At 38.1% G+C, this 144,179-nt stretch overlaps 1 long non-coding RNA gene across 1 annotated transcript; it reads left to right on the forward strand.

Moving 5' to 3' along the window:
• Positions 1–26,751: 26,751 nt before the first annotated feature.
• Positions 26,752–105,446, forward strand: LOC133254457 (uncharacterized). The gene is made up of 3 exons (XR_009738675.1): positions 26,752–27,243; positions 103,342–103,427; positions 104,530–105,446. It is a non-coding gene; the product is annotated as an uncharacterized LOC133254457 (long non-coding RNA).
• Positions 105,447–144,179: the final 38,733 nt, after the last annotated feature.

Raw genomic sequence — 144,179 nt, forward strand, 5'->3', positions numbered from 1 at the left:
CTGGGTGGGGAAGATCCCCTGGAGAAGCAAATGGCAACCCACTCCAGTATTCTTGCCTGGAGAATCCCATGGACGGAGGAGCCTGGTGCGCTACAGTCCACGGGGTCGCAAACAGTCGGACACGACTAACTTCACTTCACTTCATGGAGAATTAGAATACTGTGGGTGAAACAGTGAAAAATAATGATAAATGGAGATATACATTGTGAAGCAATAAATGAAACAACAGCAACAAAAAAGCGCCCCATGGTAGGTGGTTATTAATGTATTCTAAGTTAGAGCAAGTATTAGTTGCTCAGTCGTTTCCTATTCTTTCCGACCCCACGGACTGTAACCTGCTAGGCTTCTCTTTCCATGGAATTCTTTAGGCAAGAATACTGGAGTGGTATCCATTCTCTTTTCCAGGGGATCTTCCCAATGCAAGGGGTTGGATCTCCTGCATTGAAAGAAGATTCTTTACCATCTGCGCCACCAGGAAATAAATAGTTTCCAAAGTGTTTCAATCTGCATCACAATATCTTTATTTTAGGCATACTGCAGAGCCAACCTTTACTTTTACTTGGCATTAAATCTCCTATAATATTACTTAGTCTTTTGCAATGTTTGAACATTGCCTTGGCATAACCAGAGTTAAAGAAACCAAAAGGGCTGTTGGAAGACTTTCCCACTGCAATTTTTCTATTACGGTATGGAGTGTTCATTTTATAGTATGAAAGCAGGCTCCCAGAGACTTTGAAGGCTTGGTGTTAGGAATGGTCTACAGAGGGATCAGCAAGCTATGGCCTATAGACCAGCTGTTTGTTTTTACAAATAAAGTTTCATCAGGACACAGTCATGCTCATTTGTTTACTTCCTGTCTATGGCTGCTTTCTAGATACAAAGTCAGAGTTGAGTAGTTGTGACAGAGTTCTTAGGGTCTGGAAGCCTCAGTTGTTTATTCTTTCAGTTCAGTTCAGTTCAGTTGCTTAGTCATATCCGACTCTTTGCAACCCCATGAATTGCAGCACACCAGGCCTCCCTGTGCATCACCAACTCCCGGAGTTCACTCAAACTCATGTCCATCGAGTCAGTGATGCCATCCAGCCATCTCATCCTCTGTCGTCCCCTTCTCCTCCTGCCCTCAATTCTGCCAGCATCAGAGTTTTTTCCAATGAGTCAACTCTTCGCATGAGGTGGCCAAAGTACTGGAGTTTCAGCTTTAGCATCATTCCTTCCAAAGAACACCCAGGACTGCTCTCCTTTAGAATGGACTCGTTGGATCTCCTTGCAGTCCAAGAGACTCTCATTACTATTAAGTAAAATTTAAGAAAAGATTCCCTGACCCATGATCTAGAGAGGCACTTTCCAATAAATAGAACTCTTTGTGGTGATAGAAATATTCTGTACTTGGGCTATCCAGTATAGTAGCTACTAGCCACATGTAGCTAAATAGGTACTTGAAATGTGACTAGTATGGCTGAAGAATTAAAATTTTAACTTCACTTATTGTAATTAATGAAAATGTAAGTTTGAATAGCCACACAGGGCTAGTGGCTACTGTATTAGCACATATATAGCATATTTCCAGAGAAGGCAATGGCACCCCACTTCAGTACTCTTGCCTGGAAAATCCCATGGATGGAGGAGCCTTGTAGGCTGCAGTCCATGGGGTTGCAAAGAGTCAGACACAACTGAGCGACTTCACTTTCACTTTTCACTTTCATGCATTGGAAAAGGAAATGGCGACCCACTCCAATGTTCTTGCCTGGAGAATCCCAGGGATGGCGGAGCCTGGTGGGCTGCCGTCTATGGGGTCGCACAGAGTTGGACACAACTGAAGTGACTTAGCAGCAGCACATTTCCATCATTGAGTCATACTTCCCTAGAACAGTCAGAAAACTGTTTTGTAAATGGCCACATAATAATGTGACTCTGGAGCAAGGGAAATGTGACAGTGCAAATGAGAAACTAAAGTCTTAATTTTAATTTTATTTTAATTAATTAAACTTCAAACAGCCACCCATGGCAGGCAGTTACTGTAATGGATAAAGTTGGCTAGAGTGGTGGTTTCCAAAGTGTAGTACCAAGATCAGCAGCAACAACATTAACTAGGAACTTGTTAAAAGTAAAATTCTTGGTCCCTACACCAGATATACTGAATCAAAAACTCTAGGGATAAGCCCAGAAAACTGCATTTTAACACACACCCCACGGCAGCATTTCTCAATTTAGCATGAATCAAGATCATCTGGCAGGCCTGTTAAAAACCAGATTGCTGGACTTCGTATCCAGAGTTCTAATAATTTCCCAAGGGATGCGAATGGATGCTGATCCACGGACTATGCTTTGAGTAGGACATGCCTAGAGCTGTAGTGTGCCAAGTCATATGTGTGCTTGGACAATCTACTGAGTAGCAGGAAAACATATCAGAGTTTTTTACTTGTATTTACTTTTCACCTAAAAGACTACTAAACATGCATTATTCTCTCAGTTGCTGCTGCTACTGCTGCTAAGTCCCTTCAGTCGTGTCCGACTCTGTGTGACCCCATGGACTGCAGCCTACCAGGCTTATCCGTCCATGGGATTCTCCAGGCAAGAACACTGGAGTGGGTTGCCATTTCCTTCTCCAATGCATGAAAGTAGAAAGTGAAAGAAGTCGCTCAGTCGTGTCCGACTCTTAACGACCCCATGGACCGCAGCCTACCAGGCTCCTCCATGGAATTTTCCGGGCAACAGTACTGGAGTGGGGTGCCATTGCCTTCTCCCATTCTCTCGGTTAGTCCCTGTCAAATTGTTGTAATTCTGGTTGGTTGACTTTGGTCTTATTTACCTTTTATTTTTAATTCTATGTTTCAAAACTAGTAGATCTATAAATCATAACACATATATAGAGTCATACAACCCCCACCATAATTAGGATACAAAACTGTTATATAGCTATAACTCCTCCCTTGAGTTATCTCTTTATAGCTACCCCTTTCTCCACCCATAATCCCTAGCAACAATTCTCTACTGCTGTGGATTTATCTTGTCAGAAAGTGAAAGTGAAGTCACTCAGTCGTGTCCAACTCTTTGCAACCCCATGGACTGTAACCTATCAGGCTCCTCTGTCCATGGGATTCTTCAGACAAGAATATTGGTGTGGGTTGCTATTTCCTTCTCCAGGGGATCTTCCCAACCCAGGGATCGAACCTGGGTTGCCCACATTGCCGCCAGATGCTTTACTGACTGAGCCATGAGGGAAGCCTTATCTTGTCAAGAATTTCATAAAAATGGAGTCATACAAGGCATGATTTTGGAGACTGGCTTCTTTTACTCATCATAATTCCTATGAAATTTGTTCATATTGCTGTGTGTATTAATAGTTTGTTTCTGTTTATTGCTGAGTAGTATTCTATTGTGTGATTAAACCACAGTTTATCAATTTACTCAGTGAAATCCCTCTGAGTTGTTTCCAATTTAGAAAATTATTTTAAAAAAGAGCAATTTAAACATTTGTTTACAGGTTAAGTGAACATAATTTTCATTTATTTAGGGTAGATTTTCAAGAGTGGAGTTGCCAGATCATATGGTAAATATATGTTTGACTTTATAAGAAGCTATCAACTTTTTTTTTGAAAATAACTGTATCATTTTGCACTTTCCCAGCAATATAGAAGAGAGCTAGTGGCTCTGTATTCTTGCCAACAGCTGTTATTGCTGGTATTTTTTGTTTTAGAATCCTAATGTATTGTGGTATCTCATTGTGATTTTTAATTTGCATTTTCTTAATGGCTAATGACAGTAAGTATCTTTTCCTGTGCTTATTTCTTTCTTCCCATTCTTACATCTTTTTTTTTTTGGTAAATTATCTGTTCTTCACACTTTTGCCATTTTTTGAAATTGAGTCAAGTCATTATTTTCTTATTGTTGGGTTTTAAAAACTCATTATGTATTCTGGATTCAAGTTCTTTATTGGAAATGTAATTTGAAAAAATTTTCTTTGCATTTCTTATCCTCTGCATTTAATAATGTGATATACTGAATTTCATTAATGTGAAGCTACATTAACTTGATTAATTCATTACATTATCCAGGTTAGGAAGTGGACAAAATAGACAAACATTATTATTAATAAGATGCCTGTGAAGGAAATTGGCTGAGAAATTACTAATAAGGCAGGTACAAGAGAACAAGAAAACGGCACAATTGACACTTTTGTCTCTCATAGTAGCTTTTTAGCTAACAAATTATGAAAAAATCGCTGTCTAAGCAAGTGATCTAGTACATACATATATTTGTAAATGTGCCATTTTTAACAAGGAGTGTAAAAGCAATGGCTTTTGAAAGATATTGGTGCCATGAGAAAGCTTTTAAAAATCCATACTAGGAAAATTCAGAGTGATTTTATTGCCGAAAGTAATGCAGATACTTTGTCAGTTTGAAGTCTCACATCTAAATAATTAAAAATGTTGGAATAGAGGATTCCCAAACTTGTTTTGATATATAACAGTGGAGGAAATTGAACTATGCCTATTTTTTACTAGTATAAAATTATAACATCCTCAATTTCCTCAAACAACTGAATGACATTAAGGAAGATACAGATTTCTAGGTACATTTCGATAGAAACTTTTCAGAATTATGGGTGGAGTTGAACTATTGCTTGTATGATGTTATAAGTGCAGACAGTGATGCATTTCTTCCATATCTATATCCTTTCCTTTGAAAAACGCTTTTCCAACTGTAACAACCATTAAAGATCAAGAATCTAAATAAATTGAAGTTATCTCTATACTTTTGAATTAGTATACCTTTAAGTGTTAAACCAAAGCTTTTATTTTTATTTTTTTTTACTTTTTTCCTCAGCTTTATTGATGTATTGAAGAAGGGAATAGCAACCAACTCCAGTTGTGTTAGTTTCAGATACATTGAAGGTGATTCATTTATATATGTATATATATATATATATATGTATGTATCCATTCTTTTTTGGTTCTTTTCCCTGATAGTTTATTACAAAAATTTGAATACTATATATTTATCTGAGAAACCAAGGTTTTTAAAAAGAACAGGGCATTTTCAATATGCTTTCCCTAAAAATGCATTACCACTGAACGTCTATTTTCTGAAAGCAAAAATTTTTTGTACATCATAGGACAAAGAAAACCATTTCAAGGATATATATTTCTTTCCATTTGATTCTGTTGAAATATCTATTTGTGCATGTGCTAAGTCACTTCAGTTATGTCTGACCCTTTGCGACCCTACGGACTGTAGCCTGCCAGGCTCTTCTGTCCATGAGGTTCTCTAGGGAAGAACACAGGAGTGGGTTGTCATGCCCTCTTCCAGGGGATCTTCCCACCCCAGGGATCAAACTCTCCTGTAGCTCCTGCATTGCAGGCAGGTTCTTTACTGCTAATTCTCCTGAGAAGCCCATTTGTGTGTGTGTATGTATGTGTATTCACAAATGTTTATGTATATACATATATATGCACACAATTATATATATATATTAGTGTGATAGTGTGATGTATAATAAGAAATATATATTTGGTCTTTGTACAGACCCTCCAGAGCTCCAAAAAGCCTCAGAATTTCCCGATAAGAAGCTGCTGATATCTTTTGCTATGCTAATGAGATGACTTCTGGAATGCCTCTACATCACCTAAGAATGGGAGCTGGTCACCAAAATAAGTTGTCAAATGATTATAGGGTTTCAGCCCCACGCTTGACCATTGAAGAAGGGAAAGGGCTGTGGAAATTGAATTCAATCACAAACTACCAATGATTTAATCTATCATGCATATATAATAAAGCTTCCATAAAAAAAGAAAGAAAAAAAAAAATGAGGGTCAGAAAAATTCTGGGATGGTGAACCAGTGAAGAGTTCAGAAGAGAACAACTTCTGGAGAACGCATGGAAGCTCCAAGCCCCTCCCCCACACCTTGTCCTATGCATCTCTTCCCTGTGCTGTTCTTGAGTTATACTTTTATAATAAACTAGCAACCTAGTAAGTAAACATTTATCTGAGTTCTGTGACCCACTCTAGCAAATTAATCAAATCTGAGAAGGTTATGGGAACCTCTTGGGAACCTCTGATCTGTATTTGGTTAGTTGGAAACCCAAGTGACCACCTGGACTTGTGATTTGCATCTGAATTGGGGGCAGTCTCTTGAGACTGAGCCCTTAACCTGTGAATTCTGATGCTATCTTTGCATTGCTTGGAAATAAGTAAAAAACCCACACATTGGAAGTAGAATTGGGGTCAGAAGTATAAATATACAGCATAAATCAGTTTGTAAAGATTTTATTGATTGTTGATAAGGGTGAGTCATCACCTTTCAGCGAGTTCTGAGATGCCTAGGCATGTCAATATTCTTGGGAGCAGTGGATCTTCCTATGGATTTTATTTGAATATGCTAGAGAGGTAAAGACAAAAGAGAGAGAAGGCATGGGATATAGGCAAATGTCATGGAGTCCACTCTGAAGCCTTCTATTATTAGGCTGAAAGAACCGAGGCTGAGGGTAGACACCAAAGCAGAGAATTGCAAGTTGAACATAACATTGAGCCTGCTTTCACAGATACTGAATTACAATGAGAGGGTCAAAGATACACCACTTAAACAACCTCTTACTCTGTAATTTTGCGAAGAACTTTCTTTTTGGCTGAACTTTCAATATTCTTTAGAAGACTCTACCTTGATAAGAATAGTCTGTATTATTTTGGATGCAGACAGCAGGATAAAGATACCTGTACCTGTTTAGTCACAATATCCATAAATGCCATGGCCACCAGACCAGATGGGCCCAAAGGTCAGATGCAGGATATTTTCTCTATAAGGAGTGGTGGGATAATATAAACTGAATTTAATCAAGACAACAGAAACATTTGTGTGATTCTAGTTAAACATACAAATACTTCAAAAGTTTTGAAGTCATGTAGAGACCCATAGTTGAAATATTTGAGTTGAGAAGATGATACCCTTAAGTTTATAAACTAATGATTTTCCCAGCTTAAAGACTTTAATTTCTTAAAAATGGGAAGTAAAACTTACCTTGCCTCATATGGTTTTGGTTAGGCCTCAATATTACTTATGTACACAGTTTTTTTAAAAAAGAACAATCGAAATAACAGGCCAAAAATATAATGGATAAGATCACAACAAACTGTGGAAAATTCTGAAAGAAATGGGAATACCAGACCACCTGACCTGCCTCTTGAGAAATCTGTATGCAGGTCAGGAAGCAACAGTTAGAACTGGACATGGAACAACAGACTGGTTCCAAATAGGAAAAGGAGTACGTCAAGGCTATATATTGTCACCCTGCTTATTTAACTTATATGCAGAATACAGCATAAGAAACGCTGGGCTGGAAAAAGCAAGAGCTGGAATCAAGATTGCCAGGAGAAATATCAATAACCTCAGATACCCAGATAATACCACCCTTATGGCAGAAAGCGAAGAACTAAAGAGCCTCTTGGTGAAAGTGAAAGAGGAGAGTGAAAAGTTGGCTTAAAGGTCAACATTCAGAGAACAAAGATCATGGCATCCAGTCCCATCACTTCATGGCAAATAGATGGGGAAACAGTGGAAACAGTGACAGACTTTATTTTTTGGGGCTCCAAAATCACTATAGTTGGTGACTGCAGCCATGAAGTTAAAAGACGCTTACTCCTTGGAAGGAAAGATATGACCAATCTATAGAGCATATTAAAAAACAGAGACATTATTTGCCAACAAAGGTCTGTTTCGTCAAGGCTATGATTTTTCCAGTAGTCATGTATGGATGTGAGAGTTGGACTATAGAGAAAGCTGAGCACCGAACAACTGATGCCTTTGAACTGTGGTGTTGGAGAAGACTCTTGAGAGTCCCTTGTACTGCAGGGAGATCCAACCAGTCCATCCTAAAGGGGATCAGTCCTGAGTGTTCATTGGATGGACTGATGTTGAAGCTGAAACTCCAATACTTTGGCCACCTGATGGGAAGAACTGACTCATTGGAGAAGGCCCTGATGCTAGGAAAGATTGAAGGCTGAAGGAGAAGGGGATGACAGAGGATGAGATGGTTGGATGGCATCCTGGACTCAATGGACATGAGTTTGGGTAAACTCTGGGAGTTAGTGATGGACAGGGAGGCCTGGTGTGCTACAGTCCATGGGATCACAAAGAGTTGGACATGACTGAGTGACTGAACTGAACTGAACTGAAACATCTATAGGAAAATGTAAAATTGATAAATGTTTAGTGTGGAGAAAAGAATGGAAGACTTGAGATTGGCCTAAAAATGCTAAAGGAACATTGTTAATCGGACATATTAATTACTTATTAACTAAGAAGGAGTGATTTTAATTATAAAGTAAAATATTTTTATAAATTATTATTCAATGCAAGAAAAACTTTAATTAGGAACAAGAAGTCTAGTAAGCTGTCAGGAAAATAGTGGAATGGCTTTTTGAGAATATGTTCAGAAGGTGAGAACCTAATTTGTCAAAACTTGCCACTGTGTACAGGGCAATAAGAGTACTTATGTGGACTATTTAGCCCATGACACTTACAATATTTCCTTATCTCATATGATAGCCAACCTAACTATTTCATCAAACTTTTTAATATGCTGGAAAAGATAAATGAGTCAGTTGAAAATGGAGATAACATTTATGTTTGACTAGTACTATAGTACTATTAAACTAATAAATACATACTCCAGTGTGTCCAGAGAGCATAATGTTAGAAACAAAAGAATAATTTATTCATTCCCCTCACTGTTTCTAAAAGTTCTCAAAATCTATTTTACATAACCATTTGAGAGGTGTTTTTAACATCTTGTAGCTCAATCGTTTAGCCTATTTTATGGATGGCAACAGAGACCGAGCATTATGTTCAAGATTAAAGAAAAAGTGGGAAAGACAAATGAAGAGAATCTAGGAGGAAAATAGAATAAAAAATAAAATTTGTTGCTCCTTATCTCTTTCCAGGTTTTTGATTTCTTAGGACTGTGTCCTATAACATTACACTCCATCAGAGAAGCATCACATCTCCCAAATCTCCTGCTCTCTCTGCGTTCCTGTTTTCTTCCCAGCCCCAGCTCACACCTCCCATCATCTGCGGACGACAGGTCCCCGTTCACATGTTGGTGAATGCGGTCTCTCAGGGTGTTTGTCACTGTCATGTTCTGATTGTTTGTCTACAGCGCTCAGACTTTGTTCCATCTCTGGCACACAGACATTGAAATGAAACGGTATGTCGGAAAATCCAGGTTGCCTTTATAACAAAGAGCATGTTGCCTCTTTAGGGAACAATGAAGCACGATGAATAGCTATTCAGTTTTTTGTAGTCCTTCCAGCACTGGATAAAGCAAAAATCTGGCCAACGTTGAGAGTGGCCATCTCTTTTGTAGCCAGTACTGGAATGGTTAATTACTTTGCAGTTCTCCAAGAAGCAACTATGAGCCAGCTCCTGCCACTACATCCCCACCAAAAACAAAACTGACAGATCGCACTCCACCGCTGAAACAGATGGTTGCTTACAGGGCTGACAAAGCGAATGTAAACTGTAGAGGCTTTCTTCTCTGCCGAAGCCCCAAAGAGGCATAGAGGTGAAAAGAACACCTTCCCTTTGGAAGGACATACACACACACACCACCCCACGACACCACCACCACCGCCACCGCAAAAACTAAACCCTAGTATGCTTTCGCCTCATAAACTATTGCAAAATCTTTAGCTATGCAAGAGGGCATTCAGGTGAAGTTGAAATGTGGCCCTGTGCTTTTCCACAAGCATAAAGCATAATGGACTTTTCAATATTGGAGTGGACAGGGAAGAGAAGAAAATGCTTCCATCTGAACCTGTTTCTGACTTACAGCTGACAGTTTTTCAAACCACTCATTTTTAGAACCGAGGGAGGCAGAACATTTATTCATATGTTGAAAAGTCACAAAACCGGAAAAAGCTATTTTGAAAATTAAATAGAGAAAATAAGAGAAAAGCAGGTCTGTTAATGAAGATTCAAGACACGGATATGTGTCCTTTGGCTCAGCAGCGGTTAGACGCATGCTATGGTCACTGGCAATGTGCCTACTCAAGATGCTAATGAGATGAAAGGCATGGCAAGTTCAGGCAGACCCAGTGGCTACCAAGATGAGAGCAGGAATGGGGTACAGAAAGGGGGACTGTGAGCTGAATGTTATGGAAACCAACTTTGCTTCAGTTGCTATTCTACTTGGGTATATGCTTGCAAAATAGCTCTAGCTTCTGCATGGCTTCATATATTTTAAAACTCAATCAGATCAAGTTATAGCTAGAACTTGCTATACATCATGGAAGTGCTGACCCTTGTAGAAGAGAAAGACGTCTGACTTGCTTTTAGAACTGTGCAAAACTTTGATTGTTTTCTCGGTGACTAAAGCGAGCCTCTACCATCACCATCTGCCTCTACCATTTATTTACCTGGTGGCTCAGATGGTAAAGAATCTGCCTGCATTGTAGGAGACCTGGGTTCAATCCTTGGGTTGGGAAGATCCCCTGGAGAAGGGAATGGCAACCTCTAGTATTCTTACATGGAGAATTCCATGGACAGAGGAGCCTGGCAGGCCCCAGTCTGTGGAGTCACAAAGATTGAGAAATGACTGAGCAACTTTCACTCACCATCAGCTGAGGGAGGTGTGTGGGGGAAATACACTGCAAAGAGGAATTGTTTGCTTTATAAAGATTCTGGAGGCCTGAAGAAGAGGGAGACCTTCAAACTTGGTCTCAGTTAACATTTGTGTTACTTGATTGATCAAGATAATTGACTTGTCTCCAGTTTGTATTATTTTTCTGAAATCAGTTAAGTGTTCTGTTTAGCATTTGAGTCCCTTTTCCTCATCAATTTCCTATTTTGTTTTACAGGCTTTCTCTTCCCCTTTCTACTAAATTTAATACTTCCTCTTTCTAATCCACTGTATAATCCAATTCTTTTTATTACTTTGCTATTTCTTTCAGTGCCTATCCCATCTTTATACTTGCCCATTCTGTCTTCTCCATCTGCTGTTTCACTTAGGGGATCCTATTAAGTCACCAGGGCTCAGGTGCCACCTGCTGTGCATATGAATGAACCCTCAGGCTCTGCCACCCCCCTTCCTAACTCTCCCCTGCTTGCATGTTTCTACCTTCCTCTTGCATCTCAGACGGGGCAGCAAATGAGGTCAACATGCTCCAGACATACAGGGGTGGGGGTGGGGAGTGGGGTGCTTCATAAAACAGTTTATTGTTTATATTTTTCCCACAGCATCTCTTCCTTACCAGTTTTCTGTTCAGATGGTCAGTAACTCTTTTTATTCCAACATCAGTCCTACAGGAAATCAACACTGAATATTCATTGGAAAGACTGATGCTGAAGCTGAAGCTCCAATACTTTGGCCACTTGATGGGAAGAGCTGACTCATTAGAAAAGACCCTGATGCTGAGAAAGATACAAGGCAGGAGGAGAAGGGGGCAACAGAGGATGAGATGGTTGGATGGCATCACAATAGACATGAATCTGAGCAAGCTCTGGGAGATGGTAAAGGACAGGGAGGCCTGGTGTGCTACAGTCCATGGGGTTGCAAAGAGTCAGACACAACTTGAAGGATTGAACAACACTTAAAATTTGGAGATCATTTCACTTCTTCTTCTCCATGTTTACACAGTCCCTTGACAACTAGTCTTTAAAAAAAAAAAAAAAAACTTCCAACCTCTTCCTCTCTGATATTTTCTCATGAGCTGATATATTTATCACATACTTTTCATAATATCCTCTCTGACAGTATTTGCTGAGCCCCATAGAATTGCCTTATCATGTCATTGTTTTGGGGGAACCCAGCAGAAGATTGAACATATTTTCTCTTTACTGTCAAGAGAAAAAAAAAAAAACCAGGCAAATGGAAAATCATGAAATGTGACTTATTCTCTTCTTAAATGGCATGGTTCTATCCCTTTTAACTTCATCTTAATGTGCAAGTTCCTATTGTGTTAACTCAATTCTCTTGTCCTCTGGGTTTTCCCACAGGCTCTTTTTGTCATTTCCAGTGAAATGTTCATAGCTGAAACATGTCTCCTCCTGTGTAACTGTGTATATCCTTTTTGTCTGATTCATGTTCATGCCAGGAAAATCAAGCCCTGGATGTTTGAAATGTAAACATTGTTTCTTGGTGATCCAAATCATCAATTATCATGCCTCTAGTTATACATAAAATTTTGATTCTTCCGTTTGGACTCTTTTCGCTTGAACATTTTAGATGAACTGATGTATATTTCTGGTGATTGACATAGCTATTGTTCTATTTGGATACTCTGCCCTGAAGGAACTGACCTTTGGAGTCTTATTTTTCTGGGATCTGATGATTCATCACCTTTACTGTGGTTTACACCAAAAAGTGGGTAGGTCAGGGGATGAAGTAGAACTCCATTCACTGCCAGGCTTTAGGGTATCAGTTTTAATGATGGATGAAAGTTCTCAGCAAACAGCTTCTTTTATCCTCAGATCTTAAAAAAAAAAAAAAAACCCTTGCAAATATTTACTCCAGTTCTCTAGTGGGAATCTCCTACAAACCAAGCTTTACTTTAAAGGAAAAGCTGTTCTCTGAAAATGTGCTTCTGAAATTGCTTCTGTTAATATTCTATAATGTGTCAATATCCATAATTGGAAATTCTATCCCTACTTTATGGATGTGAAAAGTACAGAAGACTGGATCCGTGTTCCATGATGACAGGATTTGGTTCTCTACTCTGGTGGCTTATAAATAATATATTATTTTGCTTGTGTGATTGTATATCCATGACTTAATATATTAACCACAGGGTGACATATTTTTTATTTAACCCAGATGTCTGGAGGTGGTACTTTGCTCTAAAAAATGAGCGTGAAACTTGAATTCTTAGATTTGAAGGGAAGTTGGTGGTGATGCTGCTGTGGGGAACTGATAGTCATCCTGAGTGTTCATGGTCGGCTCTGTTTATGACCATTCTTGGCAGAATTAAAACTAGAACTCAGGGGTTGTCACTTCCATTCACTGTTCTGTTTTGAAACACAACTATTAATTTTATTCTCTTTGTCTTGGGATACTGATATAAGAATTTCTTTGAAGTGCTGAGTGTCTTTCCTGCAATTTAAAACTCATTTGAAAATTGACAATAAGTAATATGTCATTTTTAAACTGTAAGTTTCACAGTTTATCTTTTTCCATCTTCGTACTTAACAATTATCCCAATAAAATGAGAAAGTATTTTTACCTGTGGAACTCATTGAAACAAATGTCCTGCATTTTATTGTTAATTCTCACAAAGAATTACATACACACACAACACAAATATCTATGCATTTTTTTCCTACTGTCTAAAGTATAGAAAATGAACTTTAAGGGAATCCTCACAGTCTAAATGCCTGAATAGTATACGATCTAAGTATTTGGATGTTGGAAGTAGACTGAATTTGTATCCTGGCTCTGTGATGGTTAATTTTATGCATTAACTTGGTGAGATCTTAGAACCCAGTTTTGATCAATCAGTGGTCTAGCTGTTGATGTGAGAGTATTTTTTAAGATGTGAGTAACATTTAAATCTTTAGAGTTCAAGTAAAGTTGGTTACCTTCTGAAAAGTGATAGGCCTTATCCCATCAGTTGAAGACCTTAAGAGAAAAGACTAACATCCTTCAAGAAGAGGGAGTTCTGCTAGTAGATCTGCTTCAGACTTGAATGAAAACACCGACTCTTCCCTGGGTCTTCAGCCTACCCTGGAGATTCAGACTTGCCTGCCCCCACAAACACGTAATCAAATTCCTTAAAATAAATCCCTGGTAATATATACATGTCCTGCTGCTCTGAGGAATGCTTTCTAATACAGGTTCCATCATTTAATAGCCAGTTGACTTTGAGCAAGTTATCTAATTTTCTGTGCATAAACGTCATTTCTAGAATGGATATCATAATAGTACCTACATCATTGGGGTGTCATGATGATTAAATGACTCAGTGTAAATAAGATTCTCAGAACAGTGCCTGACAGAGGGTTAATCATTAAGTCCTAGATATAATTGTTGTTATTGTTTGCTGTTGTTTAGTTTCTAAGCCATGTCCCACTCTATTGCGACCCTATGGACTGTAGCCTGCCAGAATCCTCTGTCCGTGGGATTTCCCAAGGCAAGAATACTGGAGTGGATTGCCATTTCCATCTTCAGGGGATCTTTCTGATCCAGGGATTCAACCGGTGTTTCCTGCATTGGCAGGCAGATTCTTTACCACTGAGCCACCAGGGAAGCCCATTGTTATTGTTATGTATAATATACATAATACAATTATATATAATAAGACTTATTATTACTTTTAACCATAGTAGCAAAATCCTAGGAGAAAGCAATGGCACCCCACTCCAGTACTCTTGCCTGGAAAATCCCATGGACGGAGGAGCCTGGTGGGCTGCAGTCCATGGGGTCGTTAAGAGTCGGACACGACTGAACGACTTCACTTTCACTTTTCACTTTCATGCATTGGAGAAGGAAATGGCAACCCACTCCAGTGTTCTTGCCTAGAGAATCCCAAGGGATGGCGGAGCCTGGTGGGCTGCCATCTATGGGGTCGCACAGAGTCGGACACGACTGAAGCGACTTAGCAGCAGCAGCAGCAGCAACAAAATCCTACGGCCTGTAGGGGAGTGGTGTCTGTTAATTCAGCAGCAAGTTTTATTAAGTACTTACTCTGTGCCAAGCGCTCTGTCAGAAACTAGATATCACAGTGGTGAACAAAGCAGAGAAGCTTTCACTCAAGGAGAGTTCACAGTGTGGTGGGGAAGAAAAACCAACATAGAAATAAATATATAATTTCAAATTGCATTGTGTAAAGGAATGATGCTAAAGCCGAAACTCCAGTACTTTGGCCACCTCATGCGAAGAGCTGACTTATTGGAAAAGACTCTGACGCTGGGAGGGATTGGGGGCAGGAGGAGAAGGGGATGACAGAGGATGAGATGGCTGAATGGCATCACTGACTCGATGGACGTGAGTCTGAGTGAACTTCAGGAGTTGGTGATGGACAGGGAGGCCTGGCATGCTGTGATTCATGGGATCGCAGAGCCAGACACGACTGAGGGACTGAACTGAACTGAACTGAATTTACCAGAAAACCCATGAGTTTTATGAGAGAACAATCTGGAGGTTTCATATTAAAGGTGGGGCAAGAACTCAAGTCAGGCATCTCCAACTGGGAGTGTGAAGCCACAGGTTGAGTGTGATTTAGCCAGAGGGGAGGACTGAGAGGAAGTGGACTCGCAGAACTGTGGGTATCTGAACTGAAGCAAAAAGGAGTCTAGACATGTAAGCGGAAAAGGGAAGAGGGAGTTGGGGCAAAGAAGTGGTTGCAATTGGGATTGGATGTGCTTCAGTTTGTAAAAAAATGCCAACCGAGTAAAAATCTCATTGTAAAGATTTATACCTTATCCCATTGTAAAATGTATTACTCTGAAATCTATTATTGACCTTTCTTGTTGTCTTTAATAATTATACCTATCTTTTTTCTTTTCCGTATTGACTAAATTATGGCTTTTACTTCATATGAGATCTTATCTCTCTTCTGTTCTTTCTTTTCCTTTTCTACCTATTAAAAACTTTTTTCATCAGTGTGAAGCCTGGCATCTAGTTTCATGTTTCCAGCTAGCTGGGGACCTGGTCCCTTTAATGCTATCATTCCTTGTGAGAGATGTCCTTGAAGAATGTTCTTTCAATGCATTTGTCCACTCTTGCACGTACATATCTATATCTAATATTAGAGAGACAGGAAAATGAGGGTAGAAAGTTTGAGCCTGAGACAAAAATGAAGAAAGATTTTTTGTGTCTTTATTTAAAAATTTTGTTTTGTAGACAGTACAGTGTTAAATATCTTTTAAATTAGTCCTGCTGAGTCAGATTGCTACTAATGTATTTTTGCTTTGGGGGGAAGCTGGCATCTCTGTTTTCCCACTGATTACTATTTATTATATTGCCTTTGCTTTTCAAAGTCAGCCCTGAGATCACAGAGCTTTGTTTGTCCACAACCTGATGACTCAATGATAATTTTGAGGAATATTTTCCAAGATGCCACCTTTTCATGATTTTTATGTATAGGGAGTTTATGGTTATGAATGGAAACGTTCAGTTGACTCTGATCTATGGCTCGTTACGAATGTGGAACATTTGGCGTGTGTGTTGATCTTCCTGCCTTTTCCGCAGCGCACCTCTTCCATGATTCATGTGTGAACAAGAGGCTGTTTCTCTTCAGTCTCTCCTTAAATCTCATCTCATATGCCTCACAATTAGAGTCAGTTGAGGAGGTGAGCTCGATGGAGACCACTGAGTGATTTTACATGCCGTGGGCTGCCAGCACATTGTGACTCCCTAGGGATCCCTGGAGCCCATTACCAACCGAGTGAATCACTCACTCTGTTTGCTTTGCCACAAAAAAAGAAATGTGCAGCTGCTTACTTCTGCCATAGACTTTGGAATTTTGTTCCCTTTTCCATCTGCCTTTTGTGTAAAGAAATTCTGCCTGAATAATTACTTGTCTGTCCCCTTTGCTCGTTCCCAACATCATCATTCTTCAACCTTCTGTTTCCAATTAGTTCTTATCTCAAATGGCTTATTGGCATCAATCTGTTCTCAGCATCACCAAAGTGCACAATACTACCCTGAAACATGGGGGAACCTTAAAAAGGCTAAAACTTACCGGTCCGTCCAACGGAGTCTCTGATTTCACTTGAGCATTTTCCTTTCCTCAGGAAACCTGAGATAGGAGATGGTGTGGAGACATGTTATTGATACAGCACATTTTAGAGCGAAATGACATGTGTCAGCCTTGCAGGGACTGTGTAAGGCCTGTGAAAATAGCCATTGTTGGACATCTGGTGTCGAAAAGAGCTGTTTCAAAATAAGTTCCCAGTGTTAAATCATGGTGTAGACAGCTACTGAGCAGCTGTCCACTGCTGGAGAGGGTGCCCTGCTTGAGACCCTCTTGTCTGTGCTTGCACTTTAAGCCTTGCTAGTCATTTCATTATGCATGACTGTGCCACAGGAACATGGTTACACTTTGGCCAATGGAACCCTGCTGCCATTGCTAGCCAGCTAGGCATGAAGAGTGGTAATAAGATCAGGTAAGAAAAATAGAGGGTTACTGAGCTTGGTTGGTTGAACAATGGCATGAATAAGCCCAAGGATATGTGTTTGATGACTGTATAGTTACCTATGTTCAGAAAAAGGGGGCACTGGGACGACCCAGAGGGATGGTATGGGGAGGGAGGATGGAGGAGGGTTCAGGATGGGGAACACATGTATACCAGTGGCGGATTCATTTTGATAATTGGCAAAACTAATACAATTATGTAAAGTTTAAAAATAAAATAAAATTAAAAAAGATAAAGCTTATCTGTCCATTTGTTTTCTATAGAAACTGACATCCAAGAGTATCACATGGTTTTCCAAAGTCATAGCTAATTAGTGGTAGAATTAGAATTCCAGTTCTGTTTTTGTTTGCTTTTTTTTTAAATTTCCTAGTAACATGCTTAGTCTAATGAATCACAAGCCAAGACTGTGTCTGGGAGAAATAGTGTAACTCATCCGTCATAGAACTTACGTCCTATGAAGGTTTAGAATTGCCATTCTCAAGGCTTCTTGGTGGCTCAGACGAGAATACTCCTGTGATGCAAGAGACCCCGGTTCAATCCTTAGGTTGGGAAGATCCCCTGGAGAAAGGAATAGCTATCCACTCCAGTATTCTTGCCTGGAGAATTCCATGGACAGAGGAGCCTGGTGGGCTACCGTCCATGGGATCACAAAGAATTGGACACAACTAAGTGACTAACACATTCACATTCACATCATTGCTTTGCTCCAAGATAAACGCCAATGCTTAGCACATAAGAGACATTTAACAAATACATATTTTTTTGAGAGAATGGAGCATGCCCAGCTGTTCAGTGGAGTCTGACTCTTTGTGACCCCATGGACTGTAACCTGTCAGGTTCTTCTGTCCATGGGATTTCCCAGGTAAGAACAGGGGAGTGGGTTGCCATTTCCTTCTCCAAGGGATCTTCCCAACCCAGGGATCAAATCCACATCTTCTGTGTCTCAGTTTCTTTACCACTGAGACATCTGGGAAGGAAAGATAGGAGAAATGACTCTTCTACAGTAAGAAACTAGCATGTGTTAAGTGTCTCATGGACCAGACACTTTTCACAAGGATTTGATTATCATTTTGATAAGTGGTTCCTGGGTTAGTTCATCTTCCTGGAATCTAGACTCTTCCAAGAAGCCACTTTATAGGAGATTTTCTCTGGTCACAGAACCAGCCTGAAAGGTATTTAAAAGTGTAGTTACTTAGATACTTAAAAAAAGTCCAGAGAATTTGACTCTGACATTATGGATTTGGGAATCACTGAAAATGTGGGATTGGATTTTAACTCTCATTTTAGATGTGTTTGGTTGGGGTTGCCTGGAATATCATAAGACCTGTCTTCCTGGCCATCCTGTCAAAGTCCACCTTTAAACCCTTCATAACTGTAGATGTGATTAGGCTGCGTTCCATGCCACTCCCTTTTCCTGCCCCATCTCTCTTTGCCTCAAAAGAGCCAGACTCTACCAGTCCCACCGGACCTGTAAGACCGGGGTTTACTGAGAGCCTTTCTCTGAGATAGTGTAAGGCAACAGACATGAATGTGGCTGGCCTGACATCCTCCTCATATACTTCCTAGGATCTTCTGACACAAGTTCTGTTATTCTTCTGGCTTGTGAGACAAGAAGAGGGTTTCTAAGGGTGAATGTCTGTTAAGATAACAGTGCAGTCCTTCTTGGCTGTCAGTGTGTCCAGTGCGTATGGGGAGGGGTGGGGATGTGTAACCCTGAACACGCCGAGCTGACTGCAATTCCTTCCCTTCCCTTGTCTTCCCAATGCTAGAGGGAAAAGATGGCATTAAGAGTTGCTTGAGTTTTCATTTACAGTCTGAGTGTCAGCTTCTATAAAGTGGTACATTCATATCAAAGGGGATAAATGTTATTTTACTTTCTCTAGAATAGAAAAGTTAACTTTAAACAAAGAGATAGCTATTATTTACACATAAAGAAACCGAGGTTTAAAAAGGTCTGTGTGTGTGTGTGTGTGTGTCTGTGTTTTCAAACTTCCTCAACTAGTGAACAGGAGAAACTAGAATGAAAATGCAGGTTGATTTAATTCAGAAATCCACATTCTTTCTGCTACACCACAATGCCTTTATATAAGAGAAGATAACATATGAGAGACAATACTGTCCCCTTCTTGCTGTTAATAAATAAGATAAAAGGAAAGTAATTTGCAAAACTATAGCCCTTTTCATTTGTACAATTGCCTGAGAGAAAGGGAGCAAGTAAAGGCATTGTTCATTCATATTTACATATAGGTGTGTAAATGTGCGGTGCTTAGTCATTCAGGGTTTCCAACTCTTTGTGACCCCATGGGTGTAGCCCACCAGGCTCCTCTGTCCATGAGGATTCTTTAGACAAGAACACTGGAGTGGGTTGCCATACCCTCCTTTGGGGGATCTTCTCAAACCAGAGATTGAACCCAGGTCTCCCTCATTGAAGATGGATTCTTTACCATCTGAGCCACACTCAAAGTCAGCAAAATTTCATGACACAGTTATGCAAAGTGCTATTCTCCTTGGTGCTCTCAGCTTTTTGAGATACTCCTTTACATTTTGAGACTCTGCATCCAAAGGCAAAAAGTGATCTGATGGTGTCCAGTGGTGGTCTGTTAAGAGGCCATTGTGAGCTCAATGCTTTAAAGAAATCAATGGATTTCACACACTGCTACAGCTCCTGGATTAATTAGTTTACCAGATTTTAGTTTAAATAAAAATATGACTCCATAAAATAATCATGAAAATATCAGCAAAGTTTTTCAGAAAATTGCTCTAGATAGATTTGTAAATCATTTTATCAAAATCTATCTGAAAAGATAGAGAAGGCAGAGGAACCAGAGATCAAATTGCCAATATCCGCTGGATCATGGTAAAAGCAAGAGAGTTCCAGAAAAATATCTATTTCTGCTTTATTGACTATGCCAAAGCCTTTGACTGTGTGGATCACAATACACTGTGGAAAATTCTGAAAGAGATGGGAATACCAGACCACCTGATCTGCCTCTTGAGAAATTTGTATGCAGGTCAGGAAGCAACAGTTAGAACTGGACATGGAACAACAGACTGGTTCCAGATAGGAAAAGGAGTACGTCAAGGCTGTATATTGTCACCCTGTTTATTTAACTTCTATGCAGAGTACATCATGAGAAACGTTGGACTGGAAGAAACACAAGCTGGAATCAAGATTGCCGGGAGAAATATCAATAACCTCAGATATGCAGATGACACCACTCTTATGGCAGAAAGTGAAGAGGAACTCAAAAGCCTCTTGATGAAAGTGAAAGTGGAGAGTGAAAAAGTTGGTTTAAAGCTCAACATTCAGAAAATGAAGATCATGGCATCTGGTCCCACCACTTCATGGGAAATAGATGGGGAAACAGTGGAAACAGCGTCAGACTTTATTTGTTTGGGCTCCAAAATCACTGCAGATGGTGACTGCAGCCATGAAATTAAAAGACACTTACTCCTTGGAAGGAAAGTTATGACCAACCTAGATAGCATATTCAAAAGCAGACATTACTTTACCAACAAAGGTCCGTCTAGTCAAGGCTATGGTTTTTCCTGTGGTCATGTATGGATGTGAGAGTTGGACTGTGAAGAAGGCTGAGCACCAAAGAATTGATGCTTTTGAACTGTGGTGTTGGAGAAGACTCTTGAGAGTCCCTTGGACTGCAAGGAGATCCAACCAGTCCATCCTGAAGGAGTTCAGTCCTGGGTGTTCTTTGGAAGGAATGATGCTAAAGCTGAAACTCCAGTACTTTGGCCACCTCATGCGAAGAGTTGACTCACTGGAAAAGACTCTGATGCTGGGAGGGATTGGCGGCAGGAGGAGAAGGGGATAGCAGAGGATGAGATGGCTGGATGGCATCACCAACTCGATGGACGTGAGTTTGAGTGAACTCTGGGAGTTGGTGATGGACAGGGAGGCCTGGCGTGCTGCGATGCATGGGGTCTCAAAGAGTCGGACATGACTGAGCGACTGATCTGATCTGATCTGAAAAGAAAAAAACGTAGGTCTCATAGGCTTGTGGACAGAATAAAACTCATGATTATCATGGTTCACATATCTAGCCAGAGAAGTATGTTTTCAACTTAAGCTTCTTATTTTCCTCTTTATATTATTATTATTATTTTTTTTTTCATCAGTGTCTCTTTTGCTGTCTCATATACAGGGTTATCGTTACCATCTTTCTAAATTCCATATATATGCGTTAGTATACTGTATTGGTGTTTTTCCTTCTGGCTTACTTCACTCTGTATAATAGGCTCCAGTTTCATCCACCTCATTAGAACTGATTCAAATGTATTCTTTTTAATGGCTGAGTAATACTCCATTGTGTATATGTACCACTGCTTTCTTATCCATTCGTCTGCTGATGGACATCTAGGTTGCTTCCATGTCCTGGCTATTATAAACAGTGCTGCGATGAACACTGGGGTACACGTGTCTCTTTCCCTTCTGGTTTCCTCAGTGTGTATGCCCAGCAGTGGGATTGCTGGATCATAAGGCAGTTCTATTTCCAGTTTTTTAAGGAATCTCCACACTGTTCTCCATAGTGGCTGTACTAGTTTGCATTCCCACCAACAGTGTAAGAGGGTTCCCTTTTCTCCACACCCTCTCCAGCATTTATTATTTGTAGACTTTTGGATCGCAGCCATTCTGACTGGTGTGAAATGGTACCTCATAGTGGTTTTGATTTGCATTTCTCTGATAATGAGTGATGTTGAGCATCTTTTCATGTGTTTGTTAGCCATCTGTATGTCTTCTTTGGAGAAATGTCTATTTAGATCTTTGGCCCATTTTTTGATTGGGTCATTTATTTTTCTGGAGTTGAGGGGTAGGAGTTGCTTGTATATTTTTGAGATTAGTTGTTTGTCGGTTGCTTCATTTGCTATTATTTTCTCCCATTCTGAAGGCTGTCTTTTCACCTTGCTAATAGTTTCCTTTGATGTGGAGAAGCTTTTAAGTTTAATTAGGTCCCATTTGTTTATTTTTACTTTTATTTCCAATATTCTGGGAGGTGGATCATAGAGGATCCTGCTGTGATGTATGTCAGAGAGTGTTTTGCCTATGTTCTCCTCTAGGAGTTTTATAGTTTCTGGTCTTACGTTGAGATCTTTAATCCATTTTGAGTTTATTTTTGTATATGGTGTTAGAAAGTGTTCTAGTTTCATTCTTTTACAAGTGGTTGACCAGATTTCCCAGCACCACTTGTTAAAGAGATTGTCTTTAATCCATTGTATATTCTTGCCTCCTTTGTCAAAGATAAGGTGTCCATATGTGCGTGGATTTATCTCTGGGCATTCTATTTTGTTCCATTGATCTATATTTCTGTCTTTGTGCCAGTACCATACTGTCTTGATAACTGTGGCTTTGTAATAGAGCCTGAAGTCAGGTAGGTTGATTCCTCCAGTTCCATTTTTCTTTCTCAAGATCGCTTTGGCTATTCGAGGTTTTTTGTATTTCCATACAAATTGTGAAATTATTTGTTCTAGCTCTGTGAAGAATGCTGTTGGTAGCTTGATAGGGATTGCATTGAATCTATAAATTGCTTTGGGTAGTATACTCATTTTCACTATATTGATTCTTCCAATCCATGAACATGGTATATTTCTCCATCTATTAGTGTCCTCTTTGATTTCTTTCACCAGTGTTTTATAGTTTTCTATATATAGGTCTTTAGTTTCTTTAGGTAGATATATTCCTAAGTATTTTATTCTTTTCGTTGCAATGGTGAATGGAATTGTTTCCTTAATTTCTCTTTCTGTTTTCTCATTATTAGTGTATAGGAATGTAAGGGATTTCTGTGTGTTGATTTTATATCCTGCAACATTACTATAATCATACTACAATCATTTACTATAATCATTTCCTCTTTATATTAATATTTTTATATAGTTTTTAGCATTTAGAGACCACAAATCCTTTAGCAAACTGTGTGGAATTAAATAGAGTCTCTGCTTCTCTGAAGACAAAAGAAGACTCAGTTCTGAATTTGGGATTGCAGTGCTCAAAATGCTCAGTAGCTGTTGCTGATTGATGGGTTGGTTATGTGATCGATAATTCAGTGTGTAATGTGTTTTAGGCATGGTACATTCACATGTCATTCTCTAGACAACTGTTACCATCACCATTTTACAGATGAGGAAACTGAAGCTAAGAAAGCTGAAGCCACTTGCCCAAGTTCACTTACCTAATATTTATCAGAAATGAGATTGCAACCAAGGTCTAACCACAAAGCTCTTGCAATGTTCAGTTGCATTTATTATTATAGAAAATAGTTTCAAATTTTAAGCCAATAGCTTTTTTGTAAGTGAAATGACACAAAATCTCCTTTATAAGTGATGTATCTGAAACTTGTCTTTCTATTATGCAAATTAGAGCTTTGAAATAACATTTTGATGGTCTAAAATCTCCATGAAACTATGTAAACACATCAGCACAGCAAGACCTTAAATGTCCACACAAACTATACACCTATCCGTGTACACTGTTTGAGGGGCAAAATCTTGATGCCTCTCATGTCACTCGCTCAGTCATGTCTGACTCTGCGACCCCATGGATTGTAGCACATCAGGCCTCCCTGTCTATCACCAACACGCGGAGTTTACTCAAACTCATGTGCATTGGGTCAGTGATGCCATCCAACCATCTCATCCTCTGTCGACCTCTTCTCCTCCTGCCTTCAATTTTGAAAAGCATCAGGGTCTTTTCAAATGGTCAGTTCTTCACATCAGGTGGCCAAAGTATTGGTGTTTCAGCTTAAACATCAGTCCTTCCAATGAATATTTAGGATGGATTTCCTTTAGGACAGACTGGTTGGAGCTCCATGCTGTCCAAGGGACTCTCAAGAGTCTTCTCCAACACCACAGTTCAAAAGCATCAATTCTTCGGCGCTCAGCTTTCTTCACAGTCCAACTCTCACATCCATACATGACTACTGGAAAAACTATAGCTTTGACTATACAGACTTTTGTTGGCAAAGTAATGTCTCTGCTTTTTAATATGCTGTCTAGGTTGATCATAGCTTTTCTTCCAAGGAGCAAGCATCTTTTAGTTTTATGGCTTCAGTCACCATCTACAGTGATTTTGGAGCCCCACAAAAATTCTGCCACTGTTTCCACTGTTTCCCCATTTATTTGCCATGAAGTGATGGGACTGGATGCCATGATCTTAGTTTTCTGAATGTTGAGCTTTAAACCAACTTTTTCACTCTCCTCTTTCTTTCACCAAGAGGCTCTTTAGTTTCTTTTCACTTTCTGCCATAAGGGTGATGTCATCTGCATATCTGAGGTGATTGATATTTCTCCCGGCAATCTTGATTCCAGCTTTTGCTTCTTCCAGCCCAGCATTTGTCATGATGTACTCTGCATATAAGTTAAATAAGCAGGGTGGCAATATACAGCCTTGACGTACTCCTTTTCCTATTTGGAACCAGTCTGTTGTCCCATGTCCAGTTCTAACTGTTGCTTCCTGACCTGCATACAGGTTTCTCAAGAGGCAGGTCAGGTGGTCTGGTATTCCCATCTCTTTCAGAATTTTCCACAGTATATTGTGATCCACACAGTCAAAGGCTTTGGCATAGTCAATAAAGCAGAAAGAGATGTTTTTCTGGAACTCTCTTTTTTTTTCTATGATCCGGCAGATGTTGGCAATCAGATCTCTGGTTCCTCTGTCTTTTCTAAAACCAGCTTGAGCATCAGGAAGTTCACAGTTCACGTATTGCTGAAGCCTGGCTTGGAGAATCTTGAGCATTACTTTACTAGCGTGTGAGATGAGTGCAATTGTGTGGTAGTTTGAGCATTCTTTGGCATTGCCTTTCTTTGGGATTGGAATGAAAACTGACCTTTACCAATTCTGTGGTGACTGCTGAGTTTTCCAGATTTGCTGGCATATTGAGTGCAGCACTTATACAGCATCATCTTTTAGGATTTGAAATAGCTCAACTGGAATTCCATCACCTCCACTAGCTTTGTTCATAGTGATGCTTCCTAAGGCCCGCTTGACTTCACATTCTAGGATGTCTGGCTCTAGGTGAGTGATCTCATCATCGTGATTAACTGGGTCGTGAAGATCTTTTTTGTACAGTTCTTCTGTGTATTCTTGCCACCTCTTCTTAATATCTTCTGCTTCTGTCAGGTCCTTACCATTTCTGTCCTTTATTGAGCCCATCTTTGCATGAAATGTTCCCTTGGGTATCTCTAATTTTCTTGAAGAGATCTCTAGTCTTTTTCATTCTATTGTTTTCCTCTATTTCTTTGCATTGATCGCTGAGAAAGGCTTTCTTTTCTCTCCTTGCTATTCTTTGGAACTCTGCATTCAAATGGGTATATCTTTCTTTTTCTCCTTTTCCCTCTCTTCTTTTCACAGCTATTTGTAAGGCCTCCTCAGACAGCCATTTTGCTTTTTTGCATTTCTTTTTCCTGGGGATTGTCTTGCTCCCTGTCTCCTCTACAATATCATGGACCTCCGTCCATAGTTCATCAGGCACTCTGTCTATTGGATCTCGTCCCTTAAATCTATTCATCACTTCCACTGTATAATGATAAGGAATTTGATTTAGATTGAGAACCTCTATACAGTCAGCAAAAACAAGAATGGAAACTGACTGTGGCTCAGATCATGTACTCTTTATTGCCAAATTCAGGCTTAAATTGAAGAAAGTGGGGAAAGTCACCAAACCATTCAGGTATGACCTAAATCAAATCCCTTATGATTATGACCAACCTAGATAGCATATTAAAAAGCAGAGACATTACTTTGCCCACAAAGGTCCATCTCGTCAAGGCGATGGTTTTTCCAGTAGTCATATATGGATGTGAATGTTGGACTATAAAGAAATCTGAGCACTGAAGAATTGATGCTTTTGAACTGTGGTGTTGGAAAAGACTCTTGAGAGTCCCTTGGACTGCAAGGAGATCCAACCAGTTCTTCCTAAAGGAGATCAGTCCTGGGTATTCATTGGAAGGACTGATGTTGAAACTGAAACTTCAATACTTTGGCCATCTGATGCAAAAAGCTGACTCATTTGAAAAGACCCTGATGCTGGGAAAGATTGAAGGCAGGAGGAGAAGGGAACAACAGAGGATGAGATGATTGGATGGCATCACCTACTCAATGGCATGAGTTTGAGTAAATTCCAGGAGTTGGTGATGGACAGGGAGGCCTGGCATTCTGTGGTCCATGGGGTTGCGAAGAGTCAGACATGACCGAGAAACTGACCTGAACTGAAATGAACTGACAGACCATATCATATACATATGATTTGGTTATTTAAGATGGCAAAGGCAATATTTTATTCAATTATCAGACTGATGTACCATCTCTGTTATCTATGTGTCGGGTAACTTAATACACTTAAACAATCTACTATATAACTTCTGTCAGAAACTTGGAAAGACACTGGTATTCAAACAAGGTATTATAAGTATTTACTCTTGTTTTCTACATTGTTTAAGCATAAGTTTGCATTAAGTCATGTTGCAGAAACATGCATGTTTGGGCCTTTTCTTTCTGCCAACTTCTCCTTTTTCTGTCTATTTCCCACCTCACTTCCCACTCTGCTTTATAGAACCACAACTTTCAACATGCACTTGGCTTCAGTGTCAGAGTACTGTAAGGAATGTGGAACATCTCTATACTGCTTGTAAATTGCTATGGGGGACATTATGGAGCTCACTGTTATTATATAAAGATCCTTTTGACAAATTCATCTTCGAACTCAGGGATAGGAAAGTTTGCCTCTGTTGATGAACTGGTGTGCTTTCTTTTTAAGAAAATGATAGCCCTGTAATCCATCATATTGTCTCTTTGCTTCAGCTATTAGGACTGTATGCACTAAGACTTGGCCCAGTGATAGCTGTGTCCCTCGGGTAGGATTTCCTGCCTGTGTTCTTACTCTGATTTTCCCCTTTAGCGTTTTTTTTTTTTTTTTCTCATTATTTTGTCGTAACAGTTTTTGATCTTTATCTCTGCATTTTAAAAATCATTTTTTCTGCTTAGGATGGAGAAGGAAATGGCAACCCATTCCAGTTTTCTTGCCTGGAGAATTCCATGGAAGGAGGAGCCTGGTAGGCTAAGTCGGACATGACTGGGTGATTTCACTTTCACTTTTCTGCTTAAGATTAGGTGAGGGTGTAAATGAGTTAACAAAATTGTATGTGTTTGCAAGTCTCTGAATTAATGCATGTGTTCATGTGTATGTATTATGTTGTATGTATATGAGGAAAAGAGAGAGATAATTGAAAAAGAGATATATTTCTCCAAGATTTGCAGACTACTTTTCATTCCTTATCTTCATGTAATCAAAATAAAATTATCCAAACTTCAGGGTGACCATGACATTGTGCTAAATATATACAGAAGAAAATATATAAATTTTCTCATATATATATATATATCTACATTGTGTAGATATGTACAGAAGAAAATATAATGAAAATCTGAATTTGTGAGATGGAAGATGATAAAAATACATGTATGCTTAAAACTGACCAGATTCTGTTTAAAGAATTTCAAAGCTTTTCATAATACATAAGAAAGTGATTGGAGAGATCAACCAGGCTATATTACTCAAATACATAGGTAACATTTTCCAGTTAAATTAAGGTGAAAGAGGAGAGTGAAAAAATTTGGCTTAAAACTCAACATTCAGAAAACGAAGATCATGGCATCTGGTCCCATCATTTCATGGGAAATAGATGGGGAAACAGTGGAAACAGTGTCAGACTATTTTTGGGGGCTCCAGAATCACTGCAGATGGTGTCTGCAGCCATGAAATTAAAAGACACTTACTCCTTGGAAGAAAAGTTATGACCAATCTAGATAGCATATTCAAAAGCAGAGACATTACTTTGCCAACAAAGGTCCGTCTAGTCAAGGCTATGGTTTTTCCTGTGGTCATGTATGGATGTGAGAGTTGGACTGTGAAGAAAGCTGAGTGCCAAAGAATTGATGCTTTTGAACTGTGGTATTGGAGAAGACTCTTGAGAGTCCCTTGGACTGCAAGGAGATCCAACCAGTCCATTCTAAAGGAGATCAGCCCTGGGATTTCTTTGGAAGGAGTGATGCTAAAGCTGAAACTCCAATACTTTGGCCGCTTCGTGTGAAGAGTTGACTCACTGGAAAAGACTCTGATGCTGGGAGGGATTGGGGGCAGGAGGAGAAGGGGATGACAGAGGATGAGATGGCTGGATGGCATCACTGACTTGATGGACGTGAGTCTCAGTGAACTCTGGGAGTTGGTGATGGACAGGGAGGCCTGGCATGCGGCGATTAATGGGGTCACAAAGAGTCGGATATGACTGAGCGACTGAACTGAACTGAAATATCTAATTGACATGTAATTAGATTATAGTAAAGTTCATGCTAACATGGATAGGGCCCTGAGTTTAATCAATCCTTAATCTATTAGTGTTATTACTTCTAAAGAATTCAGCATTGTTGCTTTTACTTAAGAATGAAAATCACCCCCACTAATTTAATGTAAACATTTGCTTATAGCTGATAGCTGTTTACTACTGAAAGTTAGTACCTTTTGACCACTTTCATCCAGTTATAAAATAAGATAAAATTACAGCATGGTGATTATAGCTAATAATACATTTATATTTGAAAATTACTTAGTATCTTAAAATGTAATCATCACAAGAAAAAAATATGTAACTATATAAGGTGGTAGAAATTAACTAGACTTATCTGGTGATCATTTTACAGTATATACAAATATTGTATACTTGAAACTAATATAATGTTCTATGTCAATTATGTGTGTGTGTGTGTGCGCCAGTCGTGTCTGACTCTGTGACCCCGTGGACTATATCCTGCCAGGCTCCTCTGTCCATGGAATTTTCCAGGCAAAAATCCTGGAGTGGTTTGTCATTTCCTTCTCCAGTGGATCTTCCCAACCCAGGGATCAAACCTGTATCTCTTGCATGTCCTGCATTGGCAGGCAGATTCTTTACTACTGAGTCACCTGGGAAGCATATAATATGTCAGTTATATCTCAATTAAAAAGATGTTTACTAATGTTTTAATTTCAAAAATGTACATTTTTTGAAAATGTGATATATAATTTTTGTTAAGTGGCTTCACAATGCACTCTCTTAAAGAGTTGCCTGAGAATCCAAAATGTTTTCGAAAAGAGAACAGTTGAAAAGAGTTAGTAGGGTCAGGTAGGGTAATACTGGAATTAACAGGCAGGTGGAGGGATCCAGGCTCCTGGTTTGTACCATTTTATGATTAACAGAGGGTCAACTCCATTTGCTGTTAAACCAGGCACTGCAAGGAAAGAGGTGCTGGCATTTTAGGAATGTGTAATTTCATGAAACACAGTGAAACTTGTCTCTCTCCCACCCCTCTTCACAGCATCTGCTTTCTCACGGTTTGTTTAATTTTGGAGGAGGTGCCTAATCCTTTCTCACAACCTTCAACACCGCAGCTGGTCAGGAATGAATTGGTGAACGAATACATGATAAACTATCAAAGTTTACAGGGATTGAAAGGACTACCTTCTGGAAAGTATTTGTATTTGCCTAGAAAAACCCGATATATGGAACCCTGGAAGACTCAGTGCAATGATTTCTGGTGGTCAGTATTTAAGCCCCATGACAGATCAGAGACTAACGGTGGTGCAAGAGAGATTTCTGTGAAGGATTCACCAGGAAACATATACGGAAGTGTCTGGGCCTGCTCTCAAGTCTGTCATTCTGGAAATATGGATTTTGACTAATATTTAATCTAGAAAAAAATATACCATTAATATTAGAGACAACATATTTTGGGGAAAAAATTAACACTAGCTTTAATAACTAGCATGCTCCTACAAAACACAATGCACTTCCTTTAAAAAAAAATTTATAACCCAGGTCACCAATGAAAATATTGGAAAATTTCACATTCTCTCTCCCCTTAGGTTTGGAAATTCTGTATCATCTTCTTCATTTCACCAATTTGGCAGTATATTTTTCCTCCTAGATTTGAAATAAAATACTAAAGCATTCAAAAAATTCATTCATCAGTTATCCTTTTTTCTTTCTTTAGAAAACGATTAACCTCCTTTTCATTGATTTTACTGCCTCACTTTCAAATCAGCTTAACTGTATTTGTTTTTCATGGTTCAGTGTGCAGGAATGAGCAATGATTTCCTTCATCAACCATCCACCTAAAACTTATTTTGCTTATTAGTCAGTATAAATTGTTTTCTTGCCAAAACATAGCATATCAGAAAGGAAGAACTTATTGCCCACTTTCATGCTACTTCGTTTTCACTAGTCCAGTACAGAAGTGTAAAAATACTGGTGTCTCATGCACTATAGCATGAGCACAGACTGTTATTGCAGAGTTCCAAATTCTCTTTAATTTAGCAGCATTCACTTTTTGTTGCCTTATCTCCTATTTGTCTCAATCATGAATCATTCCCTCCAGCTTATATGGATTGCTTCCTTAATTTGACTTTTATGTCTGCATTACACTTCATAAACATATTCTTTCTGTTACCACTTCCTAAACACCCTCCTCATCTATATATGTAGAAATGAAACTTTTTCTAATTACTTTTCTATAACCTTTAGTTTGAACTATTCTTATGACTTCTGTCCTTTGAAATTTGATAATAGATTTTTGTATATTGCATCCTTGCTCTATGTTCTTAAATGCTTATTAGTTCATTCTATTCCACCAGTAATATTGAGTATTTTCCATATGCCAGATGCTATATTATGAACAGAGGATACTAAAAAGAGAAAGACACAATCCCTGTCTTTGAAAGCTTATGGTTAAGAGGTAGTTACGAACATTTAAACACATAATTAGTGTTCAATGTCATCTAAACAATAAGAGAGGCATTCATAAAGTACTAATGAGACCCAGAGATGTGTCATGGATGTCATAGATTATCTTCATCAAGATGATGATATCTGAGTTGGGTCTTGAAGGATGAATTGTTTGAAAGGCAGAAGCAGCATTAATAACTGAGGTTTTACAGAGGAACAAAAGAGCTTTGCATATTTGGGTGACAGGGATCAACAATCCCTTATTCACAATTCTACAGTCTCCAAACTTTTATAAACTCTGAGTTTTTCCTAACTCTTTTGGTATCTGTCCATCAATCCTGATCTGATTTGATTTTAGGTCAGGAGAACCTTACCTGAACTGGCATGAGATGAATACGTTTCCTTTATTGCAGGTGTATTGATGTGTTTCATTATATGACATTACTCAAGGACTTCCCTAGTGGCTCAGATGGTAAAGCCCCTACCTACAGTGCGGGAGACCTGGGTTCGATTCCTGGGACGGGAAGATCCCCTGGAGAAGGAAATGGCAACCCACTCCAGTACCCTCGCCTAGAAAATCCCATGGACAGAGGAGTCTGGTGGGCTACAGCCCACAGGGTCACAAAGAGTGGGAGACGACTGAGCGACTTCTCTTCAGGATCTTTTTCAGATGTCAGTAATCTAAAGTTGGATACTGAATTACTTTTATAAGATCTGAAACATTCTACATTTTAAGACATATCTGTGCTACCAACGTTGAATAAGAGAATGCAGGGATATTGGAGGAAATTCTAATGGATGTTAAGGTGGAGTGAAAAAGAGGAAACTGGAAAGATAGTTTGGAGCCAGACTGTATAGGATACTTTATTCCAGGGTTACTCAGTTGGACTTGAACCTATAAACACAGGAAAAAGTATGCATGAAAAGCCTGACCTTACGTGATTTTTTTAAACAATTCTTTGTCTTTAAATTTTATTTTCTTTAGGTTTTTAAAAAAATATTAATTTTATGGTTTTGGTTGTGCTTGGTCTTCATTGCTGCACAAGGACTTTCTCCAGTTGTGGAGAGTAGAGGCTACTCTCTAGTTGCTGTGCATGGGCTTCTCTTTGGGTGGCTTCTCTTGTTTCGGAGCACAGTTCTAGGCACTTGTGCTTCAGTAGCTGCAGCACCCAGGCTCAGTACTTGTGGCAACACGGGCTTAGTTGCCTGGAGGCATTTGGAATCTTCCCAGACCAGGGATTGAACCCATGTTCTCTGCATTAGCAGGCAGATTCTTATCCACTGTACCACCATAGAAGTCTCTGACATTACATGATTTTCAGGACTTTTGTCATATTCTTATTTTATACTTCAGCAAGAACATCATGTTCTTCCCGAAAATTTGTCTGCCTTCACAGGTAGTACTGATCACTTGCTTCTGTTTCCAGTGGCTTTATGAAAAGTGTTGTTGTGATGTGGCACATTGTGTTATATAGTTTACTTGGTTTGTTTCTCCATTTAATTAAAATGTAAACTCTATCAGGACTGTTTACTACAATTGATTCAGCTGCTCTTGTTTGTTTCTTTATTTGCAATGTTGTATTTGTTTATTGGCTTGTCCTCCTAGTTTGTTTGGGCTGCTCTAATAAATTACCATAGACTGGGTGGCTTATATACAACATAAATTTATTTCTCACAGTTCTAGACACTGAGAATTTCATGATAATAGCAGTAGCAGATTTCATGTCTGGTTAGGGCCTGCTTCCTGTTTCACAGATGGCTGTCTTCTCTCTGTATCCTCACATGGGAGAAGGAGCAAGAGAGCTCTCTGAGGTCTGTTTCATAAAGTCACTAATCCCATTCATGAAGGACCCACCCTCATGACCTAAGCACTCCCACAGCCCCCTCCCCATCCATTAAATCCCATTATGTTGGGAATTACATTTTAGCTTGTGAATTTTGGGAGGATACAAATATTCAGTCTACAGTACTTATTTACAATTTACTTTGTTCCAAAATGATTTTAGACAGCTTGGACTATTTCTCAATAACTTTGTTTTGAATTTGTTAATTAAAATAAATGTTGCATTTATAGTTCTCTTACAAAGTACCAGGTATGTTATACAGGTTTACAAAAATTAGAAAAATTATTTAATATAATCCTTACAATGATTTTATGATATTTGTTGTTCATTTGCTAAGTCATGTCTAACTCTTTGGGGACATGAACTGTAGCATGAACTGTAGCATGCCAGGCTTCCCTGTCCTTAACCATCTCCTGGAGTTTGCTCTAACTCATGTATATTAAGTTGCTGATGCCATCCAAGCATCTCATCCTCTGTCATCCCCTTCTCCTCCTGCCTTCAATCTTTTTCAGCATTCAGGGTCTTTTATGAGATAGGTACTATTATTTTTAAGTTTGTAAGTTGAGGAAATTGATGCTCAGTTCAGTTCAGTTGCTCGGTCGTGTCCGACTCTTTGCAACGCCATGAACTGCAGCATGCCAAGCCTCCCTGTCCATCACCAACTCCTGGAGTTCACTCAAACTCACGTCCATTGAGTCGGTGATGCCATCCAGCCATCTCATCCTCTGTCGTCCCCTTCTCCTCCTGCCCCCAATCCCTGCCAGCATCAGAGTCTTTTCCAATGAGTCAACTCTTCGCATGAGGAGGCCAAAGTATTGGAGTTTCAGCTTTAGTATCAGTCCTTCCAATGAACATCCAGGGCTGATCTCCTTTAGAATGGCCTGGTTGGATCTCCTTGCAGTCCAAGGGACTCTCAAGAGTCTTCTCCAACACCACAGTTCATAGCATCAATTCTTTGGTGCTCAGCTTTCTTCACTGTCCAGATTTCACGTCCATACATGACTACTGGAAAAACCATAGCCTTAACTAGACAGACCTTTGTTGGCAAAGTAATGTCTCTGCTTTTGAATATGCTATCTAGGTTGGTCATAACTTTCCTTCCAAGGAGTAAGCGTCTTTTAATTTCATGGCTGCAGTCACCATCTGCAGTGATTTTGGAGCCCCCAAAAATAAAGTCTGACACTGTTTCCACTGTTTTCCCATCTATTTCCCATGAAGTGATGGGACCAGATGCCATGATCTTCGTTTTCTGAATGTTGACCTTTAAGCCAACTTTTTCACTCTCCTCTTTCACTTTCATCAAGAGGCTTTTTAGTTCCTCTTCACTTTCTGCCATGAGGGTGATATCATCTGCATATCTGAGGTTATTTTGATATTTCTCCCGGCAATCTTGATTCCAGCTTGTGTTTCTTCCAGTCTAGCATTTCTCATGATGCACTCTGCGTATAAGTTAAATAAGCAGGGTGACAATATACAGCCTTGACGTACTCCTTTTCCTATCTGGAACCAGTCTGTTGTTCCATGTCCAGTTCTAACTCTTGCTTCCTGACCTGCATATAGGTTTCTCAAGAGGCAGATCAGGTGGTCTGGTATTCCTATTTATTTCAGAATTTTCCACAGTTTATTGTGATCCACACAGTCAAAGGCTTTGGCATAGTCAATAAAGCAGAAATAGATGTTTTTCTGGAACTCTCTTGCTTTTTTGATGATCCAGTGGATGTTGGCAATTTGATCTCTGGATCGTTCAGAGAGGTCAATTAATTTGCATAAGGCCATATACCTAGTAGTTGTTAAAGCTTTAGCTTTTCATCTTAGCCACTAACCACACTGCCTCCAGGTAAATGAACTCTACGTTCCAGGTGTGAAAGTGAAAGTGTTAGTCACTCAGTGCCATCCAACTCTTTGTGACCCCATTGACTATAATAGTCTGCCAGGCTCCTCTCTCCACAGAATTCTCCAGGCAAGAATACTGGAATGGGTCGCCATACTACTTAGCAAAATGTTTCACATGTAATGTGTTCTCAAGATAGGTTTATTGATAAACTGGATGAACAAAATTTGATGTTTTGTAATAACAATTTGCAGGCTTTCCCAGTGGCTCTGTTGGTAAAGAATCTGCCTGCAATGCAGGAGACCCAGGTTTGAGCCCTGGGTAGGGAAGATCCCTGGGAGAAGGAAATGGCAACCCACTGCAGTATTCTTGTCTGGAAAATCCCCATGGACAGAGGAAGCTGGCAGACTGCAGTCCATGGGATCACAAAGAGGTGGGCATGACAGCAATAAGCACACAGCACACAATAACAACTTGTCTGAACTTGCAAAATGACCTTCTATCAGTGACTTCATGTGACTTCATTCTGAGTGCCACATTTGGGATAGTGAAGGCAGATCCTGCAGGAACATTCTATAATATATATAAATAGGTTTACTTTTTAAAAGCACATGTAAGGGACTTCACTGGTAGTCCAGTGACTAAGATTCCAAGTTCCCAATGCAGGGAGCCAAGATCCAATCCCTAGTTAGGTAACTAGATCCCTCATGCCACAAGGAAGAGTTTATATGCCACAAATAAAGAACCTGCGTACCACAGTGAAGATTGAAGATCCTGGGTACTGCAACTAAGATCCAGTGCAGCCAAGTAAATAAATACTAAAAAAAATAAAAATAATAAAAACACATGCAATTCATGCTCATCATAAAAAATTGAAAAATATTACATCAAAAAAGTGAAACTTCCTTAATTTCCTTCTGTGAATTGCATTCCTCAGAGTCTATTTCTCCCAGCAGCTTAGCATGTGCACTGATATATGGCATTGACATGTACTTTAATACACATCAGTTCAGTTCAGTTCAGTTGCTCAGTCGTGTCTGACTCTTTGCGACCCCATGAATCGCAGCACGCCAGGCCTCCCTGTCCATCACCAACTCCCGGAAAAAATAGTTTTATACATACATATATAAGAGTGTTGATTTAAGTGTCTTTAGTCATCTTAGTCAAGTTGATTTAACATAATTTATTCATATATCAAAATTATGGTGGCCATAACTGTTAAAAATTTTAGTAGCCTCCTAGAAAGAAATGCTCAGGGTTCTTTCCATTGGTAGAAATGAAATACCTGTGTAACACCTACTTTTTAAAAAGTATTATTTGGTAATTCTCTTCTTTGTGAAGTAAAATGCTTTACATTATAAGACAGTGTGAGAAGTAGTAGGAGTTAGTCATGGATTAATTTAGTATGCTTTTTAATGATTTGCAAGAAGGGACAGAAAAAGCACTTAATTAAATTTACAGATGATGCTAAATTGGGAGATGTTAAGAGTGTCCGTGAGGACAGATATTTAAAGAAGGTAGAAATATGTGAAAGAAATAGCAAAATGAAATTTAGATTGCAAAAAATTTAATTGAATGTGTTAAAGGCTTATTAATCAGTCCATCCATTACTCATGGGAAGTGGAAGGAGGCATAATGACTTCTGCTTTTATAATGTTGCATGGCTGCAAAACTCAGATCACACCAAAACTAAGCAATCTTTGTTCACATCCATGCCAATGTACCTTGTGAGTCTCCTAAAATAATTAACTTCACAAGTTACCTACTGTTCTTTTTAGGTCACTTTAAGTTTTTTCATTCTAGAGAAAAAGCTAGAAGGAAATTAATGCTTACTGTAGCCTTCCTGTTGATGGTCATTTTATTTACATGGATTACCTCACATAGTTCTCACAAGAGAACTGTGAGAAGAAGATACAGTTTTAACATTTTTGTTTGTTATTTATTTTTATTTCAGTTTATATCTGAATTTGACAATTTATTTTCTGATATGACATATTCTCCTAGAATCAGACTTGCATGTGCACTCACATTAAAATATCTATACATATTCAAATATGTAAAAAAACTGAACAAATTCTTATTTTAATTAAATTTTTAAAATTAAAATGCAGTGCTACACTAGTTACCACTCATAAGCAAATGAGCGATTCCTAAATGAGTCCAATTATGCAGAGAGAACCATGGAGGGTTGTGCTGATGAACTACAGTAATAATGACATGTGTCCATAGTTTGTTGTTGTGTCTATGCCAGGCATTTGTGAAATATCTATTCATCAGGCAATACTTAGTGAAAATGTGTTTAGTCATTATAACAAGGTATATGCAAATGAGCTTCCCATGAGACTTTGCAACAAACATTTAATTAGCTATACAAAGAAACAGTTAAATATACAAACACACATTACAGAAAATTGGCTAGTGTGCATTGTTAAATTTATGCACGTAATTCCTAAATAGCAACATTTAATAATGTATGTCTTTATCATATGCTTATAGTAGAAATGTGCAGTTTCACTTGAAAATTAATTTTGTTGAAAATCTCATATCCTCCTTTTCTTACTATAAAAAATCAGAAATATACTGAGTAACATAAGTTGGATATTTTTAGTATTTCATTTACCAATAAGGATAGTAAAAATATTAAAACTGAAATAATGTATTTATCAAGTTGATTGAGAAAGGAGAAATACATAGAATAATGTATATTAGGGAGGTAGATGAAAAATATTAGTTATCGTTATTCATCATAGTAATACTGATCTCTATTTTAAAAATTATTCATTCAAAAATGCTTCCATTAAAATTTTCAGTTTATTTACTCACTAAAATAGACACACATTTCCTTTCTTACAGTCAAAACTCATTAATAATATTTGTAGTTTGGCTATTAGTTAAATGTCAGGAAAATCTCTTTCATGAACCTGGATCTTTAAAAACTTCTTTTATATTTTCTTGCTTTAAATTATAAAGGTATTCTTTATGAGCATATTCAAAATAAAATTTAAATTTTACTATTCTGTAATCATTACACTTTTTCATATCTTTTAAAGAATCTATATTAGTTTTTATTATTACAGTTTTATGTTTGCTATTCACATAATGTTGACAAAGTGTTAACAAACAACATTGTATATCTCATTATTCTGTAATAATATACTTAAAAACACACTCAGAATACTCTTTTTTTGGCATTTAAAATGCAATCAGTTGTTATAACAAGGATAGAAGTTCACAAGCAAGTCTTTCAATTTTGAATATTAACTCCTATTCAATGCGATTCAGAAATATTTTTCTTTAAAGAGGAGTCATTTTATTTTCTAGACAATCAGGAAGAGTTACCAGGTGTAGCAGCTGACCAGATAGCCTTCCGATACCATTTGCATCTCTGAAGCCCCCAAGGGCAAAAAAGGAGGCTTTTAATTGGTGATTCAACTTTAGCGGAAACATGCATTTAGGAAATGAGGACTCCACTGCTGTCTTCACACCACGCAAGCCAGCTCCTGTTGTCATGGTGATCTTCTATAGCATGCTAGAGCCAGTGATGTGGAAAAACAAGATGGCTTCCTCATTTATTTAGCCTTAAAGAAAGTTGTAGATTTTAGCAAGTGATTATTGAATTGAAAATCTTTATTTTTTAAGACAGGTGATAATTAATATATGTGAAAAATTTTGGTTTGGATAAAATTTAGTTGTCTCCAAAATTTCCCAGATTATTAATGTTTTCTAGGTAAAGGAATGATTTCCCTTTTAAAAATATAAATGTCTTAAAACACTACCTTCTCATGGAGCTATGCTTCAGATTTTAGCTCATGTATGATTTCAATTAATTTTGGATTGCCATGAGGGTTGTAGAATGACATGTTGTATGTAGATTTTATCCTTTAAGAATAAACTGCCTCAGTGACTTCAATGCTTATTAAGGAGCTCTACATCTGAAAGAGACCTTGAGTTTCATGTTGGACCACAGTAACATAGGAAAAATGCAGAAAAGAATCAGCTCAGCCATCAAAAAGTGAGAAAGAAGCTCCTTGTTACTCCTATGTGACTTTTCAATTGCCAATTTAAAAATGATATAGGTAATAATCTGAATGGCTTCTTGATAAGTACTTAGAGGCAAAACAATCTTTCCATTTTGAGCAGTTTGCCTTTTCACTGAATGGAGAAAAATTTCTAAAATTTTGTAAGCACCAGGAGAGATGAAAGAATTATGATGCAAATGTTTTAAAATTAATGAAGTAGTTGTTCACACTACATTTTGTTATGAAAACAAGCACAACGGAAAGCAATACAGGCCAACATTTCCCCTGAAGCACAATATGTATTTCTAATATTGCTCTATAATTACACAATAATTATATTGCAGAGTGCATGTGACCTATGATAAGTTTGTTATTGGTTTATTTGATTCACTTTTAGGAATGTGGTGCTTGAATTGGGTTTTATATCTGTTGCTACCCCTTATATTAATCAATTTGATAAATACCTATTGTGTTCAATATAGATGTTGATATCAAAAACTGCATGACTTCAAATATACCACTTTCCAAAGTGCTCTTTGGGGCACTTGTGTTTTGGGTAAGGTTAGTATATTTTGTGTGATCAAGAAGTTTTAAGTACAATTAGTTTGGAAAAAGTTACCTTTTTTTTTTCCACTCTTTTGACAATTCAGAATGGAATTACTTGTTAAGGGTAGACAGAAATTCTATAGCAGAGAGACCTATTTAACGTTTCCCAAATCTTTTTGAATTACTTCACTTTGACCCCTCAAAGAATATTTGATTACATTTGTGGTACACTACTATGGGTTTGAGAAACAGAATTAGGAACCCTTATTTTCACAAGAGAAATTCTGACATTGTCAAAGGTCTGATTTTGTTTTCCTCATGACTCTGGTAATCTTCACTCTTAACATGCGTAATCCTGACCACTGAGGTTTCTAGCGAATGTTTACACTGCCAGTGTGAGTGAAAGTCCCTACACTGAGGCTATGCCCTGGTCTGAAATCTCACATTTATTTTCACTCTTCCCACCGTCTTTTCTTTACAACTTCCTTGGCAAAAGTGGTGGCAATGTTTTGTTAAGGGAAAAAGAAAAAAGAGGCTTGGGGATATTTTGGCCCATCATAAATTTTATTTTAGCATCTCTGGCTATAATTACCACGTTGCTGCATGGCAAAGTAAGCTAATGGAGGTAAAAGGTTATGTAAGGGAAACAAAGCTATGGACAATTCACTTAGCAGGAGTTGAGCAAGAGCTCGCAATAAATATATATGTACCCTGATAGCATACGTGTGTCATGACAATGGAAAGTGTGCAATACTGAAGCTGTAAATATTTGCATGAAATTTATTAGCATGTAATGTCACAGGCGGAGAAGGGGATGACAGAGAATGAGATGGCTGGATGGCATCACTGACTTGATAGACATGGGTTCGAGTGAACTCCGGGAGTTGGTGATGGACAGGGAGGCCTGGCGTGCTGCGATTCATGGAGTCGCAAAGAGTTGGACACGACTGAGCGACTGAACTGAACTGAACTGAATGTCCTAAACTGAAATTTGAACATCTGGAATTGCAAAGTAAACCTACAATTTTTTGTGAGAACAGAAATAGCAATTATTCTATAACATAAGATGACACCATCTTGTGAAAGTTTTGCTAGTGTTTTTGTGTTGTTGTTGATTTTGGGATTTAAATGAGGGGTAGTTTTTCCACTAGATGAAATGATTCCGGTGTATATAGTTCTGCCTTTTTTTTTTTTTTTTTTTGAGAAAGACAATCCAATATCTTTCTTTTGGCCCTTTCTGATGTATGTATGTATGTATTTAAATCTATATTTCAACCTCATTTTTTTCCCAGAGTTTATGGAAGAGTGTAAATGCAGCTGCCTGGGTTCACCCCCTGATTTGGAAGGGTGTAACTCCACCAAGGTGAGGAGACATTGCAAGTGTCATTTACTTAGGGGAGAGGAGAGATGCTGAGTTAGATTACATGATCTGAGAGCTCTCCTCCTTGGATTACTTGTATGCACTGAAACATTTATGGAGCACAAAGTACACAGGCAAGATGGAAAACCTAAGATGATGAGATACATAAAAAGACTAGAACAGTCAGTGAAGAAAGAGGCCAAGGTGAAATAAACAGGCAGGTGGGTGACAGGGCAGAAGTGTGAGGTAAGAAGGACAGGGAGGATAATGGTTCACAGGCAGAAAGGTAAGAGTTCTCTGAGTCAAACATGGACTTCAATGTGTAAAACACTTTCTTGGGTCCTCAGTGATTTTCCTCCCAATGAAATCAGCAGAGACTTGGCACCGAGGTGTCAATTTCCTGTTCACAAGCCCATGTAACTTCCCGGCTTTTGCCCCGACATTTGCCATCTTCCCTGTGGGAGTTGTCAGCTCAGGTAATTCCTGTTGAATATCCTAATTACTGTCATTTTCCCCTATAACTCGGCTCATTTTGGGGTCCAGGAAAAAGAACAGTACGGAAACCAGGAAAAGATTATTTTCAACGTGTTAGCAAGAAGCCGCCTGCCTGTATGTAAAAAAGTCACCCAAGCTATACTGTACTCAGAGGTTCTCACAAAAACTGCTGTTTTCTGATTTCATCTTAAAATTTTTTACCTCCTTAGTCTTACTGTCTTGGTAATTTTCTTAATATTTGTAGTCTTTCCAACATTGTTTATCCCAAATTCTGTAGGAATAAAGCAGTCTTCTAAGCGATGTTTACCATAGCATTGGCCGAACACCCTCTTTTTCTTTGAGATGTATGTGAACAGGAGAAAGAATTTAAGTTTGTTTCATTTTCCTTTAACATAAGAACTTGCAGCAGACTGACTGTTGAGTTTTTAAAAAAGGATTTCCCCCTTCCCCCCAAGAAACTCATGTTTTCCCAGCAGTGAAGAAAATGAGTTATGTGCACAACTGTTCAAATTTACCTCATCACATCAGAATCAGATGGGGGTGGGGAAAGGAATCATCTTGCTATGAATAACCAGGAAGTGAGTTTTTACAGGCAATAGTTCAGAAAGAAAATTGTAACTGCAAATTAGTTGGTTTTAGAAAAAATGGAAAAAGAAAATGTTGTGTTACTCATGGAGATAAGGTTGCAACTATGTCAGGTCTATTTAAAACAAGTTGCTTCTTTTTAAATTTTGTTTTCCCCAGATTATATTCATAAATTACTCCTTGAATCAACTACATAGAAAGCAACTGACAACTGATTTTCATGAAGCCTAGCAGTTAAAATCTTATTATTTTTCTTAGTCCCCCTTCTGATTTCTCAAAAAAAGAACATTTATTTAGACTTTATTAATAAATTCACTTCTAGTTTAGCTGCTTACTTCTTGATGCTTGAATAGACTTAAAAAATATGACTATTGACTCAGCTTCACCTGAACTGAACATCCAACTATAGATCTAATTAAAAAGTTTGAATGGCATCAAGTCAAATTGGGAAAAATTACTCAGTTGATGGCAGAGAGAAGTAGAAGTCCTAGAAAAGCAGGTAAACTTCAAAACCAGTCTTTTAGACTTCAATTCAGAGAAGGGTATTTTTTCAAACCTTTTAATTTAACTCAAATGCCTTATATGTCAATGAAATGTGATATTCTCTTTAAGAGCATTAGGTTGAATATAAAGAAACTTTGAAAGTCTCCAGGGAGACCTTTCATTAGTGGTTTTTTTTACAACATCTGGCTAGTGACTTTTAACAGGCTGAAATTAGTATCTTTTCCTTTTCAATTTTCTATGCTAAAACTATTAGAAAGATTACCTGTGGTTTAGAAAACTAAACAAAACTCATACTACACGTTTGTTCTTAATGTATCCTTTGTAGTACATGTGGAATATAAAAGCAGTTTTTATGGTCTGAAAAAAATTTGAATTTGTAGTCAAAGTATAAGTAGCCCTCTCTGCTGGCCAGGATAGTAGGGTATGAATTAGCCTGGGAGCTCTGCCCAGTTGGGGCACTCTCCAGTGTGTGATAATTTTGTAAAACAATCAAAATCTTCTTCCTTAAAGAGTTTTGATCTAAAGCATATAAGTAGAGGTATTGCAATAAGATTGACATACAGATATGCAGAGAGAAGGCCACAAACAGAAATCATGGAAAGATAGATACCAGCGGTATTCAGCAGCCATAGCAGAGAGAAGACTTAGTCAGCAGTAGTAGAAATAGTGAAAGCAGCAGAAGGAGAAAAAGAACAGATCTGTTATCATAACAGTGGATCACTGGAGTTAAGAGCAGTGATTACCATATGGGAAGTACTACCAAATTAATGCTTGCTTTATTTCCCAAGCTCATTTGCAATTAGTGAATAAGTTTTGGCCAGTGGTGTCTAGGCAGAAATGTGATGTGGCAGCCTCTGGGAAACTTCCTTACTAGAGAGCATGTGTGAAGTGTTAACTGCTCTCTAACCAAACCACCTCAGTTGTAAATGTTACCATTTAGACCACTGGAGCTCTGCTATAGGAAACAATGAGAATTAAGCAGCTTGAGTGTGATATTGGGCCACCTACCCAGGTATTTGTTTGAGGGAGAGCTAAAATTCTATTTTGATTGCATTGCTGTCTCCTCCCCCATCTTCCACTCTTGATTCTTTCAGTCAATCAAATCTTAGTTCAGTGACACACTCATGTCCGACTCTTTGTGAACCCATGGACTGCAGCATGCCAGCCTTGTCTGTTCATCACCAACTCCTAGAGCTGCTTCAAACTCCTGTCCATTGAGTCGGTGATGTCATCCAATCATCTCATCCTCTGTTGTCCCCTTCTCCTCCTGCCTTCAATCTTTCCCAGCATCAGGGTCTTTTCCAAGGAGTCCACTCTTCGCATCAGGTGGCCAAAGTATTGGAGTATCAGCTTCAGCCTCAGTCCTTCCAATGAATATTCAGGACTGATTTTCTTTAGGGCTGGTTGGATCTCCTTGCAGTCCAAGGGACTCTCAAGAGTCTTCTCCAACACCACAGTTCAAAAGCATCAATTCTTCAGTGCTCAGTTTCTTTATGGTCCAACTCTCACATCCATACATGACTTTGGGGAAAACCATAGCTTTGACCAGACAGACTTTTGTCAAAAAGTAATATCTCTGTTTTTTTAATATGCTGTCTAAAATGGTAGTTTTTCTTCCAAGGAGCAAGCATCTTTTAATTTCATGGCTGCAGTCACCATCTGCAGTGATTTTGGAGCCCAAGAAGATAAAGTCTGTCATGGTTTCCATTGTTTCCCCATCTATTTGCCATGAAGTGATGGGTCCGGATGCCATGAGCTTAGTTTTCTGAATGTTGAGTTTTAATCCAGCTTTTTCACTCTCCTCTTTCACTTTCATCAAGAGGCTCTTTAGTTCCTCTTCGCTTTCTGCCATAAGTGTGGTGTCATCTGCACCACCACTGATGTTTCTCCTGGCAATCTTGATTCCAGCTTGTGCTTCATCCAGCCCAGCATTTCACTTGATGTACACTGCATGTAAGTTAAATAAGCAAGGCGACAATATACAGCCTTGTTGTACTCCTTTCCCAATTTGGAACCAGTCCATTGTTCCATTGGAGAAGGCAATGGCACCCCACTCTAGTACTCTTGCCTGGAAAATCCCATGGATGGAGGAGCCTGGTAGGCTGTAGTCCATGGGGTCGCTAAGAGTTGGACACGACTGAGTGACTTTCTTTTCACTTTTCTCTTTCATGCATTGGAGAAGGAAATGGCAACCCACTCCAGTGTTCTTGCCTGGAGAATCCCAGGGGCGGGGGAGCCTGGTGGGCTTCTGTTTATGGGGTCGCACAGAGTTTTACACGACTGAAGCAACTTGGCGGCAGCAGCATTGTTCCATGTCTGGTTCTAACTGTTGCTTCTTGACCTGCATACAGATTTCTCAGGAGTCAGGTAAGGTGGTCTGGTATTCCCATCTCTTGAATTTTCCACAGTTTGTTGTGATCCACACAGTCAAAGGCTTTAATGTAGTCAATAAAGCAGAAGTAGATGTTTTTTTCTGAAATTCTCTTGCTTTTTCTATGATCCAATGGATGTTGGCAATTTGGTCTGGTTCCTCTGCCTTTTCTAACTCCAGCTTGAAAACCTGGAAGTTCTTGGTGCACATACTGTGGAAGCCTGGCTTGGAGAATTTTGAACATTACTTTGCCAACATGTGAGATGAGGGCAATTGTGCAGCAGTTTGAACATTCTTTGATATTGCCTTTCTTTGGGATTGGAATGAAAACTGACCTTTTCCAGTCCTCTGGCCACTGCTGAGTTTTCCAGATTTGCTGGCATATTGAGTGCACCACTTTCACAGCATCATCTTTTAGGATTTGAAATAGCTCAGCTGGAATTCTATCACCACCACTATCTTTGTTCATAGTGATACTTCCTAAGGCCCACTTGACTTCGCATTCCAGGATGTCTGGCTGTAGGTGAGTGATCATACCATCCTGGTTATCTGGTTTCTTACGATCTCTTTTGTGTAGTTCTTTTGTGTATTCTTGCCACCTCTTCTTAATATCTTCTGCTTCTGTTAGGTCCATACCATTTCTGTCCTTTATTGTGCCCATCTTTGCATGAAATGTTTCTTTTGTATCTCTAATATTCTTGAAGAGATCTCTAGGCTTTCCCATTCTTTTATTTTCTTTGCATTGACCACTTAAAAGCTACAATTGTTTTGATACTCACAAAGATATAGATTATGAGCAATATTGTTAATCCCTTTCTCTTTAGGCCAGTTCTTGGAATTGTGCTAGTTAGCCACAGGTCCAGTACTGCTCAAGTTGAAGAACCATATGTAATGGTTACAGTCTGACCATAATACAGTTAGCTTGTTTTTTTATGATGGAAGTTATAATATCTGCAAAACATCTCAGGAATATATATCAGACACTGAATCTGTGACTCTGTTGTCCTAATCTTTAACTGCTTGGTTTTGTAATTGGGGGTGATGGTGCAGTGTTCCAAACTGATGAATGAATTCAAAAAACAAGCAAGCAATAGAGAAAATCAATAAAACCAAATAATATTATTTTTTTCCAAAAAAAAAAAATAAATAAAGCAAATCTCCAGATAGAATGGTCGAAGAAGAAAAAGTTCAGGGGAAAACACTAGTTACCAATATTAAAAATGAAAGATTGGAAAGCCACTACAAATACTATATTCATGCACAGGCAAATTATGGAATACTTTGAACAAATTTTTCCCAGTACTTCTGAAATGAGAAACAAAACTGGCAAATTCCTTGAAACATACAAATTACTAGCTCTGACACAATACAAAAAGAAAAGGTCCAAATAGACCTACATCTATTTTTAAAAAATGTGTGTTTTAAAATCTTTCTACAAAGAAACCCCAAAAGCTTCACTGCTGCTGCTGCTGCTGCTGCTAAGTTGCTTCAGTCATATCTGACTCTGTGTGACCCCATAGATGGCAGCCCACCAGGCTCCCCATCCCTGGGATTCTCCAGGCAATAACACTGGAGTGGGTTGCCATTTCCTTCTCTAATGCATGAAAGTGAAAAGTGAAAGTGAAGTCGCTCAGTCGTATCTGACTCCTAGCAACCCCATGGACTGCAGCCTACCAGGCCCCTCCATCCATGGGATTTTCCAGGCAAGAGTAGGAACATTTACCAATCATACACTAAGTCCTTCAGAAAATCAAAGAGGGGGAAACATGTTGGAACTCATTTTATGAGAACTGACTATTGGAAAAAGACTCTGCTGTAGGGAAAAACTGAAGGCAGGTGGAGAAGGGGACGGCAGAAGATCAGATGTTTGGGTGGCATCACCAACTGGACAGACATGAGTTTGAGCAAGCTCTGGGAGTTAGTAATGGACAGGGAAGGCTGGCATGTTGCAGTCCATAGGGTCTCAAAGAGTAGGACATGATTGAATGACTGAACTGAACCGATTACTCTGAAAATAAAACCCCAAACAGACAATTCACAAGGGAAATATATATTTCAATATCCACAATGAATATGAAAGTGTAAGTCACTGAAGTATGACTCCTTGCGACCTTATGGACTATAGGCTGCCAGGCTCCTTGGTCCATGGAATTCTCCAGGCAAGAATACAGGAGTGGGTTGCCATTTCTTTCTCCAGGGCATCTTCCCAACTCAGGGATCAAACCCAGGTCTCCTGCATTGCAGGCAGATTCTTTACTGTCTGATCCACCGGATGAAATTATATTTAACAAAATTTCATCAAATTAAATCAAAATGAAAAAGGATAAAGTATTATTACCATGTGGAGTTCATTGCATGAATTCAAAGTCAATGCAATATTTGTATATCAATCATATTCAGTGAATAAAGGAGACAATTCTAGATCATCTCCTAGAAAAAAGTATTCAATAAAATTCATCACCCACATGTTTAAAAACAAAACACAACTCTCTGCAAACTAGGACTAGAGAATTTGTTGAATGTGATAAATAACATTTACAGGAATATTACATTTAAAATCATATCCAAAGCTAATAGACTGTATTTATATATATATAGATGTGTGTGTATATGTATGTATATAATAAGATAAATAATTATAATGGAAGTAATCCAATTGTTTGAAGAATGGCAAACACTTAGAGAATTTGCAATGGAAAATATACAAATGGCCAATGAACATGTGAAAAGACACAATGTCTGCACGCATCTAGGATATGTTGTGTGGAAGAACCAATCCAATGTTGTAACGTAATTAGCCTCCAATTAAAATAAATAAATTTAAATTAAAAAACAAAAAAACCAAAAATAAGTAAATAAAATTAAAATTGAATTAATACAATTACTCACTTACCCTAATGGTTAGAGTTTAAAAGATTGATAATACTAAGTGTTAAGATGGAAAAAGAACTCTTTTTTGCTATAAGTGAGAAAGTAAAATACTACAAAATTCATCAAACTATATACATATAGAAGTGGTGTACTTTATGTTATATAAGTAATACTTCAATGGAGTTGATTACTTAAAATGATATTTTTATACTCTGACATTAAAAAATTTTAAATAATGTTTATATATTTTATTCAAATTTTACATTGATTTTATTAAAAATTTTTTTTCAGTTTAAAAATATGTTACTTACAATATCTTCAGTAAACATGAAGGAATAAATCTTACTAAAGAAGTGAAATATTTCTATGTTGAAATCTGTAAAACTAACATAGCTAAATAAGTGGAAGGATATTCTATATTCAAGGATTAGATGGCTCACTATTATATAAATAGCAGAAAAAGCAATTCTCTCCCAATTGATCTAAAGATTCACCGCAATTCCAATCAAAATTTCAATCTTTCCTCAACAGGAAATTTTGAGAAAATTGATAAATGTATTATAAAATATATATTAAAATGTAAAGGATAAGAGAAAGCTAAAATAGTCTCAAAGAAGAATAAGACGAAAGCTAGAGAGCTCACCTGTGTTGATATTAAACTTATAAGGAATCAATATAGAGTGGTATTGATCAAACAAATTTACCTAATATATGACAAAATTTCCAATGCAACAAAATGCTAAATGACCTTTTAAATAAGACGTGTAAAATCAACTGAGTATCTAATTGGGGGGGAAGAAAACCTCATACCTTCAAATAAATTCCATATCAAAACAATCTGCTTGTTTACCATAAATCTATATAACTTCTAGAAGAAAATTTAAGAAAAATGCTTAATTTAGGAACAAAGAGTTCTTCAACCAAGCACAAAAAAGCCCTAAAGTATCATTAAGAAAATATTGGCAATTTAAAATGTTTTAAAATATTCTATTTAAATAGAATTTCAAGCAAAAAAATCTTTAATAATAGGAAAAAAACAAACCACAGAGAAGGAAGCACTTGTATACAGAAAATGCTAAGAAATCCAAAACTCAGAAAGAAAGCAGTTAATCCAATTAAAAATCAGCAAAAATTTTAGAAGTACTTTACATAAGGGAACACACAATTGACTAACAAGCATATAAAAAACTCTTCAACATCATTAATCATCAGAGAAATGCAAATAAGAACCATGATGAGCATTTACTAGCTACCCACCAAAAAGGCTAAAATTGAAATGAGCCAACAAAAGCCTTGAAAATACCAAACATAAGCAAAGATTAAAAAAATAATAATAATTGGAACTCTAGTAGATAAATGGTAGTTTAAGTCAGCATAACTACTTTGGAGAACTCCTTGACATTACTAAAGTTGACTATTTTCATATTCTGTGAACTAACATTTTCATTTTTCAATATATTTCCAACAGAAATGTGTTCATGGTTATATTTTTGTTAATAGCTGAAAACTCGTATCAACACTAATATATCCTGAGCTGTTGAATGAATTAATATTTTTTAGTATGACACTAACAATGGAAAATTTTATTGATAAACGGATTTATCTTACATACATAATATTGTACAAAAGTCAGATACATGAGTGCACACTGTTGATTCCATTCACAGAACAATCAAAAGAGGACCTAAAATCTTGTGATAGACATCAGAACAGTGATTACTTCTTGGTGGGGACTGGGGAATTCTTTTTTGGTTCTGGTAATAGTCTATTGCTCTAGTCTATTGGGTGGTGGTTACAGAGATATGGTCTCTTAATAAAACTTCATCAGGCTGTACATTTAAGGTTTAGACAGTTATACTCCCATAAGAATGTCTAAAAAAATATAGTTCACAAGATAGACATATACATAAAGTGTTTAGAGGAGTTAAGAATGAGGGAGAAGAGAGAAGGGCCTGAGGACGGGATTGTGAATGTCGGCTGAAATCTGGAGAAATCACCTTAAAAATTTCAATTAATACTGATTTCTGGTGTGGAAGAGCTATTTAAAAATCATTTCATCCAAAGAACAGTGAATGCTGGAAATAATTATTTGAGTATCACAGAGATTTGATATTTTTGGAAAGCTGCTTTCAGTGAAATTTTCTTCATGATCTTGGTTATCCATGATGGCTAAGAAATTGAGCTATTGTAACTATAATTTGGAATAGTTCTTCTGAGAAATGCCTGCTACATGCCCACCAAAACCCACAGGTCAAGTTTTTATTCATGAAGATTACCTAACCAAACTTCTTTACCCCTATATCTTGTCTTTTCTCTCCCTCAAAAGAATTAGCATAGTTTTGCTACCTTTCAAATTAATGACATAATATTTGTCAAAAAATTTTTTTAAAGAAAAATAATACAATTAAATCTTTACCCATCTAACTATTTACTGGCAACATATTTACCTCTGAAGGCAGCTTGATTTCATTCTCTTCCATTCTTTTTTTCTTTGACTGCTTCAACCCATTTAAAAACATTATATGAAGGAGTAAGACTCTATGGAGACCATGTTTAGATGTTAACAGATCTCTATCTTTTGAAAACTTTTATAGCATTTGTGATTTTTACGTTATGAACCAGCATTTAATAGTTGTATTCACTAGGGTGCTTAATTATGGCTGTGTTAAAAAAAAAAAAAAACTCAGTGTCTTCACAGAATAAAATTACCTTTCTCATTCATATAATGGTCAATCCAGATACAGGACTTTCCTTCAGAATGTGTATATGTCATGTGTTCTTTTCCTCAAAGAACTCCTAACCAGTTACAACCTGTTTAAAAAGTTTTATTTTTTTCTATATGAGTCTGATTCCACCTTTCTAAAAAATGGCTGTGTGTTAAATGAATAATATGTGAATGCATCTTCCTTTCCTCTCTTTTTCCTCCCATTTCATGTCCTTTTCCCCACAGTTCTTTTAACTACCATCCTCCCCTTAAATTACATTTATTTTCCACAAGTTTTCATTATTTTTTCAGTCCTCAAGTTTTTAATGATCAATTATTTTTAAAGACCTCTTATTTAGTGGTACAGACAATTGTAAACAAAATGCATTTATTTAAACAACAGACAGGCGATAATTAGCTAATGTGTACAGGTGGTAATGACAGACTTTTGGAAGAATATAACAAATAGCAGTTTGTGGAAGTTAGTTTTCTTTCAGCTAGGATGATCTGACAATCTTTGCCAGAACATGCAAAATTTTATAATGAAGAGCTAAGCAAAAGACTAGCCAATTTTTGAGTATTTGCATATCTGAGAGCTCCTATTTTCAGATTTTATTGATTAGATTAAATATACTAAGTAATAAAAGCTTCTTTTGTGGCTCAGCTAGTAAAGAATCTGCCTGCAATGTGGTAGACCTGGATTCCATCCCTGGGTTGGGAAGATCCCCTGGAGAAGGGAAAGGGTACACTCCAGTATACACTGGGTACACTCCAGTATTCTGGCCTGGAGAATTCCTTGGACTGTATAGTTCCCGGGGTCGCAAAGAGCTGGACACGACTGAGGGACTTTCACTTTCATTAAGTAATAAAGTACATCAGGAGCTTTTTTCTAATTTTTATTTGATTTTGTTTTCCCATAGCACCAACACTGAGCCGGAAAGCATTTGTAATAATGCTGAGTTAGAATGAAAGTAGGGCTCAAGCAGGGTAGGGTTTTGTCTCCATATACCTCGTGGCTCAGTGGTAAAGAATCTGCCTGTAATTCATAAGCCACAGGAGACGCGGGTTCCCTTCTGGGGTGGGACAATCCGCTGGAGGAGGGCACAGGCAACCCATTCCAGTATTATTGCATGGAGAATCCCGTGGACAGAGGCTCTGGCAGGCTACAGTCTATAGGGCTTCAAAGAGTCAGACACAAAACTGAAGCAACTTAACACCACCACGCCAAGTAGATCCACCTGTCTCTAGAATACATGAGGAACACGAAAAGATTCTGATCCATGGAGTAAAATGAGTCATGTGTAAAAATTTCAGTTTTTCCTCAGTCAGACTGTCTCAGGGTACATTGGTTATTCAGGGTCTAAGTTTCTGTTACTTCTCAAAATATATATGCAGCAGTGTCCAGGTATAGTCACCCCAGACATTATAAAGGCTAATGAGATTGACTTTGAAGCTGAGTTACCTAAGTCTTACCAGTCTATGCTCTGGTATAGTCTAATTCAATTAGATGAATTGCTTCATATGGCATCTATATATTTAAAACTCAGTTTTCAATTTAGATTTTGCAGGAGGAATAAAGTCTGCCCCCCTCCCTTAAATATCCTGTTTCTATTATACTCAAGATCAAGAGCGTAATCTCTGGGGAAGGTTGACACAGAACCACTAGGGCAGTCATAATGACCTCATGTTATTTTTCTTAGATTTATAAAAACCTCACACATTAATAAAGATTTATAGCTTTTAAAGCATTTTTTGTATCCTTTTTTTTATTATATAGAAAAGGAAACTAAAATTTGTAAACATTATGTTGCCCAAGGTCACGTAACTATTAAACTGTAGAACACAAGTTTTTGGCTCTTAGTTCAGTATTTGGGCTTCCCTAGAGACTGAGCGACTTCACTTTCACTTTTCACTTTCATGCATTGGAGAAGGAAATGGCAGCCCACTCCAGTGTTCTTGCCTGGAGAATCCCAGGGACGGGGGAGCCTGGTGGGCTGCCGTCTATGGGATCGCACAGAGTCGGACACGACTGAAGCGACTTAGCAGCAGCAGCAGTGGCTCAGGGAAGCCTGAATACTCATTGGAAGGACTGATACTGAAGCTGAAGCTCCAGTATTTTCATCACCTGATGTGAACAGCTGACTCACTGGAAAAGTCCCTGATGCTGGAAGGACTGAGGAGAGGAGAAGAGGGAGTCAAGGGATGAGATTGCTGGATGGCATCATGGATGCAATGGACATGAAATTGAGCAGATTTTGGGAGATGGTGGGGAATAGGGAGACCTGGCATGCTGCAGCCCATGGGGTCACAAAGAGTCAGACAAAACTGGGTGCCTGAATACACTAAACATAGTGGCTCAGACAGTAAAGAATATTTCAGTACTAATTAAACAGTAGGTTGAAGAAATGGAGAGACAGAGAGAGAGACAATAAAAGGAAGAGATATAAGGAACAAAAAATATGCAGTGTCCTCTTTGTGAATTATTCCTTAAGATCTACAAAGTATTGACATCAATTTTGAACAGATTACAGTTTTTCACTCATCATATCATATTAGCCTCACAACATCTAGAAACTAAATCACTTATATAAAAAGATTGGAGGCTTAGAGAAGAAAATTAACAGTCAGATTATTTTGACTAGTAACTGGCAGAGCAGAAGTAAAACTAAGTCTTTTGATTAAACTTACCAGTATTAAATGATGCCTTAGTAGGATAATATAGCAAGATATGTATGTGTGAAATGGCAACCCACGCCAGTACTCTTGCCTGGAAAATCCCATGGACAGAGGAGCCTGGAAGGCAGCAGTCCATGGGATCGCTTCACTTTCACTTTTCACTTTCATGCATTGGAGAAGGACATGGTAACCCACTCCAGTGTTCTTGCCTGGAGAATCCCAGGGACGGTGGGCTGCCGTGTATGGGGTTGCACAGAGTTGGACACGACTGAAGCGACTTAGCAGCAGCAGCAGCAGCAGACATCTATTGGTAGGAGAATGATAAGACAATGGATGTCTATATGTTGAGCTTGTAAATGCCAATACAAATATCAGAAATTCTACACTAAAAATGAACAGCACATTATTTTTAACACATCACACAATATTTAGGTTTGTGTATAATTTGAATGTCATTCATTAATTTTTTCACTTACCCATAATGGTACAGCTACCATGTACAAACTTTTTGAAAATGAATCATTCAGCTCTTCTCACAAGCTTGCTAATAGGTAAGATGAAATGCCCATAAAAATTAATATGCTAGAAATTAATAATGACCATAAAAGAGGTGTAGACAAAAGAACACTGCTTTAGGAGATCAGAGAAGAGCCATTGCTGCTTGAAGCTTCAGTGAATTTTGTGGGTGATTAGTAAAGTAACTGTTACTTTAAAGACACTTAAAGACGCCAATGACATGTTCTGTAAATTAGACAATAAGAACGAAGAGAAGGAGACAAATAGAAGACACTGCTGAGATAGGATCTAGAGAATTCAGATATTGGATATGATGCAAGGAAAGTGGACCACTCAAATACGGCAGGATGTTCTGAATCTCAGTACCCAGAAACATAGAGAAGGACAAAAGAAACAGATCTTAGGTGGAAGACTAGGAGACTTGTTTTGAAGCAGATTATATTTTACATGCCAGAATTTTCCCTGGTGGCTCAGTGGTAAAGAATCTACCTGCCAATGCAAGAGACATGGGTTCAATCCCTGGGCTGGGAAGATCCCCTGGGATAGGAAATGGCAACCCAGTCCAGTATATTTCCTGGGAAATCCCATGGACAGAGGAGCCTGGTGGGCTGCCATCCACGGGGCCACAAAGAGTCAGATACAACTTAGTCACTGAAAAACATCAACATATTTTATGTACCAATCAGAAAACCAAAAGACATTGAAATCTTCAAGCACTTCAACACACACACACACACACACATATGTAAGTTATTTGTTATAAGAATAATTTTCTTAATCTTCCATCAAAGACCCAAAATCAAGACATCATTGTTATCTTTGACTTCTTCCTTCTTGATAACCATTCTCCTATTGCTTCCCAAGTGTTTTCAATTCTACCACCATAGCGTCTCCTCCCAGTTCCCTTCCCCTTTCTGAATACTCCCATCATTTTCTAGTTTGTGGATCCCATGATGCACAGAGATGCAAGCCCAATTCTTACTACCTGCTTATTTCTCATCTATGAAATTACAGGGACTCGACTCCTGCTCCATTCACTTACCAGCTTGCCTCCTTTGGTGCCATCTTGTAGTCTCCTCTGCTATGGGAGCAGTTCCCAGTCATACAGCTGTCATTTTGTCACTGCCTTAAGCTAATGCTCTCCTATTCCCCTGACTGCTGTGATCACTTGGTGAGCTGGTTGAATTCTAGGATCTTAGCTTGGACCATTAACTCAAAGCACTGCTACTTAAGTGTGTTGCGTTCTGCGTTCTAAGTCGCTTCAGTCCTGTCCCCGCTCTTTGCCACCCTATGGACTGTAGCCTGCCAGGCTCCTCTCTCTATAGGATTCTCCAGGCAAGAATATTGGAGTGGATTGCCAATATCTCCTCTTCTAGGAGATCTTCCCAACCCAGGGATTGAGCCCTGCTCTCTTAAGTCTCTTGCATTGGCAGGCAAGTTCTTTACCACTGAGCCACCAGGGAAGCCCCTTATGTGTGTTAATATACAATATTTGCTTTTTTCTTTTTGACTTACTTCACTCTGTATTACAGTCTCTAGGTCCATCTGTGTCTCTGCAAATGACCCAATTTCATTTCTGAGTAATGTATTTGCAGGGCAGGAATAGAGACACAGATATAGAGAACAGATGTGTGGACATGGGCAGGGGAAGGGGTGGAGGAATGAATTGGAAATTTAGGACTGACATATAATCGCTATCATGTGCAAAATAGATACCCAGTGGGAGCCTTCTGTATAGCACAGGGAGCTTAGATTGGTGCTCTTTGGTGACTTAGATGATTGGGGTCGGGTGAGGGAGGGAGATCCAAGAGAGAGGAGATATATGTATAAATATAGCTCATTCACTTTGCTGTACAGCAGAAACTAATACAATCTTGTAAAGCAACTCTACCCCAATTAAAAACAGCAACAACAACAACAACAAAAACAGTGCTTTGGCTGCCTGCTCTCAAACTGCTTCGTGTCCCTCTGAAAAGAAGAAGAATAGCACCTTCTCTGCTGTCTGAGGCTCTTTCCAAATGTCTCCACTGCAGGATAGAATGTGGCTCATAGTATTATTCCTTTTATTGAGCTTGATCCATACCCAGTTTTACTATTTATAGGTTTCACGTATTGTAGAGTGGTGGGGTTCCTATAACAGGTGTTTGCACCCTCCACTTCTTCCATCCTTTCTTTATTCGAGAACCCAACCCAATGTACTTGACGTTCTCATTTTTCATAGTGAATTTTCTACTGGGAGTCAGGTAGAGACTCCCAGTCTCTTTTCCTTCAACTTCCACACTTGGCATTTGGCTTCCATTAGATTCATTCTGCGGGCTTCCCAGTGACTCAGCAGTAAAGAATCTGCCTGCAATGTAGGAGATGCAGGTTCAGTCTCTGAGTCAGGAAGATCCCCTGGAGGAGGGCATGGCAACTCACTCCAGTATTCTTGCCTGGAAAATTTCATGGATGGAGGAACCAGGCAGGCTACAGTTTGTAGGGGCTCAAAGAGTCGGACACCACTGAAATGACTGAGCACACATGCACAGATTCGTTCTGCAAGAAGATCAAACCAGTCAATCCTGAAGGAAATCAGCTCTGAATATTCGTTGGAAGGACTGATGCTGAAGCTGAAATTTCAATACTTTGACCACCTGAAGCCAAGAGCTGACTTATTGGAAAAGACCCTGATACCCTCAAAAGATTGAAGGCAGGAAAAGAAGGAGGTGGCAGAAGATGAGATGTTTAGATGGCATCACTGACTCAATGGACATGAGTTTGAGCAAACTCGGGGAGATAGTGAAGGACAAAGAAGCCTGGCATGCTTCAGTCCACGGAGTCAGACATGACTTTGCAACTAAACAACAGATTCATTCTAGTCGAATAAGTGTGCTTGAACCACAGTCTTGATGCAATCAGAGTTCTAAGGGTGGTGCTTAGCCTTTACACGAAGAAGTTAATGGTAGTGGTAAGATTGGGTTGGAATTAGGTATGTCTGCCATCAACTTCTCATACTCCATCTTCTTAGGCTCAATAAAGATAACCTGTAATTTTTTATTTATATTAATTAAATCTAAAAGAAAAATATGATGTAAAATATTGCCACCTGGAATTGATTTTTAGTATTGGCTCTGGTATATCTCAACCTTCATATTTAGAAAAATAGAGTTAATTTGTCTGTAAACTGAATATTTTTCACTCTCTGTGTATATATCTTTCTCCTCTGTTTCTCTCTCTCTCTTGACATGACTGTCCCCAGGTATCTCAGCTGAAAGTCCAAAAGCCATGCCTGATCCGCTGTAATGAGGTCCCATTAAAAAGCTGGTACATACTACTGAAGCGAAGTCTTAAGTACCTGGGAAGAATTAAGAAGTCCTCCTTGAACTTACTCTAAAACCTCATTCCCTTTTCAGTGACTGGAATTTAATTACCTTTCTGTGCTGGTCAAATTGCCCCTAACTAGGGGTGGGGTAGAGGTTGGGAATAAAGAAAGGAGACAGGGGCCAAAGCATAAATTAAACTGTGTAAGTTTACATTAATTTTTGTTTAATAAAAAGTCATATAAAATTTCTACCTATGATATTAGTCCATATTTGTTTTTTAAAATGAGAATTAAAAATTTAAATAATGTTAGACCTTTCTGGGCATCCATGATAACTCAGCTGGTAAAGAATTTGCCTGTAATGCAGGACACCGCGGTTCTATTGCTGGGTGGGGAAGATCCCCTGGAGAAGGGATAGTCTACCCACTCCAGTATTCTTGAATTTCCCTGGTGGTTCAGATGGTAAAGAATCCACCTGCAATGCAGGTGACCTGGGTTCAACCCCTAGGTTTGGAAGATCCTTTGGAAGAAAGCATGGCACCCATTCCAGTATTCTTGCCTGGAGAACCCCCATGGACAGAGGAGTGTGGCAGGCTACAGTCCATGGGATCACAAAGAGTTGAACACAATGGAGTGATTAAGCACAGCACAGCACAGGGAATCCTTCTACCCTATCTCTCAGTAATATGTGTGATCCAGATGGACTGACCTTTATTGGTATGAAGGTCCTAGGTATCCTTTGGATCACAGAAACTCTAGTTTAAATGTGATTTTAGACAATCCAAAGGAAGAGGTTCTGAGATGGAATAAACAAAGAAGAGTAACAAATATTTCCACATTTACCAATTTTCATAGTTTTCCTCCAGAGTTTTTTTGGTTTTTTTTTTTTGCGTCTTGTATTTGACCTCCTCACTTGATTTTCTATTGCATTTGACCTTGTGGAAATATTTTTCTGCTTCTAACTGCACATTCTCTAGTCCAATCTTTAACTTGCTACTCCTTAGTCAGAGCTTTTCTTTTCTAACAATTCAACTTCCCCCTTCTAGCTATTAATTTCTGCTGATTCCTAAGTTTTCAGTTTAGACTTCTTCCTGCCACTCATGGAACCTATTGTGAGCAAACTCTGTTTTAATAAAACTCCTGTGGTTTTCATATCCCAGGATAAATGTAAGGGGATCATGGAAAGCCTAAAAGTTGTTTAACTATGACTACTTAATAACAGTGAAAGCAACTTTGACCTTAGCATTAGGGTTGAGAGGGAATATATATTTAATCTGAGTACTGTTCTACAAGTTATATTTGACAACACCTTATTTGTTACCTTTTCTGAAGTCAAAAAACTTGTCTTCTTGGACACTTTTCTAGCAAATGTTTAGACATTCCAACATTCCCATTGATGAATTGTCCTATGGCTTCCCCAGTTACTGAGAGATCTCTACTTCAGCAATTAATCCAGAAGAGGACTTTAATATAAGTTTCCTAGTACATTTCATCAGAAATAATCCCATCAAACATTCTGCCAAGTGAGAACACCTAGCAGAAATAATAACTGTATAAGAGGAGCAAATTGATCTCTAAAGAACGTGGCTCTTATTCTGTGTTCGGTGTTCATAAAAATATTATCAGCACTGCACAGTTTTAATCTAGTGAAAATTTGGCAGCACCACTGAAATAATTTCTAGCAGAGCATTCAGAATGACTTTAAATAAATAAAGTCAGCAGCCAAGAAACGCAAACTTCAGCAGATTTACTGCAGTAAGTGATAGCTACCAAAAGACTCTTATCCCTGGTTAGAGTTAAATAATTTACTCTTTACTACCATTAAATGTATTAAAATTATCTCAGTGAGTTTCTGTGTGTATGTTTATTTCAGTATAATTATCCCTTCTTGCCACTCTTGATGTTAAATCCTGAAAATGGATCATGGGTCTTCCTAGGTTATTAGTATATAATTTGCCCTCCTTTTAACCACCGTTTCCTGATTGTACAGAGCCATAGCTGTGAATGACTCCCAGAGTGAGTTTAACTAATTAGCAACTAGACCCACTAAATAAAAAAGTTAGAATGAAGCCTTTAACTGAAAGTCTTCTGGAAGCAGATATAAAGCTTTGTTTTATTTTTCAGATTAAGTTTAACAAGAAATTCTAACAGTGTGGACTGTTTCATGCATTTATCAGTAGCTTCTTTTATCTATTTTTTTTTCATATACTTTTATTCTTAATTCACTTTTTAAAGAAAATTAGTAACATAACAATCTGTTCACTTTCATTTTACCTATACAAATATTTTACTATTTTTATGACATTTTATCTTTCTTGTAAATAATATTTATGTATTTTTACTTGCACAGAAATAATGCAAAAAATCCTATATTTTAAACAGTTTTTTCATTTTATTTACCCAACATTCATTAAGCAGAATATTTAATATGGAAATCTACTAAGCACTGGAGATAAAGCTTTTATATACATTTTGGAGATTTTAAGGATTTATTTATTTGATATGCACAGAGCAATGCCTAGCATGTAGTTAATGCCATGTATATTTCTGATCCTATTATTATTGTTTTCAGCATCTCATAACTCAATATCTCAATACTGATTTTGGTATCTCAAAATCCTTCAAGCTGGGATTAGATCTGATGGACAGAGTGCCTGATGAACTATGGATGGAAATTCTTGACATTGTACAGGAGACAGGGATCAAGACCATTCCCAGGAAAAAGAAATTCAAAAAAGCAAAATGGCTGCCTGAGGAGGCCTTACAAATAGCTGTGAAAAGAAGAGAAGCAAAAAGCAAAGGAGAAAAGGAAAGATACCCATTTGAATGCAGAGTTCCAAAGAATAGCAAGGAGAGATAAGAAAGCCTTCCTCAGTGATCAGTGCAAAGAAATAAGAGGAAAACAATAGAATGGGAAAGAGTAGATGTCTCTTCAAAAAACTTAAAGATACCCAAGGGAACATTTCATGCAAAGGTGGGCTCTAAAAAGGACAGAAATGGTATGGACCTAACAAAAGCAGAAGATATTTAGAAGAGGTGGCAAGAATACACAGAAGAACTGTACAAAAAAAGATCTTCATGACCCAGATAATCACGATGGTGTGATCACTCACCTAGAGCCAGACATCCTGGAATGTGAAGTCAGTTGGGCCTTAGGAAGCATCACTACGAACAAAGCTAGTGGAAGTGATGGAATTCCAGTTGAGCTATTTCAAATCCTGAAAGATGATGCTGTGAAAGTGCTGCACTCAATATGCCAGCAAAATTGGAAAACTCAGCAGTGGCCACAGGACTGGAAAAGGTCAGTTTCATTCCAATCCCAAAGAAAGGCAATGCCAAAGGATGCTCAAACTACCGCACAATTGCAGTCCTCTTACATCTCGAGACGAGTCAGACACGATTGAGTGACTTCACTTTCCCTTTTCCCTTTCATGCATTGGAGAAGGAAATGGCAACCCACTCCAGTGTTCTTGCCTGGAGAATCCCAGGGGGATTCTGGGAGCCTGGTGGGCTGCTGTCTATGGGGTCACACAGCGTCAGACACGACTGAAGTGACTTAACAGCAGCAGCAGCAGCACATCCTTGCAAAGTTATGCTCAAAAGTCTCCAAGCCAGGCTTCCACAGTATGTGCACCATGAACTTCCAGATGTTCAAGCTGGTTTTAGAAAAGGCAGAGGAACCAGAGATCAAATTGCCAACATCTGTTGGATCATGGAAAAAGGAAGAGAGTTCCAGAAAAACATCTATTTCTGTTTTATTGACTATGCCAAAGCCTTTGACTGTGTGAATCACAATAAACTGTGGAGAATTCTCAAAGAAATGGGAATACTAGACCACCTTATCCACCTCCTGAGAAACTGTATGTAGGTCAAGAAGCAACAGTTAGAACCAGACATGGAACAATGGACTGGTTCCAGATTGGGAAAGGAGTACGTCAAGGCTGTATATTTAACTTCTATGCATAGTACATCATGTAAAATGCTGGGCTGGGTGAAGCACAAGCTGGAATCAAGATTGCTTGGAGAAATATCAAAACGTCAGATATGCAGATGAACAGCTGGTGGCTCAGATGGTAAAAATCTGCCTACAGTGCAAGAGACCTCGGTTCGATTCCTGGTTTGGGAAGGTCTCCTGGAGTAGGAAATGGCAACTGACTCCAGTATTCTTGCCTGGAGAATTCCATGGATAGAGGAGACTGTAGGCTACAATCTATGGGATTGCAAGGAGTTGGAGATGACTAGGTGACCAACACTTTCACTTTCACAATGGCAGAAAGGGAAAATGAACTATAGAGCCTCTTGATAAAAGTGAAAAAGGAGAGTGAAAATGCTGGCTTAAAACTCAACATTCAAAAAACGAAGATCATGGCATCTGGCCCCATCATTTTATAACATATACTTGGGGAAAAAATGGAAATAGTTACAGATTTTATTTTCCTGGACTTCAAAATCATTGTGGATGGTTACTGCAGCCATGAAATTAAAACACACTTGCTCTGTGGAAGAAAAGCTATGGCAACATATTAAAAGACAGCATATTAAAAAGCAGAGACATTGTTTTGCCAACAATGGTCCATATAGTCAAAACTATGGTTTTTCCAGCAGTCATGTATGGATGTGAGAATTGGACCATAAAGAAGGCTGAGTACCAAAGAATTGATGCTTTTGAACAGTAGTGCTGGAGGTTCCTGAGAGTCCCTTGGACTGCAAGGAGATCAAACCAGTCAATCCTAAAGGAAATCAACCCTGAATATTCACTGGAAGGACTGATGCTAAAGCTGAGGCTCCAATACTGGGTCCACCTGATGCAAAGAGCCCACTCATTGGAAAAGTCCCTAATGCTGGGAAAGATTGATAGCATAAGGAGAAGGAGGTAACAGAGGCTGAGACAATTGTATAACATCACCGACTTAATCTACATGAGTTTGCGCAAACTCCATAAGATAATGAAGACAGGGAAGCCTGGTGTGCTTCAGCCCATAGGGTTACAAAGAGCTGGACATGACTAAGCTATTAAACAACTGAGGTCCAAAAAGATGAGATTGTTTGCCCAACATGATGTATCTCATTAAGATCATCTGGGTAGTATTTGGCTCAGAATTGTTACTTCTAAGACTACCATTGTATTATGCATCTCCATCTTCTTGTGAGATGAGTAAGGTAAGAAAAATTATACATGCTTCATTAAAAATTATTGAAAAAAATTGAAGAAATTTTGGTTCCATATATTTAAGGACTAGCCAGAAAAGCCTGGAAAATCCCATGGATGGAGGAGCCTGGTAGGCTGCAGTCCATGGGGTAACGAAGAGTCAGACATGACTGAGTGACTTCACTTTCACTTTTCACTTTCATGCATTGGAGAAGGAAATGGCAACCCACTCCAGTGTTCTTGCCTGGAGAATCCCAGGGACAGGGGAGCCTGGTGGGCTGCCGTCTATGGGGTCGCACAGAGTTGGACACGACTGAAGTGACTTAGTAGCAGCAGCAGAATTCTAGGGCTAATGCATGTAAAACTTGGACTGTACTACAACTTTGCATTTTAATGTCTAACCTAGTATGCTAACCATAATACCAGGAATAGATATCTTAAAAGGTGAATTTCAGCATGAAAAAAAAAAAGATGACTCTCAGCATGTATTGTTGTTGTTGTTGATGTTTAGTTGCTAAGTCATGTCTGACTCTTTAGTGACACTACTGACTGTAGCCCGCCAGGTTCCTCGGTCCACGGGATTTCTCAGGAAAGAATACTGGAGTGGGTTGCCATTTCCTTCTCCAAGGGATCTTCCTAACTCAGGGATCAAACCTACGTCTCCTGCATTGGCAGGTGGATTCTTTATCACTGAGCCACCTGGGAAGTCTCTCAGCCTGTATAAGATCAAACCTACATCTCCTGCATTGGCAGGTGGATTCTTTATCACTGAGCCACCTGGGAAGGCTCTCAGCCTGTATACTTACTGAGATTAACCCCTGGTATATGTATATTGATTATCTTCATCTTTTAAAAAATTCACTGCTTAAAAAATTCCAAATTCAAAAATATATTGTCTGATGGGCCATTGTTACTTGTTGGCAGTATCACCCATGTTAGTGGTGATGATTCATTTCCCATATTCTCTTATCCCAGAAATAGTTATTTATGAATCAAAACATTCTGATTAATTGCTTTTATATTGATGAATTGCAATGATACTTATACTTAAAGTGTATCAGCTCAATAGTAATAGATTCATACCAAGTGATAGTAGTTTCAAGAAAGAAGATAAGTTATTTATCTAATGATTAACTCCATAAGTGCAAAACTTATAATCTGTACCTATTGTGTGAAATACTTAGGATTCCGGATTTACCTAGTTCTCCTACATAAGAAATATACCTAAATGCACATTAGAAAGTATATAGTTAGAGGTGTTAGAATTTTTAATAATGGGAGATTTTAAATATGGTTTTAGTTTTCATAGTTTAAATAATCAATTTCCCTCTTATGAGAACTGAAACTCAGGCTTTTTTATGTTAGTCAAATTTATTTTCAGGGTTCATAGGCTGGCAGACTGTTGTAAAATTTATTATGACCTACCAATATGATAAACATTCTGATTTTTATTATTTGTATATCCTCCCTAAAATTCCCATATTATCCTATTAAAAATAAAATTCTATAATTTGGCATTAAATTAAGCTGTCATAATTCCTTTGTCAAGAGTGAAATCACACTGGTTGCTTTAAGTTTTTGATGAAGTGTTAATATTTTTATTGTACAAGTAGTGTGTACATTTTTCTGAAGATGCTAACAAAATAGCTTGTTTCCATTCCCTGGAAACACTATTTTTTAATGATCAAATCTGGCCATGTCTTATTGAACAATGGATTCATGTTGATTTGAGCAATCCAATGTGTTTTATTACATCATTTCTATAGGAAGTAGTGATTCAGTCTTGAAAAAGTACAATAGTTCTCTCTTCCTAATGACAAGCAACTGGTGAATGATGTTTTATCCTTTGATAACAGATTTCTTTCACTGAGTTTGTTAAATTATTGTTGTCTATCATCATCTAGACATAACCCCGTCCTTTTTGCAAAATAGATTGCTGATACAAGAAAGTACTTTGGGGATTGTATTTTTGCAACCATAATACCAAAAAGTAAGATACATGATGTCTGAATTTTTAGCACGAATTATTGTGTCTCCCCATACTTTCTTCTAGCAACAACTGTCTGGTAGTACCAGAAGAATTTTCCAGAACTCTTGATTCCGTAACTTGGATTAAGTCATTCTGACTCTATCATAAGTTCTTTCTCCTCCTGCATTGCCTTTTTGCTGTGATAATTTTAAGATTTTCAAAAGTCCTTTGTGCTTTCATTTTAAATGTACATACATCATATCAGGGGCTTCCCTGGTGGCTCAGACGGTAAAGATCTGCCTGTAATTAAGGAGAGCCAGGTTTGATCCCTGGGTTGGTAAGATCCCCTGGGGAATTCATATCAGGCATGCTAAAATGTTAACCTTTCCTAAAGAATACATAATTGATATATGAACTGTTATATATGTATAGGATACAGTTGATTCAAAAACACAGTATTAACATTTGTAAGGTTTTATTTATTTTAAGATTTGATTTTGTGATTTTCATTTTTAAATTCAGTGCATTTTATGTTAAGGAGTCATATATTTCTGTAAGCTCTTGAAAAGCCATAATGCTCTTGCCTTGGGTCTATCATGAAAATAACTTTTTCTTTTCTTTGCTCTTATGTGTTTACTTCACATTTTAGACTCATTTTTCTGAAACTTCTATAGAAGGTTATCTTTTTCCTTTCAGTGTCATTTTCATGATCTCCTGCTATCCCCGATAATTTTATTTTTTGCTTTCCAAAATCTCTACTACTTGTCACTTCTTTTTCTCTTAGGTTCACTTCTCTTCAAATTGTACAAATAATTAGTTTGTACTCTCTGGCATCAGTATATGTGAAGCAGAATATACATATATAGAGTCTTCTTGGAGAACTGCTGTTTTTTTCCCACCCCAGCACTTAACATTGTTTTCATGTCTTGGCTATTGTAAATAGTGCTGGTATGAACACTGCAAGGCATACATATTTTTTCAAGTTAGAGTTTTCATCGTTTCAGGATATAAACCCAGGAGTGAGATTGCTGGATCATACGGATCATTTAGATTTTTAAGGAACCTCCATACTGTTCTCAGTAGTGGCTGCACCAATTTATATTCCCACCAATGGTGTAGGAGGATTCCCTTTTCTCCACACCCTCTTCAGAATTTATTATTCACAGGCTTTTTAATGATGGCTGTTCTAACTGGTGTGAGATGTTACCTCATTTGATTTGTATTCCTCTAACCATTAGAGATGACCATTCATAACCATTCATGTGTCTACTGGCTATCTTTTTGGAGAAATGGCTATTTGGGTCTTTAGCTTAGTTTTTGATTGGGTTGTTTTGTTGTTGTTGTTTTGCTTTTGTTCTTTGATATTAATTGTATAAGCTATTTGTAAATTTTGAATATTAACTCTTTGTCAGTCACATCTTTTTAAAATACTTTCTCCCATTCCATACGTGGTCTTTTTGTTTTGTTGATGGTTTCCTTTGCTGTGCAAAAGCTTTTAAGTTTTATTAAGTTCCATTTGTTTATTTTTGCTATTATTTCTTTTGCTTTAAGGAAATAATGCTACAATTTATGTTTGAGACTGTTCTGCCTATGTTCTCTCCTAGGAGTTTTATGGTGTCATGTCTTATATTTAGGTCTTTAAATCATTTTGAGTTTATTTTTGACTATGGTCTGATGGAGTGGTCTAATTTAATTGATTTCCATATAGCTGTTCAGCTTTTCCAATACCACTTGTTGACTAGACTATCTTTTCTCCACCATATACTCATGCCCCTTTGTCAGAGATTAATTGACCATAAGTGTGTGGGTTTTTATTTCTACGCTCTTTATTCTGTTTCATTAATCTATATGTCTGCTTTTGTGCCAATACCATACTATTTGATTACTGTAGTTTTGTAGTATTGTCTTAGGTCTGGAATGGTTATGTCTCCAGCTTTGTTCTTTTTTCTCAGGATTGCTTTGGCAATTCTGGATCTTTTGTGTGAAAACCAATGTCTTGGTCATTGTGTTTTCCTCCTGGGCAAATATATCACCAGCGAATATCTTTTAAATACTTTGTCATTAATATTTGCTAATATCTTTGACCTGTGGTGTTGGGGAAAACTCTTGAGAGTCCCTTGGACTGCAAGGAGATCCAACCAGTCCATTCTGAAGAAGATCAGCCATGGGATTTCTTTGGAAGGAATGATGCTAAAGCTGAAACCCCAGTACTTTGGCCACCTCATGCGAAGAGTTGACTCATTGGAAAAGACTCTGATGCTGGGAGGGATTAGGGGCAGGAGGAGAAGGGGATGACAGAGGATGAGATGGCTGGATGGCATCACTGACTCGATGGACGTGAGTCTGAGGGAACTCTGGGAGTTGGTGATGCACAGGGAGGCCTGGCGTGCTGCGATTCATGGGGTCGCAAAGAGTCGGACATGACTGAGCGACTGAACTGAACTGAACTGAACAGAATACTAACTTTGACTGTTTCTTCTCATTCAGTATGTCAACCAATAGACTCTTGGTATATATTATACTTTGCAAGTTCATAGATTTAAATTAAAACTTTAAATAAATGAAGGGTATGTTAGTTTTCTATGGCTTCCATAACAAAATACCACAGACTGGGTGGCTTAAACAATGGAAATGTGTTTTCTCACAGTTTGGGAAGCTAGAAGTCAGAGATCAAAGTGTCAGCTGAGTCAGCTGATTTCTTCCAAGGTCTCTTTCCTTGGTTTGTAGATGGCTGTCTGCTTTCTGCAGGTTCACATGATCTTTCTTCTGTATGTATCTGTGACTTAGTCTCCTCCTGAGATAGTGATGGACTTCAGCATGATTTCTTAGTGTGTGTGTGTGTGTGTGTGTATGCACATTTCAGCCTATAACAGAAGGCAATGACAAATAAAATAAACGTCACAGTGCACACAATATCCATGTCACCTACACTGGTAATTGTCATGAAGATGAGTGCATCTTACAATGAACTCATTTTGGTACGGGGAGTATCTGAACTGACCCATTATTGGGACCAGGCAATGTTCTTTTTCTACCATAACTTGTATCTTGTAAAGGCTCTTTTCACAGAGTTATATTTTTTTATTTAATTAACAAAAAACAATAGGTATTAGCAGTAAGTTATTAGCTCAGGTTTGAAAAAGTCTCCTTTGTTCTTCTCACCATGCTATTGAGTTCCCCAAACATTGGGATGTCATCTGCCTTGCTTACAATGACTAAAAATGTAAGAAATCTGCATATTTTACATATCATCATCTCCCTTGACTGCTCCCTTTCACTCCCATTTGTGTTGTTACAACTCTGAATGACCTAAGAGGGATAGTGCATTTATCTTTTGGCTACTTACAGTTTGGTAGAGTCTAGTGTGCTTCAGTTCTACTGGTCTACTTCAGTGATTCTAACATGGGATAATTTTTATTTTCACTTATAGCAACACTGTACCAGGAGCTGTGGTAGTAACTATGTCGACATTCTTGTTTCCATAGAGATTTATTCTATTTAAGGTGGGGGTTGGGGTGAGGGGAACAGCCACTAAGTAAGAACATGTAAAAGCTATGAGGGGAAAAGTAGCTTTTCATATTAAAATGATAGGATGAAAGATCTCCATTGATGATTTTACAGAGGCTGGCTGCTAAAGAAATTGCAAGAACAAGACATGGATTTCCAGAGATTTCCTAGACAGCATTAAGTAATAGCTTAAGAGGAAGGGGGTTGGTTTGCTTAAGAATATGAAAAAATCATTTATTCATTCAACAAATATTTAAGTATTTTGTTAGCATCTGCCATGTGGTAAACAATGCCCTAGGTTCTAATGATTCAAATGTGAACAAAAATAGACAAGGAGCGAGGCATGAAGTAGAATAATTGGATTCTAGTCACATATGTCTACATAAAGTTATATTTGTAACACATGGTGTGAAGAGGGGTACAGGAGTAAGAACAGCCTTTGTTAGGAGAATTGAACTGTCCAAGCAATTAGAATTGACTTCTCGGTAGAACTGACATCTGAATGTCAATCTGAAGAATGAATAGGAGTATCTAGATGAAGACAGGAAACAAAATTGATTGGTAAAGGAGAGTGATCAGTCTTGAGCTGTGAAGAGCTGGCTTGTTTGGTATTTTCCAGAAAGTGGGAAATACCTTGCGGGAAGTCTCTACCTGAACATTTTGGAAAACATCCCCTTTTTGTATCATTCTGCCATGATCCATGATGTCCTTCAGGGCGAACTGAGTGAGTTACCTTGCTACATCATTCATAAATCTGTATTGTAAGAATAAAATTGCACTGGGTTCTTGTGATTATTGAATGAGTTGTTGGAAGATGAAGCCAAGTGAGGCATGTATAGATAAGGAAAGTGTATCCTGGAGGATATATGTGTTCTGACCTGAGCCTGAAGGAGAAGTGGAGATCTGGTGTCAGAAAGGTGATCACTTCACTCACTGTGGAAAGAGCCACAGATCAAGGAGAGAAACTGTTTCCTATCATTAGTCCAGATCAATGATTCCGTTAGCTAGTCCTTCTTTTCTATAATTACTGTGGTTATTTCATTTTCTTGAGCTTGAAATCTTCGAGATCATCCTGCACTTTGCTTCTAATGCTCATATCCACTCCCAAATCTCCTAAATTGTTGCTGGTATCTTCAATTACACGTGGCCCTTCTCCTTTCCCAGAGATAAACCTTTCAGTTGCACCCTAGTTAGCCTACCTTGTAATTACTATGTTTTTTAAGTGAACTTGTTAGTCTCTGCTTTTTCAGTTATGTGCTCTTTCAAACAGTTATTACTTACTTAGGCTTCCTTCTGACTCTTTTAGTCTGAATCCACATCTGGTTCCTTCTAATTTCTATTCAATTAAAATACTTTTAGCATTATTTTTGTAGGGTCTCATCTTGCACAGAATTTTTTTCCACAAAGAAAACTTATATTCAAAAAGAAGAATACTTGTATTTATTTTAACTAGTCATGGAAATTAAAATAAGGACAAATGAAAAAATTAATAGATGACTTTCCCTTTATAGGTGTTTTTTGTTTTTTATCTTTTTTTTTAAAGGAAGAACAAAAAATACGTTCAGTGTCACAGCCATGATCTAGGCCCACAAAATAATAAATGACTAAATACACAATAAATGGGAAAAGTACAAATGGATAAAGATCTGTATTACAGATCCCAATAAAGGCTGGAATCTGATAAAGATATGATGTTTCATGTATGTTCTATTCAGACTTCTTCTTGATGAAGTTCTTTGAAATCAGTGATTCTAATTTATGTGTGCACCTCAGTATCATTGGTGGGTCTTGATGAAATGTAGGTTCCTGGGCCTCATAACCAGAATTTCTGATTCAGGAGTTCTGAGGTGGTCCAATTTCTAGTAAGTTCTCAGGTAAAATACTGCTGATCTGGGGACCTCACTTTGAGAACCATTGATTTAAATGAAATATCACAAAAAGACAGGGAGAAAAGGAGAACTGAAACTTTGTTGGTCTTTGAGGTAAGGGTACATTTACCTCTGCAATTTGAATCTCCACTATAGTCAGGCTGCTGCATAATTTCATCTGGATTTGATCTACAGTAATTCTTTATGTTACATTACTCTATGGCAAATAGAAGGGGAAAAGGTGGAAGTCGCGACAGATTTCCTCTTCTTGGGCTCTAAAAATCACTGCAAATGGTGACTGCAGCCATGAAATCAGAAGACAATTCCTTCTTGGCAGGAAAGCTATGACAAACCTAGACAGTGTGGAAAAGCAGAGACGTTCCTCTGCCGACAAAGGTTTATATAGCCAAGGCTATGTTCTGCTGAGTGGTCACGTACAGTTGTGAGAGCTGCAGCATAAAGAAGGCAGGATGCCAAAGAACTGATGCCTTTGAACTGTGGTGCTGGAGAAGACTCCTGAGAGTCCCTGAACTGCAAGGAAATCAAACCAGTCAATCTTAAGGGGAATCAACCCTGAATACTTGTTGGAAGGACTGATGCTGAAGCTGACACTCCAGTATTTTGGTCATGATATGAATAGCTGCCTCATTGGAAAAGTCTCTGATGTTGGGAAAGATTGAGGGCAGAAGAAGAAGGTATCAGAGGACGAGATGGCTGGATCGCATCACTGATCAATGGACGTGAACATGAGCAAACTTCAGGAAATGGGGAGGGACAGGGAGGCCTGGCGTGCTAGAGTCCACGGGGTTGCAAAGAGTTGGAGACGACTAGGCAACTGAACAGCAACAACAACAAATTCCCTACATGCAAATCCTCAAAGTTCAAACTTTCAAAGATGCGAGTGTGCATTCACAAGTTCAATCACATAAGTTAGTTCATGAATCTGGTGTAAATTGTTACCTGTGCACATCCTGTACAAGTGGTTGTGCTTTTGTGTACTTTACTGTACAGTACTGCAGAGAGTACAGTCATACAGGTCTCTGCTTCAGCCCAGGATGTCAGAAGAGATTCATGATGCAGGAAATGGCAAGGGGATTTTCTTTATCTGAGGAGGCACTGTTAGCTTTTGAGGCACAGACCCAAACATAGAATGGTACACAAAGGTTGCAGCAGCCATTCAGAATGCAATCCAGTGCTACTGTGTCATTTATCATGAGAAGAAAAGACCTACTACCCAGACATTACTGGTGTATTTTTTCAAGAAGGTAGATAGAATTGAATTTAGCAAGGAACCAGAACTTGTGCCATCAGCATTAGGGCGTGAGTAAAATTGCAGCTTGCCCTCCATCTCTTCTTCATCTCTCGCGTCCTCTCCCTTCTCCAGTCAGTAACTCTTCTTGCCTGTTTGCTGGATGCCAGCTGCTGGATGCCAGCTATTGTACTGAACTACTGCACTTTTCAAGGTACTCTACTGTAAGATATTAAAAATATTTTCTTTATTTTTTAGGTTTTAAAAAAATGTATTATTTGCGTGAAAAGTATCATCAACCCATTACAGTAAACTACATAGCTGACTGGAGAAGGCGATGGCACCCCACTCCAGTACTCCTGCCTGGAAAATCCTATGGATAGAGGACCCTGGTGGGCTGCAGTCCATGGGTCGCTGAGGGTTGGACATGACGAGCGACTTCACTTTCACTTTAACGCATTGGAGAAGGAAATGGCAACCCACTCCAGTGTTCTTGCCTGGAGAATCCCAGGGACGGGGGAGCCTGGTGGGCTGCCGTCTATGGGGTCGCACAGAGTCAGACACGACTGAAGCGACTTAGCAGCAACATAGCTGATAGTGTTAGTTGGGTACCTAGGCTAACTTTGTTGGACTTACAAATAAGCTGGAGTTACAAATGCACTCTCAGAAAAGAACTTGTTCATAGGTAGGAGACTTACTATACTAATTTCCACATTTGTTTGTGGGTAGGCTTAAGGTTTTGAGGGTAAACTAACATTTGATCTTTTTATTTTATTTTATTTACTTATTTTTTTAATGCTTCAGTTTTATTTTTTTAAATTTTATTTTATTTAACTTTACAATATTGTATTGGTTTTGCCATATATCAAAATGAATCTGCCATAGGTATACATGTGTTCCCCATCCTGAACCCTCCTCCCTCCTCTCTCCCCATACCATCCCTCTGGGCCATCCCAGTACACCAGCCCCAAGCATCCAGTATCGTGCATCGAACCTGGACTGGCGACTCGTTTCATATATGATATTATACATATTTCAGTGCCATTCTCCCAAATCATCCCCACCCTCTCCCTCTCCCACAGAGTCCAAAAGACTGTTCTATACATCAGTGTCTCTTTTGCTGTCTTGTATACAGGGTTATTGTTACCATCTTTCTAAATTCCATATATATGTGTTAGTATACTGTACTGGTGTTTTTCTTTCTGGCTTACTTCACTCTGTATAATAGGCTCCAGTTTCATCCACCTCATTAGAACTGATTCAAATGTATTCTTTTTAATGGCTGAGCAATACTGCATTGTGTATTCCACTATGGAGAACAGTGTGGAGATTTCTTAAAAAACTGGAAATAGAACTGCCTTATGATCCAGCAATCCCACTGCTGGGCATACACACTGAGGAAACCAGAATTGAAAGAGACACGTGTACCCCAATGTTCATCGCAGCACTGTTTATAATAGCCAGGACATGGAAGCAACCTAGATGTCCATCAGCAGATGAATGGATAAGAAAGCTGTGGTACATATACACAATGATCTTTTTATTTTTTCAATTGAAAACATAAACATAGAAATGAGAATCTGCTCAGTGTTAACTCTGTCCTGCACAGGTAAGATAATTGCTACTCCTGAGTCTTGCAGGGAAGTGAGAAAGGGGAGGTTTTAATTTATACATTTAATTAAATTATTTAATTTATACATTTAATTAAATAAAAATTGTGTATATATAATAATTTTATGAAGTAGCCCATCAACTCAGTGAGGGCATGATGGCTTATTTAATAAATGTCTAGAGAAAACTGAGTAACAGTTTATTTTTCTCTTATGTATCAATATAAATTCTAACTGTAAAATAAATATAGTGTGTAAAACAGGTATGTGACTTGAAAAAAGCAAAAGTTCGCCTTTCAATTGCCAACTTATTTATATAATTTATTTATCTACATAGTGTTTAAATAACCTTGGATGGGAAAAGCTTTTCTAAACATAAACCTGTGAAAGCAACCATGAAAGAAACTGACAGGCTCAAGGAAGGAAAATAAAAACAAACACACAAACTCACAAAAAAGCATTCTGTAAAAAAACCACAATAAGCAAGCTTGATGGTAGAAAAAAATATGACAAACTCTCTGAGGATGTTTTAACTGCTTAGATCACACAATCTTGGAGTTTTTCATATTTTTTTGACAGATTCCAAGCGAATCATTCTAGGGAAATGGACAATGTAAGGGTACATATGACAGACTGTTAACAGCAAATCTTTGACGAAAACAAAAAAAGGATGGGATGATGGACAACTCTGTGATGGAGTGTGAAATAACCATCAAAAGGGTGTTATAGAAAAATATTACATAGGTACAAGGTAATTCCACTTTTGTTTTTATTTTTAAAATATCTGTTTTCAGAACAGAGACTGGAAAACTATGAATTAATATTTTTGATAGTATTTACTTCCCTCCAAAGAATTGATGCTTTTGAATTGTGGTGTTGGAGAAGACCCTTGAGAATCCTTTGGACTGAAGGGAGACCAAACTAGTCAATCCTGCTGCTGCTGCTGCTGCTAAATCACTTCAGTCGTGTCCGACTCTGTGTGACCCCATAGATGGCAGCCCACCAGGCTCCCCCGTCCCTGGGATTCTCCAGGCAAGAACACTGGAGTGGGTTGCCATTTCCTTCTCCAACGTGTGAAAGTGAAAAATGAAAGTGAAGTCGCTCAGTCGTGTCCAACTCTTCGCGACCCCATGGACTGTAGCCTACTAGGCTCCTCCATCCATGGGATTTTCCAGGCAAGAGTATTGGAGTGGGGTGCCATTGCCTTCTCCGAGTCAATCCTAAAGGATGCTTTTGAATTGTGGTGTTGGAGAAGACCCTTGAGAATCCTTTGGACTGAAGAGAGACCAAACTAGTCAATCCTAAGGGAAATCAACCATGAATATTCACTGGAAGGACTGATGTTTAAGCTGAAGCTTCAATACTTTTGCCACCTGATGTGAAGAGCCAACTCATTGGAAAAGACTCTGATGCTGAGGAAGATTGAAGGCAAAAGGAGAAGGGGTGGCAGAGAATGAGGTGGTTAGATAGCATCACTGACTCAATGGACATGAATTTGAGCAAGCTCCAGGAGATAGTGAAGACATAGGAGTCTGATGTGCTGCAGTCCAAGGGGTTGCAGAGTCACATATGACTTAGTGACTGAACAACAACAAAATTTACCTCCACATTGTAGGATAATATGTATTATTTTTCTTTTGATTTACCTGTGTTTTCTGAATATTTAACAACAAACATGTTATTTTTGAAATTAAACAATGTGAAATAATTGTATCATTTTTCTCACAAGTAGTTATATAAAACCCCCCTTTGCCTCTTTCTGGTCTTCCCACTTTGAATTGTTTCATTTTGTAGAGGGGAATAGTAGAGAATTTATGTCTACGGTCCTTAGAATAAGGTTTTCTCTCTGCAATTCATAATGGATTTGGTTGGGTGCCCAATAGAAACTTCATTCTGTGACCCACCTTCTTCCCTGTCCTAGTTCTCGAGTGAAGACATAAAAATTTGACTCCAGAGTTATTTTACATTTCAGTCAAAAGAAATTGTTTCAGTGGAAATGTCTAGCGTGCTCGTGTATCTGTCTTATTTAATAACTCTCTTTCCCTTAATTGAGAAAAGAAGCAAAAATAAAAAATAAGTAGAGCTGTACTGGTTTAGAAGACACTTTTAGAGATCCCTGTCTCCAACTGTGCTTGTTCCTGCTGTCTGCTATGGTCCATTAGATAAACATGGTGCTCGGCAGCCAGGCGGTTGTTGATATATTTGGCAACACTAATAATGTGATCTATGTGTAGGAGGAAGTGGATGTGTCATTCCTTGGGGGCAAAGGTTTTCTAAAAGTGATTGTTTCATTCTCAAGAAAATTCAGTTAGGTCATTGCACCTAAAGTTCTCACTGAGAGTTTGAGCATTTTTAATTTGCCACTTGTACTTTTTTCTGTTGCTTTTATTGACATTTCAGATTAATCTTTAGGCTTATTTTCAGAGGCAGTGGGTACTAACTGAAAGGAAAGGCAAACCTGGTTGTTTATGACTCTGGAATGTTAGTGTAATAAGGAAAACGGCGGGGCTTGTCCTCTTAGCATGTCTGTTAATATACATCAGTCACAATTTTTAGTGTTTTCATATGTGATCTTCAAGTTTAAAAATATACATACAAAAGAACCTTAAATTTCAAACTTCTCTTTCATATGTTTTGTACATGTGTCATGTATGTTTACATATGTATCAGATCAGATCAGTCGCTCAGTCGTGTCCGACTCTTTGCGACCCCATGAGTTGCAGCACCCCAGGCCTCCCTGTCCATCACCAACTCCCAGAGTTCACTCAGACTCATGTCCATTGAGTCAGTGATGCCATCCTGCCATCTCATCCTCTGTCGTCCCCTTCTCCTCCTGCCCCCAATCCCTCCCAGGATCAGAGTCTTTTCCAATGAGTCAACTCTTCGAATGAGGTGGCCAAAGTACTGGAGTTTCAGCTTTAGCATCATTCCTTCCAAAGAAATCCCAGGGCTGATCTCCTTCAGAATGGACTGGTTGGATCTCCTTGCAGTCCAAGGGACTCTCAAGAGTCTTCTCCAACACCACAGTTCAAAAGGATCAATTCTTCGGCGCTCAGCCTTCTTCACAGTCCAACTCTCACATCCATACATGACCACAGGAAAAACCATAGCCTTGACTAGATGGACCTTTGTTGGCAAAGTAATGTTTCTGCTTTTGAATATGCTTTCTAGGTTGGTCATAACTTTCCTTCCAAGGAGTAAGCGTCTTTTAATTTCATGGCTACAGTCACCATCTGCAGTCATTTTGGAGCCCAGAAAAATAAAGTCTGACGCTGTTTCCACTGTTTCCCCATCTATTTCCCATGAAGTGATGGGACCAGACACCATGATCTTCGTCTTCTGAATGTTGAGCTTTAAGCCAACTTTTTCACTTTCCACTTTCACTTTCATCAAGAGGCTTTTGAGTTCCTCTTCACTTTCTGCCATAAGGGTGCTGTCATCTGCATATCTGAGGTTATTGATATTTCTCCCGGCCATCTTGATTCCAGCTTCTGTGTCTTCCAGTCCAGCGTTTCTCATGACGTACTCTGCATAGAAGTTAAATAAGCAGGGTGACAATATACAGCCTTGACATACTCCTTTTCCTATCTGGAACCAGTCTGTTGTTCCATGTCCAGTTCTAACTGTTGCTTCCTGACCTGCATACAAATTTCTCAAGAGGCAGATCAGGTGGTCTGGTATTCCCATCTCTTTCAGAATTTTCCACAGTTTATTGTGATCCACACAGTCAAAGGTGCTGGCATAGTCAATAAAGCAGAAATAGATAATGTGTATTATATAAACATATATAATACATAGCCTCTTTGTTACTTGTGTGTGTAATGTATGCAAACATACATATATAGACAGATTATATTATGTAAATATGTATGTATATTGAAAATACACACATGGACTATATATTAATATAAATATATAATCATATATAATCATATTATAATATATATAAACACAGACTAAATAGAGACCATATTTTTGTGTGCCTATTTATGTACATATGATGTTTGCATGTATATATGTACACATATTATTGCTCTTTTCTAGTTGCTAAGTCGTGTTTGACTCTTTTGCAATCCCGTGGACTGTAGCCTGCTAGGCTCCTCTGTCCATGGCATTTCTCAGGCAAGAAAACTGGAGTGGGTTGCCATTTTCTTCTCCAGGGGATCTGCCTCACCCTGGAATTGAGCCTGTGTCTCCTGCATTAGCAGGCGGATTCTTTACCACTGAGCCACCAGGAAAGCCCATATATACACATACACATATATACGTGTAGTCTCTATATACATAGTCCCTGTAGAAAGAATTTGAACATTTTTCCATTTGGACACAAAAGGTCATAAAGTCTTAGATAATATTAATAGAATGTCTTCTGGTGTCCATCTCAATCTAACTGTCCTCAGTGATAGGATTTCTAGCATTTCTCTTGGGAGGTGATTCCACTATCTAAAAGTTTTCAATGGGAGGAAGTTTTCCAAGATAGGCTTAATGTTCATCTTCTCTACTGATTCCATTAAACTTAATTATCCCCTCCAAAAGCTGAGCAGTTCCTTTCTTGGCATTTACACAGTTTCAGCAGCGGAAGGCAACAATCAGCTCCTCAGCTGTCATCAAGTCAGGATATTTTAAACTCTTTTGATGTTTCTTTCTAGGTGGTGGAGTATATGTATGCATATATAAAGGTATCGCATACACCAATTCAGCACAGTTACTTTACTAAGTGTTTATAGAACATCTAAATCTTATCACTATTTCAAATGTGTTATCACCTAAATTACATGATATTTTTGGTTGCCTTTTCTTTGATAAATTCTTTATGTTCACAAGGGCTAGTGCATGAACAATGTACTAGCCCTCACTCATATTTCGTGGAAGATGGCTTGTGTCGATGATAAGTCACCGTCTAACAGTCCCAAGACTATCAGGGGTTGCTGATGTCTGTAGTTTGGGTGGTGAAGACTCAGAGAATATGGAATCCACAGTAAATGCTTCCAGCCCATTCACTTCCATTAAGAATGAATTTTTTTTTTCCCCATGGGGAAGACAGATATTTTTACTCACTCTAGATAAGGACACTTGAAATCACTTAAGGTAGTTGGGAGATATAGCCTCTACTATCATGGCATAAAGCTGTTATTATTTTTGAATTAATTACGAGTACATTCCCTTACTCTTAAGGTTGTTACTTTTAAAGTGTCCAGTTCAAGATTTTAAAGCTCATTGATTGGATAAAAAACTAAAACCATGCTCCTTCTCTCACCTTCTTCTCTGTCTGCCCCTCTGGCCTTCTCCATCTTTCTTACTCACCCCTTTTCCCTCCAGTCCCTCATTTTCTTCCCAACTTTCTTTCTTACCACAAACCCCAGTTCCTTCTTTTTCCTCTTCTTGCCCATTTTCTTCTCCCTCTCTCTGATTTTTCCCAATTCTCTCTTGAGACTTTTTTGTGACCCTCAACTACAATGTTACTTTTCAGTCCTTGGGTTTTCTCCACTCTGAGTATTATTCCCTAGCCCTTTGGTTGTAAGATCAAGATGTGAAGAAAATATCTTTTCTCTTATCCTTGGATCAGTTCTGTATCATAGTATGGTCTGAATACTAGCTGAATCTAGACTAAATGGAAAATATTTTTCAGAAGTGTTTTCTGAAGTATCAAAAGTCAGGCTTGATATCTTAATTTATCTTGATACATATTAATCTCAATAAAGTTCTACTATGACCATATGAAAAAAATCAAAATTCAATACAAGGACCTTGGAGATATTTTACTTATGACAGACATCCTTAAGATATATTTAGTAACATATCTCTAATCATAAACAATTTAAAATGCATGGTGATCTCTTAAGAAAGTCTAATTATTTTGAGAGAGAAATGATTCATTTTGTTTGGTTGTTACTTTTACTTTTGAAATAGGCAGCCTCTGTCCAGTCACCCTGAGCTGTTCTAACACCTGTGAGTGTTGTACAACTTATCATTAGTTATGGATTTCTGGAATATGAAATTGAGGTCATGGGCAGAAATGATTAAAATATGTAAAACCTTTTGCTCCTGTCTTTATTTGCTCATCCAGTTATTAGGAAATCATCATTTTACTGGGGAGACGTGACCTAGTATTAAGAACTAGCTAAAATATTTCAACCAAAACTGCTTCATAACTATTTTGACTATTAGTATTACCAAATGGCACCCCACTCCAGTACTCTTGCGTGGAAAATCCCATGGATGAAGGAGCCTGGTGGGCTACAGTCCATGAGGTCGCAAAGAGTCGGACACGACTGAGCGACTTCACTTTCCCTTTTCACTTTCATGCAGTGGAGAAGGAAATGGCAACCCACTCCAGTGTTCTTGCCTGGAGAATCCCAGGGATGGGGGAGCCTGGTGGGCTGCCGTCTATGGGGTCGCACAGAGTCGAACACGACTGACGCGACTTAGCAGCAGCAGCATTACCAAATCAACATGGAAAATATTTTTATTTCCACTTTGCTGATTCAGTGAATAATTTTCATATCTGTAATTCATGTTGTGGGCAGCATGCTGCTGCTACTGTTTAGTGGCCACGTCATGTCAGGCTCTTTGCAGTACAGAACATCTTTACTGTTAAGACAGCTTGTTTGTGTCTATAGTTGTGTCTACCTCTGCACCTTGTCTATTACCCTTCTTAGCTGAATGCTCTTGGGAAAATCATTAAAGCCTTTTGAGTCTATTTCCTCATCATAAAATTCATAAGGGTGGTTCCATGATGAAATGATGTAATATACGTAAGCACTTTATACACTACCTGGCACTGGCCCACAGTAAGTGCTATGATGACCATCATGATGATGGTAGTGGTGGTGATGACAAAGATAATGATAATGATGAGAGATCCGCCGGGAATTCAGATACTTCCTATCTCCCCAGTCACCCTGTGCTTTACAGAAGAAAGGCTCTGGAAGTGCTGAAGATTAAAATTCTTAGTTTAAAATTAAGGAATTTATTTTCAAGGTAAGAAGGGAAAGGAAGAACAAAAACAAAGCATAGTTCCTACAAGACCTATTAAATCACATTCTTATCTTTTCAATTTCACATCCAACCCTTTTAAACAGTTTCCATGACACAAATATCAACTGACGTGAGTACAAGGTGACTCATCTGATTCCAGCTAAACTAGATTGAGATTAAAAACAAATAAGCAAACACCTGGAATGTGACATGTAGGTCAGACTCTTCCGAAGCCAGTTGCGGGTAACACTGCAAAGATCCAAATGCTCTTCAAAACCCATAACAAATTGGCACATGTCTTCAGGCATGCATGGAGCCTCCAAGACCAAATGGTGGAGTATTCAGCTGTGCCAAAAAATTCTTCATTGATGACACAGAAAATAAATCTTTCAAAGTAGTTATGCAACCTGAGAAAACACAGTGCATCCACTCTGCGCATCCTATGTCTGTCTACGAACACGTTATTTCTGTATTTTTCTCTTCTGTAAGCTTCAGCATTGAAAACCATTATTTCAAATAAATATTTTACCTTTTATTTGTAAAGACATGCCGTAGAGAATGCAAGTCATTATTTCCCTATGGATTTTTCAGGTTAGAGAATTTCTATTTTAATTGTCAATTATATCATATTTTAAATTTGTAACAGACTCTTTTTTATATTTAAACATTCTTTGCCTTGTTTTATTTTGAATGTTTCAATATAAAAGTGAAGATTAGAAAAAAGGAACAAAACAATTGCTCATCCTAAGAAATCTCATTAGGGAAGTAGGTTTTGTTCTTTCCATACTTGTTGACATTTCTCAATTTCAGTAATCATTAATATTTTTAAAACTGCCAGCAGATACAATATTCCTTTTTATACAGTTTCCATTTTCAAATGATCTTTTTAACTTTCAGTTTTATTTTTCTATTGTTTTCAAAGTATTAAGAATTCCTCCAAGTTTACTTTAAATCTTGTATAAGTCTTCTTATAACCAAACAACTTTTTCTGTAAAGTAAGTTGTGTGTGGATGATACTTTCAGAACATGTGATATTAATATACTCAGAAATACACGTTAAAGTTATTTTCATAGAACTAACTCTTCAGTAAGGAATCTGAACTTTGGGAACAAACAGAGGTGCTCTTTGAAAATTTTTTTCACATTAATGTCACTACTTATCTAAACATATTAGAGGAACTTCTCTTGACTAAACTTTAAAAAATGTTGATACTTTTCAGTTTTGAGAAGTGATACGGTCAGCAAGACAATTTTTGAAACATAAAATATAAAAGAAGAAAATAAAAACCTTCCCCCAAATAACCATGGGATAATCAAGGCAATAAGCTGTCAAATCAATAAATACAAACTTGTGCAATACTTTAGAATTGGGGAGATAGCCAAGGAATCCTTGAGGCAATTTGATGATGCTGATGCAAATTAAAAACTCAAATGACTGCTTACACTCATCTTTTCTGAGAAAACCATTAGGAACTCTTTCACTTCCCCTTTTCCTTGTAAAGCTGATCCTTGACAGTGATACATGCAGAGTTAAAAATATTGCTGCGAAACACACGATGTTTCTATGACATCAACTGCAGCTAGTAGTTTAAAGAAGTGTGTTTGGGGTGGAGGGGAGGAACGTGTGACCAGAGACTTGATTTGGCACAATTAAAAAGTAACCCAGGAGAGTAATGATGGTGCATAGACTGTAGCCAGGTGGCGGCTCGGACTCTTCAGTTGCTCCACCCAGGCAGGGTCAGATGACTTAATCTTTCTCTGCTGCGGCCTCCTTGTCATCACACAGGGAATAACATTATTAATAGCTCTGTCATATGGTGGCTATGAGGAGTTCATAAGTTAGTCTTCATAAACATATAAAGTACTTTGAACAATGTCTGGTGTTTATTTTGGTGAAAATAAAAAAGCAGCTTAGCTTCACAGGAAAAATTTAACGGAATATGCAGAGTTCCTATATGCTCGCTACATGCACACCCCCCTCACACCTTCCCTACTATCGACATCATCTACTAGAATGGTGCATTTGTTACCACGGGTGAGCCCACATTGACAGGTTATCACCCAAAGCCTGTAGTTTACTTAAGATTCACTCTTGGTGTTCTGTATTCTGTGGTTTTGGAGTATGTATAACATCCATGTATTTGAGTAATAAAAAGTGGTTTTGGTGTTAGGGACTAGAGGGTGACACTTTTGTTACAAATGGAATACTGGGGGATTGTTAATGAAATTCCTTTCTATAGGGAAACGTAATTCTCCCTAAAGTTTCTTCCCCACCCACTGGAAGTTATGATGAGCAGTCATTTAGTGGTTAACATGCATGAGCTAATGGGGGAAAAAAATGTGGTTTCTGTAAGAGGAAATCATGATGACTGGACCATCATGGTTCTTTGTAAGACTGTGCCAAAGGAGAAAGAAGTAGATAATATTTAAGATTTAGAAAAAGCGAAAGAAAAGTTTTCATGTTAGTGAAGATATGTTACAGGTTTGTTTGTTTGGTTTTTTTTGTAGAGGGAGGCTAATGATATTTTGCTGAATTTCTTGTACTGAATTTTAACAAAAATAAAATTAATTATTTAGGAGAAAAGGGAAGGAAAAAATGGAATCCATTGCATGGAAGATTGAAGACATAAATTAGTGTATGTCAATTTAGGTCATTTAGGTAATTTAGGTCAATGTATGTCAATTCATAAATTACTGAAATATATTAATATACAGAAGATGGAGATTTTCTCACTTCCACCCTAATATAAACTCCTAAACAAATATAACTGATATCTGTATCTTTTGTGTAGATACTCTTGAATAGGCTATCATGTTAACCTATGGAACATGCCTTGCCTCAGTCAGTTGGACCAAAGTCATATAGAAATAGGTCTGATTAAGACACTGCATTAAAAAAGAAACTACTAAAAGGGGAGGTTTGGGTTCCTCTGGACTGCAAAATTGTGACTGTAATGAGAAGCATATATTCATATAAACCAAAGCCTAAGGAAAGTTTTAATTAATGAATACAGAAAACCACAAAAGGATTAAATGGAAATAACTGACCCCACTGTATGGAATAACCCCATGTACTGGGCTCAACTCCCCTAATCTTGATCTGAGAGTAGCCCATGAATCTACTCTTTTGTCCATTAACATACATGCTAAGTTGCTTAAGTTGTGTCTGACTGTAACATGTTGCAACCATGTGGACTGTAACCCACTAGGTTCCTCTGTCATGGAATACACCAGGCAAGAATACTGAAGTGGGTTGCCATGGCCTCCTCCAGAGGATCTTCCTGACTCAGGGATCGAACCCATGTCCCTTACATCTCCTGCCCTGGCAGCCAAGTTCTTTACCACTAGCACCACCTGGGAAGCCTGGCTGTATTGTAATTGCTTATCTAAAATGGCAGGGTCTTCTTTAGACATGGAAAAATTCATAAATTCATTCAGAATATATTTATTGAGCATCTACATGCCAGGAAGTCACAAGCCTAAAAGTGAGCAATAAAGACAAAACCCATGCTTCATTTTAATTAAAAGAAAATAAATCTTAGGTGAAAGAATGAAAGAGAATTGTGTGCATTTTACAAACTTGACAAGCACTAATGGAAGAAACAGATTTAAAATGTCCTGCGATGAAGTCCTGATAAGCCTTATTTATTGATCTCCAGTAAGCTTACGTTACAGACACTGTGTTCCGATAGAGTGTCTATTGCTTTTCTTTTCTTGTCCAATAGGCGAACGTATCTGGTGCGCAAGGAGAGAGCGCATATGTCCTTTTGTGTAATTCTCTAGGTATTTCATAGCACGGGAATGGGAATTGAAAGGGTGTTTTAGCTGTTCCTTACTGTTTGTATCACTTTCTTGGCCTTTACATCAGCAAGTGCTCAAGGTTTAATACAAGTTTTCCTTTTAATGCTATGTTGCTGGGGAGGCTATGCGACAGGTGGCTCATTTGCTTTCATACTATCCCTAGAAATGCTAATCTGTTTCTTGTGAATATTCTGTGTCCTGGGTTTCCCACTATTCAGCAGTGTAGCCAGAGGAGGGCAATTTAAACTTCTTTGGACTGAGAGAATCACTTCAGGTCTGATGGGAGTTTCAAAAGGAACACCCACCAGTACCAGGACTCAGCAACACTATTAAACCCTCTATTACCCTCCCCCACCCCCCATCTTCCTTCCTAAGACTTTAAAGTAGTGTTCCCATTTAACTCTTTCATATCCACTATCAATATCCACAATGAAATATTATGTTTTCTGGATAATTGTTTTTAATCAATTATGTAATTTCTTATTAAAAATGTATATACACAGATATATATATATATATATATATAATTTCCTTTTAAAAAGGAAAGAGAAGGTAAAGGAGGGAAAAATGGCATATCAGAGGTATTGTGCTAGTTACTTTCTTTTCTTCTTCTCCTTATATTTAATCATCATGCTTAATATATCCTTATGATTCATATTTAGAGAAAACAAAACCAAGGCTCAAAGACGTCTACTAATTTACACACACTGCTTGCCTAGGAAGTCAAATCAAGGCATTTCTGATCCAGAGCCAGTGATCTTTCTACTTGAATTACATGCATCATTGCCATGCATTTTTTTTTAACTTTGTGTGGAGGCATCAGGACTTATTAAGCACTGTATTCATGCCTGAAGACCAGATTTTAAAAAAGAAAAAGCTGCTGTCTAAAGTCATGATGTGTAAGTATTTGGTTTTGAATACATGGAGGTAGTCTTTTTGTTCTCTCTCACCTAGCCTTTCTTCCACATCTTAATTACACATTTTTTTATTGAGGCAACAAATTCCTTCCTTCTTAAATATGTGCCCTACAACAACCCAGAGCCCAGAACATAAACAAAGACACATTTGGGAGCTCCTGCAGAGACCTATATCCAAGATCAGCAGATCCTGCAATTGCTATTTCCTCCTCCTCCCCTCTCCCCAGATGGGGGCTTATGTAAGCCTCCCTGAGGCAATACATGTACGGTTTTAGGGGGAGATGACTAAAAACCGTTGTTGGTGTTGTTGTTGGTATTAGATGATTGTAAGGAACTACTCTGCTGGAGTGTCTTTTCAGCTTTATAATATAATTGGGAACCCTGAGCCGTTAAAGTATCTGAATTTCCTGTATTTGCCTTGCTTTGCTCTTGAATATCCACAATACTGGGGATCTCATCTAAAATTTAGAAAGGTGTTTGGTAATACAGCATAAAAAAATCTGAAACTTGCAATAGCATGCACTGCTATTTCCAGGCAGTTTAGCATCATTAAAGTAAAAGCCATATAAATCCAACTTCCTATTTTCACATTGTAGAAATCTCTGCTAAGTGCCATGAACAAAGAAATGCACAACACATGAGGGCTTTTTCCTTTAATATGAAAACTCCCTTAAACGGGAAGTCTAAAACCTTCCCAAAATGGACTTGTTTTCAGCTTGCTCATCTTTTCCACCCCCTGCCTGTTTTTTTTTTTTTTTTAATTTCATGTCCATTTTTGGTGACAATTTATTATTTGAAGTCCTTTTCCAGGAACAGGATAACTCTTTGTAAAAAGAGCATGAAACAAACTTTATATGCAAAACAAACATATCACAGACTAGTAGAGACAGTTCCTAAGCAGATTGTGTTCCCAAAGTTTGCCTGAAAGAATGCCATTTGGAGCCTGGAACATATTTTTCATAGGAACGTTGTAAAATGGTTGTTAAGTTCTAAGGTCAGTGTTTTGAGCCCATGTGATGTATGAAGTAGCTCGGCTGTGGAACTGTATTATTCAAACTGTTTCGTGATACATCATTTAGGATTCTATGATGGCAACATTACCTGTTAGGACATTGGATACAGAGTAACTGGATAGCATCACAAGCTTGATAGTATCACCCAGCTCCAGGCACAATGAACTCCTCAGTATTCCTCACGGGAGGATTAAGGACTGTGACATGAGCATATGAATTATGATGGTATATGAGTTTAATGATGGTCATGGTTTGCTCAAGTGTCAGGGTGTGTGGTTTAGGATACTGTTCTCCACTTCTCTTTCATACATACTTAAGCAGAAGTCTTATAGCATCAGCATTTGTTATTGGCTCTGTCTTGTGATTTACAGGCCATGTGATCCTGGGGCAACAGCTGTCATGGCGGAAAATACTGTGAGGGCATGGCTCATACATTCCTTCTCTACCTTTACTGGAATTGCACTTTGCTTCTCTTGGGTTCCATATATTTGCCTTTCCCTCATCTCTCCTCATGCTGAATGTGAGGGTCTAGGATTATGCAATACACTGGGCAACTAACTGTGGCTTAGGTAGACCACTTAGATGGTTCAAATGCTCTCATCGGCTGACTCACTGGGCTGGAACTTGTACACATAAAGGGTACTCTGATCCTTATTGTCTCACAACAGTTAGTTAACTTGCTGTTTGCCTGTCCCTCCTTTTACATTTTCCACTGCCATAAATCCTTGTGCTGCTGTGAGTGAACATGCTGGAGGATAGAACTTTCTTCTCTGAGCATCCTTGTAGAGACATAGTTTGGTCCAGAGACTGGACTTTGGCTCACTTTCCTTACACATAGGTTCTTAAAAGGAAAGACTTTGCTTTCCTCTCTTTGCCATCTTCCCCACTTATCTCAAGATAGTGATGAAGATTCAAGGGCAAAACACAAGGAAAAGAACCGTTAATCCCTTGTTGAATGTCTAAAAGCTATCACAATTTGATTAAAATAAATAGTTGTATTAAATCAGTAAATCTGTTTCTGAGTTGTCCGAGGTTGAATTAACCAGGTGGGAAAAAAGAAGACGCTGAGTCCTGCTCTGAGAAATCGGAAGAGGAAACTGATCGTACTTCAACGGGGACAATATGAGCATCAGAGTTTATGAAAGGAAGAGCCAGGGAAAGGTATCTCATGAATTTCTCAGCTGCTTTAGACAAGTTCTCCAGAGGTCCCTTTTGAAGAGAGCTTGCCATCCTTCAGTTGTTGTTGTTTTTTTTTTTCTTGACTGCATTTTTTCATTTGTTCCAGAAATTGACAAAAAAAAAATCACAAATTTTCTTACTACTTCTAGTTTGCTTAATTAGTGCAATGTATTTTGCATAACCACTCTTTCAGAACCATATTTAAAGTAAATGTAAAGCTTTCAGAATCTAGCATGCTGCCAAAGGAAATTTAGGGCCATTTTGCCAATCACAGAGATATTTTAGATGAAAGAGGTGTAGAACAAGCATTTGTACTATGTACTTTTTAAACTGTGTTTGTGAAATCATTTCAGTGGATAATAATTAGCTTTAAAAATGGAATAGAAAAAGCAGATCAGAATAAAATATATCAAAGTGAATTGCATTTGGTAAAGATTATTTTTGGACTTTTGTTTCAGTGATAGAGATGTATGTTCTGGACCATGAGGAACTGTATCTCTTATGGAGGGTCTTGGTCAAAAGTTTAAAAGCTACTGATCTTTACTGATGGTTTATGTAAGATGTATCAAATTAGTCATTTTTATAGGGCTGGGGTACAGGATAAATGGGTACAGATTATTGTCTCTCAGGTTCTTTGCCTATAAGGGAGGCCAACTTCCTCAGGGGAACAGAGGCTGGTAGGTTTAGGACAAATACTTATATATCTCAACTGCCTATAGGCATGTATAAGATAGAACACTTAGCTTGTGGTATCATGCTCTTTCTGCAAATATCAAACTTTTTGCTAATCAATAAATAGCACTATTAACTAATAAATCATTATACTAGCAATACTTAACTAGAACATATTTAAATCAATATTCCAGTACAGTCAGATACCTTCCAGTTAAACTTCAATCATCCTTTAGCCCAATCCTAAATTTTTCTCACAAATCTAAGTAAAAACTTTCAGCCTGGATTATATTTTCCCCTCCACCTTGTGTCTTTCCTCTTTTTTTTTTTTTTTTTAAGAAACCATCTTGTGTCTTTCCTCTTGTGTCTTCTTTTTCTTAAAAATCTCTTCCATTTTCCTCTTCTCCATGGCATTTTGCTCCAATCAGAAGTGAGACAAAATTGGAAAATCCCTCATGAAGGTCTTTTTTCTAATCAAGAGTAATTTTTTTCTTACAACTATTTCTTTCCTCTTAGTCCCCTTTGAAGCCTGAAGCTAGTATAAAAGATAATTTGAAATTAGCATATAATAGGGTTTTTTTTACTAGCCTCTAAAGACATTTTTTTGCAGATGTATAACTTGTCCGAGGTCACTGATCCCTGACAGAAAATTGCTTCTTTTTTAAAGGGCCCTTACACATATTTCTTTAGAACACATAAAAATATTGTTCAAAGCACAATATGGTGTGTAAGCAGAGATATGATTTCCTTGTAATGAACTTAACAACCTTACTTTTCACCCTACGTACCTTTCAAAGGAAATGGTAAATGATTCCAGAATCCATGCCTTTCAAAATTAATGATAAAATGCTTCATTGCGAATATATCCTGATCAAACACGTTTTATTTTGACTTTCTGTGGAGAAGGCATGTCAAAACAGAACTGGTATATAGGAAATGTCAGTGAATCAGACCAAGCTTTTTCTCTGGAAGATTCTCCTATCTTCTATCTGGGGAAAGTGTCTACAGTTCTTTTAATGACAATTTTTAATGAGTATTACATGTAATTAAATGCATCAATCTTAAAAGTTGATTTCTTTGAGTTGTGACAATCATATACACCTATGTAACTACCACTTAAAACAATAAAGTATTCCCATCACCAGAGTTCCCATGGGGCCAGTTCCAATCAATTCCCCATCTACCTCTCAGTGCAACTACTTACTGATTTTTATCACTATAAATTAGTTTTGCCTTGTATTCTTGAAAGTCATCTTAATGGAATTGTGTAGTATGTACTCATTTGTAGTTTCTGATGTTTTGGGGATTCATCATGTTATTGCATCTATCAACATTTCATTTCTCTTTACTGTTGAGCAGTGTTTTCCTATATGACTATACAAAATTTGACTTTTTCTTGATGGACCATTGATTTGTTTTTGGTGATCATGAATAAAGGTACTATAAACACTTTTTAAAAAAAAAGAATTATTTATTTATTTTTGGCTGTGTCGGATCTTAGTTGCAGTGTGTGGGATCTTAGTTCCCAAACCAGGGATTAAACCCATGTCCCCTGTATTCCCAGGTGGATTCTTAACCACTGGACCACCAGGGAAGTCTCCCTGTGAACATTTCTGTACACGTGTTTCTTTGTGAACTTATCTTTTAATTGGAGGTGGGGTAAATACCTAAGAGTAGAATTGTTGGGTCTTTAAGTCAATATTTCAACTTTATTTGAAACAGATCTGCAGCTTTTAAGAAACTCTTGAAGGGTTTCTTATGTCCCCAACTTTTAAAAAATATATTGCTTTTAGGGTATCTGTGCAGATGTTTTTGGTTGTTTTTAGAATCGTTTCTCACTTCTCCTTAGGCCTCAATTACTTTACAATGAGTGCTGGACTCTGTCTTAAGTCTGTAATGTATTAGGGTATTAATACATGTTCACATGCTTTCCATAGATTCTTGGATAACAGATTAATGACATAATGGATAAATTTTACTAGAATATAAAGTTCACAAGGATAGAAGCACTGTTCTGTTCACTGCCATAACCCAAACTCTTAGAATGGTACCTGCACAGAGTGGGTGTTCAATATGTACCAAATAAATGAATGAATGAATTAATGAAGTATTAACTATATGTTGGGAAGCATCCAAATAAGTTTTACATACAGCATTTCACTTAATTCTCACTCCCAATCTTTTAGCTAATTTCTCTTTTTACTTTATTTTCTAAAAGAAGAAATTGAGCACAGAGAGGTTAGATAATATGTCCTTGATCACATAGTAAATGAGCTAGGATTTGTGTCCAGGTGATATCTTTTCAAAGCCAATAATCAGTACACTATATATAATAGGTAAGCAACAAGGACCTGCTGTATAGTACAGGGAACTATACTCAATCTCTCATAATACTGTTTTCCAGAAAAGAGTCTGGAAAGAGTCTAATTGCTCAGTCAGGTTTGACTCTTTGTGACCCCATGGATTGTAGCCCGCCAGGGTCCTCTGTCCATGAAATTCTCCAGGCAAGAATACTGGAGTGAGTAGCCATTCCCTTCTCCAAAGATCTTTCTTACTCAGGGATCAAACCTGGGTCTCCTGCATTGCAGGCAGATTCTTTACCATCTGAGCCACCAGGAGGAGAAGGAGCAGAAGAGGGAGACAGAGGATGAGATGGTTGGATAGCACCACCAACTCAATGGACGTGCATTTGATCAGTCTCTGGGAGATAGTGAAGGACAGCGAAAGTTTGGCCCGCTGCTGTCCTTGGGGTTGCAGAGTTGGACATGACTTAGTGATTGAACAGTAGAAACATATATTATATATATAATATATATATGTGTAACTGAATCACTTTACTCTATACTTTAATACAACTTTGTAAATTAACTATACTTCAATAAATAAGAAATGATAAAAAAAATAAAGACTTTTGAATTTCATGCTTAATAAATTTTGTTTCAAGACATGCAAAACTTTTTTCTGCTTTTCTATTTTCTAAATTGTATATATATATATATATATATATATATATATATATATATATATTTAAATTTTGGCTGTACTGGGTCTTCAATGCAGCATATAGGTTTTCTCTAGTTGTGATGTGTGGTCTTAGTTGACCCACAGCATGTGGGTTCTTAGTTCCCTGACCAGGGATTGAACCCACATCCACTGTATTGGAAGAAATGTCCCAAATTGTGTATTGTTTTGAAGAAAAAATCCTGAGGAGGAAAGCTTACTGTCTTAGCATGATAATTCTTTCATTTTTATTCTTAGAACTAAATGACTTTCCTTCAAATTACATTCTGGTTCATTTCTATAATGGGAAATAGGTTCCCACTTCGGCTTTATTATAGACAAAACCTTGAAAGTACACACACACACACAATTCTTGAATACTTTTGTTTTAATTCATTTTGTCTCACATTAGGTAAGGATGGAAGTTTACGTTTTTCTTGCATGGATTGGAAATAGTGTTGACTCCAAAATACGTTATTGCTGTTATAAAGACTGAATTGTAGAACCCTTCATGGTGTCCTACAGATTTTAGGATATTATGATAGGATGGTGACATTTTCATAACTCTTAATCCATGGGGTCGCTAAGAGTCAGACAGGACCGAGCGACTTCACTTTCACTTTTCACTTTCATGCAATGGAGAAGGAAATGGCAACCCACTCCAGTGTTCCTGTCTGGAGAATCCCAGGGATGGCGGAGCCTGGTGGGCTGCCGTCTATGGGGTCACACAGAGTCGGACACGACTGAAGCGACTTAGCAGCAGCAGCAGCAGCAGCCATTCCTCATTAGATAGTTTTAAGCAACGTAAGATTCTATCTCCTCAGTCTTTTCTTGGACTACTGTGCTCTGCTCTGAGTGCCAGGGAAGTTATTAATAAGAATGGGCTAGTTCATTTTAATGAACTGGCTTGGTGAGCAGAGCCTGCATTTGCTTGCTGTTAAAAAAAAAAAAAAATCATTCCTTGCCATCTCTGCAAAACTTCCTTACAGCTAAATAATGTCTCTGCCTACCTTGATAGGAAAATCTAAATAAGTGGATTCTGATTAATATTTATCTCTATGTAGTCAAATAAGGATGAAATATGCCTCAAAATGGTACTTGTTAATGAAATTGCTCCTCAATTATTATATGTGGAGCAGACGCCCTTACTAAAATACATAATAACCTCAGATCTCTCCACTGTATCGTGTAATGTTCAACAGCCTTTCCTGAATACTTTAGAGGCAGTTACCTATTACTGCAGTGAGCCAGAGATAAACAAGTTTTAAAGCTAGAAAATGGTGACTAGAAATTAGTTCATAAGCCTAAACATGGTAATTGTAACTATTTTCCATCAGAATCTTGTTGGTTTCACATCTTTTTGGCAGCTCTCTTTAACCATGTATTAAGTTATCTGTATCCCCCCCCCCCAAAAAAAAGTGTCAGTCCTTATCTTTTCAGCTTAGCCAAAAAGATAGCAGATCTGAAATTCTGTGAAATTAGGTCCATTTTCTTTGCCAAGGATAGAGAAGAAAAACAGCCCCCAAATCATTAATATCTATTTTCCTAAGAAACTATTAAAACAGTCTTTCTTAAGCAATGATCTCAAAAGTGCTATGATTCAAATAATTTGTTATGGTTGCTTTTAATTCAGCCATTTTCTTTTTCCTGTAGAATAGTTCCAAACATAAAACCAGGACTGTTCATTTTACTTAATACTCTCAAACACCAAACAAGATTACAATTCCTTGCCTATGATCTCCTGTAATTCTAGCTCGTTCTGTGAAAGCAAAGAGCTGTTTTGGCATTTCACATTTCTGCTGCTTCATCACTAAGGCCAAGCCCTGTATCTGCAGCCTCTTACACATTCACAGCACATACATCTCTGAACAATCTCATGTTTTCAGTGTCTTTTCAACAGAGGACTCTAATCTTGTGATGCTCAGATGCCATACCAAATTTAGGTTTTGCTGACAGTACCCTAACTTTCTAGAATTTAAAACATTTTAAAATGCAGTTTTGAAGCAAATGACGACAATTGTGTGTGTGTGTGTGTGTGTGTATGCTTAGATGCTTATATGTATATCTCAGAGTTATTCCCAGACTCAATGGAATCCTAGCCCTGTATCATATAGAAAAGAATAAGTTATTCTAGTAATCCGAGTAGAACTGTTTCAGGTATTCAGGATCAGTCTGTCACCAAAAGAAAAACCACTAAAAAAGAAGTTAATGTGAATGTTTTAATATAAAAGAATACAAATGTTTTTGCTTGAATTTTTGAAAGTGTTGTCTAAAACGCTGAATTATTTTGTGGTGAAATGAAGGATCTTGACGGCAGGCTTTGCCCGGGATTAGCCTGGGGATAGCAGTGTAACCAAGGCCACTTTTCTCAGGTGACTGTCCCTTCAGAGAGGACACTGTTTAAGACTTTCTGAGAACCGGAGGCTGAGGTCTGAGCTGGGAGAAGTAAAACCATGGTTGACTCAATCCACGCAAAATAACGAGAGTGATTCACCAAATATTTCTCCCCTACAAAAACATTAAAGTACTTAAAGACACAAACAACCTTTATGTACTAGGGCATTTAACTTTGTATATGTAGGTGCAGGCTGTATGTCTACAATTATTTAAGTTTGTGGAATATGAGGTGATGTTAGCTTCCCTGGTGACTCAGATGATAAAGAATCTGCCTGCAGTACAGGAGACCCATGTTAAATCCCTGGATCAGGAAGATCCCATGGAGAAGGGAATAGCTACCCATTCCACCATTCTTGCCTGGAAAATTTAATGGACAGAGAAGCCTGGTGGGCTACAGGCCACAGGGGTCGCAAAGAGTCAGGCATGACTGAGTGAGTAACACACACATTTTCAATAAGATTGTCTGAAGTGCAAAAAAATGAGCAGATTCAAAACACATATTTATATAATGGGCTTCTCTGGTGGCTCAGTGGTAAAGAATCTGCCTGCCATCGCAAGAAATGTGGGTTCAGTCCCTGGGTCAGGAGGACCCCTGGAGAAGGGAGTGTCAACTCACTCCAGTATTCTTGCCTGGGAAACTCCATGGACAGAGGAGCCTGGCAGGCTACAGTCCATGGGGTCAGAAAAGGAGTGACATGACTTACCAACCGACCAACAATTTATATAACAATTGAAAGGTAACAATGTTTTCCTATGCTTTGTCTCTTTTACCCTTCCCATAAAACGTTGCAGTAGGTTTAAATTATCATTCCCTATTTATGGCTGAGAACACTGAGGTTCAGTTGCCCAGAATTATGCAACCAATAAAAGTAACAGTGGCGTCCCGAATTAAATCCACTCGTGGAGACGTCATCCATTGAATCTCCTTATCACAAATTCCACTGTCTTTATTCCCGTTTCCTCTGTTCTTTATTTCAGAAATATTTTTCTTCCAAACATCTCCTAAAGTCAAATAAAGACTAGATATTGCTCCCAAGGGCTCCCACATCATTATATTCTCTAGTATTTCTTGCAGATATAGGAAGGCATGTCAATCAGATAGCATACCATCTGTATCAGGAAACCTACATTCAAATTAAGATTTTGCCCTTTTTATGGGATGAGCCAGAAGGCAGCTGGACTCTGCCACAAGCCCTGTCCAACTGGGCTTGCCAGACACAGGACTAACCTTGTAGCAGGGGTCATCTACTTGAATGATAAAGCTGGGGCATGAAGCCCAAGTTTGGTTTTAAAGATTTTTTAGTTGGACAAGATGAAGCACAAAGTAATGGGTAAGTTAGGCTATAGTCATAACTTGACTTCACCCTTACAACATGAGGGATTCCTTTGGTGGATGGCACAACACTCAATTCTGGATTAATGCTAGGATGGCAGGCTGTGGAGACAGTAGCCTATCTTGGATCACTCTCTTACTAGCCATATGACCCGGGAAAGGTTATCCTTTATGTCTCCAGTTTTCATTTTAATAAGCCCTGGACTGATATAAAGATTAAAGGATATAAGATATGCAAATTTTTAGAGGAGTGTCTAAAGCAAGGTGAGTACTCATCAGAGATTATTATTATCATTATATTTATATTTACTTGAGGGACATGTAATAGCAAAAGCAGCAAAGAAACCAATAAGGGCGACGTGTATGCATGAGGCATGTGGGGTCTCAGCAGGCTTTGAATGCTGGGATTACCTGAGGAACAAGGCAGGCATTCACTCTGTGCATCGAGCCAACATTAGAGAATGAGGAAACAGTAAGTTGCAAATACGCTGATGTCCAAGGTGAACTGGGGAGGATGTCGTTGAATAGACTCAGGGTACAGTGTAAAAACCTAAGAAGTTGTGCTGGTCTAGGAGTCTGGGCTGGAGGAGTCTTGTGCTGGACCAATTGCATGAAGCACAGTCTGAATCTGCATGATACCTCCAGGCTTGCATGTCTCACTTCTGGATTGGCTTGAGAACTGGGACAGGATGAAATCGGGAGTAAAAAGCTGGAGTCTGGGAGAAGAGCTGAAAATGAAGCGCTAAGTTCTTTTCTATGGACCCTAGTCACTGTATACACTCGTAGGAGGAAGAATAAATCATCAGTCAAGGTGGGAGTAGTTAACTGTAACTATGGAGGAACCAGAGCTGAGTCAGGTGAACAAGATATGTGTGATGCATAAGCAGAAAATGGAAGAAAAAAGGTCAAAAGTTCTGAAACTTGGATGAAGTTGAGGTGTAGTCATAAGTCAGTGGGAGTCTTGTTCTGATTAATACAGAGTTGGGGTTGTGAGAGTACATAGGAAGGAAAGACTGGATTAAGGAGGATTTGATCAGTCCCGCATAGGAAAGTGTATATGATAAGAAAGACAAAGCAAATAATAAGTTGTTCTAAGGAGAGAAATGAAGCATAATACTCAAACACAAAATTGCACATAACACATAGAACAGTGCCCCAGGAAAATTAGTTTGAGAGATAATAAAAGAATGAAAAATTCCTTTTCTGAACACCTACTATGGGCCAACGAGACATGTATCATTTATTATGACAATCTTATGTTTACATGGTAATATGACAATTTTCCCCAAAGAGAAACAACCGAGGCTGAGAAGATAAATCAACAAGCCCAAAGTCACTGGAAAGACTGGAACAAATGTCAAGTTCAGCTTGCTTGCTTCCAAAGCATATTCCATTTTCCTGCACTGGATAGTTGTCTGCACTAGGGTAAGGCAGGCAAGGAGAAGCGAGAATGATCCAGGCCACCAAGGATGCAAGTCCGGGTGAATAGAGTGACGTGAGACAAACACAGCTTTCACAGTAAATGGTGGCTTTTTTCTCTTCTTTCTCCAAGCACAGTGTTTGTGTCTTTCCTGCTGCCAATCCCATTCATCATGTACTCTGGCCATTCTCATACCTGCCTGATTTTTACCGTTATTGCTTTTGCTGTGTTTTTCATGCTTGTATTCTGAGTGTTCTTTGCAAAGTGTCTTAAATCATCAAAGGGTACTTGCAAGTGGGGTGAGTAGACCCTCCATGGAAAGCAAGCCAGGCAAGCTTTGAAAGTAGAGCAACCTGGTCTTATGCCATAGATTCAGTACTTACCAACTCTGCTTTTAGTCAATGAACATCATTAAAAAAAAACCTCAGCTTCCTCATCTATAAAAATGTATTAGAGTAAAACATCATTCATAGGATTGTGGGGAGGAACGATGTCGGGTACAATATGTTACAAAAGGTTCCTGGATCTAATGGAGGAATCATAAATTTAGCTCTTTTCTTTCTTCCTTTCAGTGAATTGAACTATTAAACATTTCAGAGATTGTGTTATAGAAGAATGGAAGTACACGAGTAAAAAATAACAAAAAGTTAAGTGCATTAATGAAGATGCAAGTAAATAAAGAGAGTAGTGTGATTTATGATCATTCTATAAATCATGGTTAATGATGCTTTGTCCCCAAAGCTATATATATTAGTCTTTAGACAAAGCCTCAGTTCATAACCTGTATATTCATTAAACTCAAAATAGGCAAATGAATTGTACTTAAAAGTCTATAGACTGAATAAAGTCACTTCTTTAGTAACATTTTCTATTTGTTATTGGTCCATTTGGACCTCAAGGATAAATGATATTACTTATTAACTAATTCATACAATGATGAGAATGAGAGATAATATAATTGATGAGAGAATCAAGATGAAAAATTATTCCAATAGGCTCAAATAATGGACCAAAACTAACAAGACAAAATTTAACAAGAATAAAGTTGAGACCTGCATTCAGGTCAATTAATAATGTTAATTCCATATTATAGGAGAGAAGAGACAGGTCTAGAAAACAGTTCATATGAAATCTATCCTAGGATTTTAGTTGACCAAAACTAAATGAGCTTAAATATGAAATGACTCTGAAAAAATACTTAGAGCATGACACACAGGGCTTAAGAAAGGAATTGAAGGCAACGGGAAATGGTAAAAAGGGTTTGCACTGTCTTTTCTGTTAGTATACATTTATCATCATCCAGTTGAGTTCTATATTGATCAAGTATTTTCTTTTGTTGTTTACCAATGTTCAGGGAGGCCTGACGTGCTGCGATTCATGGGGTCGCAGAGTCGGACACGACTGAGCGACTGACCTGATCTGATCTGATCTGAATGTTCCCAAAGTCTTTGGGAGAGATGTATTTTCCATTTGTTCCTGGGCGAAAATTTGGTCTCTTACCATTTGTTATATTTTAGTTACGACACCTCTTCAGCAGCCCAGTGAGGGCACAGAAGTTTGGGTTGTGTGATGCAGAGGTGATATTTTGTTGTGTTACGTGTACATTCGTAGCTGTGCACATCTAGGAGAGCCAGATGGTGTTTAAGACCCAAGCATGGAAAAAAGAATGTTTTTCCCAAGCGAGATCTTCCAAATGTTCTAGTCAACTCTTAACTCTGACATCTTCCTACTCTATCAAATTTATGAGATTCTCTACCCCTTTGGGGATTCTCATGTGCTCAACACTGGGGCCCGCAGAGTGCAGCTGTGACTGTTGGCTATGGCCAAGGTCACTGGTCATTCTCCTCATTAGATAAGCAGTGGTAACCTCTCTGTACACAATTGTGATTGCAACAACCATCACTAACTAGTTTGGTACTCAACGTGAGTCACTTTCTAGAAGTAGCTCTTATCCCTACTCAGTGACATGCTGCCATCTAGAGTCTTGTGTTCAGCCAAAGAATGTCTACAGGTTGGCCATAGCTACCTATCCTTATTGCCCCTGTCCATGGGTCTGTGGCTTCCAAAGTCAAACACACAAACAAAACCACAAAACCTGCCTTCAGACTTTTTCAACATTCCACAGAGAATTACTAGGATTTTGTGAAACTCACTGATTCTTCCACTCTCTTGGCTGTCTGGTCGGGTGCCGCATCTTTTAGTGAGGGAAAGAAAGTCTTCGTGCTACAGACTTTTTCTTCTCCACTGGTGAGACTATTTAGAATTTTTGAGAACGCTGGCTGGAAAAGGTAATATTGGTATAGAAGTAATTAACAGTAAAATTTTTCTTTTGGATTTGTGTACATATTTGTGGGGAGGGTCTATAGTAGCACCGAACTTCTTGAATGGAACCACTGTATCTGGTTCTGCAGATTTGCTTCCAATATCAGAGTACCTTCCATACTCTTAAAATTCATGCACTTTGATGGTGAAACAGGCAGGGGTGAGGGTAATGTTTGTTCTTGGATACTTGAAATTATTTTCAGCTACTATGTCAAGTTCTCCTAGTGATACAAGCCATTTCCTTGGAGACATCTTCCATACTTCCTTAGCCAATGATATCCTTTATCCATTCGTAATCCTAAAATGCCAGTTTAAGTAAATATAGAAGAATCAGTGGACATGTTGGTGTCTTAATTTTATTTTTTATTGAATTCACCACAGGTGGACTATTTCCTTCCAGAGGGAAATAACAAAAGGGCCATCAAGATGATGGAATGGGTTGAAGGCCAAGCCCTCTGAGGAATATTTGTATGAATTGAGGACATTTCCCTTGTAGAAGAGAAGACAGAACAGACAGGGTGATTATTTTAAATATACTGGAGGGATTTTTATGTAGAGTGGATATATGTTTAACTTTAGAGGGCAGAACTCAGACCCAGAAGTAGAATTTGTAGTGAGGCAGATTAAGTAACAAGTCTGAAATAGCCCAAGCTCTTAAAAAATGAATTCAGTTGCCCTTGTGTAGCAGCAGATTCTCCATCATTGAAACAGTGTAAACTGAAGCTCATGGTTATCTGACGGAATTTGATAGTAGTGAGGCAGCTAGATGCATAATAGAGGTGACTTTCAGTTTGCAGGCTCTCTAAGTCCCTGTATCCAGACCCAAGGATGTTTGTTGCAATATTTCTGTGTCTCTCATCTTTCTAGAAGTTTTGGTCTTCTCTCTACTATTGTTGACATTTATCTTCAACTTTTGGATTTCTACTTTCAATGATATGATATGGATAATTGACATGAGTTGGCTGAATGGCCAGTTTGCACTCTGCAGGCACCTGTTTCTTCACCTTGAAATAACTACAGCATTACTGTCAGCATACTACTGTCTGACTGTAACTATTTTCCTGGGTGGGAGGATGATGAATAAGAGAAAAAGACATTAGAGATGGGAATGATGCTGAAGTTGCTTTTATTTGTTGACTCATTCATCTAGGCATATGTATATTTGCAATGAAAACTTATTAGAAAAACTCATCATTTCAACATTTTTTATTATTCCAATCACTTTGCTTACTCACAATTACACGGAAACAAAACTTGCCAGGGTGAAACACAGGAGTCATACTTAATTTTCGAGGTAGTGGAATGGGACATTCTGAACATGTTCTTATTTTCAATTTGAGTGATACCTTATTCTTGATTAAGAATTGATCAGTAGGAATAAGATCTCCCTTATCCATCTATCAAGAGAGTACTGCTGCTGCTACTGCTAAGTTGCTTCAGTCGTGTCCGACTCTGTGCGACCCCATAGACGGCGGCCCACCAGGCTCCCCCGTCCCTGGGATTCTCCAGGCAAGAACACTGGAGTGGGTTGCCATTTCCTACTCCAATGCATGAAAGGGGAAAGTGAAAGTGAAGTCGCTCAGTCGTGTCCGACTCTTCGTGACCCCATGGTCTGCAGCCTACCAGGCTCCTCCGTCCATGGGCTTTTCCAGGCAAGAGTACTAGAGTGGGGTGCCATTGCCTTCTCCAAGAGATAACTACAAGAGTACTTTTGAAAACTTATATCAAACTTAGCAAGAATTGTTAACAGGAGTTCTCTATTTTCCTTTTAACTTAAATAACATTCCATTTAAAGAATGGAAAGAGAGTTGTTCTTCCATTTAATATTATTCTAAAGGTAAATAAGAAAGTCTGGAGATGACAGTTGAAAATTCACTCACTAATTTTTGGAAATGTGCAAGAGAATATCATAGTTGTTATTATTAGATAGTTTAGTTGCTCAGTCATGTCTGACTCTTTGAACCCCATTGACTGGAGCACGCCAGGCTTCCCTATCCATCACTAGCTCCAGGAGCTTACTCAAACTCATGTCCATCGAGTCAGTGATGCCATCCAACCATCTCATCCTCTCCTGTCCCCTTCTCATCCCGCCTTCAATCTTTCCCAGCATCAGGGTCTCTTCAAATGAGTCAGTTCTTCGCATCAGGTGGCCAAAGTATTGGAGTTTCAGCTTCAGCATCAGTCCTTCCAATGAATATTCAGGACTGATTTTCTTTAGGATGGACTAGTTTGATCTCCTTGCAGTCCAAGGGACTCTCAAGAGTCTTCTCCAACACCACAGCTCAAAAGTGTCAATTCTTTGGCACTCAGCTTTCTTTATAGTCCAACTCTCACATCTATACATGACTACTGGAAAAATCATAGCTTTGACTAGATGGACCTTTGTTGGCAAAGTAATGTCTCTGCTTTTTAATATGCTGTCTACATTGGTCATAACTTTTCTTTCAAGGAGCAAGTGTCTTTTAATTTCATGGCTGCAGTCACCATCTGCAGTGATTTTAGAGCCCAAGAAAATAAAATCTCTCACTGTTTCCACCGTTTCCCCATCTGTTTGCCATGAAGTGATCTTCATGCACATGAAGATGGCATGATCTTCGTTTTCTGAATGTTGAGTTTTAAGTCAGGTTTTTCACTCTCCTCTTTCACTTTTATCAAGAGACTCTTTAGTTCCTCTTCACTTTATGCCGTAAGAGTGGTGTCATCTGCGTATCTGAGGTTATTGATATTTCTCCCAGCAATCTTGATTCCAGCTTGTGCTTCATCCAGCTCAGAATTTTACATGATATACTCTGCATAGAAGTTACATAAGCAGGGTGACAATATACAGCTTTGACGTATTCCTTTCCCAATTTGGAACCAGTTTTTTGTTCCATGTCTGGTTCTAACATTTGCTTCTTGACCTGCATACAGATTTCTCAGGAGGCAGGTAAGGTGGTCTGGTATTCCCACTCTTGAAGAATTTTCCACAGTTTGCTGTGATCTACACAGTTAAAGGCTTTGGCATAGTCAACAAAACAGAAGTAGATATTTTTCTGGAACTCTCTTGCTTTTTTGATGATCCAATGGATGTTGGCAATTTGATTTCTGGTTCCTCTGTCTTTTCTAAAACCAACTGGAACATCTGGAAGTTCACAGTTCATGTACTGTTGAAGCCTGGCTTGGAGAATTTTGAGCATTACTTTGCTAGCATGTGAGATGAGTGCAATTGTCTTTATTACCTAAAAGTATTTCTCAGCACTTACAGCATAACTTTTATGTAGTTGTTTTAAAATTCTCCAGATTGTAGTAAAGTATCTGATATTTCTTAGGTACTCAAATTTTTAAAAAAATGTTGGATAAATAATCTCAATAGTATTGCAGTTGAATTCAATTTCTTTAGGAAATTTTCATCATTATTGAAAATTTTAGGGTGACATTCATTCACTTGAAAAAAAGAATATAGGCACAGTAGATTATAAAGCAAAAGCATAAGATTCAATCCATCACAGTAATTAGATTCATTATTTATAATAAGAGAGTTGGAAGACAACCTTCATGGATTAATCTGTTATGGTTTAGAGATGCAACTATTCATGGCTTGAAAGCTAAGTTTTACATAAATACATATATTAAAATATTGTGGAATTTGTACCATCACATAAAATAGGAGTACTTACAGTCTTCTTGCTTTTCTATAGTCACCTTATTTTTGCTCTATACAAATAACCTAGATGGATATTACATACTATTGTTGTTGCTGTCGTTCAGTCGCCAAGTCACGTCTGAACCTTTGTGAACCCATGAATTGCAGCACAATAGGCTTCCCTGTCCTTCACTATCTCCTGGAGTTTACTCTTGTCCATTGAGTCTGTGATACTATCCAACGATCTCATCCTCTGTCTCTCCCTTCTTCTCCTGCCCTCAGTCTTTCCCAACATCGGAGTCTTTTCCAATGAGCTGACTCTTCACATCAAGTGGCCAAAGTACTGAAGCTTCAGCATTAGTCCTTCCAGTGAATATTCATGGTTGATTTCCTTTAGGATTGATTGGTTTGATCTCCTTGCTGTCTAAGGCAGTCTCAAGAGTCTTCTCCAGCACTAGAGTTTGAAAACATCAATACTTCAGCTCTCAGCCTTTGTTATGGTCTGACTCTCACATCCATACATGACTACTGGAAAAACCCTAGCCTTGAGTATACAGACCTTTGTCAGCAAAGTGATCTTGGCTTTTTAATATGCTGTCTAGGTTTGTCATAGCTTTTCTTCCAAGGAGCAAGTATCTTTTAATTTCCTGGCTGCAGTCACCATCTGCAGTGATTTTGGAGGCCAAGAAGATAAAATCTGTCACTGTTTCCATTGTTTCCCCATTTACTTGCCATGAAGTGATGGGAATGTCATCTTAGTTTTTTGAATGTTGAGTTACATACTATAGTAGTCAGTACACTATGGTAGTGTGTAATATGCATATTGCACACTATGGTAGTCAGTATTTCATATATAATTCCTATATATATATATATATTACTTGAATGCAGTCTAAAATAAATAGATGGCCTGCCACATCTATATTAAAGTAATTATTTTTTTTAAGAAACAGAATATTGGTTTTGTGTACTTGGAAATAAGAATTTCATTAAGTAATAAATTCTGATCTCTAGTCCAAGTGTAGCTTTGACATCTGTAGTGTTTGAGCTGAGTGGGTAAGACAGTACAACTCTTAAAACGTGCAGCTGGCAAAGTGCCCTGGCCAAATTCAGAAAACATGTACAACTCAAGGAAATGAACATGCGGAATTCTAGAAAACTGAACAGAATTGCAATCCTAAACTCAGAGGGATAATGCAATCTTGTTTTCAGAAATAATTTGGGCAGACAATTAAGTGAATTTACTTGTGGAATTGACTACAACCTAGGAAATTTTCTAGTGTCAAAGCTTAATTCTAGGTACTTGAGGACATAAAACATTTTAAATAATGAGGAATAAGTACAGAAAATGGCATTTTTTCATATATACACCATAATATATTGAGTTTTGAGACATTGCTGCTGCTAAGTCACTTCAGTCGTGTCCAACTCCCAGCGACCCCATGGACTGCAGCCTACCAGGCTCCTCCGTCCACGGGATTTTCCAGGCAAGAGTACTGGAGTGGGGTGCCATTGCCTTCTCCGTTTGAGACATTACAATATTCTATTATTTCTTTCTATGTTTACTTGCCACTCTTGGGTACTCAGGGGTCATTCTGAGAAAATACAGTTTTAATAGTTAATTTTGCTTAATAGATTAATGGGTTGTAGCTTGAGAAGAACAAAAAATGTTTCTCATCTTTGGGATGTCCATTCAGAACTACAAACAAATGCATTTCTTTTTTATCATTAATGCATATCCTTTGCTTCTGTTCCCTAGAGTTTTACATTTAGAATAGTTTGAAATACCATTTAATTAAAAAAACATTGTGCCAGCGCAATGGAAATGATACATAAAGTTTTTTAAGACACAATCAAGGAAGTAGAAGGTAAAAAGAGCATGAGAGAGAAGGAGCACCAAGCAGAAGTTTGTTTTCTCTAGAATATTAATTTGAGGATTTGAGGGGAGAGTTGGGGAAAAGAGTGAAGTTACACTAACATTATGGGCTAGAAATGCTGCCACATATCCATTGAGAGAAAAATGCCTTACAAATATTTTTCAAATGATTTAAAGTTGGCTAAATCCAATGCATGTTTTTACCATGAATTTTCTATTTAAAATGTTTAAAAAAATAATAGATTTTAAAGGGAAAATCTAATCCATATGTCACTGATTCATTCACACTTATCATAGTGTTTTGTGTGAGCAAGTTGGTGTCCAAAAACATTTAGTTTTTTCCAACCAGGAAGTCACATTTTTATAGCACCAAAAAGGACCTTGAACCTGAAAAGCCTCAAATTTCATTTTAAACTCAGAACACAAAGAATTTGAGTGAGTTCTAAACTTGGCAATGTGCCTTCACCCTAGTTAACATATTGATGGAGTTATATATTCACGAACATATGGGTTAAAAGTGGAGCTGTTAATTCTGTTTTGATATTGATGCTGGATATATTCAGTTTGCCTTCCTAGTTTGTTTGCCATGAGGAAACAATTGGCCAGTTGTTTTATTATTTTTAAAAAATTATAAATTGACCCATATCCTTAAATGTACAATAAGTGTTATCAAATATGTAACAAAGCTAGTGTATGGAAAATGTATAATTTCCCCTAAGGGTTATTTGCTAATATGGAACACAGGCCTCTAAAATGTGATGAAAGGAAGGACTGTGGAACAATGGGTCATGATGGCTAATTTTATGGGGAACACATGCATACAATATAATTTAAAACACATGCTAAGGCAGTTATAGTAAAAGGCTCAGAGAATTAGAATGGAATTCTGCTTCATAAAAAAAGAAAACAGTTCCTTCTTTCTCCTGACAAAATTGCACTTCTCTTATAGGAAAAAGATCCCATTCACTAATGCTTTAACAACTGAAAGGCCCACCCACAAGCTTCACGTCTTTTCTCTCAAATCTCTTCCTTCAGGTATGGATCATCCTTTGTGGTTGATGTTTAGAGATGTGATATGAAACTGAAGACAAACGGTCCAATATGTACCTGAAATCTTTCTAATGCAATATTTATTAACTTTTTTCATAACTAAAATATTTTGCTATTTATTTAATCTCTCTCTTACAGAATGTGCTATATTCTATTAACAGGAATTTTAAGAGCGAGGAGTGGGTCATTCCGCCCATTCCCATTTCTAGGCAGAAGCTTTAGGTTTTAGGTGAAAACCTAAAGCCAGTCAGACTTTTGAGTGTATTATTTGGAAGATCTTTAAGGGTAGCCACACTATAAGCTTATCTGAGAAATTGCAATCATTTAACCACATATTTTTTAAATTCATGCTCCTCTCCCAATAGAAAACAAACCAAAGAAAAAGAAAAATCTCTTATGATTTAAGTTTATCTTCCCTCCCCCTTTTCAATCTTTTATGAAGATGAAGAATTCATTAGTAACAAATTCTTCATAATTTATCATATCCTAGAATATAAATGTCAATTAATCATTAAAATTTAAACAAACTTTTTGAAAGTTTGTTGATACAATTTGTATAAAAATTTTTGAGGAGTGTAATTTTATACAATTCATCTTAGGCCTTCTCCTATAGATAACCTATTACAGTTTATTTCACCTTTACGTGTTTTATTTCTTTAAGAACTCAACAGTAAATAATTGGGTACTTGCTTTTAATCCACAGCCTCAAAACTAGAACAATTGTTAAGATAAAGATTTGACTTATATTTAAATTGTATGTTATAGTTCATAAAATGTGATCTGCTTTTTGCTAGAATTAATCAGATTGTACCAGAAAATGCCTCTCTAGCTGGGCTGTTCTTTCCAGCTTTTGATTTTTACCCATCTGGTCTACCTTGTTGGTAGCTCTCTGATCAACATGTCACTATGACCCACTCCCTCTCCATGAAGTAGACTCATGGTCACAGCCTATGTTTTAATAATGTTCCTGAAATTCCAAGCCTTTAATTCTGACTACGACAGTGTCTTGTAGATATTGAAGACATTAAGCTTTCCTATCCTGTTTATCACTTTGTAATTTTATAGACTTATTACTATTGCTTTAAAGGGCTTCCCTGGTGGTTCTGCTGGTAAAGAATCCGCCTGCCAATTCAGGAGACACAAGAGATGCGGGTTTGAACTCTGGGTTGAGAAGATCCCCTGGAGAAGGAAATGGTAACCCACTCCAGTATTCTTGCCTTGAAAATTCTATGGACAGTGGAGCCTGGTGAGCTACAGTCCACGGGGTCACAAAGAGTCAGACACAACTTAGCATGCACACACATTACTATTGTTTTAAGAATTTTTGTTAATTTCTATATGCCGTATAGAGTAAAAATCATATAATTGTGTATTTGAGATAATTATGGCTGAAATTTATAGTATATTTATCTTCAACTTTTCTTCTACGTACATTTATTTTTTGCATAGACGTGATCAATTATGTTGTGGACTTCTTTAACGTATCAATGTATTTGTTTTCCCACATCACTAAAATAATTTAGAAAACATGATTTTTAATGAGTATATACTATTTCATTTACTTAAAGATTCCTTTATTGTTGAAATCTTTGTTTCCTTCAGAATCTTTCACTTGTGGAATAATAGGACCAAAGGCATGAAGTTCTTTCATTCTCCTTATTATCAACAAATTCCCTTCAAAAAAGGTTGCCCAATTTATTCTTCCTCATAATGTATAGCAGATGCTAGCTTGTCACACCCTCACCAGCACTTAGTGATAATAGTTTTCAATTTTTTCTATTTACTTCCTTTGGTATATTTCTTTAATTACTAGTGAGAGAGAATACTTTTTGAGTATTTTTCATTTGTATTTCCTTTGAATTTTGGATCCATATCCTTAAAAATTTGTATGATTTATGCTTTCATGTTTTTACTTATTTATTTGTTGACCGCATGTGTGTATGTATAGATACTGTGTGCATGTATTTATATATTCAATCTTTCCAAATGTTTTTATTGGCATTAAAAAAATTGACCTAACTTTTTTCATGGTTCATCATCATTTTCCTTTGTGAGTGCTTCCACTGGTTTCATGTTTAATAAGCTCTTTCTCAGAAATTCTTTACTTCACTGGAATACTTGTTATACTTGTCCCTGTCTTCCTAGGCTGGATGCACCAAAGAGCAAGACATAGTTTTACTTACTTGTGCATTCTCAATACTCACTGATCAGCAGAATGCCTGGAAACATACTAATGTCTAATGACATTTTTGGTAAAAATCCAGAAGCAATGCTATTGTAGTATCCTTTAGTTTTTGAAAAATAAGTTGGACTTCATTTAAGAATTAAATAGGTAAAATTAAATAGGTAAATTAAATTGGAAAGCCATGGTAAACAGAAAGAAGGTCATAGGGTAGAGGTTTGTCAAAATTTTGTTGTGTAAGTCATGAAAAACATAAATAGTAGAAAAATCACAGATACTGTACTTTGAATAAATAGTTTTTACACTTCTCTGGATTTTAATGTAATTTTAGTGATTTTTTAAAAAAGGAATATATATATACAATATGTTTCTTAGGGTAACTTGCTGTGGTAGGCAGAATTCTGAGATGACCCCTGTGGCCCATCCCCTTTCTCCTTCCTCCTGCCAGGTGTCTGTGTCCTGTATGAGAGATATCTAGGATATGATAGCTGTCATTTTCATGACTATGTTACATTATATGGCCAAGGTAAGAGGATCTGACAGATGAAATCAAGGTCCCTAATCAGTTTAAAAGAAGGTTTAGGCCTTCTCTGAGATGAGATACTTCATTTCCTCTTGGCTTTGGAGAAATGAGCCACAGTGAGTACTACAGCAGCAAGAAAATGAATTCTGCCAATCATATCAACTTGGAAGAGGATACTGAGTCTCAGATTGGAATGCAGCCTTAACCAACACCTGAATCACTGTCCTGGAATATTCTAAGCAGAGGACTCAGTTAAGCCAGGCTCAGACTCCAGACCCGCTGGAAACTGTGAGATAAAGCTGCTACATTTGTGGTAAGTTGTTCTGCAACAACAGGAAATGAATATGCTTAGAAGTATCTATCAAACACATTAGAAATTTTGTAAACATTTTATGCAAAAGTTTGACCTTGGGAGGCCACCGAGAGGAGCAAACCCACAGCTAAGGAGCAGCGGCTGCACGGGCGCAGGAGGGCCGAGAGGAGCTACTCCATGTTTAAGGTCAGGAGGGGCATCTGTGAGGAGATATCCCTCGTCCAAGGTAAGGAGCAGCAGCTGCATGTTGCTGGAGCAGCCGTGAAGAGATACCCCATGTCCAAGGTAAGAGAAACCCAAGTTAGACAGTAGGTATTGTGAGAGGCATCAGAGGGCAGACGCATTGAAACCATAATCACAGAAAACTAGCCAGTCTGATCACATGGACCACAGCCTTGTCTAACTCAATGAACTAAGCCATGCCCTGTGGGGCCACCCAAGACGGGTGGGTCATGGTGCAGAGGTCTGACAGAATGTGGTCCACTGGAGAAGGGAATGGCAAACCATTTCAGTATTCTTGCCTTGAGAACCCCATGAACAGTATGAAAAGGCAAAATGATAGGATACTGAAAGAGGAACTCCCTGGGTCAGTAGGTGCCCAATATGCTACTGGAGATCAGTGGAGAAATAACTCCAGAAAGAATGAAGGGAGGAAGCCAAAGCAAAAACAATACCCAGCTGTGGATGTGACTGGTGATAGAAGCAAGGTCCGATGCTGTAAAGAGCAATATTGCATAGGAACCTGGAATGTCAGGTCCATAAATCAAGGTAAATTGGAAGTGGTCAAACAGGAGATGGCAAGAGTAAACACTGACATTCTAGGAATCAGTGAACTAAAAGGGACTGGAATGGGTGAATTTAGCTCAGATGAACATTATATCTGCTACTGTGGGCAGGAATCCCTTAGAAGAAATGGAGTAGCCATCATGGTCAACAACAGAGTCCAAAATGCAGTACTTGGATGCAATCTCAAAAATGACAGAATGATCTCTGTTCGTTTCCAAGGAAAACCATTCAATATCACAGTAATCCAAGTCTATGCCCCATCCAGTAACGCTGAAGAAGCTGAAGTTGAACGGTTCTATGAAGACTTACAAGACCTTTTAGAACTAACACTCCAAAAAGATGTCCTTTTCATTATGGGGGATGGAATGCAAAAGTAGGCAGTCAAGGAATACCTGGGGTAACAGGCAAATTTGGCCTTGGAGTACAGAATAAAGCAGGGCAAAGGCTAAAGAGTTTTGCCAAGAGAATGCACTGGTCATAGCAAACACTCTTCCAATAACACAAGAGAAGACTCTACAGATGGACATCAGCAGATGGTAAACACCAAAATCAGACTGATTATATTCTTTGCAGCCACAGGTGGAGAAGCTCTATACAGTCAGCAAAAACAAGACCTGGAGCTGACTGTGGCTCAGATCATGAATTCCTTATTGCCAAATTCAGACTTAAATTGAAGAAAGTGCGGAAAACCATTAGACCATTCAGGTATGACCTAAATCATATCGCTTATGATTATACAGTGGAAGTGAGAAATAGATTTAAGGGACTAGATCTGATAGACAGAGTGCCTGATGAACTATGGACGGAGGTTTGACACTGTATAGGAGACAGGGATCAAGACCATCCCCATGGAAAAGAAATGCAAAAAAGCAAAATAGCTGTCTAAGGAGGCCTTACAAATAGCTGTGAAAAGAAGAGAAGTGAAAAGCAAAGGAAAAAGGGAAAGATATAAGCATCTGAATGCAGAGTTCCAAAGACTAGCAAGGAGAGATAAGAAAGCCTTCCTCAGTGATCAATGCAAAGAAATAGAGGAAAACAATAGAATGGGAAAGACTAGAGATCTCTTCAAGAAAATTAGAGATACCAAGGGAACATTTCATGCAAAGATGGGCTCGATAAAGGACAGAAATGGTATGGACCTAACAGAAGCAGAAGATATTAAGAAGAGGTGGCAAGAATACACAGAAGAACTGTACAAAAAAGATCTTCATGACCCAGATAATCACAATGGTGAGATCACTCACCTAGAACCAGACATCCTGGATTGTGAAGTCAAGTGGGCCTTAGAAAGCATCACTATGAACAAAGGTAGTGGAGGTGATGGAATTCCAGTTGAGCTATTTCAAATCCTGAAAGATGATGCTGTGAAAGTGCTGCACTCAATATGTCAGCAACTTTGGAAAACTCAGCAGTGGCCACAGGACTGGAAAAGGTCAGTTTTCATTCCAATCCCAAAGAAAGGCAATGCCAAAGAATGCTCAAACTACCGCACAATTGCACTCATCTCACACGCTAGTAAGGTAATGCTCAAAATTTCCAAGCCAGGCTTCAGTAGTACGTGAACTGTGAACTTCCAGATGTTCAACCTGGTTTTAGAAAAGGCAGATGACCCAGAGGTCAAATTGCCAACATCTGCTGGATCATGGAAAAAGCAAGAGAGTTCCAGAAAAACATCTATTTCTGCTTTCTTGACTAGGCCAAAGCCTTTGACTGTGTGGATCACAATAAACTGTGGAAAATTCTGAAAGAGATGGGACTACCAGACCACCTGACCTGCCTCTTGAGAAACCCATATGCAGGTCAGGAAGCAAGAGTTAGAACTGGACATGGAACAACAAACTGGTTCCAAATAGGAAAAAGAGTACATCAAGGCTGTGTATTGTCACCCTGCTTATTTAACTTATATGCAGAGTACATCATGAGAAATGCTGGACTGGATGAAGCACAAGCTGGAACCAAGATTGCCGGGAGAAATATCAATAACCTCAGATATGCAGATGATACCACCCTTAATCCAGAAAGTGAAGAACAACTAAAGAGCCTCTTGATGAAAGTGAAAGTGGAGAGTGAAAAAGTTGGCTTAAAGCTCAACATTCAGAAAACTAAGATCATGCCATCCAGTCCCATCACTTCATGGCAAATAGATGGGGAAACAGTGGAAACAGTGGCTGACTTTATTTTTCTGGGCTCCAAAATCACTGCAGATGGTGATTGTAGCTATGAAATTAAAAGATGCTTACCCCTTGGAAGGAAAGTTATGACCAACCTAGATAGCCTATTGAAAAGCAGAGATATTACTCTGCCAACAAAGGTCCATCTAGTCAAGGCTATGGTTTTTCCAGTGGTCATGTATGGATGTGAGAGTTGGGACTATAGAGAAATCTGAGCACCGAAGAATTGATGCTTTTGAACTGTGGTGTTGGAAAAGACTCTTGAGAGTCCCTTGGACTGCAAGGAGATCCAACCAGTCCATCCTAAAGGAGATTAGTCCTGGGTGTTCATTGGAAGGACTGATGCTGAATTGAAACTCCAATACTTTGGCCACCTCATGCGAAGAGCTGACTCATTGGAATAGACCCTGATCCTGGGAAGTATTGGGGGCAGGAGGAGAAGGGGATGACAGAGGATGAGATGGCTGGATGGCATCACTGACTTGATGGACATGAGTTTGGGTAAACTCCAGGAGTTTGTGATGGACAGGGAGGCCTGGCATGCTGCAATTCATGGGGTCGCAAAGAGTCAGACACGAATGAGCGACTGAACTGAACTGAAGAAATAATTATGATTTCTGCTTAGCCATGATGATATTTAAGTATTTGTGAAAATGAAAACCTTGAAACATAAGTATTCAATTGAAGTGTTGAATAGTTAAACAATGGACTTTAGAAATAGAAATTGTGAATTGATACATGTGGTTATTGCTTTTTCCCCTCAGGCTTCATGAGGATAATAAGTGAATTCTAAGAAAACTGAGTATGGGGAAGATCCCTTGGAGAAAGGAAAGGCTACCCACTCCAGTATTCTGGCCTGGAGAATCCCATGGACTGTATAGTCCATGGGGTTGCAAAAAAAAAAAAAAAAGAAAGAAAGAAAAGGAAGGAAAATCAAGTATGAAATGTAATTAGAAAATGGCTGAGAAACAATTTTGGAAAATAGAACAAGGTAAAATATATTCACAAACTTAACCAAGAGGGAAAAATGGTCAGGGTACTAGATTCTTAAGGTATCTGACTTTCCTAATAACTACCCTGGATACTAGAAGTCAAGGAAGAAATATGTTCAAAAGTTGGTTCAAATACATTTTCTATATGGAATTCTATATTCAACCAAAATGAATATAAAGACTAAATAAATAACTTAAACATCTAATTGTCCCAATGCATTTTAAAGGTAGTTATTGGAGAATGTGCTAGAGCAAAATGAAGTGTTAAGTAAGGAAGAGCAAATTATAGTAACTAGGGAAAAGTGGACCCCAGGAGAGAGATGAGCAGTAGTGCCAGGGTGTCAGCTTTGTCTGTGGCGTGGAGACTAATCAATAGACAGAAACCCAAGAATGGAGGGACCAGTAAAAGCAAAGCCTCTAGGGAGAAAAAGGAATGAAACTTGTTAGGAAAGATGATATGATGAATCATTTGGAGAAAAGAAAGTATATATGTCTATCAAATCCTTTAAGTAAGAAATTAATGAGATAGGGGATTGATTATACAAATTATGATAAATTCCTACAATGAAATACTATACAATGATTAAGAAGAATGAGAACAAATCTATATGTATTGATTTGGAGTGAGTGAAAGTTGCTCAGTAGTGTCCGACTCTTTGCAACCCCATGGACTATACAGTCCATGGAATTCTCCAAACCAGAATATTGGAGTGGGTAGCCTTTCCCTTCTCCAGGGGATCTTCCCAACCCAGGGATCGTACCCAGGTCTCCTGCATTGCAGGCATATGCTTTACCAGCTGAGCCACAGTTCAGTTCAGTTCAGTCACTCAGCCATGTCTGACTCTTTGCGACCCCATGAACTGCAGCATGCCAGGCCTCCCTGTCCATCACCAACTCCCGGAGTCCACCCAAACCCATGTCCTTCGAGTCGGTTTTGCCATCCAACCATCTCATCCTCTGTTATCGCATTCTCCTGCCCTCAATATTTCCCAGCATCAGGGTCTTTTCAAATGAGTCAGCTCTTCGCATGAGGTGGCCAAAGTATTGGAGTTTCAGCTTCAACATCAGTCCTTCCAATGAACACCCAGGACTGATCTCCTTTAGGATGGACTGGTTGGATATCCTTGCAGTCCAAGGGATTCTCAAGAGTCTTCTCCAACACCACAGTTCAAAAGCATCAATTCTTTGGTGCTCAGCTTTCTTTATAGTCCCGACTCTCACATCCAAACATGACCACTGGAAAAACCATAGCCTTGACTAGACAGATCTTTGTTGACAAAGCAATGTCTCTGCTTTTCAATATGCCATCTAGGTTCATCATAACTTTCCTTCCAAGGAGTAAGCATCTTTTAATTTCATGGCTGCAATCACCATCTGCAGTGATTTTGGAGCCCAGAAAAATAAAGTCAGCCACTGTTTCCACTGTTTCCCCATCTATTTGCCATGAAGTGATGGGACCGGATGGCATGATCTTAGTTTTCTGAATGTTGAGCTTTAAGCCAACTTTTTCACTCTCTTCTTTCACTTTCATCAAGAGGCTCTTTAGTTTTTCTTTACTTTCTGCCATAAGGGTAGTGTCATCTGCATATCTGAGGTTATTGATATTTCTCCCAGCCATCTTGATTCCAGTTTGTGCTTCTTCCAGCCCAGCGTTTCTCATGATGCATATAAGTTAAATAAGCAGGGTGACAATATACAGCCTTGACAAGGGAAGCCCTATATTGATTTGGAAAAAAATCTCTAAAGTGTGTTATAGCATGAAAAGGCAAGGTAAGCATATTATGAGTCTATTATTTGCTCTTAAAAAGATAGATATACAGGTTTAATATAGTTAGCTTCTAGATACACAGACTAACTAACTCTGGAGGGGTATATAGTAATCTTGTAATGGTTGTGATGGTGAGAAAAATGGATAACTGAGGAAAGTGCTCAATGAACTGATGAAATATTGAAAGACAAAGCAAATTAAAAAACATGGAAAAGCAATATATATCTGTTAAAATGATTCAATGAGAAACTATATAATAATATGAATGCTTTCCATAGATTATAAGTAAACATCATATAATAAAAGTCCCTGACATTCAAATTTTTTGAATTCAAATTATGTAAATATAGCCACATATAGAAAAAATAGTGAGGCATATACAGAAAAATAATAATGGTGGCAGGCAGTAGCATAATTTATACATACATACTGCAGTATTTTGAATATGAGAAAAAATTATTGTAAAAAATGAATGTCTTTACTTATAGGTCAGCTAAACATTTTAAATTCTAAAAATAGATTAGACTGTTTATTTTAGTGTTCATCGTTTTAATCTTTATCTTAAAATATTTTAAAATATATCTATAGGAAATTCTTCCTAGAGGAGTACCAAGGCATTCATTTACCACTGAAAATTTTAATCTAGCTAAGGAAACAAGACACATGTAAAATAACTAAAAATATAACATAGTAACTGTATGTGACAGTGAAATAGTATAGATATATCAGATTTTATAAGAAGGAAAGATCACCTTTGTGTAGAGAATATAGTCAGCTTGAAGAATGGGTAAGAATTAATCACGGGGGAAAAAAAAACAAAATACTTCAAGTAGAAAACTTGCCATGAGCAAAGGAACAGAGCAAGTGAGTTACGGGACATTTTCACTCTCAGATCATTGGCTTGGGATGGTAACAGTAGAACAGCTTCCAGTTTTCAAAGATGTTTCACATAATTGACTCAGGTATGACATAAGCAGGGTGAAGTGATGGAGGCATGCACCCTGCAGACAGACAGTTGGGTTTTCAAAATTCTAGCTCTGCCACGACTTCATGTGACCTAGAGAAAGTCAACTTTTAAGGCAATAATGCCTAAAGCGAGAGTTGCTGTGAGGGTTAAAAGTGAGAACATGGGGAAATCGTCTAACACTCTACTTGGCATGCAATGGTTACTAATTACAACTCTATGTTGGAGTAGAATTTGGTCCCCTGCTTCTGTCCATGCATTCCATCTTCACCACATCAGAGTGGAGTAATGGGAAGAATGATTCGTCTCATTTTGTAGGTAAGAAAACAAGTCTCAAAGATGTTAACTTATTTACAGTCATTAGAGCTAATAAGCTAATGGACTCAGATCATCTGAGTTTTAGCTCAGTGACAATGACTTTCCATAATGACTGAAACTTTATATATACACAAAGAGAATTGTGATGTGGGATTTTTTTCAGTTGAAATCAGTTGTTTGGTCCTCATGAGGCTTCATTAGATGCTATTTCATCTGATGGATTCACCACAACTCAGTCTGTTCCTTGATTTTGTAGGCTCATAAACATGATTTTCTGAGTACATAGAGGGAGTATATTGACCTTTCTGGAACAAACTCACATTAATTAATTTCTCATGGGAAGTTTCTTGAGAAGAATACTCTTTCCTAAGAATCTGTGTGAACTTAGTACCTAGCACAGGATCTGGAACAAACCAGAATGTCAATACATTTCATTTGATCATAAGACCGGAATTCTAAGTTCTTAATTTATGACTAAATTATACGTGCCAAAGGCCTTAAATGTTACACTCTTTGAAGAAAAAATAAAACCATATAAAACCAAATAAGACTCAGAAAGGCCCTTTCTGAGCACATCATTCAGAGCAAGGGACATTGAGTCATTCAAATATTTACTTACTTAGGGCATGATGCACTCATACCCAGAAGAGATGCCTGGACTTTCTCTCATGCATGGCCCCACACACCTGATTCTTGGGAATAACTGTATATGTCTCTGAATACATACATCTTGCCATTGATTTTCTAGTTTCACTTTCAGATGCACCTTGCTTTCAGTGTCTACAATATATTTTGCTGTCTTCCCTGAATCTGATGAAGTGGTCTCAACCTTTTTACCTCTAGAAGCAAACACTGGATGACATCCACTCTCTGGCATCTTGGTTAAGAAAGCCTCCCCTTCTCTCTTCAGAGAAGGATATCAGAATTGCAGCTGAGTGAGAGTGACATTTCAGGATAACCTTGACTTCCCTCTAACATACAAACAAAAGTAAATCATTTGCAAACTTTGAACTATTAATAGTAACAAATTACTTGCAACAGAGCTTGCAACAGATTGTGACACACCATTGGATCTTGACCTCTGTGTCTAGTGGAGAAAATAAATGGGTGTTTTGATCTCTTGAATTTTTTCATAGTTGAGAGGGTGGTAACACACAGAGCAAGCACAATTTTTAACTTGACTCATGCTAAGTAGACAGCCAATTTTATATTATAAAGGAAGACTTCTTTCCTTACACTCTTAAAGAAGAATTGCATCAAGTTCTTTCCCAGTGGGGCATTTTTTTAATGTCTAGAAAAAGATGAGGAAATACATATATATTATCATTTTAAAAGATTGTGAGTTGAAATCATAATTGAAAAAAATAAACAGAAGAAAGAAAGGTAGGAAAAAAGAAGAAAAAAATAATCTCTGTACTCTATTCTTTTTTGGATTTAAGAAATCTAAATATAAACTCAGAGCTTTCCTTTTTTCCACTAAGTGGAGAACTTCTAATTCTAGCAGACGTTTGAGCGATGATGGCTTAACTGTGCTTTCTCATCCTCTCCTTGTATTTGAGGGTCAGAAGAAGGGTCATTAGGGACTTGTATTTTCTGTCTCATCTTTTCCTTCCTCTTTTCTTAACACTTGTGGGAAATCAACTTTATAAAACACTAAAGAGTGCCATGTTCACTAACTTATGGAAAGTCCTCTATAATTCTTACTTATCTATTAAAATTTCCAAGTAGACTCTTCTCCCAGAGCACAGACCAGAATGACTCTTCATATAAAAGAGAAATATCACTTTATAAGCTTTCTCTTAATTGAATAAGGGTTACTATTATTTTCATTTTCTTGTCTATTTTTAAGGATTTCTTTGAATGCCACCTGTACTCCACTTCTTGCCCCCTTGAAAATTCCTGAGAGAAGGAATTTACGTGAATTTATTTACTAAACCTCATCACTCTCGCTATCTGCATCGTCATTCTCTGCAGTTTCGTTTCTTTCTGAAATGTAAAATGTTTCACTATGGATAAAGAATCACCTTCAACCAAGAATGCAGATGTTAAAAATGTCCTTTCTTCTCAAGCATATAGGGTAAGCCTATTAAGTAGTTTGAAGTCTTGGATTTTTCTTCCTGATCAAGGTTGATTCCTCTCTTGCAGTGTCTGGGTAGATGTGAGTGAGAGGTGACATTCCCACATGACTATTCCCAACAGCTAATAGAATAAAAATACAACTTTATAGAATTTTTCTGGGACAAATGCTGAAGGATAGGGATGAATGTTCTATTATATGGGACCTACAAAGCATTCCTCTCTGTTATGGTAAAAAAGGTAGTAATAGATACTGAAAAGGGTAGATATTGAGAGTTTTAATGACATTTTCCCATTCACTATATTCCCTATTTTATTTTTTAGTAGATAACTGACTCCTGAGATTAAAAGGACAGAAAAACAAAGAAAAATTAAGGGAAAAATAGAAGAAGGCAATTAAGGACCAGGATGCAAGATGAGAAGACCAACATCTGCAGGTACATTGGGACAATACTTTTCCATGTATTAATACAAAGTCCACCAAGGTGCTCAGAGTTATCTATTCCTTAAGAAGCAGGAGAGAAGGGAAGAACCTTGAGATCCTAACTTCCTTTTAAGGCACTTATAGTTTTAGATGACTTCTCCTCCATTTGTAAAGTTAGAAATATATAATCTTAGAGCTCAGAGAAACCCCAGATACCATTTAACTGAACCAATTCAGCACTTTTCCCTAGGGCTTACTTGAAAGAGACCTCATTATGACTCTGATTGAGCCTAAAGGTTGTTCTGATTAACTTGGACAGATTTGTAGACAGGATCCGTGACAACACTGACCCTAACCTACCCACAGCTGGCTGTAACACCATAGCAATTTTCAAAAAAAGCTGGGGACTCTGCAGCCAATCAGCTCCTTCCATGGTTCTCACCTTTAGTCAACCTCATGCATCAGACAAAATGCAACATTTCTGGTTACCAATCCTTGTTTATTCAGTTATTTTTATCCTGCTGTGAGCCTACACCCCTTCAACTCTCCATTCAATTTCTCTTAACCATTTTTCCTCTCCGTTGTGGTAAACCTTTCCTTCATAAAAAAATTGACTCACACCTCAAATTCTTCAGGTGGTACTCTCTTCTCACTTGTTCTTACCAAAATCTGGCTGTCCTTCAAGGCCACTGTTTCTATTATATCTGTTTTGAGAGGAAACTGCTCCTTTTCCTGTACTCCATGCCCTTGTGGCCATAAGTGGCAGGATGTAGCACTTTTGAATTCTAGAGGACTCAGACTCAACATGTTCATGACATTAAAGAAGCTGACCCAACTGTAATATGATAGGAAATAGTGGAGGATGCAACATATTGAAAAATAAATGTCTCTTGTAAACACGGCAGCTGCCTTCCACCAAACTTGCTAGATCTTCCAGTTTTTCCAAAGAACATAGATATTCATGTTTCATTGGTGATATCTTTCTACTTTAAACATTGACAGCAAATTTAAAATATATGAACACTATGGAGTAGTTAAAATTTATCTATAGGCTAGGCATACCCGGAGAAGACAATGTCAACCCACTCCAGTACTCTTGCCTGGAAAATCCCGTGGATGGAGGAGCCTGGTAGGCTGCAGTCCATGGGGTCTCTAAGAGTCGGGCACGACGAGCGACTTCACTTTCACTTTTCACTTTCATGGATTGGAGAAGGAAATGGCAACCCACTCCAGTGTTCTTGCCTGGAGAATCCCAGGGACAGGGGAGCCTGGTGGGCTGCCATCTATGGGGTCGCACAGAGTTGGACACGACTGAAGCAACTTAGCAGCAGCAGCAGGCATGCCTTGTAGTCGGCAAGTTTAACTAGACTCACTGTCAACTCCCAATATATTCCTCCTTCATCTTTATACCAAACCCTCCCTCTTTTGAAATCTGATTTATTAACCTTATCAGCTTTAGCCTTGACCTATGGAATGACCATCTTATTCTGCCTGAAGACATTTACTCCATACAATGCATCCTTTCCTCTGTAAGTCGCCTCTTTGCACCTATGGCTGGGGTTGGCAATTTTTTTCTGTTAAAGATCAAAAGGTTAGTATTGTAGAATTTGTGGGCCATATGGAATGTCACAACAGCTCATTGTAACATGAAATAGTCACAGACAATATAAAAATTGGTGAATGTAGCTATATTCCAGTAAAATTTTGTTTACAGAAACAAGGGGTAGATTGGATTTTGCCAGTGGCTTGTGTGTAGTTTGCTAACTCTAAACCTCAGAGATAAAGAATTCCCTCGTGTGGAATATAAAACCTTGCATGATTTGTCTCCTGTCTACTTTGCCAACTTTATCTCCTATTTCTTTCCCTCTGAATTAACCAGCCATGATAATAAATCACAATTATCATTTATTCAGCACTTTCAATATGCCAGTTACTTTCCTAAGCCTTTTACCTATATTAAATTTTCTAAATGAAAAAGAAGGGTAGTAAATAGGCATTTTAATTTATAGATGAGTAAACTGAGGCTCAGAGAGATGAATTGGTTTGCCCAAGGTCACACAGACAATAAATAAAAATTCTGGGATTTGAACTCAGACAGTCCAGTTTCAATGGTTATGCTGTTAACCACTGTATTACCCAGCCTCTCCAAGGTCTTCCCTACATTCTTATCTTAGAGGATAAGATAAGATCCTTGCTGTACTATGGATTTGCCCCCTTCGTGTGATATTCCCCTTTCTACGTCCACCTGGGAAAACTAGATCAAGTCTTTCTTCCTTGGCAAGTCTTCCATTATTTCACAGTTCCACACTGACAGAATTTACAGGCTTCCTGTTCTGGGCTTAATAGCTATTTCTGGATGCACTGATTACTATGTTTCAAAAAACAATTCAGTAATTGTCTACTATTGAAATTAGTGGTCTCCTTCCAATCAAGATTTAAGTGCTGTTCTTCTTTGCATGGTTCCTGACACAGGAGGTGCACAATAATTATTTGCTGAACTGAATTCAAAGATTAATTTATCCTAGAACTTTCAGTACTTTTGATTTATCCATTAGTTCCTTTTTATTTTTTTTTGGTAGAAGGGATGGTTAGAGCCTTGGTGTGTTTCAGAAACAGATCTCAAGATATAGATTAGTGTACAAAAATTGATCTGGAAAGGGAAGAAAGCAATGGTAGAAGAATGAAGAAATGAGATGAGGCAAAGCAGACAATGAAATGTACATTATCAAGGCTCCCACTGCTGTGGTTCACTACAGCTTAATCCTGCTGGGGAAACCCTGAAAGTTGATGCAGAGCATATACCTTCAAGTTATTCTATACAAGGGATAAAGTTGCTAGGGTGTTTATACACCAATTCCTTTCATTATTTGGTTGGAGGCGACTCCCAGGGGAAGTTAATAACCAAATAGATCCAGAATGCTGCACAGGCAAAGCAACCTTTGATGGCTTAAGAAAGCCCTCAGGCAAAGAAATACCGGTGCTGATAGCTGCAAGTCCAGCCAGCATGCACTAAAGTGTGAGGGCTGGCATATACGGGCATGGTGCCCATAGCTTCTGCTCCGTTTTCCCTCCAAATGTCTGAAACTGATTGTAAGGTGAGAAGATAATTTCTCCTCTTTTCCACTTTGCCAAAGTGAGGCTTTTAAAGATATTGCTAGAGGTAGAATCTTTCATAATTGTTACAACAATCCCCATTTTGTGATGTGTATAACGATAATAACATCTTTATTGTTTTTCAGGCTAGGTGACCTCTAGTATACACTAAACTATCTTCTTTGCTTATCCTTTGGGATTGTCTTTGAAGATAGCCTTCAATTCCAGAACTTAGATTAGTGGTTGATTTATGTATTCTCTTAACATGAGAGCTATGGCATTACTGTTTGTCTCACATCTTTTTCTTTCTTATAAGGCAAAATATTTCGCTGGGCTTCCCTGGTGGCTCAGATGGTAAAGAGGCTGCCTGTAATGCAGGAAACCCAGGTTTGATCCCTGGGTTGGGAAGATCCCCTGGAGAAGGAAATGGCTACCCACTCCAGTATTCTGGCCTGGAGAATTCCATGGACAGAGAAGCCTGGTGGGCTGCAGTCCATAGGGTCACAAAGAGTCAGATGCAACTGAGTGAATAACATTTTCAGAATCTTTAGTTACCATTTAAAGCAAATACTATTATGGTTTATACAGCATTTTAGTTGTTTGAGCAGACCTTGTTGAGTAAGACATAATGGTTGCCTTTTAGAGTGTGCCAAGTGGTGCCCAGGATAAATAAAGAAGAATGAAAGAAATAAAAAATCAAAGAAAAGGGAGGTATGGGGGAGGGATTGACTATAAGAAAAAAAGTAATTAAAGGATATTCAAAGTTTATCTAATATTAGGAGAGTTTCTTGTTATTTTAGTATTCCAAAGTCTCTCATACTGTGGGTTGACTCTCAATCTAAAAAAAAAAATTTAAAAACAGTGCTATTTGGGCCAAGGATCATTTATCTCATACATCCTCCTTAATGTTGATAGTGAAAAGTCTCTTAAGACTTTTTCTTTATTCAGGTCTTAAAATAAGACAGTTGCAGCTGGCAGGGAGGAGAGAAAAGGGATTTAGAAGAATTTGAGCAGGTGTGATAGTCAAGGGTATTGACTGTAGCTGAGAAAAATGGGTAGAGAGAGATGGATGAGTAAATGATGAGTCTGAGGCTCATCACTCAGGAAACCAAGTGACTGACTTCACAGCTGAGCAGGATCGGACCACCGGGCAGGTGGCTTCTTCGTTGTGATGGAAAGCTGCAAATTCAGTTTGGGCAGAAGCAAAGGTGAAAGTGCTCTTGGCTTTGCCAGGTGGACTGTACAGACGTGGAACACAAACCACTAAATCCCCTTAGGGATGAATGGGTCTGGCGGGGGATTCCAAAAATAGCAATAACAATAATTGTGGTGGTAACGACAACAATAAATATTTCCATTTTTGCAGTAGAGGGAGTGAAGGTTATTATTTTAGGAGTTTCTCACATAGCTTGGCAGGATTCTGTCACACTCACCAGAAATATCCATTATTTTGGACAGCCCATCTTGCTTCATTCTCATCCTTTACAAGCCCTCCTGGAAAATAAAAATTAAAGTTTAGGAACAGCAATGATTTTGCCTACAAACGACATATGAAAGCTGAATACTGTCCGTTAAAACCATCATCTTTTTCCCCAAAGTATCTATTTCATTTATTTTGGCTGATGTGGTGGAGAATGTTTTCTTTTGTGAACACTGAAATAGTTAGAAGCATGATTCATGTAGCACCTAGTATGTGTAAGGCCCTGCACAGACATTATCTCCAGTCCTTCCAGCCCTGCTTCCATTTTTCCTGTGAGGAAATTGAAGCTACTGTGAATGACTTGGTGTGTCCATGGGCCTCAGCGTCTTTGCTCTATTACCAAACATTACTTCTGGGATCACATGTGAGCAACGAGAGTTCCCAGCAATTGAGAAAGGACAAAAGCAGAACGCAGGGCTATCCATAACTTCTGCAAGGTCACTTGGCCTCCATACACGCCTGCGGCGTAACTGTCAACACCTGTCTTCATCCTGCGTATCACTGTGTTTGTCAGGGTTCTCCAGAGAGCAGTACCTGCAGGAGATGTCTGTCTGTCTGTCTATCTATCTATTCATCCATCCCTCTATCTATACCCTTTCGGCCTTGAGATTTGGCCCTCATTTTTCCCATTGATAGACTCAGTGCTTTCTTCTAGAGTTACCCCTTTACATTAACATTTTTTAATGTTTAATATTTTATGTTCTATGTGGGCTTTATTTTCAAATTGAGCTTCCCTATATATTTATCACATTTAATTTTCAATAAAACCCTCCTCATTTATGCTAACAATTTATACTTTAAAGAGACAGAGTAGAAGTCTTCTTTGCCATTGGGAACAAGCTGAAGAGACAAGATTGGGACTCAAGTTTTTACCTGATTTCAAAGCTTCTGCAGTTTTCATGACATTATCTTATCTCAATAAATTATTCTGTATGATAGTCTCAACAGTACAGTACTAAAAAAAAAGAGAACGATAATGACAATTTGTTGAATTGCATTCTGTTAGGCAGTAAAACATGATTCCATTCAGAATGCTGTCAACTTAGGAAGTGGGCAATCAGTAAATATATCTATTTGAAGAATCATTAAGCAGTATGGGAATTCTCCTAATATATCGTTAAATCATAATTTGACTTCGTGGAGGCTGAGATAAGACTAAAATATTAATTGTAATGCATCCACATATAAATTATACACAATATATATGAATATTATCACAGCATAGAGAGTATATATGTGGAAGTTCTCATCCTTTCATCAATTTGATGCCCTATGGGGAGGGTCTTGGGCAGGAGGTTCCATACCAGCACTGAAGTTTAACCTTAAGTAGGATTAAGAGAGTACAGAAAAAGAGAAAGGGAGAATCTAATTTACTTCTCCATTTTACCTCCCTTTGTTCTATGTAGCCTGACCACTGAATGGAGAGTCAACAAGCCTCCTCCTGAGTCTGCAATGGCTGCAGCAAGACAATACTATAGTAAAACTTATATATTTTTTTATGAATATAAATCATAAGGGTGGCCCACCTAGGCCAAGGACATGATGAAAAATGTAATGTTCCAGAGGGTTTTAGAGGGCTCCTGGGAGACATTGGTATCCAGGATTCAGCCCCTGGGCTATAGCCAAGCAGAGACAGAGGGAGAGATGCCATGAGTGGATCTGGCTTCAAATAGCACCAGTACATGCTACAAAAATTCAAATATAAGACCAGTAACATTTCAAAGCTCATTAGCTACTGAATGGTAAGTAAATGTAAAGCAAGGGTAGGGGATGCCAAGTCCTCTACTCAGAGGTCACATGAGTCCCTTTCAGAAATACCTGGACTCCATTTTACAAAGATGTCAAAGAGGGAGGGTTCAGAAGTAGAATTTGGATAATTAACTCAATAGACTGGACATACTTAGAGTATTTAAACTGTTAAACCAAACTCAGTTGACAACTATATTGGATATTGGTCATTTCCCCACTGAATTATCTAGTGGATAGGATGCATGTGGAAGAGCAGAACACTTAGAGATGAAAATATAGAAAATACATCTTACTGAATGTCCCTGCTATAATGTGAGTATCATATTTATGGCAAAATAACCTGACTGAGAATTTGACAGTAGTTTACTTTTTCCTGGAGCAATTTCATGAAGGAGTAAATATAACAAGTATTTTTCTTTACACATCTTTTATTACTCAACCTCAGTCACCACTCTATACAATCAAACCTTTATAGACTGAAGCCAGTGATTACTTATCCTACTTAGGAAAAGGTGAACAGATTGCCATACGGACAGGCAGTATTATATGGTGGCTAAGAACACAGACCCTGGAGCCAGAATGTGTGGATTTGAATTCTTGTTCTTCTCCTCCTGGCTTAATGACAAGTCACCTAAATTCTCTGCGCCTTAATAACCTCATTTGTAAAATGTGTTTGTGTTTAGTCCCTCAGTTGCGTCTGACTCTTGCAACCCCATGAGCTGTAGCCCTTCAGACTCCTCTGTCCATGGGATTTTTCAGGCAAGAACACTGGAGTGGTTTGCCATTTCTTCCTCCAGGGGACATCTTTCCTCAGGTTGTGATTGCTAAACAACTTAATCATTTGAACTGCCCACATATAGTATTATTATTGAGTTTAGTTCTTACTGTTACTGTTTTTGGAAAACCCAAGCTCACTGAGTTCGCAGCCAGAATTTTCCAGCCCTGAAAGATGGTGGGTCTCTGCTGGAAGAAGTGCAAGCAAGGCCAACCTGTGTGGGATTGTGGCCTTCTGTTACAAGAATGAAGAGGGTGGTAAGTACGTGGGCAATGCCAGCTTGCTGGTGGGACCCAGAGGTGGATGGAGGCATGGTATCAAGTTGCCAAAGACACTGCTTTGAGACCTGGGCAATTGTCCTAGGGTCAAGATGGTTATGTGAAGGGCAGAGGCTGGGAGTGGTGGAGTTGCCAGCACAGCACTAGATCATGATGGCTTCAAGTGGAGAGACTCTTTCATAGGAGCACCCACCTCCCAAATATGATTGGTTTTTTACTATACATGCTGGTAGGACTCAGAGCTAGATGTAGTTTGGTTTTATAAATAAAAATCATGAAATCTTTCTTCTTCCTTAACATCAATGAGAAAATCAATAACCATTGATTATAGTAATGGCCAAAACTAGAATGTATTTGACAAAACTTAATGTTTTTAAGAGACCATTGAGCTGTGTTCCATGCAGTACTGTTTTCAGACAGGTTTCTTCAATATTGTTAATCAATGTTTTCTTCTAAATAGTTGAGAATACAGATTAAGTTGTATTATGACTGAATATCTTCTTAAAATTATCTTGAAGGAAAAAGAAGAGTGAAAATTCCTGCTTTAAGAAAGTAATTGTAGCTTCTCTGCTGAATCTCTAGAAAATGTCTAAGTCTGAAACCAAATGACATCTGTGAAGTTGGATAAAAAATCTAATTCATGAGCTACAGGGCAAATATCATGAGGTAGAAAAAAGTTAATGTAAATCTGCAAAATTTTAGAGCTAATAAGTCTATACTATTGGAAAAATTCAATCACATGCTCATTACACTGCCCTATGCTTTCATTTCCTGACTGGGACTGCAAATTATTCTCGTTAAACAGAGGCATATGGGAAACACAGTCCCAGGGAATAGAAATTCAGATCCTCAGAGCAGCAATTTCTCCCTAATGTAAGAAAAAATATAAGAGAAGCAGATTGAGTAAGACATGCTCCCAGAGTAAATTGGGAGCACCATGATAACAACTTAGATTTTCCTGCCTCTCAAACTGTAAGAAAATGTTGGTTTCTTTTGAAATATAGAAGGAAAGTTACTTTTTATGGCCTGAGATTCCATAGCTAGCACCTCTTTGGTATTTTTGCATATTTTCCCCAAATTTTAGCCAGGGCAAAAAATTTTATAACTTTTAATTTCCAAGGTAAAGATGGCCATTGTTTAAATTAATGAAAGTAAAACAATTATTACATTAGAGATATTGACAATAGACATTTGTGATTTTGTGTTGCGATAAACTGTAAACCCTACTGATTAAACACACACACACAGACACACACAGATACACACACACATTTTGCAGCCCAAAGTAGTAATACTTATTGTGCCTTTCTGAGTCAAGTTTGCACAAAGTAACAATATTTTTAAAAGGTAACATGGGATCCATGCAGTTATGAGAACTGTACCAGCATGTCCTGTTGGTCAGTGATTCCTATCAAACTGAAACTTTGAAGATAAAATGTCGTGGGAGGACATGATGTCACAGAATTCCAGATGCTACTGAGCTCTGCTGTCATGAACATTAAAAATGTTTATAAAGCAGTTTTGAACATCTAAGTGAAGCTCTCATATAAGGGAAAAGAACACTTAATATATTAAGAAGTGTGTGTACCTTCTTTGGGAGGCATTGTATTCTTACAAGTGTACAAAAGATTCAGGATGGTTTGTCTTGCTCTATTTTCATACTATTAATGACTCAATGGCAAGAAAGGTATCAAATAGTAAGTTATTTGCAGTCTTATAACTGTATATCACTCTTTTTGTATGCATGTATGCTTGTGGACCATATAATCAATTCATCGGTATTAGTTAACTGATATTCAGTTATATTCATTAATAAATACTTTTTCATAGAGACATGAAAGTAAGTATAATCCTGTCAGAGGTATAGTCTTATTTACAGCCACCAAATGATTTGGCCTATAATCCAAGTGCTTCTAATTATCTGTCTGTTTAACGCTATAGTTAGTACCTGGAAGAGAACAACCTGACATAACCTAGATCTGGAAAAGGAAGGTAAACATCATAGCAACAAACATTATTACAAAGGAACATTCAGTATAGCAGTGGTTTTTTTGGTCTTAAAAGCTGATACAAAGAAACAATGTTTTGTTACCTTGGTTACAGCCAATTCTGCACAATATGCCTTCTTGGTCTCTGAAGGGACTTTATGTACGTAGGATATTGAAGGAGGTAGTAGTACAGAGAAGATGATATATTTTTACAATTTTTTTGTTCTGCTTTAAATAATTTTTTGTGTAAAGCTGTTTTCATCAAGTAAATGAAAATATACTTAGACAAGCATAACTCTCCCATATAAAACCATCCCTAACCATACCTCTGAATACTTTTCAGTTACCCCCAAAGACACAACCTCAGGCCCCTGGAAAGGAAATAGCAAAGAGTTCTGTGGTCAACATGAACATTGAAAGTGGCTCTACATGCTTTTCTCCCCAGCCGTGGAATATGAGAGTTACTAGGATTGAAAAAGAAAAGAAGACACTTTGGCTAAAGCTGTTTGCTCTTTTATGCCCCTTCTTGGCCTTGAAAACAGGGAGAAGTGAGTCACCCCTATGTGGCAGGGAAGGGATGGAAGTGCTGAAGCAGAAAAAGAGCCAGAGTGTAGAATGCTCCTTATTCCACCACTGCTACTTCCTTGGGACAAGGGAAACGTACATTCTGGTTGCAATGGTCAAGAGCAACTCCATGTCGAGGAAGTGGTCAATCAACGCAAGGACCGTAGAAGCTGGCATCACTCTTTATTTCCTCGTCATCCAGTGTTACATCGGGTTCAATTCTCCCTGTAACAAGAGAAAGCAGGAAAGATGCGCCCTCTCTCTCCTCCTTCCCTCTGCCTCTTCATTTGCAGTCCCAAATGTGTTTGCAGGTGCAACAGTAAGTGGCAGAAATGTTAGCTGTTGTTTAATAACTGTTCTTCCCCCCTTTGCTTAGTTCCAGAACTCTGATGAATCATACTGATTTTGTCTTGAATTAGTGAAAAATCTGTAAAAGTTCTATATCCTCCTGCCTCTATTGTAGCTAGTCGTGGGTACAACTACAACATTATTGCTATTATGATCAAATTCTGGACCACAAGATTTGAGCATCAATGTTGAATGTAACTTCTGGGTCATGTCCTTAAATGAAAAGAGTATTCTATACATTGTCCTTTTTCTCTCTTCCTGCTAATAAGAACAAAGGTACGATGGCCAGGGTGGAAAGACGTGTCTTGGACTATGCTTTGAAAACTATGTGTTGAATATGGAGAAGCCACAAGTTAGAAGAGACTTGGGTTACTGGCTGTCAAATCTCTTTCCTTGTCCTTGACTTAAGCACTCAAACTTTTCATTGGGAGAGCAATAAGCTTCTAACTTACTTTATAAACTGTTCTATTGGGTCTCTCTGTGTTACAGAATTGGGGCTGTGATATCTCCAAAATTTACATAGAGTTAAATCAGAGCTTCTCAAACTTTAATGTGCATATGAATCACCCAGGGATCATGTTAAAATGCAGATTCTGATTCAGCTTAAGTATGATGAATACACTTTATCTGCCAGCCTGTCTAGGCTATGGTACCCAGCTGTTTAGTCTGAATGTTGCTGTGAAGGTATTTTGTAGATCTGATTAGCATCTACACTTGGGTGACTTTAAGTGGTTTACTATCAATAATGTGGGTGAACCTAATCCAATAAGGGGGCCACTTAAGAACATAAAGTGAGGCTTCCAAAGAAGAAAGGAATTCTGTCTCAAGACTGTAATAGAAAGACAGAAGTTTTGTCTAAGTTTCTAACCCAGTGGTCATATGGATTTCAGGTTTGTTGGTTCCCACAGTCTCACAAGCCAATTTTGTAAACCCCTCTCTCTGTCTCTAGGAACACACATACACACACACACACACACACACATCCCTTATTGTTCCTGTTTACTTGGAGAATTGCAATTAATACAGTAGGATTGGGGCAAGTCATAAGAGTCTGTTTTTTTTTTTTTTCCTCTTTTTTCCTTTCGTTCTCTCTCTCTCTTTTTTTCTTTCAGCTATGCCGTGTGGTATGTGGGATCTAAGTTCCCTAACCAGAGATCGAACCCACACAGTCAGCATTGGAAGCTCGGAGTCTTAACCACTGGACTGCCAGGGAAATCCAGAGGCTTCATTTCTAATGCGTCCCCAGTACTCCTAGTATAAGAGCTATGCTTTGCGTGGTGAGATTCTGGAACACTGGTTGTCTGGAAACATGAGTTTCAGTCTAAACTTGTACAGAAATTTACTGCATGGGGCATGCCATTTGATGGGTAGATCTCATTTCCTCATCCCTGAGGTGAGAATGTTGGACTAAATGACCTCTGTGGCCACTTTCAGCTCTAATACATTAAACTTTTGTGATCTTAACCCTCCTGGTCAGAGACCCTGGAGAGAAAGCAACCTGGGTCTACAGCTGGTGGCAAGGCCAACCCCAGAGGTGCATAAAAGCACACGGTCTCACGCCTGGCTTCTTAGAGAGGTAGCATTGGTTTGCTGTGTTACTGATCTGGTGTGGACATTTAAAAGTGGAGCAGAGGGCTATTCAGTTGGTAACTTCATATGTCCAGAAACCTGACAAGGAAAGGCAGTTAATTTTTATCCCTTTGATGAGAAAGGGCTTCCCTGGTAGCTCAGCGGGTAAAGAATTCGCCTGCAATGTGGGAGACCTGGGTTCAATCCCTGGGTTGAGAAGATCCCCTGGAGAAGGGAATGGCTGTCCACTCTAGTATTCTGGCCTGGAGAATTCCATGGAGTGTATAGTCCAAAGGGTCACAAAGTATCGGACATGACTGGGCGACTTTCATTTCACTTTCACCTGATTAAAAAGAGAAATTCAAGAGCTTTATCACATTTTCACACTTCCTAATGCAAAGAACTTCCCTGGTGGCTGAGAGGTTAAAGCGTCTGCCTGTAATGCAGGAGACCTGGGTTTGATCCCGGGGTCAGGAAGATCCCCTGGAGAAGGAAATGGCAACCCACTCCAGTATTCTTGCTGGAGAATCCCATGGATGGACTAGCCTGGTGGGCTACAGTCCACGGGGTCGAAAACAGTTGGCCACAACTGAGCGACTTCACTTTATTTCACTTCAGTGCAAAGAACAGAGGCAGGTCTAGTTCAATAAATGACTGTTTTGTGTTATTCACTTACACGTTACAATAACTTTTGTAGAATAATCTTATATATGAGGGGAATATATTAATGAACTTACCTACTTCCTAACTTGAGCATTAATAGAATTTGGATTTGGAAAATTTTAATAATAGCATAATTACTTAGATGTTTCTTTACAAATAGCAAAGAGCTTGAAAATGATATTCTGCTAAATTGTAAATTTTTTTGAATGCTCTAATGCCTTGTCAATCAGGTTGTATTTTTAAATCAGATGTTTCTTGGATTGTATGATCTGTACCTATCCATGAGCTTTGCTTTCTAAAATCCTGTATTGAAAAGAGCTTTGTGGTAATCCTTTGGAAGCACAAAGAAAGTGAAACTGTGATCATTCTTTAATGATGGAAACCTGTTTCCACCTATAATATAGAACATTTGTTCTTAAAATAGGTATATTTAAATACGCAATATAATTCAGTGGCTCCATAGACATATTTTAATGAAGGATTGAAATTCCTTTACTTGCTCATTGTCTTAATTTTTGACCATAAAATAGCATAAAAACTGTGTTTTATGCAAGTACAAAATGCTAATAGATTCTTTACTGATGGTGCTTTGGTTAAGCTTACACCAATATAGTATAGGACAGGAATGGTGCTCTGGGAACATAGACCTCCTTATTTGAAATAAGGTTTTATATATATAAATATATATATATTCACAGATATACACACACACACACACACACATATATATATATATATACACATAGATAATCCATTTGAGATACATCTATATATATAGACTATACAGGTATGGTCTGTCTGAGATAAATAGGTTTCTTATCTCACCTGATAAACACTGTGGAAGGTGTTGTGTGTTCAGGCCACTGTGATGCTGTATGTGAGTGCACATTTGCTATGCATGTGTATGTGAAAGTGTGTGCACATGTGTTAAGTTGGGAGTGGGGGTGGAAAGAAAGTTCATTTCCTCTTTCATTGCATGTGAGTCTGAATGCAGTTGAGAGACTGACATCATTTCCTTATTTTCTCAATGTCAAGCACTGTTTTGTCTCTTCCCTTCTGCCTCCAACACAATTGCCTTAAGAGATTCTTCTAATAGATGCAACTCTTTGCATCTGGAGGGCAAGGCTCCTAAAAAAAAAAAGAAAGCAGTAAAGTAAGGTGCTTGGGCAGAGCTAGGAACCTGTTGCTGCTTTTCACCAATGTGCTTTTCTTTCTCAACATTCGAGTGTGGGGGAAGGGAGAGAAGTTAGGATGCAAGGGGGAAAAGTGTGAGTGTAAGAGTTGAGCCCATTTCTTTCTATTTTAAATTATCTCTTTAAAGGAAAACAGGATATAAAATTAAAAGAGATAGAACATGGCATCAGTATATTCTGCTCTTCACCTACCTTCTTAATATAGCCCTGTTTTCTCTAAGGGAGGTTGAGACAAAGGAGGTTAACCTTTTACGAACTAGTAATGATGTATTAGAAATCCTAAGATTCTAAATTTTTTGAAAGACAAACAAGCATCTTTCATAGTGTGTCAGAAATCACCCCAGTGGTCTGATTTGTGGGTGTTTGATTTTTAAAATTATTAACCAACATGAATAACTTATGTTTGCTGCCCTTCTCTTGTCATGATTTTCATGTGTTGAGGAATGACAATCCTCAGGAGCTACTGGCAAATGAAATCAGACAGTGAAAAATTTAGCTTAGCTTGAAAGTAGAGATTTTGGAACATCAGAGCTCCTTGTGTTGTTTTAAACTGGTCAGAGAATTGTTAACTGCTTTTCACAAGGAATTCACTTCATTTGGCAGGAGAGTTTATATTCATCCACTTTGCTGCTCCATTCCCACTGCAGTGTTGGTCTACCCAGAATGTGGGATCAGCTGCATATCTTTGGCCCTCTATCGAACCCTGAAAATATAATGGACCTATTCTGTAGTTAATTCACGGTGTCTGGTATATCTCCAGCAGCTTAACAGATGGATCTCTAGTCAGCCTCCTCTCAAACTCTTTATTAAATATTTACAGAGCCAGATTGCAAATAGACCCAGCTTTGCCCCTGGAGTTATATGCACTGACCTCTGGACCAGGGAGGATATCAACTTGGTTAGCTCGGGAGGAGAGACAAAAATCTTCTGTCCAAAATGTTTCCAGAAGCACACTGAGCGGTTAACTTACTTGTGGTGAGATTGCTTGTGTTCCAACACTATTTTCTGCAATAAACAGGACATTACCTTGAAAATACAAAGTTATTATTCATGTGGGAAGATAAAGATGTCCACCAAGTTCATGAATAAGCCCAAATATTTGGGGACAGGTTTTATCACTCCATAAAAAAAAAAAAAAGGTTGAAATGAATAATAGTGTCTCACGCTTAAGTAGTACATATATAAATGGAGAGTTGCCAGGAGAAAGTGCTAATGAGATGAGTATGTGAGAAACAAGTAAACGTGGAGATTTAAAAACACTGAAAATAAAATATCATGCGTTGGACATGTAGAGGAAGGTGTTAAAATGAAAATGCCAAAGTCACTCAAAACTTTTAATTGAATCAGGTGGAGAGTGGAGGAGAGGGTTTGGGGAGGAGCATGGGAAGGGAAGGGGTCTAGAGGATGCCTATTCCAGGAGAGAGTGTTCTCAGAGGGGGCCAGTATCTGCAGACCAAATGGTGTTTGAGTTAAGAGCAAAAGTAGTGATCACTGGACGGTAAATCTGTGAGAGAAGATTCTGGAATTCCAAGATGTGCTGTAATGCTTCTAGAAAAAAATGCAAAGACCATGATCTTTATGCTGTATTTATGAGTTACATAATCACTAGGCCAAAGAAGACTTCCAGTCCATCTCTTTTTCTTTGGACAGTCTGCTTTGAAATGGTTCCAAAGTCTTAGAGATTAATCCAGGAAATATCATTGTGCCAGATTGTAACCACACACTTAATTTTAATGCCACAAGATAAATTACTAACTCTATCCTTTAAAGGTATTTCAGTGGTTTCAGGAAATTTTTCAAGATCTTCTTATGTAAAATTTTAAATGACAGTGCTAATTTGGCAGTATATGAAACCATAAAGTCTTTTTCACTTGGCTAACTCCTTGAATGAAACCAAGTTATAATATGATAATAAATGCACTTTATGGTAAATAATCTTTATTATTATAAATACTGGATTTGTTGCTTCTCCTTTAGCCAAGAAAGTTACTAGCTCTTCTTGCAAAAAAAAAATCTTTTGTTTCCAGTTCTATTGCCTTAGCCATTTGTTACTAACATTTTAAGTTGTCCATGTCACTATATTAAGAACTGTAGAAAGGCTATAAAGAAATAGATTCTTGACACAGTATTAGCACTTGGGTGGTTTATAATCTAGTCTTTGGGGAGGAGATATGCAGTATAAATAAAATGCCTTAAGAATACATCTATAGAAAACTAAGTTTGCATAGCCAAAGACATATATACAGTGAATGAAGGTTATCAGTAGATAATCACATTTTTTCTTAGAGGTGTGTTGATAATTCTATAGTACTGCAAATGATGGCTAACTTTAGTGTCTAGTATAATGTAGGAACTAGTGTTTGTTATTGATGATATGTTAAAGCGGTGCTATGGTATGATTGTTTAGATCTTCCCAAATTTGTATGCTGACATGCTATTCTGCCTGTGTACATGCTAAATCGCTTCAGTCGTGTCCAACACTTCGGAGCCTGTGGACTGTAGCCTGCCAGTCTCCTCTGTCCATGGGATTCTCCAGGCAGGAATACTGGAGTGGGTTGCCACACCCTCCTTCAGGGGATCTTCCTGACCCAGGGATCAAACCCTCATATCCTGTGGCTCCTGCATTGCAGCTGAATTCTTTACCACTAGCATCACCTGGGAAGCACTCTAATCTGCAAGGTACTGGTGTTAGAAGGTGGGGCCTTTGGGAGGTGTAGGTCATGATGGTGGAACCCTCATGTACCTTATATCGTGCCCTTATAAAAGAGGCCACATGGAGCTCCCTGGCCCTTTCTGCCGTGTGAGGGTACCAAGAGAAGTCTCATCCTGGCAAAGGGACTTCAGACAACCAAGCTGACACCCTGATCTCAGACTTCCAGCCTCCAAAACTGTGAGAAATACATTTCCGCTGTTTATAAATGACCCGGTCTGTGATGTCTTGTTATGATAGCCTGCATGAATTAAAGTAGAAGGGCTCCCTGAAAATATTCTTCTCTTTAGGATATAATGTTAACATTGTAGTTCTGGGCTTTGTGACTTAGAGAAAGTGTTAAACTGTTACTGTGTAGATGATTTAGGCAGACACATAAGCAAGGTTAAGAACCTCATCACTCAAGCACATCTATAGGAAATACTGTATTTTAGAGGAAAGGCCCCGGTGAAAGATCAGCAATGCAGAACCACACCTCTGTTGACAACACACAGTTCTGATGGCCCAGGACCTCAGATGCTCTAAGGAAACTCTAGTGTTTCCAGGTTGTCTCACTGGAGCTGTTAGCAGGTAGATCCCACTCTGAGTCTTCCTCCCCAGAGTGAAGTGAAAAACTGCACTGAATCATGTAGCATCAAGGGCACTTGCCCCTTCTAGAATCAGTTCTGAAGATTTCTAGCCATATTTGTTAATCCAAGGAAATGGTTTTATGGATAACGCAGCAACGGGGATGCTGTGTTCCTCATATTGGCTTTGTTTGAAGGTTTCTTCCAGTCTCTTAAAGAACGTGCGTGCATGCATGCTAAGTTGCTTCAGTTGTGTTCCACTCTTTGTGACGGTATAGACTTTAGACTGCCAGGCTCCTCTGTCCATGGATTCTCCAGGCAAGAATGCTGGGGTGGGTTGCCATTACCTTCTCCAGGTGATCTTCCTGACCCAGGAATCGAACCCATGGCTCTTACATGTCCGTCACTGGCAGGCAGGTTCTTTACCATTAGCGACACCTGGGAAACCCCTCTCAAAGGATATAAAAAAGCAAACAAGGTATTTGCATAATTGCATTTAAATCCTCAGAGGTGTAAAAATGGAAGATTATCACATATGCCCATCCTTGAGATGTGTGAGGAACAATGAAAGGATACAGCTTTTGTTCAGTTGCTACATACTGCAGTATGCTAGGCTTCCCTGTCCTTCACTATCTCCAGGAGTTTACTCAAATTTATGTCCATTGAGTCAGTGAAGCTACCTAACTATCTCATCCTTTGCCACCAAAGCCTTCAGAAAATAAAAGCAATAGAATGGTTATATTTTGGAATTTATTTTGGGGTGGCTTTGGGTTTTTATTTCTCTTTTTACAGACATAGCCTCATTACAAAGGAAACTTTTGGACTTCCTCTTGAAACATATGATATTTGTCTATTATATAATGAGAAGACCATTGTTGGAACTTAATTTTATTGTCCACAAAATCCAAATAACAAAATACAAAAAAAGTGTTTTCTTTTCTTAAGTTGTTAAAACTCACATAGCCTCCAAAAGAGCACATTTATTTTTCTTGTTTTAGAGTTCATCAACTAAGACAGACTGAGCTGGGCCATTACCATTCTCATCAGCTGAGATTTATATGATGCATGCATTGAAATGAACATCTGGACAGTTAGAGAATGAATTTCATTTGGAAGCCCTGTAGCATTTTTTTCCATTTGAAATGTCCCTTTGGAAAATAAAATAAATAGGAAAACAATATCCACTAAAAGAGAAAGATTTTTAAAAGCCAGAATTATTAGAAATAGGATTATCAATGAGAATTTTTATTGCACACAATAAAGGTATAAGTGGGATCATAAAGCACTGTACAGAAATAAAAACCATTGACGGCTTGGGTTTTATCTCGCTTTCAGAGAACCAGTGAACTTAAACTCATCTGTGACTTCCAAGGCAACTAGCTATAACCATAGTTCCACTGTCTCCAAGGCTTAAGAGGAGATTTTCAGCCTGGATAAGTGTTTCATGGAGACATTTGATCCAGGTGCTTTATGTAGCAGGATTGGTGATTCAGAGTGTGGCATTTAACAATGTGAGTCAGAATTAGATGAATGTCTCAGTTTAATAGTTGAGTAGCTAATGGAAGGGCCACCTCTTGGATGAGTCAGTGAACACAGATCCTGCTGTGGGCCACTTGCTAAAAATTATGCAATCATTTTCACATGAAGCTAAGATGGTGACCTTGATGTTTTGCCCTTTCTAAGTTCATGTGATCAAGCTGCTCATCTCTGTTTCCTTAAAATAGATTTGAACCACAGAGCTACCTTTTATCTTCATTCATTTTTTTTTCCTGCATGTGTGTTGTACCCTATTCATTACATGAGAATAATGCAATTATTATTTTTTTTAACCCAATGTATTTTGCTAGAGATATGCTACACTTGCTATTTATAACCCCTCTTTCCTCCAAAAACATTTGAGGTGCAGCTTGGAATAAAAGACACAGATATGCCAAAACTATTCAAGCAAGGACAGATGAATGTGATTATGGGCTATGCTAGGTCAAGAGAGTTACACCAGAATTTATAGGCTAAAGATAGCTCCTGAAACAGAGCAGCAAATTTAGCTTCGAGCTTCCTGAAAATTATTTTCAACATGCATCATTTTGCCTTCTCTGTAAATGTCAATGTCTGCATTAGTATCTTCTATTTTAGAATATAAGCTCATTTTAGCATGGTTTATCAATCAGATGGCAAGTTTTATTGAAGATCAGCTGTAGTCAGAACAGTATGTAAAGAGTAGGGAAGTAGAGCAAGACATCAAAGAGTAGGAGAAGCGATTGCTTATCTCTGTCCTCAATGAGGTCACCGGTCAGTTAGATAAAACAAATCATACCCTTGAGAAGTCTCTTACCACAGAACACACAAGCTAATGAATGTTAACAGAGTCCTAATTGGGGAGATGAGTGTGGGAAAATATAGCTCTTAATATATGCATGGCCTGATACTTGTCGGAGCAGTTGTAAATGAGAAGCCGAAGGATGGTTTTCAGGGAAGCCTTTCTCTCCTCTACCAGCCTCATGAATGGCTGCCCCAGGACAGCTGTCACAGAAGTGTCCCCGGACAGTTTCTGTGGGATTAGGGTGGCAGAACCAGTGTCTAGTCAGCTAATGGCACTGGGTTCTATTTAACCTATGCACCCCTGTATAGTCTGGAAATTAAAAGAAAGAAGGGGAAAAGAAAGAAAGAAGGGAAAAAGAAAGGAAGGAGAGAGACAAGGAAGGAAGGAGAGAGGGAAAAGGGAAAAGAAATCTTAACCAACATCAAGGACTTCTTATTATGCTAATATGAAAATCATTTAAGTAAATTTTTTGTGTCTTTTTTTCCTTTCTCAAACTTAATTGTTATAAGAGAGTTGGAGATTGTTGATGTTTTTATGGAGTAAAAACCAGACATATTTTTCCTGTGTCTTAGGAAGCAATTTTTGAAAGGCGATGAAGATGCTGGACAGATAAATTACTAGTTTCATTACTGTCAATGCTAAATTTAAAAATGGCATCAATATGTAGCCACACAAGGCTTCCTATCATTTACTCCAAGTCAGATCTTGATATGACCTAACAGAAGGAGGTTTGCTGCCTCATATTTCCACCAAATTTGGGACAGAGAGACACACTAGTCTCCAAGATCCATTGTTAGAGAACTAGATGGGCTCTGAACCAAGTGTGCCCACCGTGTGGAAAAGGAAAGTGTGGTTTCATAGAAAAGAAATCAAAGAAACAGAGAAAGGAAGCAGCTGTACCATGCATGTTCTTAAACTTCTGCTCTTACCCAACCCAAATAAATCACACTATCACTGATGAACCACACTATAGTGAGGGATGAGTAAGGGTGAAGAGAGAGTCCAGATAGATGATTCAAGTGGGGTGTTTTCAACCTTGGCCCCCCAGCAGGCTCACTCGGGAAACCAAATATATAACACACACTTATGGACTCTCTTTCTGTCTCTCTGTCTCTTTCATAAGCACACACACACACACACACACACAGGATGCCTGGACAACAAGTATGTGGCTAGAGTTAAAAAGCGGGAAAACAGGAAAATGAAGCTCCCCTAAACAGAGGACTTTGCTGAGTTTACAATAATTGGCTGTGTGTGCAAGTGAGATTCAGTTGGTATTTACTGAGTGAATTCCTAAAGAATGTATTGAATATTGACCATAGGTGAATTTCTCACCATTTCTCATTGCCCATGCACTGAGAATTCTTCTTTGGGAGACTCTGCCTTTGTAAGAATATGCCTTAATTAACAATCATCACACCTAGACTGGGCTAGCAGTTGTGCTTCAATGTTCCAAGGGAGTTACTCTATGCTAAAGCAGAAGGTGAAGACTGGGAATTTCTGGGAAAAGGAGAAAGAGAGGAGAGTGGCAAAAAGGTGATAAGAGACAGGCATGCTTAGTAGGACTGTCCTAAGATGTGACTGACCATTCCATGAACACCCAGATCTTCGCTGAAGACTGCAATGCCCTCTAACAGTTTGTACGAATAAATTACTCATAGAAATCAGTGAGAGGGCTAAATTCTGCATTCTACGGTCAAAGAACTAAAGTAGCCTTACTGCAAATAGGCAGCTGTGGATGAAATTAGGTTATATAGGATCCTGAATGTATCAGTCAGGACTTCTGTTGGTATATAAACACTTAATCTATAGGCTCTTAGAAAAGTGAGTTTTTCTACAGAGACTGTTAATGTACCTATTTGCCCTATACAAAAGTAGGTTAATTCCTCAGGGTCCTGGTTAGTATAGCATTACATCAGAAATACAATAATAAGGCAATAAAGGTACCAGCATTTTTATTCTAAAATATGGTAGTTTAAACATTGAAGCATGAATAGAAATGGAATAATACTCAAACTTTTTATCAATTTTCACAAGTTATAATGGATATTCCAATTATTTTGTATAAATTACATTACCAATTCTAAAAGTTGCATAAATTTTTAAATCTCTGGAAGGAAAAAGTGTTATAATCTGACTTGCAAATATTTTTAGCAAACAAAACAAGCTTTAGAAAGCGACAAAAATGAGAATAGGATGTATACAAATATAAAGTGTTACTGAACAGACTGGGATAGCTAAATCTTCTGTGAAGCTGAGAGATGTGTGCATTCAAGAAAATACCAATTTAGCTAGTATTGTTTGCAAACTTTGCAGTTCTACACATAAATGTGTCTCTTCTCTCCCTTTTGTATTGCCACCAGCTTAGAGAGCCTTCATTTTATCCATCCTTCATCAGGACAATCAACTTATCTCTGATACTCAAACTCAATCTCTTAAAATACTCTCCTGTTTTTTTTTTTTTATTTTTAAACTTTACAAAATTGTATTAGTTTTGCCAAAACATGACAAAAGTGCAGTCCACACCAATGGCTTATTGTAGGCCCTAAGCATTCGTCATTCAGATACTGGATTTTCTGAGTTTCTGTACGGTTCTGAAAAACCTTTTTATTATCATTGTACCTGAAACTTGACTGGATATGCAATTCATGTAGTACATTTGCTACAGAACCTGGTAGACTTTTCCTGATACTCTTTCAGGCTTAAATGATGCTGTGGAAAATCGGGGACTCCTAATTTTATCTTCTGGTGTGTGGCTTGGGTTATCTGGAGGTAGCCTGGAGAAATCTTTCTTTATCTTTGAAATTTAATAGTGAACCAGGTTATGTTTTAGCTTTGATTGTTCTGAATTACTTTTGCCTGGATTAGAGAACATTCTCTTTATACTTACGTATTTTTACCCCATTATCTTAGGGAAATTTTGTTTTATAGCCCTTAATATGTTTCTGGTTTTATGGTTGAGCTTTTATTCTTCAAAGATGCCAGCTGTCTTATGGAAGCACATCTTTATATGTCCTTAGTGTTGTCTCCCTTCCTTCCCTTCTTCCTCCCTTTCCACCTTCCTCTCTTCTTCCTCTTTCCTTTCTTCCTTTGTTTCATCCTTCTTTACCCCTTTCTTTCTTCCCCTCTCCATCTTTATATATATATATATATATATATATATATACATATATATATGTATGTATATACATATATATGCATTGTCTGTATTTATTGTGATTATAAAAACTATTAACTTTGAGTAGCAATTTTTATTTTTAGCCTTGCCTATTTCATTTCTTCTTGTTTAGAATTGATTATTGTGTTTCATCATGTCACTCTGAACACTGATTTTATTTAATCCTGGATGGTTTCTTTTCAGGTCTTTTCAATTTCTTTTTTTTTTTAATGAAAATTATCTTATTACATTCCCATAGTACAATGTATTTATGGAAAATAATTCTTTTGTTTTGCTGTGCTTCCTTCATACCCATTGTATTTTTTTTTTAACTTGGGCATTTTTTCTCTTGGGTTTTTTATTCATTACTTATTGATCAGTCTTCTTTCTCCCCCTGTAATGTCTTTGAATTATTGGTATAAGGGTTCTTTTAGTCTCCCTTATACTCAATGTAAACTATTCGGTGCAGATTATCTGGTTTGCTGATTTTAGTGGTCAAATGCAAACTTACTCCTTTGCTATCATTATTATGGCCGATAGCTTTGTGTGTGTGTGTGTGTGTGTGTGTGTGTGGCTTCTCCTTGAGGCTACAATTTGAGAGCATGATGAAAATGAGTTTAAGCTGAAGTTGTGCTGAATATCTTAAATCATGATTTTCTCTAAGCAATAGGGCTTTTATTTCATCTCAATTCAGATCATTCCCCTTTCTTATAAACTCTGAAAACTTAACCATTCTCATGTTTTACATTTCTTCCTTTTGACCATATCTCATAGGAACAATTTCCACTACTTGTCATTTAGAAGAAGAAAGAATTTAATTTGCTTCTCCAAAGTTTGGCAGGGTTATTGAAAATCATCAGTATGTTACTGACTGAGCATTGTTTCCAGAATATTGGTGAAGGTTTAAAATCCAATTATGTCACCCACACTGCATTGCTTTATTCTAGAATCTGTTGCTTCATTTTAGTTTCTTTACTTATTAATGCTTATTACTTTCAGTTATGCATCTTTATTTTTTATTTATTTAAAAAAATTGTTCATTTGAAAAGGAAGAATGGAAAATGGAAATATGACCTAACTTTATTGTGTGACTTAGCCCCCACACATTACTGTGTTATCTTTCATCTTTACTCAAGCTATAAGCAATCAACTTTAGGTTATTATTCCCAAACTTATCTAATGATAGATTTATTTTTAAAATTTCAACCAAAACTACCACTTAGACAAGTCTTATATATTTATCACCTGTTGAATAGAGTGATTTCATTTTCACTTAGCCTGAGTTACAGCTTTCTAATTTAATGTGAGCTATATTCTTGTATTCAGAGTGTATTGTGTAAGTCTGTGTGCAGTCTGTCCATATGGTTTATTGTTTTGCCAAATTTGATAATGAACCATGCTATTCTCTGTTGTAAAAGACCTATACTTTTTCATTTGCTGGTTTCATATGCTGATTTCATAACATGCTTCAAACTCTCTCATTATGTTGTAAAGGTTTTTTCATTCTTCTGTGAAATAATAGACATTGAAATGTTGTAGATAGAGAGGAGATGAAGCTTTATTTAATTAAACAAAAATAATGATTTACACCATGTGATTGAAAAGTGGGGAGGGTGTTGTGGGAAGCCCTAGGATATAAGAGGAATGCTAAGTGTTGTTAAGATTACAATCTTTATTTTTTGAATGATATTAGTAAATGAGGAAAATAGAGTCAGTTATTTTTCATTATGTATCTCATAAAAAAAGCTAGATAGTCATAATTTTTAATTTCTCAGCTGGTAGCCTTGGCTTGGTTCTCACCCTCAGCTTCAGTGTTGGGTCCTTAAGGACAAAAGCTGAAGATGTCTACAGACTGGGTACAATTAAGGCCAGGCTCACGAAAGACAGGGCTGGGAGGTGTGGAGAGCATCTCCATAGGTAGTAAAAGTACTTCAAGTTTGGGAATAATAATGATGGAATTGCTACATTTGAGTTATTTGAGCTTCTTCCTTTCATTTTTCTGATGTTTAAGACGGTTGAACACAATTTTTTTCCTATGGCATAACTGGTAACATTATCCAGTGGGCTTTGTAACTCCTGTTTTTTTGTTTTGTTAATTTAGAGAGGAAAAACAGTAGGAAATATGCAAAGTCTTCTTAGGTGAATAATCTGAATTTTAGAAAGGATCCACTGACTTCTTTCCCAGCAGTGATTTTCCATCTGAGTGGCTCCTGGGTAGTTAGTACAGAAAGCTATGTTGGTGCTGGCTGGGTGCAAATTGCCTTTTTCTGAAGATGCCTGCTTTGTACTATTACCTGCCTACAGAACAACAAGGCCCCTCCAGTAGAGAAGCCTTTTAAGCAAATATCAAACAAATTAACCTTTTAGTGTGTTCCTAGGAGCCTTTCAAGAGGAAGAATGCTCTGGTGACATCACTGATGGCAAAGGTTAGCCTAAAAGTAAAATGAAATCATCCGGCCAGGCAGACCCTGCGGGAGAATCAAGCCTTGTAATTAGATTGAAGCCTCCTAGGAAACGGAGCCCTGTTGCAGGAAAAGCGTTTGCAGAAGCTAATTAGGGTAAGCTTTTGCATCAGTGCTGGTCCAGCGCATCACTTACAGACTTGAAAATAGCTGTGATGGTGCCTGATGATTGAGTCATTCCTTAATTTTAGCATCCTAGGCGAACATGAATTACATGACGAACTTGTCCTAGCTGTGACTTCAGACTCCAGAAACAGTTCAGTCCTCAGATTGGCTGATACTGGGGGTGTTTTCTGAGAGTTTCGGGGATTGGACAGCCCTGTGGCAGGCAGATGCTGAGAGCTTTGCCCTAATGGCTCTGCAGATTGACTTCAGCTAACTGGTGCTGTCCCTGCCTCGTCATCCCCTCTCCTTCCTATACCTTCACAGTGTGGGTTGTTAACTGAGCCTTGGAATTGTTCTAAATGACTTCTGTGGCAAATTAATGAAAAAATCTAGTTATTAAGCCAATAAGCTGTTTTACCCCATTTAGGCTGCTTGAACAAAATACCATAGACTGAAAGTGAAGTGAAAGTGTTAGTCGCTCAGTTATGTCCAACTCTTTGTGACCCCAACTGAGTGGCTTCTCAATAATAGAAATGCATTTTTCACAATTCTAGAGACTGGGAAGTCCAAGATCAAGGCCCTGGAAGAGTCTGTGTTGATGAGAGCCTGCTTCCCATAGACAGCTATCTTTTGCTATAACTTCACCTGTGGAAGGGGCTAGGGAGCTCCTGGGATCCCTTTCATAAAGACATTAATCCCATTCATGAGGGCAGAGTCCTCATGATCTAATCACCTCCAAAGGCCCCGACCCCTAATACTATCACCTGTGGGAGTTAAGATTTCAACACACTAATCTGGGAAGGGGGGAACACAGCTATTTAGACTATAGCATAAGCTGAGAATCTCCTTGCTGTAGCAACACAAACAAGAAACTGAGTTTGGAGGAATGAAAAGGTGAGCACAGAACCAACTTTTTTACTCTTACCTTATCCTCAGAAAATCACTACAACTTTGATCTACACAGAGTCCTTTTAGTATGTTAAGGGAAGACTGAATGTTTCAGGATGTCTCTGGGTTTCAAGTGTCTGTTAGTCATTGAGTGAAAAGGTAATTAAGTCCAGGACCCATCACTTACTACCTGTGTGACAAAGGCATGGTACTTAAGCTCTCTGATACTGCAATTTCTTATCTATAAAACAAAAATTATGGAATAGTCCCTGGCACAGAATCAGCATGCATAAGCTTTAGAGTGCTATTATTTGGGGCCAAAAGGTATATGGGAGTTGTCATTTATTTTGGTAGCCATATTGTAACAGCACTAACAAAATCAGCTACAGTTTTTGTGCCCTTACTGTCTGCCAGTTATTGGGCTAAGCATAGACTATCATGATATCATCCAGGACTCTCACCAACTTGCCTTATACTCATTGCACAGGTGAGGAAACCAGGCGTTTAGATCACATCCTAGATGCTAACACAATAAGTAAGTGTTCGTAAAAGAATCACAGAAAGAAGCTCTAAGAACAGGCTCATCTCATGAAAATATGTGTAATGGTAATGAGTCATCTGTTCTAATCACATCACTATAGCTATCCTAAACCAAAACCCTCCTCTTGAGCTCACATTAAATTTGTTTATTTCTCATATCTGGATTGCTTTTACATTCTGCACCAGCTAATCTCTGGTCTTATTTCAAGTCAGAATCTGGATATTATTTACCATCTGCCTCCAAGGGAGGCACTTGCCAAGTCCCTTAATTTGCTATAATTGGCAGGTTTTCAGTGTACATAATTTATACCAAAAAAATCTACCCTGAAAAAGAAGATTAATTAAAGCGTTTCTTCTGGGTCCCTAAAAGTGCAGTGGTTTCCAAGAGGATGACTTTAAGGCCTTAAGGTCTTCTGTGTGTATAGGCTGTCACAGCTGAGCACATTAAAAATGTATGTTGGGTGGGTCCCTGGTGCCTCTGAGCGGGTCAGAAAGATGTCACTGGCACCTGGGTAACATCACAAATACTCACTGAATTAAGCAGTTCACATTTGCATTTGAGTCTTTTGTTCCAAGCTTTCCAGACACTGGAAACTACTAGACTGCAGTATAATTTATGGATACCTCTGTGTTGGCAATTCTGTCACTGATATGATAGGAAACACTAGAAAAAATACACCCAGATGTACAGAATTCTAAATAGAGTAAGTGAGAGACCACAAACTAATTCAGACAGGCAGCACATGTGGTTAGTAAATAGATGATCTATAGGATTTTTTTTTTTTTTTTGGATCTCTTTCCCCATCTTTCTCTTTCTTGCACGTCTTCTAAGCTCATGATCCAAAGTGGGGTATGCCCTAGGTGTGGTTGGAGGCATTCTGGTCTTTCCCCAGGTTCTGGGTAATTCTACCCCAGGAATTTATTCCTTAATCTACACCTCTCAAAAGTTGGTAAGTTTATGCTGCATTCTAAGGAAGAAACTTCTATATTTTCTACATTTTTCCAGAGTGGTTTTGTGATTTACCAGTCTGTGGGTGGATTACGTAGACTAGCACAGAAATGGACATAAAGTTGTCACATAGTTCCCCTTTCTAAGAATGCCTGTTTGCTCATACTTCTGGAGTATTTCCCGCACTTACCTTCAATATCTCCGCTCAGATTTGGCCAGACTTGCTTCTGCCCCATCTTGACCCAAGTGATTAAGGTACAGTCCTCTGTGCTTCAGAAAAGATATCTGAAGATTAGAAATTGGGCCAAAACACCCAATGAGAGCAAAGGCCACTCAAAGATTAACAAGAGGAATGTACTTAGGTCACCTTATTGTTCACTCTTAATTAAAAATTCCAGATTTTATGAAGCTACACATTAACGTGTAGCTTTTTGCACAGTAAAGATAAAAATAATTTCTGCCAAGTGGAGCAGATAACTCCAAAGGCTCATAGTCCTGTTGAATATGAACCAGTTTTTTTATCTACTCTACAATTTTATCCAAAGATTGTCTCTAGCTAGCTAGTTTTTGAAGGGCTCTTTGATCTGGTTATGACATCTGACTCCTTAATTGATAAGTTGACTAAAACATTCCTTTTATGTGTGGGTGGGAGTCACAGTTTTGATCTCCATTGGAGTACAGTACTCTCCAGGCTCTTCCAGATCAACTCGTCTCCCTTTGCCACCAAAGTAGAAGCTCCATGAAGATGGGCTCCTGAAGGAGGTTTGGTGACTGAACCCTCAGTGCCCCATGCAGTGCCTGACACAGGACTCAACTCAAGAGG

The sequence above is a fragment of the Bos javanicus genome, chromosome 9 (genome assembly GCF_032452875.1).
Source record: "Bos javanicus breed banteng chromosome 9, ARS-OSU_banteng_1.0, whole genome shotgun sequence".
Classification (NCBI taxonomy): Eukaryota; Metazoa; Chordata; class Mammalia; order Artiodactyla; family Bovidae; genus Bos; species Bos javanicus.